The following is a 144179-nucleotide window of genomic DNA, read 5'->3' as shown; positions in this document are numbered from 1 at the left end:
ATGCTTTTCTATTCTCATGGGAGCCATATTCATGACTAAGTGAGCGAATTGCTTTCAGCCAGATGTTAAAACTTATTCAAAACAAATGCTACCTTTATGCCTGCACCCTTAAATACCAGCAACACAAGCATAGACTTGCTAATGTCAAGAATGCTCTCTTGTACAACAAGATGGCCTTTTTTCTTGTTCTTTGTATTTACAGTGTGCCTCTTCTGCTTGTTTCTCAAGAAAGGGCTCTTGTACCACAAGAAAGCTTTGTTGGCCTTTATTTTCAGGTACATTTTACCTGAATATCCTCACGATCCACAATGTCGCTTATTATTCCGAAACAGTTCTTAAGGCTTGCTGGGTAACAAGCATCAACATCGTCAGCCTATTTAGGCCCACTGCAGGATGAAAGCCTCTCCCAGAGATCTCAAATCACTCCAGCTTTGCCTCAGCTGATTACACCTTAGGCCTGCAAATTTCCTAATTTTATTACGCCACCTAGTTCTCTGCCCTACTCGACTGCACTTCCCTTCTCTTGAGTCCCATTCTTTGACTCTAACAGACTATTGGTTACCTGCCTTATGTATTACGTCTCCTTCCCAGCTCCCTTTTTTTCCTCTTAATAGCAACTAGACTCAGCTACCCTCAGTTGCTCTCGAATACGCACATTAGCTTTTCTGTCGCATTAACATTATGCCTATAGTTTCTGCTCCATTACCATATAGTTTCTATATGGTAATGGAACTATAGAACATATACAGTTCTATAATTTCTGTACTAGTAGAATGCAGTGATTGACAATTGACAAGAACTTTATTGAAGCGGCCTGAAAAACATGACTTGGGGGAGCCGAAGGCTCCCCAATCAAGCTGGTGGTTCCGCCCACGACGGGACTGGGAGGTGGTGACTCTCTGTGGCGTCCCAGGCCCTCTGGCCGGATTGTAGTTGGTGCGTGAATTCCGAGCTCTTCGGCAAGGTGTCCCACTTGAACTTGTATTGAAGCTCGGAGCCCACGTTATACTGGCATAGCCAGAGCATGAGGCCGAAGGAACTGCATGCGTGACCACATTTGAAGGATGACTGTGGGAAGTTGGGATCTATCCAACTAAGTGCTCTGGGGGTGAGGTACGATCTCATCGGTATGAGCCTGAAAGTAACAGCTTGAGCCCTATTCAGTTTTGGTGATTGTGCACTTCTCTTTTGAAGGGCAGTGGTAAACTCCTGGTCCTGATTTGGTAATGCCTGCCGTATGTGCTGCAATGTCTTTTTGTTTTTGTGTAGGTAACGTATTTATTGTGTGTTTACATTACTTTTGTTCCTAACCCTACAATATTAATCTTGGAATTTCAACTTTCGCATTGTGAATTCCCTTGTCCTTATCGATTTCTTTGTAACCACCCAATTCTTGGCAGCCAATCTCCCGCTGTGGGTATGGGTCACAACACTCAGGTGAACAGCAAGAACAATAATCCCCAGCCAGGATTTTTACAATGACTGACCGAGGCTGACAGACGAACGGTGGAGACATATCATGCACCCCATTTCAAACACCATACTGCTGACACAGATCAATTTCTGGCCGTTGTCCTGCTAAATGGAAGAATCACAAAATATGACTGTTTCACTGATAACAACTCATTACACTGACCACAAAGCTAACCTTACAGTGTTGAAGCACTTTGAAACCGAAAAATAAGTTTGTTTCTTCAAAGTTATCTGAATAATTATTTCGTTATATTACAAAATTTGGATGATTTTATGTACGTATAATCAGACACCAACCATAGCACTGTTATTTCATTTTCACTGTGGGAAAATCCTGCTGTTGCGTTAAGTTCAAAGCTGAAGGAATCATTGAAGTCTGATGTCTTTTTTATTATTGTGTAAGTTCCCTTCTCACGATAAGAGTCCCTAGCATATAATTAGCCTAGATAGACATACTGTTGCACAGATTCTAGAGGGTGACCGTCAGTCATGACAGACAGACAGACAGACAGACAATGAACTTTTAATGAGGTCCTGAGGGACTAGCCGGTGGAGACCCGTTGGGGCCCCCGGCTCGCCGCTGGCTGCTCCCATGTCGGAATCGGGAGGCCAAGCCTCTCCGCTCTTTCACGGTCCCTCTGGACGGCCATGGACTGGAGCTTGAGTTGCGTACTAGATATGGCCTCGTCCCAGTCCCGTTCGCTGGTGAGGGACGTATCCCGTAACGCAGGACACTGCCAGAGCATATGAGGTAGAGTGCTAACCTCCCCATGAATTCTCATTTTCTTGTGAGGCTATTGAGAATGTAATGTTTGTCTTTTGCATAAATTGTCCTTCAGCCCTTGTCTTACACTTTCTCGGCTAAAGTCCCCAATCATTTTTTATAATGCATAACTAGCGTTGCTTAACGGGTCAATGTCATTTACAAACTGCAGGTTGCTAAAATATTTGCCGCTGGTCCTAACTCTCTTCCTTCCCCGTGTGATTGGCATAATCCTTGGCCTAATCCTTTAGCAATTCAAAGCTAGTATTGAGTCTGGCTAAATCTGCCGAGGTCTCCACCAGGACATGGCCATTACAGTGTCTCCAACAACCCCATTAATATTTGTTACAGAAGCCACTTCTCTCGACGTCAGTTTTTCCAAGCTCTCCCTTGTCAACTCAGCTAGTTTCATTCTAAAATATCATCCGTGTTGAAAGCACCCCAGAGGCACATTTAGTTTGCATGCTCAATGGCATTAGCCAGGACATGCATGTATTGGTAGCTGCTAGAGGCTGCTGCACACTGTGTTCCAAAAGCATTGTATCCTGTAACATTGCTTTCATGAATCCCAATTGGGAGGGTATCCCATCCAGCCTCAATGGAGGATCCTGTGGCTCATCTCATATTTGTGCAATGTTCAAGAGGGCATGTGTGCTTGACTGAGATACATGCTATCTGCTGCTCTACTCCATTCTATCAATCTGTACTTCAACACTATACACTGAACTCTGCATGCATTTGCTACAGTTATACAACGGAATAGCTCAAGGAGAAGTTTGCCATTCATGGTACCAATAGCATTGTGCGAGTGCTGCTCTGTATCTGGTGGAAATGAGCTTCAAAGCCTTTCGCGCCTCTTCAAACCGAAGCTTCTCGTCTTCAAGTTCATGCATTAGTGCTTGAAAAGCACCACATCGCTTTACCAGCCTCTGAGATCTTTTAGATACTCAACGTATGCTTGTAACATTGTCAACCCTTGACTCAGTTTTTTTGCAGGTGACAGGACTTACACTAAACATTTAGCTGCAAGGTCGCTGGTGGTTTTTGTGCCTTGCATATAGAAGGCTCTCACTTGTTTTTTGCAGTAAAGACGGGCAAGAAGAACAAAACAGTGAATGAAACCCTACAGTTAAGGTACAGCTTACCAACAGTTAACAATGCACTGACTTCTCAATACATAATCAACATGGTGATTCAATAATATCTTTTAAGTTTTCTTTTGTGGTCGATGTTTATTTTGAATAAGTTGCACCAAGCAAAGTGCTACAGTCTATGTTCTGCAGGTTTGCTGTAAATACTGGAAGCACAGTTAAAATTCACCTAGCTCATCACCCAAGCATCTAGCCAATCCAGTCGAAGGATTCAATATTGAAGTAGATGCAACAAAATATGTCACCTTCTGCAAAACTCAGTGATCTTGGCCAATCAGCATGCATCCATGCTTCACGCAAAATGGCGTCCTTTAAAAACTGACGGATATGGCAATGTTTACTTGGAAGTCATTTGATTTCTACAACCTTAACATGGAAAGTGTTCAAAATTATTGTGTCATTCATTTTTACGTTCGAAGTATACAACCCGTACATTACTGGCCAAGTTGAAGGCAGCAAACCTGAGCACTCAAATATGTATGTAGCCACAGTATTTTTATTGCAGATATACGAGAGCAAATAAGTGCATTTAATAAGTAACTTTTGACACTTGGTGTGCTTGAGATGTTGACTTTCCACAAACTCATCTATTTACCTTAAACAAGTACTCGCATGAAAATTTGGTGTCCTGCTTTTCTCGTTTTCCTCAGGAGTTGTCAACTCAATCGTTACGGTACTAAGCCCCTATTTCATTGAGAGCATGCAAAATGAATGTACTTACATGACCTTTCCTATGACCGCTAGAAAATGAGCATCAAGCGCCACGCTACTTCAGATGTGAAAAAGGAGATTTCCGAAGTCACCGAAAACGGAGGTTGCGGGGCGTCGTGGTTGAAGTTTGTACAATGACTATGTCAATGAAAGTTGTCAAACTAGCCCTTGCAATTGTTCGCTTCTCTTGGAAACACAAGCCGACGCTTTCTCCGCTCTTCACCCGGTGAGTGTTGAATGGACTCGGCTTTAGGCACCACAGCCATAGTGTGTGTGTACTCTCAGCTGTGTTTAGTCCTACGAGACGGCCACAACGACTTTTGGTTATCTTTTGAGTAACCTTTCTCACGTCCGAATCTGGACTGCTCTTGGCACATGTGTTAAAATGGTCGTCATGAAAGATAGCATAACTATTTGTGGCGCACTCAGGAAAGTGAGGCTCCATAAAGTAATTAAGGGGTCGAGGGCTACACAAGAAAGTAATGGAACAGAACAAACATTTTCTGTCAGTACTTCTTAAAGGGGGTTTACATAAGGGGTGGGTGTACAGAAAGGTTGTGTCAACAGGTAGTCGATCACGTTCTCAGAAAAAAAATTGGGGGCAGGTGATGGCAGCAATACAGTGAGGAAGCCTGTTTCAGTTTTTGGCTGCGCAAGGAAAGAAGCATGACAAAAAATCATCAATTCTTACGCATGTGCGATAAGGTTGCATTCGGTGACCGGTACGGTGAGATATGTATGCCGTTGAGGTAGTGTAAAGAATGCCATTAAGTGATGAAAACAAAAGCCTATGGAACAGGCAAAGTGTGGCTGTGCATTTGCAGAAAGATAATGTTCTCAACGCAGACTTCTTTTGTGGGTGGTAATGTTAAGTAAATGAATCTGGTGGCATGATATTGTGCCATCTCACGGTCATCTACTAAGCATGCTCAGTGTGGGGACCATATAGGTGGCGGATAATTCTGTTTCGAGGAGATAAGTCATTTGTAGGCTTGCAATTTTATCCCTTAGGCATTTTGGATGAGCCTAGCTGGTCATCATGATACCAGTAAGCTTTGCATCAGACGAGTCCAGCTCGCCCACCGCTATATTCCCGTTTTCAAATTAATTGGGAAGAACGGAGTGCGCTGACTTAGATTTCTTTACTGCTTGGATGGTTGTACAGTGTCAGCAATTAAAAATGGCATTTATTGCATTTTTGTATTTAGTACATAGGTGACAGCATTCTTTCGGCATTTGAAGGCCGGCATTTTTTCGGTCCTTCTGTTAAACCACATAGATCACAGCACTTTGTCAGTGCTTAGAGACCATGTTTTTGACATCAGGCTCGCAGAATAGTTGATTTTGAAGCAGTAGAATATAAAGCATTTTCCTCGTTTCCTACTGTACTTTTTGTTACAATGTCAAATAGATATACAATGTCTAGCGAAGAAGTAAAATCAGGGTTGCACGTGTAGAGTATGAAGTAAATTGGTTGAAAATGCTTGTGAAGTACTTTAGAAAAACAGAAGCTTGAAAATACGCTATAAAAAAAAGAAGCGAGACAAGGTCACTTTTCGTCCAAATAATAAAGTGTTGACATATTTTGGCTCGTAAGGAAGGTGATGCTACAGGTGTTGCTTTGTAACCAACAGCAACCATGTGTAAAGAATTCAATGCGCTACAGTACTAGTGAAATGCATGAGCTTCACAGTGCAAGCTGTTTTAAAGCGAAACAAGCATTGAAATATGTACAGCCTCTGGTATGGCTGTCTATATTCCATCTCATTAATTTCATGTAGTGCAGCGAAGGCTTGGTGTCGTGTCAGCCATTCAGTAATGGGAATCAGCAATGTGTTGTGAGATGTTATGGGGGATCGCCCTTTATGCACCACTAATGCTACCACGAAAAGTCCACTCAGTGGGCCTCAAAACGAAGGCAGCCCTAGGCAAACCATGTAGCCGCCCATCTGGCTGGTTGATCTGACCCATAGCTATTGCAATTATGCACAGATTTAGTGAGACGAAGTGGTGAGACTTATGCTGTAAAGAAAGAAAGCCTAAAGAAAAAGCTAAAGTACAGTACTAGATTCATGTTGCTTTCCTTTAGCTGTTCATTTTGCTTCATTGATTAACCTTCTATGAACGACTGTTGTCAACACTCGTCTATAAAGGGTTAATAAAAAATTCTTAAGCCATTCCACTCTGTGAAGGTGTATGTCCAGCAAAGCTGTTGAAAACCACCGCTACAAGTGCTGCCAGTGGTATGCAATGATTCATGGCTGTAGAGTAATGGTAGTAGTGCTATGTGAGAGTAATTGTAGGAATGGGAGTAATCGTAATTTTGACATCACACCACTGAAATCAGTTGCTAGGCTGGTTATATTATATACGACAGGCTACGGACATCACGCACCACTTCGAAAGCCGGCATCGAACCTTTACCGGAAACGTTTGTGGGGAGCATTGCGCGCTGGGCATTTCTATCACGAGGGTCTTATCAATTATGTGGTTCGGATGCTTTTTTTGAGCTTGTTCTCTATTGAAACGTATGCTGTTCGGTATGTTGGATGCGTGATCCCAAGGAATGTGTAATACTGTTCTTTGCACTTTGCAGAGTGCTTGTAGCCTCTGCCTTACAGGGGTTTGAGACATTGTACCTTTTTTTTTGTTTTCGAGGGTATGAGCGGTCGATGATGACAGTTTTCAACACGCTGTTCTGTATCTTGTATGTGTGCTGGAATGTGTTTCTACTGCGGCTGAAAGCACGCTTCCGCAGGACGCGCCGAATCGTTTTGCCTGACGCATGTATGGAACCACGTGTCGCTGACGTCACGCTGGTTCCACTTAAACGACTGTGGAAATACAGACGGGGCTTTTTCCGCCTGCCTGCGGGTTGGACTACAGTCGTCTCCGCTCTTTCGTCGATCACGCACTGATAGCGGCGGGCGCCGTTACGACATGGTGTCAGAAGTAGTGCGATCCACCCACTTTTAAAAGCGATTGGAAAAAGGGCATCGAGACGACGTCAGAAAAGGAGGCTGCAATGGCCACTGCATCGCCACCGGGCCTTCAGCAGCCACCACCGCTGGACTTCGACACTACCTCGGAGTGGCCGGCGTGGATACTGCACTTCGACGACTATCACTATGCGTCCGGCCTGAATGAGCGCCCGTAAGAGGCACAACTACGCACTCTGCTTTATAGCATGGGTCGACAAGCAAGGGACATCTTCACCACCTTCAATCTTTCTGCAGAAGATTCGAAGAAATTTGAGCTGGTCAAAAATGTTCGACGATTACTTCATCAAGGATAGCAACGTTGTCTACGAGAGCGCTTGCTTTCAAACGCAGCACCAGATGCCTAGCGAGTCAACTGACCAGTTCATGACTGCTGTACACGTCTTGGCGGACAAATGCGACTTCGGAGAATTCAAGCAGCGCCTCATCAGGGACCGGTTCGTCGTGGGCCTGCGAGATGAAAAACTTTCCGAGCCGCTCCAAATGCATGTTAACCTGTCTCTCGCAACAGCTTTGGCGAGGACATTATGCGAACAACGAAAAACTGCGCAAAAAAGAACAAGACAGAGAAAGAACCACACGACACAGGCGCAGGCGGCTGAAAGCACGCTCCCGCAGGACGCGCCGAATCGTTTTGCCTGACGCATGCATGGAACCACGTGTCGCTGACGCCTCTGTCGTGTGGTTCTTTCTCTGTCTTGTTCTTTTTTGCGCAGTTTTTCGTTGTTCGCATAATGTCATACCAACTAGCCCCTCACCGTACGCTTCTAGACCCTTTGGCGAGGACCCGCCTAAATGAGACCACCGTTCAGCAGCAGCAAGAAAAACTTCGAAACTGCTACGAAGTCCACGAATACACACCGAGCAAACCATGTGATGACGTCAATGTCGACGCAGTGGGCTACCGCAAGGCAGCAAGGAAACCCGGCCGACATCAGCTCGTTCCGAGGGACCGTGCATCTTCTGCGGAGGCAACTCGCACCCAAGGACAGCCTACCCAGCGAGAGGCCAGAGGTGCTTCAACTGCGGCTTAAAGGGACACTTCGGCAAGGTGTGCCTCAAAGGGACTTCTCCAAGCTACCAGCGAAAGGTACATGTGTCGTCGGTACAAAAGGACAGCGAGAGGTATTTTTTAGGCGCGGTCGAGGTGCCTCGCGCCAAAGCGCGTTACGTTCAGGTATTACTTCACTCCGTGCCTGTTTTTGCAAAGGTTGACTCAGGCGCAGAAGTGTCCGTAATTTCAGCATCGTTTCCGGGACTTCCCACGAGCTTGGAAAAGGCCGACGAGGTCTTGACTGGCGCTAGCGGTGACCGCTTAAATGCTCTGGGCAAGCTTCAGGCGGATATATTTTGGAGGGGACAAACTTCTGGCCAAACGTGTTATGTGGTGAGTCCTTTGCGCCATGTACTGCTGGGTTTGCCGGCTCTCGAAGCGTTGGGAGTCATTAAGTTCGTTGACTCTGTGGCTCACAAGGAACCCAACTGCTAAGTTTTGTGCCCTCAGGTTTTCAACAACTTAGGCACTATGCCCGGGAAGTATACACTAAGGCTTAAACCAGATACTGTTCCATTTGGATTAAGCGCACCACACAGGATTCCTATACCGCTTCAGGAGCCTGTAAAACGTGAACTCGAGAAGATGGCACAAATGGGCGTCATTCGTAAAGTCGAAGAGCCACCAGAGTGGTGTGCCGGCATTGTGCCTGTACAAAAGCACTCGGGAGATGTAAGGATCTGTGTAGAGCTTACGCAATTGAACAAGTTTGTCTTAAGAGAAAGATGCACATTGCCTACTGTCGACCAAGCATTGGGCTCTCTTGCCGGTGCAAAATGGTTTTCCAAATTGGACGCGAATTCCGGCTTCGATCAGGTACGACTCGGCAAGGCCTCAGAAGAGCTGACCACGTTCATTACAGCGTTTGGGCGCTACTGTTTCACTAGGTTGCCATTCGGGATTACATCAGCTCCAGAGTATTTTCAAAGAAGAATGTCTGAAATCCTGGCAGGCCTTCCTGGTGTCGTTAACTTGATGAACGATATTCTCATTTTTGGTGACAGCAAAACGCAACATGATTCTAGACTATCGAACGCCTTAGCTAAGCTGGCCCAGTCTAACGTTACCCTAAACAAAGCAAAGTGTGTGTTCAGTGTTAGAAGCATAAACTTTCTGGGCCATTTACTCAGCGAGGAAGGCGTACAGCCGGTTCCGGCCAAACCCAGAGCCATTAAAGAGCTGAAAGCACCTTCTGCTATATCGCAAATACGCAGTGTTCTGGGCATGGCTAACCACCTAGGCCGTTTTTTTGCCGAACTTGGCGGAAACCACTGCCCCGCTACGGGAGCTTTTGCAGAAAGACACCGACTGGGCTTGGGGCCTTGCTCAGAACACGGATTTCGAAAACTTGAAATCTCTTATCTGCTAAGCAAAGTGCATGGCTATGTACGATCCACGCCTTCCCACGATTATATCGGTGGACGCCTCGTCTTATGGTCTCGGTGCCGTCCTTTTCCAGAAACAAAGCAGTGGTGAGCGCCGGCCGATAGCGTTTTCTTCAAGGTCACTGGCGAAAACTGAGCAGCGCTATGCGCAAGTGGAAAAGGAGGAACTAGCGTTAACATGGGCTGCCGAAAGATTCGACGAATACCTAAGGGGCATTGAGGTGATGCTTGAAACAGACCACAAACCTCTCGTTTTTTTTGCTTGGTAAAATGCCTATTGATGTGTTTCTGCCAAGGGTTCAGCGTTTGAGAATGCGGCTGATGTGGTTTCACTTTGATATTGTGCACGTTCCGGGTAGAAGCTTGATAACCGCGGACGCTCATTCAAGAGCACCGACGAAAGCAGATAAATTAGCCGGTGAACTGACCGTCTCGGAGGTGTCGTCTTTCGTCAAAACGCGTGTGCAAGGGCTTCAAATGGGTGACAATTTTGTTAACAGAATACGCGATGTGCAAAAGACTGACGTCATTTGTCAAACCTTGCTTAAGTTGTGTCGCCAAGGCTGGCCGAAAAAACCAAAGCTTCCTTGCTACTTAGTTCCGTACTGGCACGAAAGAGCCCTAATTGCCGAATGCAATGGCATGCTGCTAAAAGGGACCAGATTGGTGGTACCTCAGTGCCTAACCTCCGTATTCTTAAACACGCCTTCACTCAACGCTTCTCCTCGACTCAGCCAAGTCGAGGCGACGGGGCTTCCTTCACTCCAGGCGCCGGTGCGTTTCATGAACACTACTCCACCTTTCCTCAGCCAAGGAACGCCTTGAACATGCGCCCTTGACTCGAGTAAGTCCACCGACCGAGAAAAGCGTCTGATATCGAGACTATTCCTAAATGTGCTTATCGAAACTACAATTATTTAAAACAAATGTGTGTTTCCGTTAATTCGCTTTCCTAATCAAACGACTACATGACGCAATGACCAACTTTAGCTCGGTAACGTTGCCACTGTGAGCATTCGACTGATAGATCAAGCGGGAGCTGTGTTTGAGGTCTGGCAACAATCGCACCCCAATAATTGAGAGCATGGCGTATGGCTGAAAACCAAGAAAATTTGCGCTGGCATTTGTCCGCTGCTCTGTTTCCTAGTGTTTCATTGGTGGTTCACGTTGCGTTTTGCAATCGCGGTTATTATGGGTGATTTTGTCAGTGTGTGCATGGTGACGGAGCCGGATTGACTTCGAAGGAGGCCACAGATGGAACGGCCGATGGGCAGCTTACCTTCAAGATTCAAGACCGATTGGTGCTGAAAGTTTGCTCAAAGCAACAAGAGGACAGAAAATACGGGTGAGCTAACCATATTTGCATAGAAGCACATTATGTTGAGGTGTTCGTGAGGCTGCTGCGGTGCTGTTGATAAAACGTTCTCAATGTGCTCAAGTATGACTGTTGTTCATATTACGGGCATTCGCACCTGAAGCATATTTGAGGCAGTATAAGCTTGCGCAAAACATTTTTTTTACTAATCGGAGCTTGTGGGATATTCGGCACGACAGTCTGTTATTGGTTCCGCTTTTTAAACAAAAATGCAGAATGTACCTGTCGGCGCCTATATCCGACGATCATTCCAGTATCGTGTATGAAATCTTTCAATATTCAGGAGAAGCCGTTATAGTATTCATGTGGCAGAATGCATATGGTTGTGTGCGTAGTACCAGCAGGTTGAAGAAAAGCATCTTGAGTCCTGTACATTGTTTTATAAACCGTGGTGGTAGTCGGTTTGTTCAAATTGTAGCACACATAGTCAATGAGCCAGCATTGGTGCCGGCATTTCCACTGCTTCCTGACTTCACATACACGCTACGCATTGTTTTAATCGTCTGAAAATTGACTTGTCAATAGTTCATCACCAGCATTAGTATTTTTTTCTTCTTACCTTTTTCAATGCGCTGTGTGGTAGCATCTCAAGCATGTTCCATAAACTGTTCTTTACGTTCACGCCATGGCCACATTCCTTTAGTTGCGCTGTATTTTCATTTCCGCTGCTTAGGTACACTGATATTACTTGGCGCGCGAACGCCCAGTGTACATAACAATTTTGGCATTCTGGTGCAGGATGTGGGCTTTGGAAGGACCAGCTGATGAAAAAAATCTGTCTGTGCTTCACAGCAAGGCTTGTGGCAGACCTAAAAGCATCGATAGATATGGTGCCTGCCCTGTTAGAATTGCACCAGCCCGTTTCCCTGAAAGAACCTAGGTGCTCAAGAAGTACTTGAATAACATAGTCGGTAATTAGTCTGTGCTTATTTCCATCAACTTTGTAGTAATATTGATTTTACGTCTCCCTACTTTGACAAAATGGCGAAATGAATGAATGCGTTATTTCGAACCGCAAACATGAAACAGCCATACTATAATGAAATGAAATACATATTTTATTCCTGTTCAACTGTCATATAAGCTTGCTTTGGAGACCATATATTCATGATAATGACGTGGGAAGTCATCAGTTGCCCATGATGCGTTGTGGGCTTTTTACTGGGCACAATTTGTGATGCAGCAGTTTCGTAGCCTTTGAAGCCAGCACTTTCGTGTGCTGAAGTTACTTTAGCATGAGCTAGTGTACATTAAGAAATACTTAATAATTTTATGGTCACTTGCGGCTTGTCTGAAGTAACGGTGGTGATGCGCACTGTACTGTATTTTTCAGGATCGTCATTGTGACAGCCTGCATAATCATTTGGCCTAATTTGGCATCCTACAAGACACGCTGCCAACCTGAGTTTTGTTCCTCGGTCAATTGGTGAAATTCTGCAAGCCCCAGGGAAGCGAGCTGTCATCATATCCAATGGAAGAAATTCATTGTTGCGACCCTCATAATTCATCTTAAGCTGAAGCTAGAACCAGAGCAGAAACAGCATATTTTCTGCAAGGATTTACCATTACACGCGGTGGGGTGTACCCGACGGGCTACTGTCTAGAGTACAGGTGGAGTTTTATTCTAGAATGTTTGTACGCAATACTACTGCTTCTGTTTGCAAGATCAGGGTTCACTCTGTATTTGCATACTATTAAAGTGCAAAGAGACGAGCATAATGTTAAGTTGTTTTAGAAAGAATAATGGCACTTGGATTGACCAGAAATTATTAAGGGGTACATACTATTTTAATAAATATGGCTGAAGAAAACAACCTGGATAAAAAATGCAATCGCTTCAGCTACAACGGTGTCTATGAAGGCAAATGCATGCAGTCACACTGCTTTTAGTGTTGATGTTTGAGCTGATAGGATGTCAGATGCGGTAGGATAGACATCTAAACCAGAATATTGCGGCAACTATTGTAGTGCAGCTGGACACATTAACTGGAGCTCTTCACTTACACACCAATGCAAGCGCATCACACACAGCACACTTGGAAAGGCAGTTGATCTGCCTGCTTGTGTTGGCAGCCTGGTTGCTGCATAAGACAAGGGGTTGGTGATAAATGTACAATGATGTTAAGGCGCATGAAAAGAAGCTTAGGTACTGTTCTCGTTTTCTTTAGTTTACTTTTCGTACTAATTAAATTTGTTTAGGACTTCTATGTTCTAGAGCGCCATTTTTTTACTGTAATAAGCTCATACTCTATTTATTTATATTTGCAAAGAAATATTTTTAACCAGGTTTGGCGCTTGCGCAGCCAGACCGACATACAGTGATCTAACACTTTCATAATGAACAGTCTACAGAGCTGGAATGTTCGCAACAAAGATAGGCGAGATATATCTGCTACTGCTTGCTAGCATTGTCTATACTAGGAGCTGCCACTGCACTGCTACACTATTTCTGATCACAATAAAAAATAATCTGGTGTGCAAATGTATACTGTTTTATTGTTATTGTGTTTTTTACTCGAATAAAATATTCCATTCACTTGTGTATACATGCAGGTACAATTCTGAATGCCGTTTCATAACTGGCCACTTCCTCGTTGGGCTCGCATGTCTACAGGCATGATAAGCTAATTAAACTGAATATTTTGAAGCAAGGCTCACGTAATTATTGGATATGACTAAATTCCACCAAATGCACACGGTCCAAGCAAAATTACAGTACATCATTTTGTTTTCCCTTAAGCAACTAGCATCATGGAACCAAAGAAAATTAAAAAAAGTTAAAGTGAACGCACCTGCTCGTTTATAGAGATGATCGCCTTGCTGCGGTGTGCTTCGCCTTCCTTGGATTAGAGTAGTCAGTGACGATCTACCCTAGTTCTAAACGCGCGAACGCGGGCGACTGCCGGCGCTTGCGCAAGCAATACACGCACACAGGCAATACACGCACTAATCGCAGGAATCTTCGTCGTTGGTTTCTTTTCATAGGTTAGAAGTCCGCCGCAGTTATGTATCGCGCCGTGCTTGAACCGATGCGGCCTTGTACGATCAGCTGCGAGAAACACGTAAATGCTCTGGCGCCAATAGCAGTTTTGGAGCACTCGCGCGAAGAATACCTGTATGCTGGTCGACAAATGGCTCATGATAGGACTAATACGACAGTCACTGCACTAGCTCGCAGTCTTCTTGACAGGAGGGCCCATCTGCCTCGCCGCTGCAGTGGAATAATTCCATTGCCGAAGCACTCCAGAGGATTGCAGAGGTCTCAAAAACGTAGCCTTTGAAAATGTGGAACATCGTTAACTAAAGAAAAGCTACGGAGTCAACTGGCGTCCATCCGAAAAAGTTGACGAGGCAAGCGACAGATAAGGCAGCCATGCTTACGCACTAATTTCACTCGAGGAGTGATTCAAGGTAGCTGCGAGGCTACCTTGACATTCTCGCGTAAAACGCTCGAGCTTTCCTTCACTCAAAGCGCGTTTAGAGTGGAAGGCAATTTGTGAAACGAAATACCTCACTCAAGGAGCGTTTCGAGTGGAGGGTCGAGTCGAGGTGCGTTTGTGAATACGGGGGTAAGAAAGGAAGTACTAAAAACACTGCACGATGGACATCGGGGCATCTCGAGAACTAGAGCTTTGGCAAAGGAATTGGTCTGGTGGCCAGGCCTCGGCGAACAACTTGCGCGGCAAGTGAAAGAATGTGTTACTTGTGCGCGCTTTGTCACCCAGAACTCGGAGCCGTTGATCTCAACCCAAACGCCAAGTTTCACGTGGGAACGAGTTGGGGTCGACTTGTGCTTTATTAATAACTGTCATTATCTTGTCGTGGTCGACTACCTGTCACGGTATTCGGAAGTAGCCCCCCTTCCCTCAACAAAAACTAGTGCGGTGATAGAAGACGAAAAAGCATTTTTGCACGCCATGGTATCGCGGAGACCGTAGTGACAGACAATGGACCACAATTTTCTTGTACAGAGTTTGATAAGCTTGCACAAGATTATGGCTTTGGTCACGTCACTACTAGCCCTAGGTACCTTCAGGCTAATGGGGAAATTGAACGTATGGTGCAAACAATTAAGCGCCTGATACTTAAATCTAAGGACCCGTACCTGGCTCTGCTATCCTACAGGGCAACGCCCGGCATTCTTGGCCCTAGTCCGGCTGAAATTCTCATGGGCCGGCGTCTTAGGACAAGAGTTCCGATGGCGCCGCAGCTGCGTGGTCCAGTGCAGCCACTGCTGCTTAATCTTGCCGTCAAAGACAGTGCCAACAAGAAGCTTCAAGCGCGGTACTACAACAGGCGCCGCAGAACCCGGGAATTGAATAAACTAAAAGCTGGTGATTCCGTTTGGGTAACGGACATGAAGGCCAGAGACACGGTGCTAGCCACAGCCGTTACACCGCGGTCCTACATAATACGCACCCAGGATGGGATTACGCTGCGGCGTAACCGACGAATGCTCAACCACTTGCCGGAACAGAGGAAGGCAGAAGGCAGCTATGAGTTTCCAAATGAAAGTGATTCATCCCAATTGAATTCTACGAACAGGTAGTCAACCGCTACCTTAACAGCTTCGTTACCGTTAGCTTTAGGGGCTATGACTTGAACTTTAGTACCTTCTGCTTCAGTGACCGTGACCAAGTCAGGTAGAGTGGTTAAGCGACGAGTTGGATACGGGATTAATGAATAAGGTTTTGTTCGTGATGGATTACCACTGAGGGTTCTTGCTTTTTGTTCATGTGCGGTTGCGCTAAATGCCACGCGAGAAAACCGCTCTTGCATTTTGCAAAAGGGGGATGTGCTGGAATGCGTTTCTCTGGGGCTGAAAGCACGCTCCCGCCGAACGCACCGAGTCATTGTGCCTGACGCATGTATGGAACCACGTGTAGCTGACGTCACGCTAGTTCTACTTAAACGGCTGTGTAAATAAAGACGGGGCTTTTCCGCCTGCCTGCGGGTTGGACTACAGTCGTCTCTGCTCTTTCGTCGATCACGCACTGATAGCGGCGGGCGCCGTTATGACAGCATGCACGATTCCGAAAAATGGTAAGCAGTGTTCGCTCCACTTTGCTGAGGGCTTGTAGCTTCTGCCTTACTGGGCTATGAGCCATTACATTTCTTGCTTGCTTACGGTTGTATGAGCCATTGATGATGATAGATTTTGTTGACCGAGAAAAAAAAAATACAGGGAACCCTAGCCATATACAGCGTCGCCATAATAAATTTCTTCCTTGCCGAGTTTCGGTTTTCACTAGAGAGTTTCTGACCAAATGTGTTCGGCCGACACTGAATGACAGGCAGCCAGCATCAGGAACAGAGGATTAGGAAGAAGTTTGCCACATGGCTCGCTTTCCTTTTAAAGCACAGTCAGAGGAGACAACCGACGCGAGATCTCGGACTACATGCATCCTCACACACATAACATGAAGCAAATGCAATGTAGACCTATGGTTCACATGTGATGGAAAGCTATATGTACGAGTTCCAAATGAAGCCATAGATGACCTGGGGAGAAGCCCACTTCCAGTTTTCTTCCTGGTGTTGTTCCCCTATTGCTGAAAGTTTCCACAAAAATGATTTTCTTTCCTGCGGTTGCAATGTATTTTGCACGTTTAGTTGGAAAATAAACATTTTTTGGGGTAGGTATATGGTGTGGCCTTCAAGGGTTATATTTTACATTGAACTTTATTTCACACTTTCACACTATCTCGGAAGCGATTATCAGTAGCGCTCTTTCTTGACGTGAAAGGCGCTTACGACAACGTTTGCCATCAAACCATTCTAGACGCACTTCTGACAATTGAACTAGGAGGGCGAGTCTATCGATGGGTCAGTAACTACTTGACACAAAGGTCCTTGTTCGTACGAACGGAAGATGGTCCGACTACCGACCACTACACATGCCGAGGCGTTCCCCAAGGCGGTGTTCTAAGCCCTATTCTTTTCAACCTCGCGCTTCTTGGGCTGGCCGAATCCCTACCGGAAACAGTGAGTGTTTCAATCTACGCCGACGACATCTGCATCTGGACATCAGCGGTCACTCGCCTGCAGGTTCGCGCACGGCTACAGAAAGCAGCAACACAGGCATCAGACTACCTTCACACACAAGGCCTTACCATCTCAACAGAAAAATGTGCATTAGTCGCTTTTACGCGAAAAACGATGACTCCTTATCCAGTATGCATCAATGGTCAGCCTATCTCCTACAAGAGAAATCAACGGTTTTTGAGTGTCATTGTAGACCGGGACCTCACTTGGAGCCCTCATGTTGCCCACTTAAAGAAGAAGCTCACATCTATTGTTCACGTCTTCAAGTTCATCGCCGGCAAAACATGGGGATCGTCAGTGGGCTCCATGCTACAGTTATATCGAGCACTGTTCATCGGATTCCTACGCTATAGCTCCCCCGTGCTTGCTAAAACATGCAAGTCAAATCTTCGAGAACTTCAGAGCGTGCAGGCACAGGCACTACGTGTTTGCCTAGGCCTTCCGCGCAGCGCCTCGACAGCTGGAACCATTATAATCGCTCAAGACCATCCGATCACAACTTACATTAGCACCGAAACGCTTAGAGCCCATGTTCGTCATGCTTCACGGATGCAGTCAAGCTTTCTTGCGTGCCTGCCAGAACGACGACCACAGGCGTCCTTCTCCAACAAGGTCAACATCCATCGTGTCTCCTTACCATCGGGTTTCACACCCTCTGCACGTTCAACCTCAGCTTTGTGGTGTTTAAAACAACCTCAAGTGCGTCTTACGATTCCAGGGATAAGAAAGAAGACCGACCTGCCTACCTTGGCCTTGAAGCAAGCAGCTCTGGATTGTTTGCACACTTTCTACTTTGATCGAGTACATATATATACGGATGGCTCTTCCACTCAGACCAGCTCCACCAGCGCAGTGGTTATACCATCCCGTTCACTAAGCATCCAATACAAGATTTCGCACTTGACAACATCGACTAGTGCGGAGCTTGTTGCCCTCCGAGGTGCCGTTGATTATATTAATAACCAACCGGCTAATCGGTGGGCTATATTCTGCGATTCGAAGGCGGCCTTACAATGTCTTCTGGCATCTCTTCGTCGCGGGTCATGCGAACAACTCGTGTCGGAGATACGAGAAATGCACCATCACATGATCGCGAAAGGACACGACGTCGTGTTTCAGTGGCTGCCTGGTCATTGCGGTATCTCCGGCAACGACCTCGCTGACGAAGCTGCTCGAAAAGCTCACGAGGGAGCAACCCTTGTTTCAATACCTTTATCGCGGACCGACGCTGCCCAACACTTAGGCAAGCTAGCGCACTCTTTGACATTGGAGAAGTGGCGCACACCTGAATTCACTCACCATCGCTTGCATTCCCTCGATCCCTATATGCAACTGCGGCTGTTACCAGGTCTTCTGCGAAATGAGGAAACAGTGCTGTGCCGCTTACGTTTGGGCGTCGCATTCACAAATGCTTATGCATTTCTGATTGGAATGGCTGATAGCGCCGAGTGCAATGCCTGCGGTGTCGAGGAAACCATCGAACACCTACTGTGCTACTGCCAATCTTATGAAAATGAAAGGCAAGACCTCTGCACAGCTCTCCATCAGCTAGATGGAAAGCCGTTCACCTTGAACAAGATCTTGGGATCATGGCCTCGCATATCACAGCTACAAAAGGCCACAAAAGCGCTGCTGCGATATTTGAAAGCGACCGGATTGAGTCAGCGTCTGTGATCCAGACTGAGTGACCGACTGATATCTCCAGTGGACTTTCTCTTTTGCCTTTTTTTTTTTAATCTTTCCGTCCCCCTTTCCCTTTCCCCAGTGTAGGGTAGCCAACCGGGCTCAGTCCTGGTTAACCTCCCTACCTTTCATTTATCATTTTCTCTCTCTCTCTCTCTCTATTTCACACTTAAATACCTAGTCAACATTTCTGACGTCTGTTTTGCTTTCTTTGTTTCTTGAGCCCCCTCTCGGGGCCTTTCAATTCCTCATTTTAGTAGCATGCGCCCAACTACACACATCCCAACAGAAATGTGCTTTGCAATAAAAAGCTTACTCTCCATCTTTAGCATTGTCCTTCAAAACTGAAATTTGCATTCAACACGTGCTTCTTCATTCTGAGGCCCAGTGGTTCGTTCCTCTAGACAGAAATGATGGGGCTGGACATACACGCCAGACATAGCTTCCACACCTAAATTAAGTTCTGCAGGCAAACATCCCAGCAGCAATCGTATTGTGTGTCCTTACTGCCCCCATTGAAAATGGGGCCACGATGACCCAGATTCGATCCCGCACCCTCGGACTTAGCAGTGCAATGCCAAAGCCACCAAGACGAGTTGTCCTTATTAGCAACCTATCTTCCTTAAGGAGGATATGTTGTGTGGCTGGTTAATATATGGTGATAATGAAAAAAGGAAAACTGTGGCACTGGTGGGCTTTAATAACGGGGATCCCCCTTCCACGTCTGAAATTCATTAAAATATTCCACAGGAATTTGTGTCTAAGCATGATGTGTGCCCAACTTATTCCAAGAACTGGGTCCAGTGATGTCAGCTGCGTACAAGCATGGGTCCAATCACTTCTAACTGGACCAGCTCAAACCATCTAGCACCGGCAAGCTCTACGTCCTAGTGGTTTTAGTGTAATCAAAATATTTGGTTGACCAGCCCTCGCACTGCAAGGTCGGCACAACACTTTATGACCAGTTAGGACGTATGCAAAAAAATGGCAATAGAAAGATTTATAGTCTTTTACTCAATGCATAGGCAAGGCTGCATCATCAGTCGACGGACAAGAGGGAATCAATCGAATTGAGGCCCCGGTAAATGTCGCGCATGCAGAACACGTCCTCGCTGGCGGAGCAGTCTTCTCGGTCGTCGTCATCGGCATGGTAGTCCTCTTCAGCTAACATCCTGGCACGGTCAATAGTGGTAGTCACGGTCCTGTCGCCGATTGTCATCGCGGAGAAGCCACTCACGTTCAACTCACGCTGACTACATGAGACGTCACAACTTTCGTCAAGCCTTGTGGCGGGGGCGGAGATGTGCTGGCTTGCTTTGGGCGTGGCGGGCTCGCTTGATGAGCCGTATAGCGCCATGGGCATCAAAAACCTGTCCTCGACCGCAGCCAACTGATTTATGTCCCCGCTGCCGCAGCACCGGGAGAATGCTCCTGGCGCTATTTCAGTGCCTTCGGGCAGCGTTGAAACGCTACTGCAATTAGGCGACACCGGCCTCCTGCGTACAGGGTACGGTGTCGTACGCTGTCGGGCACTCATTTGCCTTCTGCTGCTGCGGAAGCGCTCCCGTAGAGTGTTCAGTGCGTTCATTGTCTGCCTCGCGGCCACGAGATGCTGACTCCGCATTGTCGCTGTCCTGTCTTCAGGCAATGCCGCCAACGGTTTCGACATGAGGCTGCTGGTGCCATAAAGCGCCCAGGCTTGTTCCATTACGCCATCCAACGCTGAGCAGACTTCACACCAAAGATCTGGCAATGACTTCTGCTGGAGCGGTACCGTAGTCGACGGCTTCTCGGGGAGCAGTCCCCCAGGTGTGTGCCATTGAGAGACGTTCTGGTGGTCGAAAGAACTAATGTTTTTGACTGCTTTAGCTTTTTACTCGTTGCCAAGAGTTACAGTAGGAACAGTGAACGCATAAGCAACTCAATGCAAGGGCTATGCTTGAGTGATTCTTCAATAAGACAGCATGGTAGCCAGCAAGAATCGCACGTGATATGAACGGATGTGTAGCAACTGCTTTGAAACGTGGTGGTGGCACGTGCCACCTAGAAGATCCCCAAATCGCCCTTCCATATTTGAGAAAAAAAACATATAAGGAAAGGAAAATAATAGAGGCTTATTACATTAGAAAGGAAGGAGATAAATGTATAAGCGCTCCCTCTTTTGCCTTGTCGGGAAAAGAAATAGCTAGCCAACGAACTAGCCCTCATGAAAATGCCTCATGAAGGTCTTATCCAAATCACGCCTCGCTGGTGGAGCCCTCTGGATAAACAGATGTGGATCATAAACACTTTCGCTGCTGTCGGCATGCGGCAATAAATAAATAAATTGTTTAATAATTAATAGTAAACAGATTGCTGGACTTACATACACGTTCCATGATACCTTCGTCTGAGGGCACTCGTGCCGTTTTCGGTGCAATCGCGTAATGCCGCACGTTCGTCAAGGCGCCACTCATATGGTAGCTTCTAGCCGCTATACCAGTAGGTATAGAAGCCACCATACCACGGTTGAAGTATTGAAGGACCCTGACGGGAGAGAGCGAAACGGGCGCCGGCCATTTTGCTAGAGGCAAATGAGCACGTGTGAATGAATAATGAGGCTAAACCCTTTAGAGGGACTGACAACCGATTTATAAGGACCTAGTTTTTTTTTGTCGCAACGCAAGGCTCACCCTCGATAGTGTATACATCTTCAGCGGTTACCTCCAAAAGCGGCCGGATGTTTATTAAACAGAATTTGTCGATCTGGACAACCATCGAAGTGTTGCGTTATGTTGCAAGCATTTTCAAAATCGTAGAACCTTTATTTCCTAGAGCAACAACTTCTAAAGAGTTTTTGGTTTGACAGATAGGTTACATTTGAATATAATTATTTGCCTAAATCATCCAAAAATTTGCAGGATGGCCTTGAGGCTTTTTGTGTAAAAGGTACCTCAGGAGTCCCCTTACCACCACTACATCAAAGAATGCCATAACACTATGCATGCATACAAACGGGCCTTTAAAGTTTTAACGGGCCTATCAGTGGCTCTCCCGTCAGGTATTTAAATTGCCAAATCCATTTTTTTACTCCAGAAAAGCTGGTTTTGAAAACAATGCTTTTCTATTCTCATGGGAGCCATATGCATGACTAAGTGAGTGAATTGCTTTAAGCCAGATGGTAAAACTTATTGAAAACTAATGCTACCTATATGTCTGCACCCTTTAATACCAGCAACGCAAGTATAGACTTGCTAATGCCTAGGATTCTCGCTTGTACAAGAAGATGGCCTTTAATTTCTTGTTCCTTGTATTCAGTGTGCCTTTCTCAGCTTGTTTCTCAAGAAAAGGCTCTTGTACAACAAGAAAGCTTTGTTGTCCTTTATTTTCAGGTCCATTTTACCTGAATGTCCTCACGATCCACAATGTCGCTTACTATTCCCAAACAGTTCTTAAGGTTTGTTGTGTAACAAGCATCACCATCGTCAGCCTACTTATGCCCACTGCAGGATGAAAGCCTCTCCCACAGATCTCAATTCACTCCAGCTGTGCACCAGCTGATTACATCTTAGGCCTGCGAATTTCCCTATTTTATTACACCACCTAATTCTCTGCCCGATTCGACTGCACTTCCCTTCTCTTGGCACCAATTCTTTGACTCTAACAGACTGTTGGTCACTTGCCTTATGCATTACATGTCCTGCCAAGCTCCCTTTCTTTCCTCTTAATACCAAATAGACTCGGATACCCTCAGTTGCTCTCGAATATGCACATTAGCTTTTTTGTCTCGTTAACACTTTGCCTATAGTTTCTGTTCCATTACCATATAGTTTCTATAGGGTAATGGAACTATAGAACATGTACAGGTCTATAGTTTCTGTACCAGTAAAATGCAGTGATTGACAATTGATAAAAACTTTATTGAAGTGGCCTAAGAAACATGACTTGGGGGAGCCGAAGGCTCCCCAATCAAGCTGGTGGTTCCGCACATGACGGGAATGGGAGGTCGTGACTCTCTGTGACGTCCCAGGCCCTCTGGACGGACTGTAGTTAGTGCGTGAATTCCGAGCTCTTCAGCAAGATGTCCCACTTGGACTTGTTTTGAAGATCGGAGCCCACGTTATACAGGCATAGCCAGAGCATGTGGTCGAAGGAGCAGCATGCGTGACCGCATTTGAAGCACACCTGTGGGATGTTGGGGTCTATCCAACTAAGTGCTCTGGGGGTGAGGTATGATCTCATCTGTAAGAGCCTGAAAGTAACAGCGTGAGCCCTATTCAGTTTTGGTGATTGTGTACTTTTCTTTTGAAGGGCAGTGGTAAGCTGCCTGTCCAATTTTAGTAATGCCTGTCATATCTGCTGCAACCTCATTTTTCTTTTTCTGCAGGTAAGGTATCAATTGTTTTTGCCTTACTTTTTTCTTACCCTAGAATATTAATTTTGGAATTTCAACTTTCGAATTGTTAATTCCCTTGTCCTTATCCATTTTATTATAACCACCCAATTCATCGCAGCCAATCTCCCACTGTGGGTATGGGTCACAACACTCAGGTGAACAGCAAGAACAATATTCCCCAGCCAGGATTTTCAAAGCGAATTACCGAGGCTGGCAGACGAACATGCTTTGATGCCGGAACTTCAGACAGGATGCATACATATCGTGCACCCCATTTCAAACACCATACTGCTGACACAGGTCATATTCTGGCCGTTGTCCTGCTAAATGGAAGAATCACAAAATATGACTGTTTCACTGAACTTATAACAACTCATTACACTGATCACGAAGCTCCCCTTGCAGTGTTGAAAAACTTTGAAAATGAAAAATAAATTTGTTTCTTCAAAGTTACCTAAATCATTATTTCGTTATATTAAAAAAATTGGATGCTTTTATGTACGTATCATAATTTATACACCAACCATAGCACTGTTATTTCATTTTCACTGTATGAAAATGCTGCTGTCGCAGTAAGTTCAGAGCTTAAGGAATCATTGAAGTCTCATGTCGTTTTTATTATTGTGTAAGTTCCCTTCTCACGATGAGAGTCCCTAGCAAATAATTTGCCTAGATAGACAGACTGTTGCACATATTCTAGAGGCTGACTCTCAGTCATGAATTCTTATTTTCTTGTGAGGCTATTGAGCATATAATGTTTGTCTTTTGCATAAGTTAACCTTCAGCCCTATTCTAGCACTTTTTCGGCTAAAGTCCCCAATCATTTGTTAAAATTCATAACCAGCCTTGCTTAACGGATCAATGTCATTTATAAACAGCAGGTTGCTCAAATATTTGCCGCTGGTCTTAACTGCTCATCCTTCCCCGTGTGATAGCCTAAATACTTCCTTTAAGCATGCACTGAATAGCATAGAAGTAGAAAGCATGCAATATGATGAGGTTTCATTGGCCTAATCCTTTAGCAGTTCAAAGCTAGTATTGAGTCTGGCTAAATCTGTCGAGGTCTCCACGAGGACATGGCCATTAGAGTGTCTCAAACAAACCCATTAAAATTTGTTACAGAAGACACTTCTCTTGACGTCAGTTTTTCCAAGCTCTCCCTTGTCAATTCAGCCAATTTGATTCCAAAATATCATCCGAGTAGAAAGCACCCCAGAGGCACATTTAGTTGGCATGCTCAATGGCATTAGCAAGGACATGCATGTACTGGTGGCTGCTGGAGGCTGCTGCACACTTTGTCGCAAAAGCATTGAATCCTGTAACATTGCTTTCATCAAGCCCAATTGGGAGGACATCACATCCAGCCTCAGTGGAGCACCATGTGATTCATCTCATATTTGTGCAATGTTTAAGAGGGCATGTGTGTATGACACAGACACATGCTATCTGCTGCTCTAGACCGTTCTATCAATCTGTACTTCAACCAATACACTGAACTTTGCATGTATTTGCTACAATATATAAAGGAATAGCTCAAGGAGAAGTTTGCCACTCATGGTACCAATAGCATTGTGCGAAAGCTACTCTGTATCTGGTGGAAATAAGCTTCAAAATCTTTCGCGCCTCTTCAGACCGAAGCTTCTTGTCTTCAAGTTCATGCATTAGTGCTTGAAAAGCACCAAATTGCTTTACCTGCACTGAGCTCTTTTAGATGTTCAACGTATGCTGCTAACTTTGTCCTCCCTTGACTCAGTTTTTTTGCAGGGGACAGGACTCACACTCAACGTTTATCTGCAAGATCTCTGGTGGTTCCTGCGCCTTGCATGTAGAAGGCTCTCACTTGTTCTTTGCAGTAAAGACGGGCAAGAGGAACAACACAGTGAATGAAACACTTCAGGTAATGTACAGCTTACCAACAGTTAACAATGTGTTGACTTCACAATACATAATCAACGTGGTGATTCAATAATACCTTTTAAATTTCCTTTTGTGCTCTGTGTTTATTTTGAATGAGTTGCACCAAGCAAAGTACTATAGTCGATGTTCTGCAGTTCTGCTGTAAATACTGGAAGCACAATTGAAATTCACCAAGTTCATCATCACCTAATTATCTAGCCAATCTAGCCGAAGCATTTAAAATTGAAGTGGATGTAACAAAATATGTAACCTTCTGCAAAACCCAGTGATCTTGGCCAATCAGCGAGCATGCATGCTTCCCGCAGAATTGTATCCTTCAAAAACTGATGGATATCGCAATGTTTACTTCGAAGTCATTCGATTTCTACAACCTTAACATGCAAAGTTGTTTAAAAAACTGTGTCATTCATTTTTACATTCGAAGTGTACAACCTGTATATTACTGACCAAGTTGAAGGCAGCAAACCTGAGCATTCAAACATGCATGGAGTTACAGTATGTAGTTACAGTTACAGTTACAACTTTCCACAAACTCATCTATTTACCTTAAACAAGTACTCACATGAAAATTTTCTTGGGAGCATGCAAAATGAATGTACTTACAGGACCTTTGCTATGACCCCTGCAAAATCAGCATCAAGCACCACGCTACTTCATATGTGAAAAAGGAGACTTGCGATGTCACCGAAAACAGAGGTGGCGGGGCGTGGTGGTTGAAGGTTGTACAATGACTGTGTCAATGAAAGCTACCAAACTGGCCCTTGCAATTGTCGCTTGTCTTTGAAACACAAGCCGACGCTTTCTCCGATCTTGACCCGATGTATGTTGAATGGACTCGGCTTTAGGCAACACAGCCATAGTGTGTGTGTACTCTCAGCTGTGTTTAGTCCCACGAGACTGCCACAACGGCTTTCTGTTATCTTTTGAGTAACCTTTCGCACGGCCGAAGCGGCACTGCTCTTGAGACATGATTTAAAATGGTCGTCATGAAAGATAGCATAAATATGTGTGGCGCACTCAGGAAAGTGAGGCTACATGATGTAATTAAGGGGTCGAGGGCCATCCAAGAAAGTAGTAGAACCGGACATACATTTTCTCTCAGAACTTATTGAAACGGGGTATACATAAGGGGTGGGTGTAGAGAAAGATTGTGTCAACAGGTAGTCGATCACGTTCTCGGAAAAAAATTATGGGCAGGTGACGGCAGCAATATAGTGAAGAAGCCTGTTTCTGTCTTTGGCTGCACAAGGAAAGAAGCAGGACAAAGTCAACATTTCTTACGCATGTGCGATAAGGTTGCATTTGGTGACCGGTACGGTGAGGTATAGCGGTGAGGTAGTGTAAATAATTTTAATAAGTGATGAAAACAAAAGCCTATGGAACTGGCAAACTGTGGCTATGCATTTGCAGAAAGATAATGTTCTCAACCCAAACTAGGTTGGGTTAGCTTGGGCAATGTTAAGTAAATGAATCTAGTGGCATGATATTCTACTGCCTCACTGTCATCTACTAAGCATGCTCAGTGTGGGGACCATATAGGTGGCGGATAATACTGTTCTCAGGAGATAAGTCATTTGTAGGCTTGGACTTTAATTCTTTAGGCATTTTGGATGAGCCTAGCTTGTCAACTTGATACTAGTAAGCTTTGCATCAGACGAGCTGAGCTCGCCCACCGCTATATTTCCGTTTTCAAAGTAATTTGGAAGAACAGAGTGCGTTGACTTAGATTTCTTTACTGCTTGGATGGCTGCACAGTGTCAGCAATCAAAACTGGCATTTATGGTATTTTTTGTGTTTAATACATTGATGACAGCACGTTTTCAGCATTTGAAGGCCGACATTTATTCTGTCCTTCTGTAAATCACATAGATCACAGCACTTTGTCAGTGCTTAGAGACCATGTTTTTGAAATCAGGCTCGCAGAATAGTTGATTTTGAAGCAGTAGAATATAAAGCATTTTCCTCGTTTCCTACTGTACTTTTTGTTACAATGTCAAATAGATATACAATGTCTAGCGAAGAAGTAAAATCAGGGTTGCACGTGTAGAGTATGAAGTAAATTGGTTGAAGATGCTCTTCAAGTGCTTTGGAAAAACGGAAGCTTGAAAATACGCTATAAGAAAAAGAAGCGAAACACTTTTCGTCCAAATAATGAAGTGTTGACATATTTTGGCTGGTGACGAAGATGATGCTACAGGTGATACTTTGTAACCGACAGAAACCATCTATAAAGGATTCAATGCGCTACAGTAGTAGTGAAATGCATGAGCTTCACAGTGCAAGTTGTTTCAAAGCAAAACAAGCCTTAAAATATTGAAGTACAGCCTCTGTTATGGCAGTCTATATTCCATCTCGTTAATTTCATGTAGTGCAGCGAAGGCTAGGCGTCGTGTGAGCCGTTCAGTAATGGGAAGCGGCAATGTGTTGTGAGATGTGATCGGGTATCGCCTTTTGTGCACCTTTAATGCTACCACGAGAAGTCCACTCAGTGGGCCTCAGAAGGAAGACAGTCATAGCCAAACCACGTAGCAGCCCATCTGGTTGGTTGATCTGACCCATAGCTATTGCAATTATGCACAGATTTAGTGAGACAAAGTAGTGAGCCTTATGCTGTAAAGAAAGAAAGCCTAAAGCAAAAGTTAAAGTGCTGTACTAGATTGATCTTGCTTTCCTTTAGCTGTTCATTTTCCTTCATTTCATTTACGTTCTATGAACGAGTATTGTCAACACTGGTCTATAAAGGGTTAAGGAAAAATTCGTGAGCCATTCCACTATGTGAAGGTGTATGTCCAGCAAAGCGTTTGAAAACCACCACAACAAGTGCTGTAAGTGGTATGCAATGATTCATGGCTGTAGAGAAATGGTAGTAGTGCTATGTCAGAGTAATGGTAGGAATGGGAGTAATCGTAATTTGGACATCACACCACTGCTCATAGCAGTGCTGCAACTACACTGAAATAAGTTGCTAGGCTGGTTATATTATATACGAAATGTTACGGACATCAAGCACCACGTCGAAAGCCGGCATCAAACCTTTACCGGAAACGTTTGTGGGGAGCATTACGTGCTACGCATTGCTATCATGAGGGTCTTATCATCAATTATGTGGTTCTGACGCTTTTTTTGGGCTTGTTCTCTCTTGAAACATATGCTGTTCTGTATGTTGGATGCGTGATCCCAAAGAATGTGTATGCACTGTTCGTTTTACTTTGCAGAGTGCTTGTAGCCTCTGCCTTACAGGGGTTTGAGACATTGTATTTTTTTTGTTTCCGAGGGTATGAGCCATTGATGATGACAATTTTCAACACGTTGTTCTCTATGTTGCATGCACGATTGCAAAGAATTGAAGAGGTGTTCGCTTCACTAAGCTGAGGGCTTGTAGCTTCTGCCTTACTGGGCTATGAGCCATTACATTTCTTGCTTGCTTACAGTTGTAGGGGACATTGATGATGATAGATGTTGTTGAGCGAGAAAAAAGAATACAGGGAACCCTAGCCATATACAGCGTCGCCATAATAAATTTATTGTTTCCCGAGTTTCGGTTTTCACTAGAGAGTTTATTACAGTCAGCCAGCATGACAGGCAGCCAGCATCATTTCTTGGTTGCGAGCAGGAACAGAGGATGAGGAAGAAGTTTGCCACTGGCTTGCTTTCTTTTGAAAGCACAGTCATAGGAGACAACCGACGTGACATCTCGGACTACATGCATCCTCACACACATCACATGATGCAAATGCAGTGTACACGTATGGTTCACATGTGGCAGAAAGCTACATGTACAAGTTCCAAATGAAGCCATAGATGATCTGGGGAAAAGCCCACTTCCAGTTTCCTGCCTGGTGTTGCTCCCCTATTGCTAAAAGATTCCACAAAAATATTTTTCTTTCCTTCGGTTGCAATATATTTTGCACATTTAGGTGGAAATTAAACATTCTTGGTGGTAATTGTATGGTGTGGCCTTCAAGGGTTATATTTTACCAGGAACTTTATTTCACACCTAAATACCTAGTCAGCGTTTCTAACGTCTATTTTGCTTTCTTTCTTTCTTGAGACCCCTCTCGGGGCCTTTCAATTCCTCATTGGAGTTGTATGTGCCCAACTACACACATCCCAGCAGAAATGTGCTTTGCAATAAAAAGCATTCTCTCCATCTTTAGCATTGTCCTTCAAAACTGAAATTTGCATTCAACACGTGCTTCTTCATTCTGAGGCACAGTGGTTTGTTCCTCGAGACAGAAATGATGGGGCTGGACATACACGTCAGACATAGCTTCCACACCTAAATTAAGTTCTACAGGCAAACATCCCAGCAGCAATCGTATTGTGTGTCCTTACTGCCCCCATTGAAAATCGGGCCACGATGACCCAGATTCGATCCCGCACCCTCGGACTTAGCAGTGCAATGCCAAAGCCACCAAGACGAGTTGTCCTTATTAGCAACCTATCTTCCTTAAGGAGGATATGCTGTATGGCTGGTTAATATATGGTGATAATGAAAAAAGGAAAACTGTGGCACTGGTGGGCTTTAATAACGGGGATGCCCCTTCCACGTCTGAAATTCATTATAATATTCCACAGGAATTTGTGTCTAAGCATGATGTGTGCCCAACTTATTCCAAGAACTGGGTCCAGTGATGTCAGCTGCGTACAAGCATGGGTCCAATCACTTCTAACTGGATCAGCTCAAACCATCTAGCACCGGCAAGCTCTACGTCCTAGTGGTTTTAGTGTAATCAAAATATTTGGATGACCAGACCTCGCACTACAAGGTCGGCACAACACTTTATGACCAGGTAGGACGTATGCAAAAAAATGGCAAGAGAAAGATTTATAGTCTTCTACTCAATGCATAGGCAAGGCTGCATCATCAATCGATGGACAAGAGGGAATCAAATCGAACTGAGGTCCCGGTAAATGTCGCGCATGCAGAACACGTCCTCGCTTGTTGAGCAGTCTTCTCGGTCGTCGTCATCGGCATTGTAGTCCTCTTCAGCTAACATTCTGGCATGGTCAGTAGTGGTAGTCGCGGTCCTGTCGCCGACGGTCATCGCGAAGAAGCCACTCACATTCAACTCACGTTGACTACGTCATCATCATCATCATCATCAGCCTGATTACGCCCACTGCAGGGCAAAGGCCTCTCCCATAGTCCTCCAACTACCCCGGTCATGTACTAATTGTGGCCATGTTGACCCTCCAAACTTCCTTATCTCATCTGCCCACCTAACTTTCTGTCGCCCCCTGCTACGCTTCCCTTCCCTCGGAATCCAGTCCGTAACCCTTAATGACCATCGGTTATCTTCCCTCCTCATTACATGTCCTGCCCATGCCCATTTCTTTTTCTTGATTTCAACTAAGATGTCATTAACGCGCGTTTGTTCCCTCACCCAATCTGCTCTTTTCTTATCCCTTAACGTTACACCTATCATTCTTCTTTCCATAGCTCGTTGCGTCGTCCTCAATTTAAGTAGAACCCTTTTCGTAAGCCTCCAGGTTTCTGCCCCGTACGTGAGTACTGGTAAGACACAGCTGTTATACACTTTTCTCTTGAGGGATAATGGCAACCTGCTGTTCATGATCTGCGAATGCCTGCCAAACGCACCCCAGCCCATTCTTATTCTTCTGATTATTTCACTCTCATGATCTGGATCAGCAGTCACTACCTGTCCTAAGTAGATGTATTCTCTTACCACTTCCAGTGCCTCGCTACCTATCGTAAACTGCTGTTCCCTTCCGAGACTGTTAAACATTACTTTAGTTTTCTGCAGATTCATTTTTAGTCCCACCCTTCTGCTCTGCCTCTCCAGATCAGTGAGCATGCATTGCAGTTGGTCCCCTGAGTTACTAAGCAAGGCAATATCATCAGCGAAGCGCAAGTTACTAAGGTATTCTCCATTTACTCTTATCCCCAATTCTTCCCAATCCAGGTCTCTGAATACCTCCTCTAAACACGCTGTGAATAGCATTGGAGAGATCGTATCTCCCTGCCTGACGCCTTTCTTTATTGGGATTTTGTTGCTTTCTTTATGGAGGAGTACAGTGGCTGTGGAGCCGCTATAGATATCTTTCAGTATTTTTACATACGGCTCGTCTACACCCTGATTCCGCAATGCCTCCATGACTGCTGAGGTTTCGACTGAATCAAACGCTTTCTCGTAATCAATGAAAGCTATATATAATGGTTGGTTATATTCCGCACATTTCTCTATCACCTGATTGATAGTGTGAATATGATCTATTGTTGAGTAGCCTTTACGGAATCCTGCCTGGTCCTTTGGTTGACGGAACTCTAAGGTGTTCCGGATTCTATTTGCAATTACCTTAGTAAATACTTTGTAGGCAACGGACAGTAAGCTGATCGGTCTATAATTTTTCAAGTCTTTGGCGTCGCCTTTCTTATGAATTAGGATTATGTTAGCGTTCTTCCAAGATTCCGGTACGCTCGAGGTCTTGAGGCATTGTGTATACAGGGTGGCCAGTTTTTCTAGAACAATCTGCCCACCATCCTTCAGCAAATCTGCTGTTACCTGATCCTCCCCAGCTGCCTTCCCCCTTTGTATAGCTCCCAAGGTTTTCTTTACTTCTTCCGGCGTTACTTCTGGGATATCAAATTCCTCTAGATTATTATCTCTTCCATTATCATCGTGGGTGCCACTCGTACTATATAAATCTCTATAGAACTCCTCAGCCACTTGAACTATCTCATCCATATTAGTAATGATATTGCCGGCTTTGTCTCTTAGCGCATACATCTGATTCTTGCCAATTCCTAGTTTCTTCTTCACTGCTTTTAGGCTTCCTCCGTTCCTGAGAGCTTGTTCAATTCTATCCATGTTATACTTCCTTATGTCAGCTGTCTTACGCTTGTTGATTAACTTCGAAAGTTCTGCCAGTTCTATTCTAGCTGTAGGGTTAGAGGCTTTCATACATTGGCGTTTCTTGATCAGATCTTTCGTCTCCTGCGATAGCTTACTGGTATCCTGTCTAACGGAGTTACCACCGACTTGTATTGCACACTCCTTAATGATGCCCACAAGATTGTCGTTCATTGCTTCAACACTAAGGTCCTCTTCGTGACTTAAAGCCGAATACCTGTTCTGTAGCTTGATCTGGAATTCCTCTATTTTCCCTCTTAGCGCTAACTCATTGATCGGCTTCTTATGTACCAGTTTCCGCCGTTCCCTCCTCAGGTCTAGGCTAATTCGAGTTCTTACCATCCTGTGGTCACTGCAGCGCACTTTACCGAGCACGTCCACATCTTGTATGATGCCAGGGTTAGCGCAGAGTATGAAATCTATTTCATTTCTAGTCTCGCCGTTCGGGCTCCTCCACGTCCATTTTCGGCTATCCCGCTTGCGGAAGAACGTATTCATTATCCGCATATTATTCTGTTTTACTACGTGAGACTTCACAACTCTCGCCAAGCCTTGTGGCGGGGGCAGAGGTGTGCTGGCTTGCTTTGGGCGCGGCGGGCTCGCTTGGTGAGCCGTGCTGCGCGATGGGCATCAAAAAGCTGTCCACAAGCGCAGCCAACGGATTTATGTCCCCGCTGCCGCAACGCTGGGAAAATGCTCCTGGCGCTATTTCAATGCCTTCGAGCAGCTTTGAAATGCTGCTGCAATTAGGCAACACCGGCATCCTGCGTACAGGGTACGGTGTCGTGCGCTGTCGGGCACTAATTTGCCTTCTGCTGCTGCGGAAGCGCTCCCGTAGAGTGTTCAGTGCATTCATTGTCTGCCTTGCGGCCACGAGATGCTGCTCCGCATTGTCGCTCTCCTGTGTTCAGGGAATGCCGCCCACGGTTTCGACATGAGGCTGCTGGTGCCATAAAGCGCCCAGGCTTGTTCCATTACACCATCCAACGCTGAGCAGACTTCACACCAAAGATCTGGCAATGACTTCAGCAGGGGCGGTACCGTAGTCGACGGCTTCTGGCAGAGTAGTCCCCCGGGTGTGCGTCTTTGAGAGATGTTCTGGTGGTCGAAAGCACTCATGTTTTTTTACTTTTTTTCAAGCTTTTTACCCATTGCCAAGAGTTACAGTAGGGACAGTGAACGCATTAGGAACTCAATGCAAGGGCTATGCTTGAGTGATTGTGTTAAAAGACAGCATGGTAGCCAACAAGAATCGGCACGTGATATGAACGGATGTGTAGCAACTGCTTTGAAACGTGGTGGTGGCACCTGCCACCTAGTAGATCCCCAAATCACTCTCCTATATTTGAAAAAAAAAACATATAGGGAAAGGAAAAGGTAAGAGGGAAAGGAAAATAATAGAGCCTTATTACATTAGAAAGGAAGGCGATAAATGTGTAAGCGCTCCCTCTCTTGCCTTGTCGGGAAAAGAAATAGCTAGCCAACGATGTAGCCCTCATGAAAATGTTTCATCAAGATCTTACTAACCTAAATCGCGCCTCGCTGGTGCAGCCCTCTGGACAAACAGATGTGCATCGTAATGACTGCTGCTGTCGGCGTGCGGCAGTAAATAAATTAATTAATGAGGTAATAATTATTAATAATAAAAAATATTGCTGGACTTAGATGCACGTTCCATGATACCTTCGTCTGAGGGCACTCGTGCCTTTTTCGGTGGAATTGCGCGATGCTGCACGTTCGTCAAGGCGCCACTCATATGGTGGCTTCTAGCCACCATACCAGTAGCTATAGAAGCCACCATACGACGGTTGAAGTATTGATGGACCCTGACGGGAGAGAGTGAAGCCGGCGCCGGCCATATTGCTAGAGGCGGTAAGCACAGAAGAAATGTATTGCAAACGTACTTCGCTACTCGTGTAAATGCGACTTGTGTAAGTTACATGCTCATAATTACCGATATACACCGCAGTATAACTTTCTACGGCACGTTTCTAAGGCAACACCGCATTCACTAGAAGCGCTTTTGTACCGCTTTCAAGCATCGAACTCGTGGCTGAGTGGTAGCGTCTCCGTCTCACACTCCGGAGACCCTGGTTCGATTCCCACCCAGCCCATCTTGGAAGTTGCTTTTTATTTATCAAGTGCCTGCCGTAATTTATCGCTCACGGCCAACGCCGCGGACGCCGACACCGACGCCGACGACACCGGCTTTTCTGCGACACGAGCTCCTTAACGCTGTCGCGTTAAAATGTAAACCCTTTGCGACTCATCTTGACCCACAACGATAATCGTCGTCTGTCTAGCCCGCGTTTCCTTTCTTTAACGCTGCGAGCCCGGTACTTCCCATTCACGAACAGCATGCGCGTTATCAGTGTGACGCAGAATTCTCGGCAGGAAAGTAGCGAATGCCGAGTTTTCAGGAAAGGAAACGCAAGCAAGGCAGATGACAATTATCGTTGTGGGACAAATATACACCCCAAAGGCTGAAACCGTTTGAAGAGGGAAAAGTGTAGGCGGCGGGGGAATGGGCAACTCCAAAATGTGTTACTTGTGCTGGCAACGCTATACTACAGTGTACTAGAAGACTTTGTGCCCGCTAGAGGCGCTTCAGCAGCTTCCTGCTGAAGAAAGAAAGAATTCACTCTTATAGACCGTTACCATTACATCGATCGGTAATGTACAGGCTAGCAATGTAGCCAATCAAATTAAAGCTGCGAGCATAGGCAGATAATAATGGCTTTTTGGGAGAACTTCAGAATAGCTTCAGAATAGGTAGGCATTTGAATGATAACGTATTTGTTCTTACTCAGTGTATTGAAATATTAAGAGTAGAAAGCAGACCGTTATATGTGGCCTTTTTAGACATTACAGGAGCGTATGACAATGTAGACCGCAACATTTTGAGGGATATTCGGGAAGGGAAAGGCTTAGATGACGATTGTCTACAGCTTTTGAGATAGATTTACCTAGAAAATACAGTTTGCGTTGAATGGGAAGGGATGAGGAGCGAGGAGAAAGTTATCAACAAGGGACTGAGCTTTATCCACACTGCTGTTTATGTTGTACATGGTGAGGATAGAGAGGATGCTAGAAGGAAGTAATATTGGGTTTAATATCTCTTACAAACATGCGGGTACAGTAGTAGAGCAGCAGCTTCCAGGTTTATTTTATGCTTACGACATTGTGTTGCTAGCTAACAAGCACAGTGATTTGCAACGTCTGGCTAATATCTGTGGCTAGGAAGGCAAGAATTTAGGTTTGTTAGAAAATAGGGCGTTATGGTATTCAATGAAAACAGTGAACAGACAGTGGCAACACAGGGCCAGGAAATACCTCGCGTAAAAGAATATAAATACCTTTGCATATGGATATATGGATAAACGAAGGCAATAGATATATGGAAACACAGGAAAAAAAAACAATAACAGTATAGGGGAAGAGAAATGCAGCCATAATGAAGCAGAGAGCGCTATGGGAACAATAGGTACGTACGAGGTCCTCCGAGGTATGTGGAGAGGTGTAATGGTTCCAGGACTTACTTTTGGAAATGCAGTTGTTTGCTTGAAATGAGGGGTACAGTGAGGACTCGATTGCAACCAAAGGTAAGTGGGACGCGTCGCATTGGGCGCTCATGGGAAGACTACAAATGAACTGTGTAGGGTGATATGGGCTGGACCAGTTTTGAAGTGAAGGAAGCCCACAGTAAAATTGATTATGAAGAACGACTGAGGAATATGGAAGAAAGTAAATGGGCTGGGAGAGCATTGGATGTATCTATACATAAAAGACATTGATTCACAGTGGAGGAAAAGAACTAGGAAGCTAACCAGCAAGTATGCGGCCTGTAGTGTTGTCAACACAGCAACAAAGAACGTCAAGGGGAAAGTCAGAGAGGCTTAAATAATCTCATGGGTGGCGGCAATGGAAAAAAAAAACAGCCATGAGTAACTTAAGAGGAACAAGCGAAATCAGGAAAGAAACAATTTATGATAACTCAAAAGGAAGCTCACTACTTTTCGAAGCGAGATCAGGGTGCCTTAGAACACGCACCTACAAAGCTAGATATAAGAATAAAGAAGCATGTGCTCGCTGCAGCAAAGCTAGGGAAACAATGAAGCATATTTTATTAGAATGTGAAGACATCGGCCCAGCGGCAAATTTAGGCACCACTGGCCTTTTCGAAGCCCTTGGGTTCAGCGAGTGCAGGGGAAAAGTAAACATGTCCGCAATAGAGATTATAGTAAGAGGCGGTTAGAAGATTGGTGGAAGAAAAGGAGGGAAACGACAAAAAACGGAGTCGTACAAAAGCAAAGTTCAGAATAGGCGGTCAGAAAATGTGGTTGTGGGAGTTCATCGTGGTTTTCTTTTTTAACTTAGGCCGGAGATTAGGCAGTATAATAGCAAGAGCTTCGTGGCGCAACCCACCGCCCCGTTGCAAAAGGGACGCTCATAACATCCATCCATCCATCCTGAACTCGCCAGTCGCCCGCTCCGTCTTGCATGCGCCGTTTCTTTGTGCTATGCTGCAGTGACGGTCGGATGTCTGCGATTTCGCTGCTTGCTGCCTGCTTATTTTTCGTGTAGTGCCTGTCTCTTAGGCGAAAAATGCCTAACCTTCGCCGCAACTATTGTTTTGCGCCGGGTGCCGTACAGGGTACAGCCGCGTGAAAGGCACACCGAAGGCGTCCTTGTTGAATGTTCCACGAGAGGAAAAACGAAGAAAGCAGTGGGAAAAAGACCTTGCACCGTGCAGATAAAGTATTGGGTCGGACATGTGCGGTGTGCGAGCTCCCTGGCTTCAAAGTGGTTCGGGAAAACAGAATATTTGGGAGATGAGGCAGTGTTGCTCTATTTCTTCAATCTCACCTCCACTTTCCTGTACTCCCTGCCCCGCCTGATGCTGAGTCTTTGTGGTGTAAAATCCAACTTGAATATATGTCTTTGATTATAGGGGTCAGCCTGGTTCTAAAATTGAGTATTTACACAATCTAAGTTAATTCTTGCATATTTGTAATTGTTCTTCATTCAACGTTATATACATGGGCGATTTTAATGCTCCTGGTGTTGATTGGACTTCTGTGAAAGTGAGCGTACACGAAGTAGCTAACTGTCTTTGGTGAAGCAGATGTCTAACAATTATCTCAAGGAAACCTCTCTCAACCGCCGCCCTTCCTCGGTCAGGGAAACTTGCTTCGATTTCCGCCTTATGTTAGTCAGGGGACGTTCAATTGTTATCTAACCATGGGCACATCTCCTTAATAGCACATTCATGTAAATTACTCTAACACATTATCTTTAAGCATATTAGGAATTTCTTGAAACTAACAAAATTTTATGCACTTTCCAGTATGGTTTTAGACGTGGTCTCAGCACTGTAACACAACTGACAAATTTGTTCACTAGATCAGCAGCTCTTTAGACATAGGTGACCAGATGGATGCTATATTTATAGACTTGGAAAAAGCCTTCGACGTTGTCTCACACCTTAAACTTATGCACAAGCTGTGTATGGGTATCGGGCTTTGTTTCCCAGTGCTCACAATGAGTACGTTTCAACTCTACTAGCTCACCCTTGCTGTCCGTTTCATTAGGGTTTCCCCAAGGCTCAGTACTGCGTGTGCTATTTTATTGTGCTGTTATATTGTGCTGTGTATAGTGCTTTTTTGGGCTGTTAACCGCAAACGGCATGACGAAGGTAATGCGTCAGCTCTTTGCATATGATTAGGCTGTAGCATTGACATAGGCAAATTAAGCTTCCCGTGGAAGCGTACTCATTGTAAGAACGAATTGGGCAGACATTCAACATTATCGCGGGAGCGACGTGAGATCTTCCCCGAGCCATCTGCAGTGGTCCGGAGAACCGCACTTTGTTATTCCTGCCAAAGTGTAGGGGTACCCTACAAATAATTGCCCGGTCGGCATTGACATAGGCAAATTAAGCTTCCCGCGGAAGCGTACTCATTGTAAGAACGAATTGGGCAGACATTCAACATTATCGCGGGAGCGACGTGAGATCTTCCCCGAGCCATCTGCAGTGGTCCGGAGAATCGCACTTTGTTATTCCTGCCAAAGGTTAGGGGTACCCTACAAATAATTGCCCGGTCGGCAGCGCAGACACCGGCAGTCTACCTCGAACTGATATGGTAAAAGTAACGCCGCCTGCTAGGAAGCCGCCGTGTCCCGGAGCGAACCTTCAGGAGTAGCCTCTTGCCGCGCCATCTCTCGGCGGCAACATGCAACACATCAGTCCACGCCCTCTTCTGAGCCTACTACAAACCTTATAGTGCACTGAAGCTGTACAAATAAACAAAAATTTCTACAACAACCAGGTTCACGGCGGCTCTTCCGCTTATTGCTGCTATAGTGCTTAGAATCTATTAGAGAGCTTTAGATTAGGGGCCCCAAAGAAATAGACCCCTTTCCTAATTTAGTCTGGCAACACTGACACAGGAGGCTCCCCGCGCTGCTACTCTATTTTTCTATGAGCTGTCCTCCATTAGTTAGTCTGTGCGAGCGGTGCGGTGTGTTCGCTGGTCTCTAGGTTGACGCACAGCAGCAGCATGTCTTGGTCGAATAGCCTCGCTGTCATACCGAAAAGCCTTTATATAGGCAAAATAGAGGCGTATCGCACGTCGAGAAGCGTCGGAAACCGCAATGCACTATGCAGCCATAAGTTCGTCGCAGAAAGCTACGTCCAATGCTCGACGATTGAAACACGTTCATTCACAATGCAGTATCCTCGCTATCATTTTCTTTTCGCTTGCTTGCTAGCATTTTTGCTGTTAAACGATACAACGACCGTTCATAAGGCACACAGGCTGATTCACATGCGTTTGCGAAGTGATATGTTGCCGTGCGGAAGGATAACGTGCCGCCTGATATGACAGCTGTAATGACTATTTTTATGGTGGCGCCAGCAGGAGTTAACTTGTCCTTGTTACTTCGATGCAGTGATTCCACGCTCGTGCACGTACGTGCAAAGTGCTTCAGGAGCCAAAAAAAGACTGCAACACCATATGCTGTGTCCGCCCTGCTGACGCACGATGTTTTTGTGAAAGAGTGTACATGCGAGTGCGCTGCTAGAGAGAACGGCACATGTCACCATGTCATGGGACTGTTGAAAGTCCTTGTGCTGCTTCTTGATAACGTGTACGCAGAGGCTCCGCCGGAAATGCCCTGTACGTAACTGCCGCAAATCTGGAGGAGGCCCCGCGGGCACAAAGTACCGGCTTCTAGCTTCGACGAAATTGACTGGAGAGCCGCACGGCCAGACAGTCTTTCTTACCTGCTCCAATCGCGTCTTTATGAAGCCAGGAAAAGACTGAGGAGCGTAGAAGATGTTGAGAAAGCTGCGAGGCAGTTCGCAAGAGAGATGGCTGCATATACTGCGAGTCCACTTCTGGAACACTGGCAGTCTGCAACACTAAAGAAAGCAGACAGTTTGTTTGGCGAGACATATGCAAAGGCAGCCTTTTGTGGAGTCAGAAACCACTTGTACCACATGACTTTACCACCTATTTATGCCCAGAAATTCAGGTTGGGGTGACTACAGAATTGACACCCATGATAGCCAGTATTTTTTTCAGAACCCTTAAACACTGTTGTGTCGTGCGTGGGCCTGCCACCAATGCAGCAGGCTGCGATCGAGGCAAGCACATACATACATGTAGCATGCTGGCATTTAGCATGGAATAAAGCACAGGAAACAAGAGAACCTTGTGCACAACTTTCGCTTCTTTATGTCTTCGACCTATGTAGCATACTCTTGCTACGTGATGCATAACTTGTGTTAACTAACCCACTTCATGACGTTCATAACGCTTTTGCTCTGTTTGGCAACCAAACGTAATACTTACAAAGGTATGTTGACTGTGGTTATGTCTGCTTTCTGTGCGTTAACCCTAACATGTGCTGCACCCTTACAGGCAGGCTATTGTGTGCTCTGTGTTGAAGCTCATTGGCTTGAACAGACCTCTTGCCAGTAGAGCCTATGCATAGTATACATGTAGCATGGAATGAAGTCAGAAAACGCAATAACATTGTGCACGACTTCCAAGTAGTGCCCGTGTGTTTTTCAACGTGTGCTCTTGCTACTCGCTATATACATTACTTGTGCTAACTATCCTTCAGCATTTTCATAACACTATTTCTTCTGCTTAGCAACCGAACAGTTCTATTAGTTTACAAAACTATGCTGACTCGGTTATGTCCGATTTCTGTGTGCTAACTCTAACATGTGCTGCACCCTTATATGCAGGCTCTCATGCTGTCTGTTGATGAAGCTCGCCAGCTTGAACAGACCTCGCCAGCAGAGCCAAAGTGCGACATGGAAAGCTGCTCGCAAAAACCGCTTGACTGCTTCCAATTTTGGTGTTGCTGTTACACGTGAGAATTTGACAAAGGCCTGCAGAACCTCACCACAGACCGAGATCTGTCTAGAGTAAAGGCCATCCGGTAAGTACGGGTCCAAAAACATTTTCTTGACCAAGATAGTTCTCAACAAAGTGAAAACTATAGCAAGAAGAGAAAGTGTACAGGTGAGGCACTTCCTTGTTTACATTTGCTATGGATAATCTTGCTTCCAGTGAATCACGGTGGCTACAAGTGATTGGCACTAATGAATGTACAGGTACAATGTTATCAACAGATTACACATGTGCACCCGTTGTCACACATTGATCAAGAAACCTTAGAAATGGGAGTAGCTTTGCACACTATATTGTCAATTAAGCTTTTAGTCGTAGGTACAGGTTGGCCCTTAATAAATATCATTTTGTTAACCTGTGCTCCTCAACATTGTTACAATATTAGCATATGTATACACACCGTATGTACTGCCTAACGTGGATTGTATCACAGAATGCAAGTAAAAGGCAAAACTTACATTATGACATTTCTGTTTCAGGTACGGAGTTTCAAGCGAAGCCATGGCTGTTCAAAAATATAAAACAACCCTCCGAACCTTCCGGCACAACGTTCAGACCTTCTACTGCGACGTTATTGTGGATCCCACGTGCCCATGGCTCGGTGCACCGCCTGATCGTGTGGTGTGGGACCCAGAGGAACAGAATCCTCTTGGTATTGTCGAAATCAAGCGCCCATATTCAATGAAAGACTTGAAAATACCAAGCACTCAAGGCTCGTGCCTTGTGAAAGACAGCTACGGCACGTGCAGACTAAACCGCACCCACTATTACTATAACCAGGTTCTCGGGCAGATGGCCCTTTCAGGGCTTACTTGGGCTGACTTTGTCACGTATGCTCCACAGTTTCTAGTTGTTGAAAGAATTAGATTCAGTGAAAGTGAATGGCAGAAATGCAAGAATTGGTTGGACAGCTTTTATTTTTCCACACTTCTGCTGTACTTGGCAAACACATGCAGTACAAACAATGAATCTTGAATTCAAGAGATTACAAAATTAATGAGAATTTATGAATTTATTAATAAAGTTGTGATACTATTGACAATGCCTTGTATCCTTTTCTTGAAACAAGTATCAAAGCCATGTGCTCATTGCTTTGGCCATGCTAGCTTGGCAGTCAGTGCGAAGGCTATGTAGTACTGAAATGACACCTTGCACATCACTGCAGCAAGATTGTTGCTGCTGCAGATCCTAGGTTGCAATTAAAGGACTTTGAAGATTGCTTAAGAATGCACACAATGCCCAAATTTCATTAATGATCGGTGCAATTGACAGTGGGATGGGGCTGTCGAAAATATGAAATGCCTTAATACGTTGAATGCGCCGCTCGACATGTATTCTGAGACTTGCAATTTCCTCTGTTTGTCTAACTTCTTCATTAAGGTGCTGTCTCCGAAGGAAAGGGGGAATGTTCAACGCAACCCCTTTTGCACAGAGCAGGTCCTGTATCTTAAAGCCCTTGTCGGCCATTACTGAGTCGCCAGACTCAAACTCGAGTTTTAAAAACCCGCTTTTTTTGAACGAGCTCTTTGTCTGACACCGACCCTGTAAATAATTTTGACAACAACGTGATCGTTCCATCAGGTGAAATGACAACCAAACCCTTCATTGTATTAGTAGACTTGTAGGTTGAGTAGGTCGCCGACTGAAGGACCAGAGAGCTTGGAACTTCGCATCTCACTTCTGTCGCGTCGGTAATCACTCTTGTTGATGGGTATCGCTCATTAAAAATGGCTGGCATAGCCTTGTCAACCTTGTCTCTGCTCAGCCAAAGGTCCATCTGGCCAACCTGCAAATAAATAAAGCTGATCCATGTGGTACATATTCCGGATACTGTCGCAATGGACACCCTGAACCTGTAGGCAGGGTCCCTTTCGAAAAGCCCAAGGCGCAACCTGACGAGAACAAGAAAAAGCTGGTCCTTAGCTGTCAGCATGTGCGGCCTCCCTGCATTACTTGATGTACTTGAATAGCTCCTAGACCATATTTTTATATTTTCCACACACTCACCGGAGTTTATCAAACGGAAGAAGCACATGAATGATTCAAAGTTTGAAAGCCCAGTGTAGAAACTAATATCCTCAGCGCTGTCCTTGAAGCATTCATAGAAAATTGCCTTTTATGCCGATCAAGCTCTTTGTTTTCCATATTGAGTATTTCATACTCTCTTTGAGCTTTATAAAGCACATCTTTTGCTGACTTCACGTCTTTCGTTCTAATTTCCAAGTCGCTCTCCAGTTGTTGTATACGCACTTGAAGTAGAGAGAGCTGCGTCTCGAGCTCAGGCACTCGCTCTGCATTTGCTTTCGCAGACTTCACCTCTTCGGTCCTATTTTCCAGGTCGCTTTCCAATTGGTGTATGCGCATTTGGAGCACAGAAAGCTGCTTCTAGAGCTCCAACACTCTAACTGCACGTCCACAATCACACACTTCGTGGTATCGGACGTGGGTCGCACTGGCCGGCTTTGAAACACTTGCTTCACACTCTGTGGCGTCCATAGTGTCAACAGCTGTTGAAGAATCCCGCGACGTGGCGACATCACTACTAGGAGAAAGCGGTGGTTGTGACGCCAACCTGGAGCTGCTAGCCTGGCCGACGGCGGAAAGCAGTTTTATTTTCGCGACACACTGTTGTCATTTTTTTGGCTTTGTTCTTGCTGGTGGCGTGGGTTTTCCAAAGGCAAACACGCTCGGCACGGCGTCAACCCGGAGGTAACGCCGATCGCCGACTACATTCGGCAAGTAGCTGTCGGCGGTGAAGTGATTCGAGCACACCTTTGTGTGCTTCGTCACGAGAAAAAGCTTTCCTTCATCGCGCTTAATGGCTACAATCTATTTCTTCTTCAGATGCGGATCCTTCGGAAAACAGAAGAACGACACCTGTAAGACGATAAGAGCGACATAAGGCGCGCGCATACGACGCAACAAATAATAAACGAAATGTATACACACGCATACTTGCCTTCGAGCTGTTGTCGTCCAGAACTCCTCGCTGGTTGCAAAGCGGCACGCAGCAATGCACAGGCATGTTACCGAATGCCGAGGAGAACCGGATTCAAAAAAAAAAAAACATTAAATTATGGGGTTTTACTTTATTTTGACCTGTCTCAAGGATTTCAGCGACGACACCGCAGGAATCGCTGGGCTGTGCGTGCCAACGTCCGGCCTGCCTAGCGAGTCGCACCAGACTTTTCTTTCTTAAAGACAAAGCCTTTCAAGCGAGACGGAGGTTTAAAAAAGGGAGGGGTGGGTGCGCAGCGGGCAGCCGAAAGATGCGAGAACTCGTTCGATGCATTGCTACACTGGTACAGGTACGATACGCAACTGTTTTCGACCTTCATAGACATAGGCGTATCCCCCTTGCCCCCTCTCCCCCCTCTTCCGGTGTCAAAAGTGGGGGGAGGTGGCAAAGTATGAAATTCGACGGCCCACTTTTGAAAGCGGACACTTTTGGCTGCACGCTCGAAAGTCCAACAAAGGTACACCAGAAACTACCTAATTTTTCTTTCTTAACAGAGTGACCACACACTTTAAAAAAAAGTTGGCACCCTTTGGGCCCAGCTTGTCCCGAAACGGGAATCGTCATCTGTCTTGCTCGCATTTCCTTTCTTTAACGCTGCGAGCCCGGTATTTCCAAGTCACGAACGGTATGCGCCATAGAGGAAGGAATATCATAAAAGGGAGCATGCCGCAACACGATTGAAGACAACCTTGTGGCACAACACGGAATCGCGCGTCGGAGATCACAGATTTTTTTTATTAATATGATATAAGGGGATGGTTGGCGCACAATTTAAAGCGCCGGCTACTCCTTATCTCTTGGGTGGTTCCGTCATACATCATACAGGGTTCAAAATTACATATCAAATAATCTTTTCACACAAACACCAGGACTTATCACGCAACGTTTCCACGGGAAGACTATGACGTAAGGAACACATGGTACGTAAAATATACAAGGTAAATGTCTCCACACTTATGTAGATGAAAGTCTCAAAAGTACAAACGATACTGTCGCCTAATAACATATTGTCTAGTCAGCGGGTGGTACATACATCGTGTAAATGCATTATGACATACAGTCACAACAGAACAGTCAACATAACATTATTCACAAAAAGATGCATATATACAGGTTGAAATGAAGTGAACAATGAAAGCGCTAAGAACGTCCAACAATGCCACTGTCTTCAAGAAAAGTCTTTAGAGCTTTTAAAGCGCTCTTCTGCAAGGCCGTTGTTGGCCAAGGGCCCAAAAGTTTCCTTAAACTGAAAGGTCTGCGGTCTAATTTAATTAGCGCTGAATTAAGTCGACATGTTGGTGTGTCGTGATGTGGGCTATCTAGGAGGAGGGGATATATATCTTCGTCTACAAATCCACAATCACATTCGGGGGTTTCCGCTCGACCAATTCTGTGTAAGAAATGGTTTGTGTGTGCTTAGCCTTAATCGATCAATAAGGGTTTCCATAGTTCTATCTAATGACAATGAAAATTTGAATTCAATAAATGGATCAATATGGTATAAGTCCGAGCTCTTAGAATTCTGGTCAAACCAAGTGTTTCTAGACATTTTGAAAGACGTCCTTATAATGCAGCGTAATCCATTCTTTGGTATTGGGAGCGGAGCCGTATCATCTTTGAGGTGCGCTTGTCGTGCTGCTTCATCGGCTGCTGTGTTGCCAGGAATGTTGCAATGCCGTGGTATCCACTGGAATTCCATTGCATGTTTCGCTTCGTTTGCCTTTGTGAGGTTTTTAAGTGTTTCATATATTATACTGTCACTGAATATTTTCCCCTTTGTGCTGCAGAGTGATGTTAGAGCCGCCTGTGAATCGCTGAAAATTACCCATTTTTGCGCATCTCTTACTGACAATATAAATTTTATCGCACATAGTATTGCGAACAGTTCAGCCATTGTGGACGAAGTCGCACGAGATAGCTTAAATGATTCTTGTTTGTTGAGGTGCGGTATAATGAATGATAAAGTTGAAGAGGTTTCTGTACTGGAGCCGTCTGTATAAACGTGTGTGTATCCTGAACACCGCATATATATCTGGTATAGTGCTAGTTGTTGAGCAACTTGAATGAACATGTCTCTTTTTCTGAATATCCCATACACTGACAATTCGATTTTTGGAATTGTAAGCAGCCATGGAGGATATTCGATGTCTGAGTTCCAAAATTCATTTCTTGGCAATATGTGAAGATATTCTTGAATTTAGATAAGAACATAACTTCTATCTCGTTTCATTATGTCTAGAGCCAATGGGTGGTTTTTATGCTGGGTTTGAAGATGGAAATAATGCTGGCATGTTTCTGTAGTTCGCATAACTGGAAATGGTGATTGGCGAGCCTCAGCTATTACAAGAGAACTAGAAGTCGCTCGTGGAACTCCTAGACATAGGCGTAGTCCTCTAGCTAAAAGTCTTTGAAGTCGCTCTTCTGGCGTGTGGTAAAGTCCGTGTAAGATGGGCGCGGAATACGCAATTTTTTGTCGTAATAAGGCATTGTAAACAGTCAGCACGGACGATACTGATCCGCCCCATGATGTGCCTGCAACTCTGCGAAGTACAGTTACTATAGCATTAACCTCGTTTTCGAGTTTTTTTATGGGGGGTGCCCAGGATAGCTGCCTATCAAGTATTATGCCAAGAAATCGATGCTGTGTGATAATCATTAGAGGGTGTCCTTCAAGATTAAGAGTGAACTTTTTTAACTGCCTCCGAGTGAAGGGCAATACAGCTGTCTTTGCGTGTGATAGTACCATTCCTTGCTCTCTCTCTCTCTCAAAAATTGGTTGATGATATTTATGCCGTCTTACAATGCCATCTGAAGTAGTTGAGCACTAGACCCAGATGTCCAAATACACACATCATCTGCATACAGTGAAAACTTTAACTGTGATGGCAGCCTCTTTGTTAAATCAGCCATGACACAATTAAAAGGGGCTGAGTACGCTTCCGTGTGGTACTCCCTGTTTGACAACATGTTCAGCACTCTTTCCTTCACCCGTCTGAACAAATATTTTGCGACCTGATAGAAATTCAGAAATCCATCGCACGGGCCTGCCGACAGACCAAGTTCCAACATGCTTAACAGAACATGAACGTGACTAACAGTGTCAAATGCCCTCTTGATGTCTAGGAATACTGCTATAGTCATGTTTCCACGTGCACGCTCGTGCTCCACACAGGTTACTATAGCTAATATTGCATACATTGGGCATGTATGTTTTGTTAAACCTACTAAGTAGTTGGACAACACATTCGTTTCATTACACCACCATTGAAGTCGCGCGTCAATAATTTTCTCCATTACTTTGTATAAACAACTTGTCAAACTAACAGGGCGGAAGGATTCAAGGCACAAGGGCGTCTTACCAGGTTTTAAAGATGGTATGATTCGAGCGACTTTCCAAGAGTCGGGTACAGTTTCCTCTATCCATAAGTTATTATAGATGTCTAAGAGAGCATTTGTACTTGTCGGTCCGAGGTTTCTTAGCATATTGTACGCAATGCCGTCCGGCCCAGCAGCACACTTTTGGCGACATGATGCAATTGCACATTGAAGCTCGCTTAATGTGAAAGTATGATATAATTGAGGATGTTGGGCGCAGTAGCAAGCAGTAATTTTTCGCTTAGGCAACACTACTGAAATATTAAATTCTGCATATTGCCATGAGAAAGCAGGTCTGGAAATAAGCTCAGAAAATTCCTCTGCAACTATTATTTCACACGTGTCCCGGGCTACAGCAAGAGCACGAAATGGGAAGCTCTGTGTTACAGGTCCGCTTAAAGAACCAATTACTAGAAAAATTCGTGGGACAGCCGTGTGAGGAGACAGCGTGCCGCAGAAATCGCGCTAGCGCCGTTTGCCTAAGTTTTCCATTCGTTTGTGCATTACATTGTGTATTTTCTGAGCGTTTCTGTATGCTTCTAAACTTCCGCTCCGTCGGTAAGCTCTTTCGGATCGGCGTCGGATGGCTCTTAGGTGTTCATATTCTCCGTCATCTGCAGCATAATCTTTTGGAATTGTTACCTTCTTTGTGCATATGTTCATATTATCCTGCAAAAATTCTGTAAATCTTTCCACTGTTGCATGTTCATTAACTTGATCCGTTAGGCGGTACCGAAAAGCTTGCCAGTTGGTTAGTCTGCTGTAACGCCTGATATCATAGTGCATACTAGGGTGGTTAACAAGGATGGGAAAATAATCACTTTCGCGCGTTTCCATATTTGTTGGCCATCTCACACCATTCACTAGATCATGTGAACACAGGGTAACATCTATGCAGCTTGAGTAATTATGTCCACGAAGGAGTGTTGGCGACCCATCGTTTAAAACAGTTAAGTCGCATTTATCTATGGCGTACTCAATAACGTTACCCCGTGCATCACAATGATCACTGCTTCAGATGATGTTGTGTGCATTGAAGTCGCCACATATAAATACATTAGAATGAGCTATTTTGAAGCTATCCACTAGCGCTTCTACTGAAATCCGGTTTGAAGGTTGTAGATATAGATTGATCACTGTTATAGAAGCTTCCCAAAGGGTACTTTACATGCGATGAATTCCGGGAAGTCTGAATCACTGGACTGAATTTGATAAGATGGTAAGTCCTTTCTGACGCACAGGAGCACTCTGCTAACAGCACCTTCACGAGAAGTCTTGTATATCACATAATTTGAGAGACGAAAGTCGTCATTGATTCCCGCCTCTTGAATGCAAAGTATTGGGAAGTTGTATTGCACAAGCAGTTTACGAAAGTCAGCACACTTTCTTCGAAGACTTGGCATTCCACTGAAATATGGAGACATTTTTGTAGCGGTTATTCATGTACTGCCTGCCGCAGTTTCGGCCCAGATTGTTGACGCAATAGTGCTTCTAGAGGCAACAAGGCTTTCACTTCTGGTAGGTTGTTTGCTCCCGGAAGAGCAGATAGGATTGCCTTAAGACTAGAAGCGTACGGTGAGGGGCTAGTTGGTATGACATTATGGGAACAACGAAAAACTGCGCAAAAAGGACAAGACAGAGAAAGAACCACATGACACAGGCGCAGACTAACAACTGGTTTAATGCTCCAACGCCACTTTCCTACCAACAACAGAACGCATGCGCACAAACCGCAAAGACCAATGCCGCTATTATGTAGCCAAGCCCAGAAACGACAACTCCTTGCGGTACCAATGTATGGAAGCCTCACTAACACATTTATCCGGCCCTAATCTCGCGATTTCTAAAGCTGCGAAAACCATTGCGATTTCTAAGAGCTGCGAAAACCATTGGCAAAATCAGTTGTGTCACCGATGCTGTGGTATGTTCCCTATTAGCTGGTGTTATTTCTGCAGTAGATGTGTAAGGTCGCTGAGAGAAATGTGTGCGAGTACTGGAGCTTTCTTGTGTATTCCTTTCTGCCTGTTGTCGTCTGGGTTTCCGTAGCACTGATGCATAAGACTGGGCGCTTGACTGTGATCCTCTTGGTTGCACTGCTGGTTGTTCTCTAGAGGAGGGATAGCTTGTTCGTGATCTTGGCTGTGGTGGTTCTGGTGCCCGCTGAGGTGGGTGATCAGGCACTGGATGAACAATCTCAAGGTTTGGTGTGCTTTCATTGGGTCGCGGTTGTCTTCCATGGATTAGTTCATGTCGACGCATTTGTGCCGCTGCTTTTTCCTGAGGGCAGCCTGAGAAGGAGGCGGCATGGTTCCCCCCCACAGTTTGCACATTTAGCTTGAACAAGTGACTTGCACTCCTTGTGGTCATAATCTTCTGAGCAGATTTTGCATCGACGTGTGCTGCGGCAGGTTTTCGCCATGTGCCCAAATCTCTGGCAATTATAGCAGCGAAGTGCTGGTCCTAGGTATTCCTCGACAGGGTGACTGCTGAAACTCAAGTAAATTCTTCCTGGAATAGGGCGATCGTCTCTGAAAGTCAGAATTACAGTGTGAAGTGGATGTGACCTAACTGCTCCATCTCCTTGGCGGGAATACCTTATCTGTCTGCGTGTGGATATAACTCCTGCGTCTTTCAAGAAGTCTAGGAGCTGTTCGTCTGTATACTGCAGAGGCACATGTTTTACTTTCCCAACGTTTCGCGTGGGATGAAGGCATGTCTGGGATGAAGGGCTTGACTTCCAGGCCGCCTACACTTGAGAGCATCAAAAGGCGTTTCGCCAATGCTAAGGAAGCAACGCTGACGCTGAAACTTCCATCTCTGGTCGTCCTGAAAGACTACTTTTTCTTTGGCAGCGGAAACTATTTCAGCAGACACTCGGTTTGGATTTACTTGCCAAAAAGTAGCACCTTCACTTGTTGGGCGAAAGACAACCGGAATGCCTTCGGCTCGCTTTTTCTTATACGTGACCAAAGTAAATGGTGCATCTTCACCCATCTCTTCTTCATCACTTAGCTCATAATTCGATGTTGCATCATCGTACTTGCTGTCTTCTGGGCGAGGTTTCTTGCTCTCAGCTTCACCGTCAGCCATTATTCCTGAATTCGCTGAAGTTGATTCCGAGTTGTGGAGAACCAAACTTGCCGGCTTTATGAAGCTTTGTGACGCTTGCAAGGCCCCAGGCTTTTCATTACGGCCCGTAGCATCATTTATATGGCTTGTTACGTTTGGACGAGCATAAGGCTCGTGACGATGTTCTCGGCTTCCTACCACCGTAGCAGCCAGGTCCTCAAAAAAGAAATGTCGTACCTGTAAGGCGCCTGGCTCGTTGAATCTTCACCCGACGTCTTGTTAACCAATCGTCGACAATGGTTAGTTTTAGTGTACCCGCTCTGCAGGTAGAGCCACGGCAGGGGAGCCGAACAAACGCACACCAACTAATAACTACTGGCACAGCTAGTGGGAACCAAACGTCTCAGCAAATCTCGATTGTTGCTCCGCGATCTCGACGCAAGGGTTACCACATGAACCCAACAAAAATAGCCAAATGGTCTCAAAACGCAGCCCAAAAATAGCCTGACTCAAATTTTTCGTGAATGAAATGTAACCAAGAACATATCCAAGACGTTTAATGATGTTCTGCAGGTGTCTTATAGATGGCGTAGATGATGTATTTCCGGTTCCAAAGTTACTTCCGCCGCATGCCACCAGCACAACACTGGCCTCAGTTTGACGTAACAGTTCTGCGGAAAACTCGCAAGGTCGAGAGAAGTAATTAATGAAGGGAAAATGAGACATCCACCCAAACGTAGCTAAGTGCTACAAAGGAAACCCATACGCATACCTCGAAAGAAAAGCTTTGCAGTTGAAGAAAAATTCGTCCTGGTCCGGGACTCGAACACGGGACCACCGCCTTTCCAGGGCAGCCGCTCTACTATTCGAACTAACCAGTCGACGAACAGATGGCAGGCGAAGTCGAATTTATCAACAACTCAGAAGCAAAGGCAAAAGTTTGATGTAACAGCTCTGCGGAAAACCCGCAAGGTGGAGAGAAGTAATTAATGAAGGGAAAATGAGACATTCACCCAAACGTAGCTAACGAGCTAACTTTAGTACACGCCTCGCTTTACCCGAGGCATATTTTAATAGGACTCGGCCGAAATATTGCCAGCTCTTATATTGAGCATCAGCTTCGCCTTGTCACGATCGAATGCCCAGGAATTGGCCCAATCTCAAGGCATTTTGGAATAGGGATGCGTTTCCTAAGCTTGATTCATAAAATAAGCATGTTATTTCTCTCTCCCTCTCTCTCTTTCTCTCTCAGCTTTGTATGTTTTACTCGAAAGCAGCTCGACGCTGAGCTAGTAAATGTTACCGCTTGGAGACACACTGGACTCTGAAGAAGGCTTGAAACCTTCTCTCATTTTCCTTGTGCGAAGAAGCGGTAGTTGTGACTGCAATTTGCCTTTTACTAGGAACAAACGGAACGACCAGCTGGCACATAACGGAAGAGGTGAATTAAAGTTTATAGTTTTAATTGCCAGCTGGATAACGGCCCTGGCAGTAATTCAGGTGGTATTAGTATCGAAGAAAGTTGAACGGCACAATATTAAAACAGGGATTTGCTGGCAGAATTCGTACAATGTGAAAACGTGTACATAAATTTCTGTGAATTGCAGGTATGAATGTGTGTGTGTTGCCAAATTTCCAAGGGCGGCTATGTACATTTACTTTCAGTGCGACTTGAAAAAAAAATGTAATTTCGCAAGAGAACGCAGAAAATCGACTTTATGGGTCGCGCACGGCTGTCATGAAGTTGAGTACGAAGTAAACCTTTTTGTCTAAGAAATTAAAGCACTATGCATCAGAATAGGATGTCAGTAGAACACTATACGAGGGACGTTCCGAAAGTAAGTCTCGTCTCATTTATTTTCGCACGGAAACTTTATTGCCAAAGAATACACCATGCCATCATGAACTATACACCTTGCACTATTTTTTCACATAGTCGCCACCGACATTAAAACATTTGTCATAGCGAGAAATCAGTTTAAAGAAATCACTCTGGTAAAACCCGGTGCCCTGCGATGCAAGGAATTGTCGCACAGCCTGCTCCACCTCAGCATTGTTTTGGAAGTGATGTCTCGAGGGTGCGGCTTTCAATGCAGGGAACAGTTCTGCAGGGAACAGGTGCCCAGTCATACCGGATAAGAGCACGCACTTCCATTGGTGAACACATTGCTAGTACCCGTCTGTCTGCCATCGTGATGTGTACTCGAATAACCTCAGGCACACCGGTCAGCTGCTACTCCACTGGCTGCTCCACAGGAAGCAAAAGCCGGCTACAACGTTCTTGACTCGGCTTGACCTAGCTTGACACAGCTAGTGCTAAGTGGAGCTCTAAATTAGACATCTTGTGTACAGCGTTTATTAAACGCCTTGAAGACGTCAGCTGTAAGACTCACCGGAGACGTATTGGTATGTACACATCACTAAACTTAATCTCGAAGTTCTACAAGCAAAATATGCGGGAGATATTATTTGCGATATACTTGCATCGATTTCATCGACACCATCAGTATGATTTATGCCATATATCAGCACGCTGCAAGATGCCATAAGTAATTACATATACAAGGTTAAAATACGAGATGATTTTGCATCGAGAACTGAGCAGACAACGACAAGACGTGTACAAAGTTTTCACAAGCGTGTGCTGATATCCGTCGATATAAATCTGTCGCGCCAACTCAAATGCTTTCAGCCGTGCCATAGTTTGGTACACTGAATGGCACTAAAATTTAAGTCGCACGATTTCGTTTAAAAATACGCAATTATTCTGCCATAGTAATTTTATTAAATACGTTTAATAAAATTTACAGACTAATCTGTAACAATCTGTAACACCACTGCCTGTCTGTGCTAGATAACCACGTAATTTATCCATCTGATACGACCACATTTCTTGGTGTTGCTCTTGACTCTCATCTAAAATTTAACAAACATACCATATCCATTGTTAAAAAATGGTTTTGGTTTACGTGTATTAATCAAATCTCGACATTACTTTCAGCAACACATCTTACGGTCACTGCATTACGCATTCATACATAGTCACCTGATATATTGTCTCACATCATGGGGAAACACATATGAAACACACATGTCATGCCTTCATCACTTACAAAACCAAGCAGTACACCTGATTACATTTAGTTCTCATCTGGCATCTGCTCCCCCACTTTACCAACATCTACAAGTCCTTCCCCTCACTTACTCATTACAGCTAAAACCTGGTCTTATAATTTACCGCATCCGAAATCAAGGTGCCGTCATTACAGATATTTCGGGCCCCCAACTACTGAACCATAACATTACAAGATTCTCGGAACAAAATAATATGTTATTACCTAAAGTACGCACAAATTACGGCAAGCAGACAGCGCTCTTTTCGGGAATAATGTTTTGGAATTCATTGCCCGTTAACATCAAGTGCATCCATCCAGAACAATAATTTCATAAAGCATTGAAAATTCACTTGTGGTCAACAGCCTGTTAGTAATAAATAACTTTTACTGACAACGAACTGTACTTTATTTTTTACGCTTTACATTATGCATAACCGTCTAGTACTTAATTCATTTTATGTACTTCTCTGTATAATTATGTTCTAATGAAGTTATGTATTCTAGTTATTTAATTTATCTTTGCTAGTACTGTTTCAGTGATCTGTAACACCACTGCCTGTCTGTATTTGATTATTTTTTTTTGTATTTAGCACAGGAGGTCCCCTCGGCAGTTTAAACTCTGGGACCTCCTTCTGTACTAATATTTACCATATACCTTCCTGTATTCAATAAACAATAAACTTCCAACTTCCAAAAAAAAAAAATCTCGCGTGGCATGATAACCACCGATGGAAATGCAACGGTGGGTGCGCTACTGTGGCTTGGCCGTTTCCAACGCTGGCTCGCGCGCTTTCTGTCGGGTCGCCTTCGCGCGCGCGTCTTCGTCCGTGCGTGCTCCTCCGAGAGTGAAACTGTGTTGCATGTTGCATGCTGTGCGTCGAATCATCAGCGTTGGAGCGCAGCTTCAGTTGGGTAAGTGATTAAAATATACCTCTTTTGAAGCTTTAGCTTAGGCCCAATTCCAATGCCGCCTATTCAAATACATGTAAAATGCAGAAACGCTTTTCTGAGACAACCACTGCGTCGATTTTAATGAAATTTGTTGCATTTGAGAGAGAAAGTTAAATTCTAGTGACCGTTTGAAGCGGACTGTTGATTTATGGCTTGAATGCTTTTACAATGGTTTTTATATATTTGTGTGGTAAAAAATTATGGAAGCCAGAAGCTTACAAATTTGCCCCGCTACATCCAAAACAGATGTAGCCGTTCTGTAGATTGCATCCGTCAGAACATCCAAAGCGGACAAATGTTATAGATTGATATATTTCTTACGTGGATTGTTCCAATGTTTAAGAGGTTTTGCAAAAAGTGCTACTCGCATGTTAGTGGTGTAATTGGGAACCATGTATAATACATCAATTTCGTCCGTGTTACATGTGCTATTAGATGCAATTAATAGAACTGCGATATCGCTTTTCATTGACAAGTTACAGAACTGTAATTTCATCGTTTGAAATTGTCTTCTGAAAATTTGCGATTTCTGGCAAATGTTATAAAAACATCAGGGGCCCAAACAAAAAAAGCCGCTTCCAACAGTCGCCTGATTTTAATTGTACTCTTTAAATGAAAGAAACCTAAACAAATTTGGCGCAAGAAGACGATTTCTCCTTTCCCATGTATTTAGACAGGAGCGGCCAAACTTCCTCTCAATTGAGGACCCGCCTACGCCCAGTTCGCCTGACCTTCCGTACATGTGCGGCTGTGTAAAACAACGCGCACATATGTGTACACGTTTTGGTTTACACTGGGTGCGCGACGCAATGTAAACCGAAATTTACGCACATGTGTGCTTTATGTGCAGTCTTTCGCACGTCCGCACATGTGGAACGGCTGAGCGTACTGATTATTTGTGCCTCTCGTAGTTTCGGGTTTTCTCGCGCGCGTTCGATTTTGTGCAGACACAATTAACGTAATAAGCTCTTCGTGTTCATATTACTTTCTTGGTTTATACAGAATCATTCAATGCGGTCAGCATCAGCTGTTCGTTTAGAAATGAATTCATCTGGAACCGCTTTTCACTGAGTTACTGCGTTGTTTTACTGCGAGTTACTGCGAGTTACTGCGAGTTACTGCGTGGTCGACGACTGCTGGACAATTAAGCTGGTGCTGTGATTATGCAGACACAAACTATACCGTTCACTGTCATTATTTTGCCATATATGTCATGTATCAGCCACGTCATGTTAGTCGAGGGTCTAGGAACAGCAAGTGAATATATATCCACGACTCTGACTAATTGCATCGACACTTATATGCCATTTGTAAAGCAAGAAAGAAAGCAAACCGGCATGCAAACAAAACGAAATTGCTGTGAGAATTGTATAAAATACTCTTGTATATCGTATTTTTTTCTTCCAGGACACCTTCCTTTGGAACTAGCCTGGAGCGTGACAGCAACTCGGCCAAGTGATCGTACGTGTTCGACATTTGGAATATGAGTTGCCGGAGAAAAAAGATTTTCATGAACTTTCACGCTGGCAGAAACGTCGGCGTGTCAGAGAACTAGCTGATAAGGAGCAGCTTGAGGTTGTGAGCCTTCTGTCTTGTGGGGAGACAGGTCAGCAGACGTGCACTCCGGAGACATCGGGCTTTGTGTCTAGTGACCTACAGCCAGGATACCCAAAGTGGTCAACTACAGAAGTAAGTCATATTAGCTCTCTGAATGTACTGCATCCAGCTCATGTATTGCCAGCTATTCACAATGAATCGCAACAGTGGTTCTGACTGTTCATCGCCCAGCTTGGCGCATGTCTCTTCACCATCCGAAACATTTGGTGATGGAGTTGGTTATAGGGATTTAGTCTGTGTAGATAACCAGCGCAATGATGACAGTCGTGAAAATATCAGCACAGTGCACGTCCCTTCACCATCCATAACATATGGTGAATTTGGTTGTAGTGATCTAATTCGTGTAGATAACTAGCAGAATGACAATGGTGAAAACATAAAACATTTTTTGGCTCGTTGGGCACGTCAAAACAATGTGACAAATGCAGCTTTGACCCAACTTTTGAATTAGTTGAAGACACCTAATTGCTGCAGTGGTTTTGTAGATTTGCCTTCTGATGCAAGAACACTCCTGTCTACACCCAGAACGCTTGACATTGACCGTACCTCTTGGAAAATATGTTCGCATAGGGATAAGAACTTGTTTGAACAATCTGCTGTTGTCTGCCCAATATTATTTCAGCTATTCCATCATGTGTTAAGCTTATGCTTTTTGTCGATGGTCTGCTTTTAAGAAAGAGCTCCACAAGCCAGTTATGGCTTATTTTAGGCAAAGCAGAAAATATACCAAACAGTGGCGTGTTTATTATAGGCTGCTACCACGGCGATGCTAAGCCAGAATGTGCAGATGTATTTCTTTCACCTTTTGTCAATGAATTGTACCATCTTTTGCACGATGGGCTACATTTAAAGGGTAAGATATTTAGTGTAGAGGTCAAGGCATTTATTTGCGATACCCCCGCACGTGCGTTCGTGCTCGGTGTAAAAACCTACTCTGGATACTTCAGCTGCACTATGTGTACAGAAAGGGAGAGTTAATTGTTGTGTACAATGGAATAGATGCTCCACTTCACACAGATGATGATTTCTTACGTCGCACGCACCAAAACCACCTTGTGATTAGCACTGTGCTTGAGCAGCTTCCAATAGGACTTGTTTCTAAATTTCCATACGATTACCTGCACCTGGTATGCATTGGAGTAATTAAAAAGATGCTTCTTCTTCTCTGGACAAAGGGTGATGTGCCCTATCGACTACCTTCTTCAGGCTCTAACTTAATTTCAAAGTCTCTTCTTGAATCGAAAAGCCATTGGTGTACAGAGTTTGTTCGCCCACCACGAGATTTGAAATATATTGATGGGTGGAAGGCAACTGAATTACGTGCTTTCCTTCTTTATGCGGGTCCTATCGTTTTGAAGGCTGTCTTGCCTCGGAAGAATTAGGAGCACTTCCTCATTTTGCACACTGCATCACCTTCGCCTTGCATCACCTGCTCTGTGCTTGTATTTGAATTGGTATGCTAAACAGTCGCTGTGCTATTTTGTCAATCATTTCGGCAGGCTCTATGGTCGTCACAAAATGAGCTATAATGTTCATGGTTTAATCTATCTCCAAAATGATGTGTCAATGTATGGCTGCTTGGATAACTTCAGTGTCTCTGCAGGGGAAAGCTTCCTGCACAGATTGAAAAAACTCGTCCGAAGTGGAAAGAGACCACTGGAAGAAGTGTGCAGAAGAATTCGTGAGCTGATGGCCCAAGAAGAATTTTGCTGCCTAAAGGGAGTTCAACACACAACAACTGTTGTGTTAAAGCAGCCTCATGCAGACGGTCCTTTTCTAGTGTTTTGCAAGGGTCCTGGCTATAGTGTTGCAGTTTTTCCAAACTTCATGGTCAATAGCACCATGGCTGACAACTGCTGTATGCTGTCCGATTCTAGTGTGCTGCTAGTCGCAAACTGTGTTTGACAATGGTGGAAATAAAGTTTTGATAGGTGGAATGTTTGAAGCATTGAATAACCTTTTTGATAGACCTATGAAGTGACCAGAACTGGGTGTCGTGATAGCTTGTGGGTTTTCGTAGCTCCCAGCATGGCCATTAAGTGAAATACAACCCAAATGCATAATGTTTCCACATGGCCAAAGTTCCAAATGCACACATTGTGTTGTGTTTGATTCATTCAGACACTGCCCATTAGTATCAGTCTCAAATGCTTTTGAACTGCCTGCGTCACAGTGACCTACTTTACTCATAAATGATTTGTAAAGCTCCAATGAAGCGAGAGCGACTGAAAGCCTTGTTGAACTTTTTCTTTGCGGTAAACTTTTTTTAGTTGCCTGTTAAGACTCTCTCTTAGGACCTTGCACTTAGTTTAATGAAGCAAGTCTGTGCCCAGGAGCTTCTGGTAGCTGCTTCTGCTTGCTGTATTGCGCTTGACAGTGCTTTCATGTTGAATTGTCAAAGAAAAGCCTACCTACTATTTCTGATTACATATCGTGCTTCTTTATCGCTTGTTTCACTTTCACTGGTACTATGTTGATGAACATCATGCATGGTGCTTGTAGGGTTTCAATGACTGTTATGATAGGACAGTACATATTGCAAAATACTGCTTTGATTAGCATTTTCAACGCATGGGACAAAATTTCTTTTTGTATTCGTCACTACTGCTGTATGGGTGCATATTTATTGTCTTATTAGTTAATAAAGTATGTGCGACAGGCAAACGTTTTGGAATACAGGAATACAATTCTTATTTTATTTACAACCATACTGTTTTGTACGAAACCCTGCTCATCTTTTAAATTGTGTAGTATTCCTATAAGGGCTAAATATGAAAATGACACATGCTAGTAATTTACTTTTTTTCAGCTGATGCTGTCCTGTGGAGCTTCGCTGCGGACCTGTGCACTTTGATACGCACTGTTATAAGTGAGAACTCCCCGCGAAATGCTATTCCTGTGCTTCTGGCACCGTCACCTCCCTTCCTGTGACTGGCTTGCACGCAAGCATTAACGAAGAGCCCGCGTCTACTCTGCGTACCATGTTTTCTGACGCTACCAGCATTCTACACAGTAACAACATATGCCTACGTAGCCGCGATGTTTCGATGTCTCCACTTAGGACCACGCCTCTGACCACAGCATCTGCACAAACACACACATGGCTTTAGTCTCGGCGCAGGTCTGTACTCAACCATGCGAATCTGGTTGGCGTCCTCGTCAAGAACGTTCCGATACCCGTCTACCTGTGACTTACCAGCGGATGACATACCCATCTTCTTGGCACCGTTTACCGTCTCCCCCATACACAGCCGATATACCTCTCACCTTACCGTTTATCTCGGCTCCGCTCACCTTCGCCACGCCGTCGCTCAGTGTTCCGTCTTCGGCCAGCCTCCCAGGCCCCTGATCTCCGCTCGGAAAACTCCACGCTGCAGTTTCAGGAGGGAAAACGTATTGCATCCACCAGAATGCTTGTAATTCCTCCAGATAGGGCGACCGTCGGATCTATTATTAGCGTTGGCGGAAGGCGTTGGCGTCGAAGCTATTGTTGACACTGGTGCAGCCATTTATATAATTCGGTTTGATTTATGCTTCCATCTACAAAAAGTGACCATGACATATTGCGGCACTCGGTTGCATTGAACAAACGATTCCACAATTCACCCTATCGCGCAATGTACTGCATGTAACCAACGCGCAAAATGGTATCCGTCAGCACACAATATGTGCGGTGCTACGTGAGTGCACTAACAAACAGATTTTGGATTGGGATTTCTTGGTGTCCGCCTCCCCGTTTGTCAGTTGTCGCCAGCACCTTCTATACCTTACCCAAGCCAGTCACCAATGCCGACAGATGATGCGCATAGCCATTTTGTAACAGCTACAGGTCATGTGGTTTGCCCTCGAGAATAAATCATCGCCGCTCGATCCGCTGAGATTGTACAAATGCGAAGTGTTCATTCACCGTTATGGCCGCATCACATCCAGAAAAATTGTGATTGCTCCCAGCCTTCTCCGTTTAACTGATGAGTGTGCAATACTTACTGAATTGAATACTACTCCCGATACACAGTTGTAATCCCGTGGATCGACTAGCAGACGCGCTGTTGATACTCCACCCGTTGCCCTCGTTCCTCTTACTGTTGCTCCGAAGGAGTCAACTTAGTCTCCTCTCGACTCTTCTTCCTCACTTCTGACAAGTTGCATCTGCTCAGACGTGCTCAGACGTGACATCTACTCAATTTGTTAAAAAAATAAAACAAAAACAAGAAACATGGCGCCTTGTTTGATGTCCATTCACTCGTCTTCAGTAGGACGTTGTCGCCACTGGTCGGATTCAGACCGATGGCTCACGCACCGTTCACCGCCGGCCATAAGGTGTCTCTTGCCGAGCGCAACATTATTGAACAAAATGGACACATTACATTGAACTGATGACATTACATTATACTAAGGGATGACAAGACTAGGCTGCATGAAACTGGAAAAAGTTTGGTTATTTTATTACTAGGCGTGAATGCATTAAGAAACCAATAAAATTAACCAAAGGGAAAATTTAGGCGATATACAGGGATAAGGAGTGTGCCTCGAAAGAGAATGACGACGTCGTCGAAACGACGGTGCTAGTAACGGCCACAGTTTGACAGCTATGTCGGCGTCGCGAACCACGCCGTGACCCGCAGCTACGTAGGCCCACAGTCGGCGGCCACTGCACCCAAGTTATCGACGCGGCCGCAGCGGAACAGGCTCGCGAACTCGGGCATCGACGCCACGGGCACGTCGCACTGCGCTACTCGCGTCCTTCCCGCAGACTGGCGCGCGCAGAACAGCGAGCAGTAGCGCACGAACAGAAGCTGAGCCTCGCCCACGTCGGGCCATCGGCCCGTTGAGCGCCTGGCCGGTTGGAAGGACTTGCGGGCGGAGTCCATGACGGTGCGCAACGCCATCTGCCGGCTGTATATTTCGGTCGCCACGAACTCGGCCGGGGTCGTGTCGTTGGTGATGTTGCGGTAAGCTGTCACGAGACAGGAGACTTCATCCTCGAACGAGGACACGTCACCTGCGCGGGCGTGGCATGCAGCCGCCACCGTCAGATTTGACCGAGACAACGAACAACAAACGCGGGCTTTATAAGACAGATGTTAAATACTTCAGACAAATTCAAGGCACACCAGCGAAAAATGTGGGGCACCCTGCTCAGGAGGAACAAACGTGCTTATATAACCCTTTAATATTGAAATTAATAAAGGCATGGCAGAAAAAAAAATGTTGCAGGAGATTTTAACTTTAGTTTGCCCTCGTCTGAGGCAGTTCCTGGCTAAACTTCCACAGAACTGCTTGTTTGACAATTAGGAAGACAAGATGACAATATATTACACGAATTAGCGACGCGACTTTTTCTGGTAACCTGCGGCTGTGTAAACTGCTGAAAGCATGACACCTTCGTTCAGACACAAGGACGCATAGCACTTGGCGCACACAAAAAGCTGTCTGTCCCTTGCATCTTGGTCGATTTCATTGTTGGCGAGGGCTTTCGGCGGCTGACCAGTGTCGGGTGCTGTCAGTGCTAACGCTGGCTAACTCTGGGAGGTGGCGTAGCCAGGCAGGGGCGGGAGGACACATCAGGTACGTGCCCTTAGCCTCCCTCGCAGCCCCTACCTCTGAAATTTATGTTGCCATGAATGCCTGGTACAAAATGTGAAAAAAGCCGCATGCTCCGCCCACCTACCCAGGTCAAGTGCGTGACCCTCACTCCCCCCTCAAAAAAATTCCTGGCGACGCCACTGGCTACGCACGCTGGCTTCGCACCAATTTTCTCCTTCGACAGCTGTTGTCGCTCATATCCTCCAGCTGAAGGCATGTGCGAAGCCCCTTCCTACACTCTTAAAACGGTTGCTCCCTTTGGAGTGCATATTTGTCCCTCAACGATAATCGTCATCTGCCTTGCTTGCGTTTCCTTTCTTGAAAACTCGGCGCTCGCTACTTTTCTGTCGAGAATGCTGCGTCACACTGATAACGCGCATGCCGTTCATGACTGGGAAGTACCGGGCTCGCAGCGTTAAAGAAAGGAGACGCGGGCAAGACGCGGGCGCCTACCCACCTTGGCGGAGGATAGGTGAATGCACCTATCCTCCGCCAAGGAACGCCTTGATAATGCGCCCTTGACTTGAGTGAAGTGCACCGACCGAGAGAAGCGTCTGATATCGAGACTATTCCTAAATGTGCTTATCTAAACTACAATTATTTAAGACAATATGTGTTTCCATTAATTCACCTTCCTAATCAAACGACTACATGGTGCAATGTACAACTTTAGCTCGGCAACGCTGCCACTGTGTGCATTCGACTGATAGATCAAGCGGGAGCTGCGTTTGAGGTCTGACAACATTCGCACCCCAACAGCTGAGAGTATGGTATGGCGCATGGCTGAAAATCAAGAATGTTTGCGCTGGTATTTGTCCGCTGCTCTTTGTTTCCTAGTTCTTCATTGGTGGCTCACATTGCAGCTGTTAATCGTGGTTATTATGGGTGATTTTGTCCGCGAGTGTATGGTGACCGAGCAGAATTGACTTCGAAGGAGGCCATAGATGGAACGGCCGATGGGCAGCTTTGTTTACCTTCAAAATTCAAGACCGATTGGTGCTGAAAGTTCGCTGAAAGCGACAAGAGGACAAAAAATACGGGTGAGTGAACCATTTTTGCATAGAAGCACATTATGTTGATGCGGTTTTCGCGAGGTTGCAGCGGCGCTGTCGATAAAACGTTTCCCATTTGCTCAAGCATGACTGTTGCTCATGTCACGGGCATTAGCACCTGAAGCATATTTGAGGCATCATCATCATCATCATCAGCCTGGTTACGCCCACTGCAGGGCAAAGGCCTCTCCCATACTTCTCCAACTGCCCCGGTCATGTACTAATTGTGGCCATGTTGACCCTCCAAACTTCCTAATCTCATCTGCCCACCTAACTTTCTGGCGCCCCCTACTACGCTTCCCTTCCCTCGGAATCCAGTCCGTAACCCTTAATGACCATCGGTTATCTTCCCTCCTCATTACATGTCCTGGCCATGACCATTTCTTTTTCTTGATTTCAACTAAGATGTCATTAACGCGCGTTTGTTCCCTCACCCATTCTGCTCTTTTCTTATCCCTTAATGTTACACCTATCATTCTTCTTTCCATAGATCGTTGCGTCGTCCTCAATTTAAGTAGAACCCTTTTCGTAAGCCTCCAGGTTTCTGCCCCGTACGTTAGTACTGGTAAAGCACAGCTGTTATAAACTTTTCTCTTGAGGGATAATGGCAACCTGCTGTTCATGATCTCAGAATGCCTGCCAAACGCACCCCAGCCCATTCTTATTCTTCTGATTATTTCACTCTCATGATCCGGATCAGCAGTCACTACCTGTCCTAAGTAGATGTATTCCCTTACCGCTTCCAGTGCCTCGCTACCTATCGTAAACTGCTGTTCCCTTCCGAGACTGTTAAACATTACTTTAGTTTTTTGCAGATTAATTTTTAGTCCCACCCTTCTGCTCTGCCTCTCCAGGTCAGTGAGCATGCATTGCAGTTGGTCCCCTGAGTTACTAAGCAAGGCAATATCATCAGCGAATCGCAAGTTACTAAGGTATTCTCCATTTACTCTTATCCCCAATTCTTCCCAATCCAGGTCTCTGAATACCTCCTGTAAACATGCTGTGAATAGCATCGGAGAGATCGTATCTCCCTGCCTGACGCCTTTCTTTATAGGGATATTGTTGCTTTTTTTATGGAGGTCTACAGTGGCTGTGGAGCCGCTATAGACATCTTTCAGTATTTTTACGTACGGCTCGTCTACACCCTGATTCCGCAGTGCCTCCATGACTGCTGAGGTTTCGATTGAATCAAACGCTTTCTCGTAATCAATGAAAGCTATATATAAAGGTTGGTTATATTCCACACATTTTTCTATCACCTGATTGATAGTGTGAATGTGATCTATTGTTGGGTAGCCTTTACGGAATCCTGCCTGGTCCTTTGGTTGACGGAAGTCTAAGGTGTTCCTGATTCTATTTGCAATTACCTTAGTAAATACTTTGTAGGCAATGGACAGTAAGCTGATCGGTCTATAATTTTTCAAGTCTTTGGCGTCCCCTTTCTTATGGATTAGGATTATGTTAGCGTTCTTCCAAGATTCCGGTACGCTCGAGGTCATGAGGCATTGTGTATACAGGGTGGCCAGTTTTTATAGAACAATCTGCCCATCGTCCTTCAACAAATCTGCTGTTACCTGATCCTCCCCAGCTGCCTTCCCCCTTTGCATAGCTCCCAAGGCTTTCCTTACTTCTTCCGGCGTTAGTTGTGGGATTTCGAATTCCTCTAGACTATTCTCTTCCATTATCATCGTGGGTTCCACTCGTACTGTATAAATCTCTATAGAACTCCTCAGCCACTTGAACTATCTCATCCATATTAGTAATGATATTGCCGGCTTTGTCTCTTAACGCATACATCTGATTCTTGCCAATTCCTATTTTCTTCTTCTCTGCTTTTAGGCTTCCTCCGTTCCTGAGAGCTTGTTCAATTCTATCCATATTATACTTCCTTATGTCAGCTGTCTTACGCTTGTTGATTAACTTCGAAAGTTCTGCCAGTTCTATTCTAGCTGTAGGGTTAGAAGCTTTCATACATTGGCATTTCTTGATCAGATCTTTCGTCTCCTGCGATAGCTTAATGGTATCCTGTCTAACAGAGTTACCGCCGACTTCTATTGCACACTCCTTAATGATGCCCACAAGATTGTCGTTCATTGCTTCAACACTAAGGTCCTCTTCCTGAGTCAAAGCCGAATACCTGTTCTGTAGCTTGATCTGGAATTCCTCTATTTTCCCTCTTACCGCTAACTCATTGATCGGCTTCTTATGTACCAGTTTCTTCCATTCCCTCCTCAAGTCTAGGCTAATTCGAGTTCTTACCATCCTGTGGTCACTGCAGCGCACCTTACCGAGCCCGTCCACATCTTGTATGATGCCAGGGTTAGCGCAGAGTATGAAGTCTATTTCATTTCTAGTCTCGCCGTTCGGGCTCCTCCACGTCCACTTTCGGCTATCCCGCTTGCAGAAGAAGGTATTCATTATCCGCATATTATTCTGTTCCGCAAACTCTACTAATAACTCTCCCCTGCTATTCCTAGTGCCTATGCCGTATTCCCCCACTGCCTTGTCTCCAGCCTGCTTCTTGCCTACCTTGCCATTGAAATCGCCCATCAGTATAGTGTATTTGGTTTTCACTTTTTTTGAGGCAGCATAAGTTTGCGCAAAACATTTTTTTTTACTAATCGGAGCTTGTGGGAGATTCGGCACGACAGTCTCGTATTGGTGCCGCTTTTTTAAACAAAAATGCAGAATGTACCTATCGGCGTCTATGTCCAACGATCATTCCAGTATCGCGTATGAAATCTTTCAGTATTGAGGAGAAGCCGTTATAGTATACATGTGACAGAATGGATATGGTTGTGTGCGTAGCACTGGCAGGTTGAGGAAAAGCGTTTTTGAGTCCTTTACTTTGTTTTAGAAGCCGTGGTGGTTAGTCGGTTTGTTCAAATTGCAGCAGACGTGGTCAATGAACCAGCACTGGTGCCTACATTTCCAGTGCTTCCTCCCTTCACATATACGCTACGCAATGTTTTAAAATTATGAAAATTCACTTCTCAGTAGTTCTCCCCCAGCATTAGCATTTTTTCGCCTTACATTTTTCAATGTGTTATGTGGTAGCATTTGATGCATGTTCCATAATATGTGCTTTAAGTTCACGCTGTGGTCACATTCTCTTAGTTGCGCTATGTCTTTTTATTTCCGTTGCTTAGGTATACTGATTTTACTTAGCGCGCGAACGCCCAGTGTACATAAAATTTTTGGCACTCCGGTGAAAGATGTGGGCTTTGGAAGGACCAGTTGATGAAAAAAAGCAATGTCTGTGCTGCACAGCAAGGCTTGGTAGGCACAAGGCTTGCACAGCAAGGCTTGTGCCTACCAGTTGGAATTGCACCAGCCCGCTTCCCTGAAAGAACCTAGGTGCTCAAGAAGTACTTGACTAACATAGCCGGTAATTAGTCTGTGCTTATTTTCATCAACTTTGTAATACATTGATGTTACATTTCCCTACATTGACAAAATGGCGAAATGGACACTGTGTTATTTCGAACCACAAACATGAAACAGCTATACCATAATGAAATAAAACGCATATTTTATTCCTGTTCAACTGTCATATAAACTTGTTTTGGAGACCATATATTCATCATTATGATGTGCGAAGCCATCAGTGGCCCATGATGGGTTGCGATTGCGATGTGAGTTTTTTACTGGCCACAATTTGTGATGCAGCAGTTTCGTAGTATTTGTAACCATCATTTTAGTATGGTGAAGCTAGTTTAGCATGATCTAGTGTACATTAAGAATTATTCCATAATTTTATGGTTAATCGCAGCTTGTCTGAAGTAACGGTAGTGATGCACTCTGTACCGTATTTTTCAGGATTGTCATTGTGACAGTCTGCATCTTCATTGAAGCTAATTTGGGATACTACAAGACACACTGCTACCTTGTGTTTCGTTCCTTGTTCAATTGGTGAAGTTCTGCAAGCCCCATGGGAGCTAGCTGTCATCCCTATCCACTGGAAGAAATTCATTGTTGCGACCCTCATAATTCATTTTAAGCTGAAGTTAGAACCAAAGCAGAAACGGCATATATTCTGCAAGGGTTTACCATTAGACGCCGTCGGGTGCCTACACCCGACAGGCTACTGTCTAGAATGCAGGTGGAGTTTTAGTCTAGAATATATTTGTAAGCAATACCACTGCTTCTGTTTGCAACATCAGAGTTCACGCTGTATTTGCATACTATTAAAGTGCAAAGAGACGAGAATAATGTTAAGTTGTTTTAGAAAAAATAATGGCACTTGGATTGACTAGAAATTATTAAGGGGTAGATACTATTTTAATAAATATGGCTGAAGAAAACAACCTGTATAAAAAATGCAATCGCTTCAGCTACAACGTGTCTATGAAGGCAAATGCATGCAGTCCCACTGCTTTTAGTGTTGATGTTTGAGCTGATAGGATGTCAGATGCGGTAGGATAGACATCTAAACCAGAATATTGCGGCAACTATTGTAGTGCAGCTGGACACATTAACTGGAGCTCTTCACTTGCACACCAATGCAAGCGCATCACACACAGCACACTTCGAAAGGCAGTTGATCTGCCTGCTTGTGTTGGCAGCCTGGTTCCTGCATAAGACAAGGGGTTGGTGATAAATATACAATGATGTTAAGGCGCATGAAAAGAATCTTAGGTACTGTATTTGTTTTCTTTAGTTTACTTTTCGCATTGATTAAATTCGTTTAAGACATTTATGTTATAGAGCGCGATTTGTTTTTACTATAATAAGCTCATACTCTTTTTATTTATATTTGCAAAGAAACTTTTTTCAGCTGGTTTGGCGATTGCGCAGTCAGACCGACATACAGCGATCTAACACTTACATAATGAACCCTCTAGATAGCTGGAATGTTCGCAACAAAGATATGCGAGATATATCTGCTACGACTTGCTAGCAATGTCTACACTAGGAGCTGTCACTACACTGCTACAACTTTTTTAACACAATAAAAAATAATGTGATGTGCAAAAAGTGTACTCTGTTGTATTGTTATTGTGTTTCTTACTCAAATAAAACATTCCATTCACTTGTGCATACATGCAGGTATAATTTTGAATGCCGTATAATTCTGAATGACTGGCCACTTCCTCATTGGGCTCGGATGTTCATAGGCATGATAAGCTAATTAAACTGAATATTTTGAAGCAAGGCTCATGTGATTGTTGGTTACGACTTTAAATTCCACCAACGGCATACGGTCTATGCAAAATTACAGTACAATGATTTGTTTTCCCTAGCGCAACTAGCTGCATGGAATTAAAGAAAATTGAAAAAAAAATTAAAGTGAACGCACCTGCTTGTTTATAGAGATGATCGCTTTGCTGTGGTGTGCTTCGCCGTCCTTGGATTAGAGTAGTCAGTGACGATCTACCCTAGTTCAAAACGCGCGAACGCGGGCGACTGCCGGCGCTTGCACAAGCAATACATTCACACATGCAATACACGCACTAATCGCAGGATTCTTCGTCGTTGTTTTCTTTTCATAGGTTAGAAGTCCGACGCAGTTATGTATCGCACCGTGCTTGAACTGATGCGGCCTTGTACGATCAGCCGCGAGAAACACGTAAATGCTCTGGCGCCAATAGTAGTTTTGGAGCACTCGCGCGAAGAATACCTGTATGCTGGTCAACAACTGGCTCATGATAGGACTAATACGACAGTCACTGCACTAGCTCGACAGGACGGCCGATCTGCCTCGGCGCCGCAGTGGAATAATTCCGTTGCCGAAGCGCTCCAGAGGATTGCACCGGTCTCAAAAACGAAGCCTTTGAAAATGCGGAACATCGTTAACTAAAGAAAAGCTACGGAGTCAACTGGCGTCCATCCGAAAAAGCTGACGAGGTGAGCGACAGATAACAAGGCCTCCACGTTTACGCCCTAACTTCACTCAAGGAGCGATTCAAGGTAGCTGTGAGGCTACCTTGACATTCTCAAGTAAAACGCTCGAGCTTTCCTTCACTCAAGGCGCGTTTCGAGTGGAGGGCGATTTGTGAAACGAAAAACCGCACTCAAGGAGCATTTCGAGTGGAGGGTTGAGTCGAGGCGCGTTTGTGAATAAGGGGGTTAGTCATTCAGTGCCGCAAATGCCGAATGTCGCGAATTCGTGACATACCGTAGCCAAAGCGGTAATACTGAAATGAACTGTATTCTCAAGCTCAGAATACACCCGTCGTAATTTCTGTGATGTAACCAATGCATAAAAGAATTGAAGTATGAAGTGACATTCCTTATGTTCACGAAACATGTAGAAATTATTTGACATTGCACGGGCGAGCAACTAAAATTTAGGAAGAACTAAGTAACAGCCGAGCCAAAGAATGATGATGCATTTGTAATCAGGCCCGGGAATGGGAGAATGGCTGGAAACCATTTGTTTGCATCATACTTTGTGTATGGTATTGCTTGGGATGAGTCTGGTATATTCTACTCCAGGTCTGTAAAAGCAAATTGTCCTTGTTCCTAATCTCCCCAATTCACCACTTTCGCATGTTTCGCCTCAACGCGTAATTTTCCGGTAAGGTCTAAACACCGATATGGAACATGCTTGTAATTTACTTCTATTTTCAGCTGATAGCGTCCGGTGGAGTTTTGTACGGGAACTACAGCAGCTTACATGGTGCCACAACACTGGAGGAAGGCACAAGAAGCACGGAACGAGCATCTATATAAAGCAAAATAAACATCTAATTTCATAAGGCGCCTTGCGTTTACTTTATGAAATTCCAAGTTACACAGAGGACAGGTTCGATGGAGGCTTGCAAAGATCGCTTGCAATAATATTTTCTTGCGAGAAGAAGAACGCTTCCGGACAGCGCGCGATTGAGCAGTAGAAGCAACAACAACAAAAAGCTACGCTGATCAGCACAGCTGTCGTAACGCGTACCAGCTAGCGTTCAAAACGCGCGCGCCCAGAACCTAAACCGGAAGTGGGGTTCAGCCTCTTGGTGCGCTACAGTCAATTGGACCACTCGGAGTGTCCGCTCTTATTGAATGTCTTTCTCTATGATCAGATACAGGAAACTGGCTTGACCCTGAGAATATTTCGCATCAAAAGAACATCGCGGGTGCGCAGCGGTGTAGACACATCACACCTAACAGCTAGCAGAGTATGCTAACTCTGTGGCTTGTAGACTTGCACGACTTGTTCGCTGATACACAGGAACAGTACACAACCGAGAAGCACACCACCCAGCCATTGGTTTTCAACAGTCTAAAAATGACGTCACTTCCGGCGAGTGGTAATGGCGGCTGTATTTCTTTTTTCAATTTCGGTATGAAAAACATTGACTTTTGCGTGCGTTTTGTGAAGCGCCCGTTCGGAGTTCAAAATTTTCATTAAAAGATAATGCTTGTCTAAATTATCTGAAACGGGCTTTTTACGCCGTCCAGAATTTCGTAGAAGTTGGCCTTTAAGTAATAAAGAAGGCGTGCCAATAAACTTGTTACCCGGCATCAAAATATGAAATGCCTCAACAATTCCTCTCGCTGTTCTGTCTTGTGACCCCTTTAGACATGTGATGCCCGCAAATAGCGATAAGCACGCGCAATTTTTTTGCAATGTTCGGCTAATTGCCCTCCCGAAATGTTCTTAATCGATAGCTTGTGCTATCTTGCCCTATGACTGAAGCACCTTCCAATCTGTCCTACGTAAACTTTTTCATAACCGAGGGGGCCCTATAACGACATAAGAAACGCATTTGATGAAACGAGTGACATATGTTCTTATCATGCTGCTTATGGTTCCTTTTCGACGTGAGGGAGCGTACTTTTTGAAAGCTTACCGGGAGCGAGAACATGACATTGAAGTTTTACTTAGAAACCCCTTTGCCCAAGTTGTGCGATGTCATGTGAATATATGATGGGTTGGATGTTTAGAATTGTTGGAAGGCTAGCGTTCGCTGTCGTTGACATGCCCTAGCGCCATTTTTTCCTGAATGCTTCAGCTTCTGAAGAAGGGCCTCGCAGACGCTGTAAACGACGAAGAAGGGTACTTGGAGCTTTTAGGTGCTCAATCTGTATATTGAAAGCACCTTGCATCTCATGGTGGCAAGGCTTATGTAGCGACGCTTTCGAGTAGATCATGGGAATACCTCTTTTAACGTCATTTAAGTGTGCGCTCCGCTTCAACACTGTGCACTAATCTCCAACAAAGGCACTCCCTCCATAGAACAGGAGTTGGCCTTCCTGGGGCAGTATTCGGACGCTACCTCTCTCACGACTTCTGCAATTAACCCATGGCCCACAGTCCCCAGTGGATGCAGAGCACCTGATCAAGATGGCAGTCAGACTTGAAACACGGCAGAGGATGCTAAGAATCTCTGAGTCCGGACAGGCCGCCACTGGAAACTGAACCTAGCAACGTTCAACATGTGAACTCTCTCGTGCGAGGCTAGCTTAACACGGCTGGTTAAGAAATTATCAGGCATTGACTGAGATATTATCGGCCTTAGTGTAGTTAGAAGAACTGATGAGGTTTATACAGTGCCGACTAGGGGCCACGTTCTCTATGTTACATATAAGTGCAAATACAGGATAGGCTTCCTAATCCATAAGGACAATGCGGGCTACATTGATGAATTCTACAGCATTAATAAGAGGATAGCAGCAGTCGTAATAACGCTGAATATGAGGTATAGGAGAAAACGTAGTACAAGCCTGCGCAATAACCTCCAATAAAGATGATGAAGAAATAAAACAGTTTTATGAAGGTGCTGAATCAGCAATGAGAAAAGTGCAAGCTCAGTGTACAGTAGTCATGAGCAACTTGAATGCAAAAGTGGGAAAAAAAGCTGGCAAACAAGCAAATGGCAGCAACGGTACCAATTCTAGGGACACTATAGTAGATATGTTGGCAGATTTAGCGGAAAGGTATGAGCTCCGAATATTAAATACCTTCTTCCGTAAGCACAGTACCAGGAAACTGACCTGGAAAAACCATAATGGAGAAACAAGAAATGAAATAGATTTCATACTCTCTGCCGACCCTAGCGTGTATATAGTGCCGAATGTAGAAGTGTTAGGTTAGATAAAGTGCAGTGATCATAGGTTAGTGACGTCTACGATAACTCTCAGTTTGAAGAGAGAATGAATAAAAATAGTCAAGAAGAAACGGGCCAACTTAGAAGCAGTAAGGGTAAAAGCAGACGAATTCAGGCTGGTACTGGCAAGCAAATATGCAGCTTTAAAACAGGAAGGTGAAGATAACATGGAGGTAATGAATGAAACCGTAACTAGGCTGATTTCAGCAGCAGCAATTGAAGTGGGAGCTGTGGCACCAACAAAACCAGTAGGTGAGCTCGCCCAGGTAACAAAAAAACCTAATAAATAAACGACAAAGCATAAAGGGGTCCAACTGAAGATCAGATAGAATACGCTGACCTGCCGAAACTCGTCAACACGAAGAAAGTACGGTATATTCGAAATTTTAACGTGGAGAAGATTAAGGAAGCACTACGAAATGGCCGCAGCATTTAATCAGTGAGAAGAAAACTTGGCATAGGACAAGGCAAAATTTATGCACTGAAAGATAAGCAGGGTAAAGTCATTAGCCATTTCCATGATATAGTAAGCGCAGCTAGCAGAAGAATTCTATACTGACCTGCACAGTACCCAGAGAAGCCAGGATAGCTTCATTCGATGAAATGGTGAACTGGATTCACATTCTTTCTATAACTACCGAAGAGGTTACAAGGGCCTTGCAAGACATGACCTGAGGTAAAGCTGCAGGACAGAATGGAATAACCGTCCATTGAATCAAAGATGGAGGAGATATCATGCGTGAAAACACTGAGGCCATTTATACGCAATGCCTGGCTGGCCATTTCAACTGTGCCAGAGTTCTGGAGGAATGCCAACATACTAATCCACAAGAAGGGGGATGTTAAAGAATTGAAGAACTACAGGCGCATCAGCTTGCTTTAAATATTGCGCAAAGGACTCACGAAGGTAATTTCCAATAGAATCAGGACACCACTTGGCTTCAATCAACCAACGGAACTGGATGGCTTCAAGAAGGGATATTCTACAATGAATCACATCCATGTCATCAAACAGGTAATCGAGCTATCTGTGGAGTACAATCAATCTTTCTATATGGCTTTCATAGATTATGAAATGCATTTGATTCAGTTGAGACACCAGCTGTCATAGAAATATCGTTTAATCAAGGAATACTGGAGACATACAAGCGTATATTGTAAATTGTCTAATAATTCCACAGTTACCTTGGTTCTTTAGAAGTACAAAGCTACTTTTCAAGAAAGGGGTTAGGCAAGGAGACACAATCTTTAAGTTCAATTCACTGCTGGTTAGTAGTGATTTCAAGATCGCCAGTCAGCCTCTAGAGTGTATACAGGAATACGCTTATCTAAGTCAATTACACACAAGGGGCCCTGATCTTAAGAAGGAAATTTACAGAGTGATAAAAATAGGTTGGAGCACATGCGGCCGACCATAGCAAATCCTGACTGGGAGCTTACCACTGTCGTTGAAAAGAAAACTGCACAATCATTGCATTCTACCGGTGTCAACACATGGTCAAGTTGAGGGCCACGCAAAGAGCGATGGAACGGAAAATGTTAGGCGTAATTCAGACAGGAAAAGAACGGTGTGGATCAGAAAGTAAACGGGGATAGCCGATATTCTAGTTGACATTAAGAGAAAAAATAGTGTTGGGCAGGTCATGTAATGTGTAGGGTAGATAATAACCGGTGGACCATTAGATTTACAGATTGGGCTTCAAAGGAAGGGAAGTAGGTCAAGGACAGCCGAAATCTAGGTGGGGTGATAAAATTGGGAAATTTGCAGACGCAATGTGGAACCGGCTAGCGCAAGACAGGGATAATTGGAGATTGTAAGGGGAGGCGTTCGTCCTGCAGTGGACATAAATATAGGCTGATGATTATGGTTATGAATGTGCATTGTCAACGGACAGTAGACATTTTTTTAGTTCTTGGTTTTACAACCAACATAGGTGGCTGGGCTTGAAGATAATTTCTACATCTAGGAACTGGATAGTGTTGTCCTCCGCCGTTTCCCAGGTGAACCTGAGTACATGTGCTGCGTGGTCGAGAACGTTAAAAATACTTGTAATAATATTGTCGGGGATAGGGCCGTCTACGTTGTTCAAAATCGGACAATAGGCATCTACATACCTATATGTTTTACCATACGTTTTAATGGCATGAAACGTACCAGCGTTGTAAACAAGATTTTGGACAAAGGACGAAAATTCAGCTTTGAACCTGGCGGTCAACGGCCTCAGCTCCTTGCCACGGCTCCACGTGTAGCCACTTTTACTGAGGATGATGAACGGGACAGAGCTAAGAACAGCGCCACGGAGAAGCCTCCTCTTAATTACGGGGTCAACGCGCTGGACAAGTGTGACCTTGTTGTAATCCAGGCAAACAAAGAATGGTGTTTTGTTGTAATGAGACAAGAGACATTCGAAGAAACGACCCTTGCCGCTATTGAAAAGTACTGCTTCCTGTGGCTTTAACCTAAAGCTTTATAAGGACGGCCATCAGGATGCTGATGGATTTCAACCTGGATTCGCCTGAGAGAAAGGCTCAGAAGACTGCAACAAGTGCATTAGAAGTCTTCTTAACGGGAAACCCACACGAGCCAGACTGTCCTCTACGAACGATCGTTAGGGAGAAAGGTTCATGGCAAGGCCTCGTGAAACGTTATTTACAACAGCAACTACGTTCACTGAAGACTGAAGACCCGCTTCTTGTACGCAGTTCACATGACATTGTCAAAGAATCCAGGGACGGAGAAGCGTTTGGCACCAACGGTTGTTCAAACGACGCAGAGTACTAGGTGTACCTGCAAGGCGGCAGGAAATGTGTAGACGAGAGAGCCGAGGAGCCGGAGGGCCGGAAACAGCAAGGAGGTTAAAAAAATGCTGGAGTGGAAGATCCCGTAGTTTCTTGCCAGGAAAGGTGAAGCCAATGCTTGCCCCTCCTTCACCTGAAATAGAGCCTTGTCCGGTGATATCCGCTTACAGATTAAGTGATTTGGCTCTGGTATTGTATTGCTAGGCTAATTAGAAAAATAAAAGCTGGTTGTTCCCAACAAAAATAGTAATTTCTTCTGAATATGGATGACATTCTCCCCAATACAATACGCCAGGATATCTAGATTTCACACTAAAAAGGGTAATGCAGAGGTACGCGTAAATAAGCATCCGTCTGGTAAAATAAGCCGTAATTAACCAAGGAGGTTGATTAACGCGGGAAGCGTGGGAAAAGCGCTTCTTCATCATTTTTATCGTTTATTTAGAGATTTAACGTGCCCCCCTTGTGTGGCTTCACCTTCGGGACATAATTTCTACTGCAGCAGTTTTGCCTTAACCTTCTTGAGTCACAACTTGATATTTCGTCTGCTCGAAGTTCTGAGAGGAGGATGGTGGTCGTGGAGACGGAGTAAGCGGTCATATCGCACGGGATGCATGGCGCACTTTGCAACAATACTAGATGTCTATGCATATGCGCATTTTAAAGGTTTTTTTCAGTGGCGCTGCCTGCGTGGGAAAAGAAAAATAATCTATTTTTTGATGGATCGCCACCATCTTCTCGCAAGCTTTCCGCGCAACTACAAAACTAGCCACTGTACCGACTTCACCACAAGGGTATGCCGGGCCTGGACGCGGCAGCACGACAAGACCACACTATAGCAGCGAACCGCGCAACGCCACCCACCCAAGTCGGTTCGGTGCCGAAGGCGCGTCAGCGAAAATTCCGCAGCCCGTCACAATGTGCATACTTGCACGCTGAGACATCGCGATAATCTAACGCAGAAATAGATTATGTGCTAATATCCGAGGCGTACAGGCGGCAACGCGGTGTTGAAGTGCGCCGGTGGCGGAATGCTACAGCTGCTTCGCCTGCTCTAGCGGTTTAGTGGCTTTGGCGTTACAGTCTGGTTAACCTCTCTGCCCTTCCTTCTGCCCTTCTCTCGTTCTTCTCTCTTCTTGGCGTTACACTGCTAAGCACTAGGTCGCGGAATGCAATCCAGGCAGGGGCTGTCGCATTCAGCTGGGGGCCAAATGAAAAAAGAAATGCTGGTGGTGCACGTCAAAGAGCCCCACATATGGTCAATATTAACCCTGACTTCCCCGCTACGGCGTGCTTCATAATCAGATCGTTATTGTCGCATGTAAAGCGCACGCACGCACGCGCGCACGCACGCACGCACGCACACGCACGCACGCACGCACGCACGCACACGCACGCACGCACGCACGCGCACACACACACACACACACACACACACACACACACACACACACACACACACACACACACACACACGCACACGCACACACCTTAAATTTCAAAGCTGGTTCACTTCAATGAAGCACTTAGACCGACAGTTTGCTTCCTAGCAGAAATGCCATTGCACCCAATGAAACAAGTTGCGACTTACGAAACTTCCATCCCTGCGTTACGGACGAGGTTCCTCCACTGCGTTTCTTATCTCGGGTCATAATTACTTTTCTTATCTCTCATTGCTCGATTCCAGAAGTGTGCGCATTGTGACACACGCCTCACTGGGAATCGGCATACATAGGTTGGCTCCTAGCTATTGTGGCATCCTGGTGTACTTCACTAAAAAGTCAAACTACAACCCTCTTGTAAACTACTGTCGACATCAGTAGTGTTACCACTAAATCAGCTAACGAATGGACAAGTTGGAACGGAAGTGAGCTTTTAGAGCTCTGCATCCTTGTTAATGGACCATCGCAAAGATCTAGATGCATGAATGCGTTAAGAAATGCTCGGTTTTAGCTCAAGAGAGCAAGATAAGGTCGAGCTCGAAACAGCGCGAATGCGCCAACGATTGGTTCTCATAGATAACCAACGCATCGGCCCACCGCGACGGCGTACCAGGTGGCTGCAGAGCCGGGACATGCCTACGGGCGGCGCTCCACAGTTCGTAGGCCAGCAAGGCACCCAGTGTGGCCAGGTTGATGTGCGGTTCAGCGCCGCTGTAGAAGAGCGGCTGCACCAGGGCCCCGGGCGTCACCCAGAGGAGGTTCCGGTCGTACTCGTAGCGCACCAAGGCTCGCTCGGGCGCGACGCATTCTGGGTCGGAGCGAATGTCATCGACGCAGGAAGTATCGCCGCTCTCCCATCGAGCGAGCAGCCTTAGCGAAGCCACTCTCGAGAAATACGTCCTGAGAATACGCGCACACAGGGAGCGGCCCATTGAAGAGATCGTGAGCAAGCCGGCTTAATAAGTGGCACAGTAAAAACGTCATGGTAAAGAAGGACGCAGAAAAAAAATGCGTCGCTCTTAGGCTACAATGGGCACAGGGAGGTTGCAATCGGGCTTGGCCGTGCATCCTGAACCTTCTTTGGAGGTGCTCTAGTCGCCTAAATATAAAGAGTTAGTTGCTAAGGGAAAAATAGTGAGCATATGGCACAAATGTTATGTAGCTCTCCATAAATTTTTGGGGATAAGAATAAAGGTAATAAAGCTAGTTTCATCAAATTTTGAAGCAACATGTTAGTAGTTGATATTAAGGCTACGCTAGCAACGTGAACCAGCGTAAGACCTATGTTTAGTGCTCAGACTATGTGCACTTAAATTGATCAATTTCTTGATACAATAGCTAGTTGCCACTGCAAAGAAGACGCTTGTTATGAACTTTGCTGAAGATTAGAATGCACAATCGTGGTCGCTACGCTTGGTAACGAACCCAGCGCAAAACATATTAACTCCCATTGAACTACCATGCAGGTTCATTTACTGATGCTCTACTGAGTGCACGTGATGCTTTAATAGAAGTGCTATGCCTTATATTTCTTAGGCATGCACCAGCGAAATGTGTGACATGAAGGCAGCTCAAGAAGTAAATGACTTGTGAAACTTTAATCGTCACTACTCACACGTTCAATAGCTGAACCGGCACCTACGACCGTTGGCCGTGGAGGAGGGTTGTTCATGCCGCATAAATATTCGAAGAAAGTGAGCGAGTTGTTGTTTCTTGGCGTGTGCTTGTTGATAAAACCAAACGTCCAATAAATTACACCGAGTGCATTCAGGCCCCCTATTACGTCGATGGCTTCGACTTTCACGTCCTCAGTGCGGCATGGAGGGCATTTGTCTCATGGGCTTTCGCGTCTTTTAATGGCAGGCACTGCGTAGCGAGTCCCCAGTCATGCTTATTACGCATTACACCGTTACAAAGTGTGCCCTGCGTCATTGTATGTCAAGTACCAAGTGTCAAGGGGGTCTTCTAGATGCTAGTTCCTACAAGTGCTGTGGCTCTTTGGTCTGCAACGTATAACTGAACAGGAAGCATTAAACAGCCCTTTCGAAACTATCACTTTCAGCAGTTAAGGTGTGGATGTTTTGGTTAACTTTGTCGAAAGATATATTCAATCTCCACGAATTGCATGTAGTAAACCTTCAAAAATATTTACGCGCCTGCGGGAGAGCTGAGTTTTAAAATAAGTTGGTAGGTGATTCGACCTCTAGTTGAAGTGGATCAAATAGATCTTGAGCGAGTTGGGGGGCTAGAGAAGGACAGAGTCGCTGCGCACGATACTCTCTATTGCGTCACCTCTCGCGTGAGTGGTGTAAGAGGAGTGTCGGACTATTTAAATTTTGTGACTGCATTACCTGTTGGGAATAGAAGAGGAAGACACGCGCTATCATCGCACGTATGAACCACGAGGAAAAGGAGATCCAATACAGCAGTGACACCGAGCAGTCGTAACCTTACCACATACGCATAAATTTAAATACACGAACTGTTTTGCATTTGAGCCCTATTCGCATGCTTCTGCCGCAGCCGAGAGACAGACCCGCCATGTCGTGCTCAGCAGCGGAATTATACGCAGTAACTGAACGACTGGGGCGGCGGATCCGCAAGCGACCTAAGGCTTGCGCCAATGAAGTAGCTGTTGTCTCCCACAGAACGGGATATGGGATAATGCGTTACATCGCAGACAGTGACGTCACCTGTTGGCCTTCGCGTGCAGTAGAGGAGAACGCAGGGACATGTCGTAGTCGTAGTCGCGCTCATCGGGCAGGCGCCAGCGCAGAACATTCAGGTGTTCCAGCACCTTCACTTTGCCCAGCTTCGTGCGCCACGTGACCACCGTGCGATAGTCGTTCTTCACGCCATCCAGAACAATCTGCGCCATACGCCTCAGCTCTGCGAGGTCCCGCCTGTCCTGGACTAGCACTCGGGTCGAGAACTTGATCCACGTCTTTGGCATTATCTCCCACGCCATCTGTGCTCCAGATACGCGAGCCAAATTTGGCGCCGCTACAAAAAATTGTTCTATCACAGGACATGCAACATTCTTGAACATATTTTACGGAACCACCTTTTCTTCAGCACTCTAAAACATGAAAATAAATAGACAATGCTGCAATAACATTTTCTCTGGAAGTGCTTTGCTAAAGAGCAGTGATATTTTCGACGTCTTAGGGCTTGAAGCGTTCATGCGCAAGTGTCGATTACGAATCACATTACAAGGTATGTGCACAAGTAAAACCACACGACACGTCACTATCACGTTTTCGAAATTCGCCCTAAAAATTTACGACTCACTTAGTTGTGATAGCTCCAACGTGATATGTATGTTCCACTGCACCGTCTGTGTTTGCAGAAAGCAATTTATCGCCCAAACGGAAACTTCGTTCAGAATACGCATCAATAACCACAGATCGCTCGCTAATACGCTTGCTAACCTTTCTCCATCTAAACACGTCGGCTTACTGGGTCATTCCTTTGAAAAACTGAATGCGACTATACGTGTCATCACGACCTCGGAGTCCGCGAGTCCTACCTAATGAACAAGCCTAACAACATGTCAACTGATATTAACGAATGTGCAGGCACACCGACGAGCATGCCCGCAAAGCCACCTTAGCTTTGCGTTCGCCTTGACTCGCTGTATATGACATTGCAGGTCTCTTTATATAACCGCACCCCTTTCTTTTCCTTAGCTCTATCACTTAACCAGTGAGTACCGGTATGATTATGTTGATGGCCTCTACCTATTGATGTGATCTGCGCATCCTCATTACTACTCCGTGAAGCATAAATTATTGTTTTTTCCGCTTTGATTGTCAACAAAAGGTTCAATCATAGATCCTGGCACCAACGGTCCACAGCGTATAACGCGTGATCGAGCAGTACTATTGGGCGGCGTTTATTTTATATTTCTATACTTTTATATATTTCTATTGTTGGCCGCCAAGTTACAAAATTATTAAATTATGGGATTTTACGTGACAAAACCCCGATTTGGTTATGAGGCACGCCGTAGTGGGAGACTCCGGAATAATTTGGAGCAGATGGGGTTCTTTATCGTGCACGTAAACGGATAAAAAATGCGGACATGCGATAGCACACGGTGCTTTCGCATTTCGCCTCCACCGAAATGCAGCCGCCGTAACTGGGATTTCATCCCGTGACCTCGTGCTCAGCAGCCGAACACCATAGCCACTAAGCAACCACGGCGGGTACCTAGTTAACGTTTGACGGCCTTGTGAACCAGCGTTCATGCAATACCGGTGTTTCGTGTGGCGAGGGCAGTTTACAGTTGCGCCGGGCCATAGCTCATTTGATTCGTAAGCACACGCGTGACACCGCTGTGTATTGTGGTGGTAAGGGCAGCATTTCAGGCATAGCGCGTGTCTAAAATATTTGTTGCTTTTTTTTAAGCATGATCATTCACAGTTCATTCGTGGGAGTTGACAAAAACAATGCTAAGTGTCTGCAAGTTTTGTATATATGTGAATCCTCTGACCACTATTTGTCAACTTTGACTGTGACATCGCTATGTTACCCTGTCCTACTTATACTATTGGTGATGACATCTATTCCGGAAGTATTTTCTGAGTGTAAGAGGGAGGGGGGTGTTGACACACACGCAGCGCAGGGGAGGAAATGGCAGCATTTCTGTATTGAGTTTTTGGTGTTTTCAGAGCGCAGTTATTAGGCGCCCGTTCCTGCGGCGAGCGTCGGTGTCCTACCTCGTAACCAAGCGAACGAGCACAGCGAAAGGAGAGAGCGAACGAGGAGCGGAGGCTGCAGATGAAAAAAGCGCCGAGAGCGAAGAGATCGCGAGGGAGGTGGAGGAGGAGGGTATTGCGAAAACGTCCGAATAACAGCGTAGTGCCGCGCTCGAGGGGCTTTGCGGTGGCGATGTCTACGAGATGGCGCCAGGCTAGCGCACATTGTCTGTATAGAAAGAAAGCGCTGCATGAGCAGAGGTTGTCTGCGGTGGCTGCTATGAATCGCTCTCACGCGTCACCCAGGCGCTTCCTCTCACGATCTCTCGATTAGCGAGCCAGGGGCGCCACACCTTGGGTTAACAGTCCTCCTTGTCGTCACGTGAAGTTCAATGGAATACTCCAATGTTTTACTCTCTGCTTGAGAGTGCGCTTATAACCCGCGTTCCTATCTGTTGCGTGCGTGAAAACAAACAACACTCGAAGGGGGACGGAGAAGAGCTGTGCACGCAGCAACGCAGTATGTATTGCTCGAAGCAGAATGATTTTTTGATACGCACAAGCTTATTCAAGGCAGTGCCGCTCCATGAAACAGGTCTAGACTGTCCGACTAAGGACTCACGTCCGGTAATTCAAGGCAGAGGTAACGAGCGGAGAGAAAGGAGATGGATGTATATATAGATGCACGCACTTAGTGCACACAGTCTGCTACAGACTTCAAAGGTATGATGAGAGATGCACATCGTCTCAAAGACCAAAAGTGGCTTTACGCTCAGCAGTCCTGCTGACAAAACCTTTGATAACGCCTTCTTAGCTGAGCATGGCGGTCCTTTCCTTGTTAACGTGCAAAGTGAGGTGTGTGAGAAGAAGTCGTTGCGCAAGCAAGTTTTCATTCGGCGTAAAGCGCTGAATGAGCGCCCTGCCGGAGCTACAAATGCAGGTACAGAAAGAAGGAGTTGCATGTATTTCACAACTTGGCATAGTAGTTCATGGACTTGTTCATATTTTGCCTGCCGCCTTCGAAATGTTTTCAACTGATGAAGACTCGACATTGGATAAAATAGAAGACGGAAAGGAACTGTGTCCAGAGACGCCTTAGATGAAAAGCTGCAGCGTGCGCGCCTTTTGCCCCGTTTAGATCGCCAGTCGAAAATTGTCTTCCTCTGGGGGTAAGTGCCTTTTAATTTCACTAGCTGCTTCATGCTAGCTTAATAGAAGCGCTGCCGCATTTTGCTCGTAATACGGTCGATCGCCGGAAAGTATCCTTCGTGCAAGGCTGCTTTCTGATCAAGCGCAACTGGCCGGAGAAACTTTCTGGACATCTCAAACCTCCTCGTCAGCTTGGTAGGTCTAGCACTGCGAGGCTCGTTCAGATCTAGCTGAGTTGCAAGAGCAGTTGTGCGGGCCCGCAACTGATGAACCGCTGTTTCAGACCGCAGGTGGAACATTGCCTCGCACAGAGTCTTTTGCAGCTTGTTTCACACCTGCAGCAGTGGCGTAGCCAGAAATTTCGTTCGGGGCGGGGGGGGGGGGGGGGGAAGGGGGCGCTCACGTTGCAGCTTGGTCTCCTCCTTGTAGTGTTTGTGGAGCGATCACATACACGAATAATAACTGCATTGCCATTGCTAAATATGCTGCAAACGAATTCTTGAACGCTACGCACTGTCAAGACAAGTAAAATATGTATTTTTTCATAAAAGAATATATTCGTATGCCTCAAAAGTTGTGCCAGAAATAACTGATAACAATGCTTCCATGCTTTTTTGTGTATTTAATAGGTAAAGAAAATATCACACGAACTTCAGAACTATATCAGCTCGAAACCAGCAAAGCAGTGCATGCTGGTGATATGAAAAACGTAAAAGCCATGAAATGAAGAAGTTGAGGATAAATATTTGAATGAAACTTTGTCATTCAAGAACTTTGTTTACATTTTTATACATATACAACGGCCAGCGAAAAACATCAATGGCGCTGTCCTTCGTTCCACCGTATTGCGCAGGAGCAGCTGTCACCGGTCGTGTATTGTAAATAACGGCACCGAAATTGTAGTCGCAACGGAGTGCATACATTAAAAGCAGGAGTCCTGCAAAATATACGTTAGAAAAGCGAAGTTATAATGTAATATACAAGTGCGAAGATAAAGCTTGATAAAGGGCAAAAAATGTCCCCAGAATTAACGTTTACTGCATATATACACAAAACCTCACAACAAGGTATCTAAATATACGTGTAAGTCTTCAATAACTATACGTCTCTAAGCAAAAGTCGCTGTATATAATGCGTCAAAGCAAATGAACATGATGTGCAATGGCAGATTCATAGATCACAAAATCTGAAGGCCCGCTCCCCCTCCCTCCACTCCCCCGATGGATCGCTCACGACGGAAGGCGGCGCTCTTCCTCTTCTCTTTTCTACCATGAGCACCCAAGACTGAGCCACCATCACCGGCTCACACATCCCCCCCCCCCCTTACGCTCTCACTCGCACATACAGCATGCGGCACGCGGTGACGATGTTCTCGGCCTTGGACTTTATACAAAACATGACAGCGACGGCGACGGCAGGAATGCGCCTGGAGTGTCCCTATAATTGCTATCGCAATAATACAGTAAGAGTATCCGGCAAGTGAAGAGTCCCGTGGCCCATTACTTTCCGCAAAAAGAGGAGGAGGGGCAGCGAAATGAAAAAAAAAAATGGCAAGGAAAGCATGTTGGCCAGAAGTGAATGCCTACTTTGGTAACCTAATGTGGCTACCGATGGAATATCGGAAAAAGCGTGAGACACTTAGTCCACAGAGAACCATACGCACTCAGGTATCCTACACCGGCGAGACTAAAGACTTTCCTGAGACGTTGCGATAACATTGAAGGTGATGCCCTAAAGCGAACGCGTTGTAATCCGTCGCGTTTCCACAGTGATGGCGGCGAGCAACCATTGTTTCCTTTACCTCCACAAAGCGCTCAACACACTGGCAGGCCAAAACCCACTCAGCCAGAGAAAAACGAACGCGCACCGAAGTGCGCCGCGCGGTGGTGGGGGCGACAAGAGGAAAACGCATGCGCTCTGGATGGCTCTGGCAGACTGTGGGTAGCGAGAGGAAGAAAACTGAAGAGGTTAATGCTATCTTCGGCTGGTCGTTTCTGAGCGCTCTGGAGCGCTCTCGCGAGCGGCGTTGTCTTCGGCTGGTTGAAAGAGGGTGCGCGCCCTGCGTTCGGCTGGTTCTTCTCGATTGCTCTCCTCCATCTTGAAGCGCTCTGAGGCGCTCGGAGCCCTGCCGTCGGAGCAGTCATCGAGACTGAAACGTCATCGCAGCGCCGCGTCGCTGCTGTTGGCGACGGCCCACCGTAACCTTGGCAACCTAGGCCACTGCATGCTGGCGTCTCGACGAACGCTCGTCCCGCCGGCACGTCGGCCTGTCTTTTGGGCAGCGCCGGGAGCTTTGGATAGGCGAAACATCGGACGTTGGCAGTAGTCACGTGGTTTCGCATCAGCAATTTCCTCCTCCGAGAGCGAGTCGCACGTTCGGCTTGCGCGCTTGTCCTCTACATTTGAGCTCGGGAAACGCCCGATCTACCCGACTCTGCTTCGGGGCATACATGCGACCAGTCGAAGGTACCATAAATGTGTCCTCGCGAGTAAAAGTCAAAGTAGAAAAAATAAACAGGAACGTAGTTACGTTTGCTGGTTTTGGTGTCCTGACATTGATGCTCTGGCGCAGGTGAAAAAAAAAAATGTTATTTTTTTCTGTGATATGACGGCACAAATGAACTTCCACAACGCTTCGTCTCATCGGACCTCGCCACAGAACACCTATACAAACTTAGAGAAGGGAAACTGTACCTTCCACAGTGCTACGGAAATAAGCGTAGCGGTGGCGTCGTGAACTAAAGTATGTGACCACAGGTGGCGCTTTACAACAGGAAACGGAAACGGGGTTTTGCACACGCTTCACCAGGTTTGCACACGCTTTACCAGGTATTCTGTGGCTTTACTGGGTTTCTGGCTGCTGCGCCTCGATCGTGCTCCCGCCAGTTTAGTCGCTGTGTAGCAAACGTAGCGCCTACATATTTATGTAGCGCTACGTTTGCCACACAGCAACCAAACTGGCGGGAGCACGATCGAGGCGCAGCAGAATACATGTAGCGCTGAGTCCTATCGAGTTAAGGCACACTCTGAACTGACTTTTAAGGGCATCCCGAGTAGTGCCGCCGCGCTCCAGCTGTTGCATTTCGTGTAGGGCTACTGACAGAATGCGGTTTCCAGATGGCACGATGGCCTCGATTGGAATAAACGCACACGACACGAAAGATTGAGTAAGCCTGAAAATATTTTATTTGCATTTTACAAGTACAACAAAAAGCACACGTCTACGCATCCACACAAACGCGGTTACATAGTCAAGAACATAGTCAAGAGATGGCTCAATAATAAGGGTAGCACAAACGCACAAGAAAGAAGACCTAAACTACAAAACGTACGGTCGGCTGCTAAGTATAATAATTTCCCTGTCACCGCGTGTCACTTTTATACAGCATCTTTACAGCACTACCAGGCCGGGTAGTTTGGCGGAAAGAACGCAACAGCTTATACGGCCGTCAGCTGCCTCTTCCTTACGGGTGTCATAATTATCCTAATCTCCGCATCAACGTCGTGCAAGTTCGCATACAGGTATTTGTATCTGAACCATATGTGCCAGCTTAATACACGTGTAGTGAAATTATGATAACCACTGCGTCTTATCAAACGTATTGGTTTTGCAAATGCGCATTACAGCTGACGGAACGACATACTGTAAGTGAAGCACAAGAGAACAAGGACAAAAGGAGGATACAGCACTTGAAGAAATGAAGAATTAGTAGGCATACAGCAAACAAGCGATGACGGAGAAAACACAATGATGCATCGGGTGTTCTGCGACATCGGTTTGCGTACTTACGGTGTTGTGGAGATCAACGGCATAAACACGTACCTTCAAGCGCACTCCCTCAACCTCCGCCGCATTCATTATGATAGTCAACGCCTAAACAAAATGAGGCACTATTCTTTGCCAAGAGTAGACCTTCTTACAGCAAGTCTATGTAATGACTCGCAGACGAAACCAGCATGCTTTCGAAAATGTTTTACCGCCGTAGTATTCGAACACCAACGGCCAGGAAACACATCGATACCAATAGGCTGTCGGCTGTCGGTGGTTAATCGAGCACAAAAACCTTGACGCTATGACTAAAAAGCAGCTTCAACAATCAAATTAAAAGAAAATCAACTGCCTATTTGCCTGAGGTAAAAAAGCATCCTTAGACACCTCGATTGTTCATGTCAATGGTTTGTGTAAATTAAAAAATTCAGCATGTTCAGCGCCCCTAGCAGAGAAAGCACAAGTTAAACTATTCGACCAAATTACAGTAGCTCCACTTGCGCGCTTACGCTGAAACGCGCCTCGATTGATTTTTCGCCCTCTGTGGCCATTTGTTGAACTTGAGAGTGTGCGGGGCCTGACCTCGCTGCGTGCTTTGTCAACTTGTCTGATAGTGTGTTGATTTGGCTTGTCTCGTTGTATGGTCCAACGTGCGACTTGATAAAAGTGAATGCACCTTTGGCGTTAACTGTTTCTAAGAACATTAAGACCACAAAGCTCCGCAATTGAAAATCTAAAGCACGACTTTGGAAATGGGAATGCACCTTTAGCCTCAAGAGTTTATGAAAACTGTATACCTCAAAAGTTTGTGGGTATACAATTCTCATAAAGTTTTAGAACTGAAATCCATGCGCTCCGTAGGTTTCGCGGCCTCCGCGAGATGCCGCGACGAGCCCGCTCGCCATCAAAACGCCCTTGAAACTTTGTGCTCGATGGGACCTTATGCGACTCCAGGTGCATGGGCGTTGCTACGAAATCCAGCCCGAGTTCGCAATGTTCGCTCCAAAAGGTTTTTTCGAGCGTGAAAAAGAAATTCTAGATAAAATCCAGAATGATTTCCGACGCCGGTGCACTGTTTTGGTGGGCGGTGCATGACAGCATGAAAAAATTTCAGGGGGGGGGGGGGGCTGAAGTCCCATAAGCTCCTGCTCCCTCTGGCTACGCCCCTGACCTGCAGCACTAACGTTGAGCGCTAGAGGACCTTTGCTAGTTCCTAACACGGACTAAACAGAGCTATGGAGATATTTACTCCCAACAACGTTTCACATTTTCCCAGGAGTGCTTGGTAACCCTTCAAAACGGCTTTGCTGGTATCGGCCTTAGAAGGGCAGGTTTGGACTAGTTTGGGCAAGGTTCTTCCTTGAAGGATTTCATTAATTGTTTCTGGGACCCTGGCGTAATTGACATCGAAAGTTTTCATCTGCTTTACTCTGACATTCCACCCTGTAGGGCGCAGCGGCAGAAAACTATCATCTCTGCCCATCCGATGGATCCCCTACTGAGGGAGGGACAACATACGAATAAACACTTTTGCGCTTTTTTAATTCAAGAATAACTTGGGAAATATCTTTTACGGTTATAAAAGCATGGCCAATGCAATACAACATCTACACAATGATCGCTACGCTTTACGTACAGAGATTTAAGCTCAGAATTACTAATATATTTTCTGGACTCCTGCAAAATGGCAGGACACGCTAGCTGCCCGTCAAAGCAATGGCCACGGATGTTTTGGAAATAAAGGCCAAGGCGCAATATCATATCTATGATGGCCATATACAGCGTGTCACGCGTGTGTGTGTGTGTGTGTGTGAAGTGATTTCAGAAAAGGAAACGGAAGAGATGAGTGCAGCGCCGTAACTGTCTCTCACAGGAGGACACCTCAACAGCACTGCACGGGGAAGGGGGGAATGGGAAGAAAAAGATGAAGGAGAGAAAGACAGGACGAACGTGGCAAGGGGAAAAAAAGTGAGTGCGGGGCTCAGAGCCGCGCTCTCCAGTGCGTCGCATTGCAGTAGTCTAGCAGTGCCGAAAGAGCGTGCTTCACGATGGACGAGTGGGCTGCAGGGAATAGCAGCGCGGTCGCCGTATCGCAAGTCAGTCCCAGTCGCCGATAGACTGTACACAAGTCCGTGCGCTCCACATCGAAGGCGTGTTATCTACCGTATGTAGAGGCCAATATAGTTTTTGTGGACGTTGGGAGCCCTGTCAGCCCAATGCATGCAGATGGCAAACTGCTCTTCACAATCTGGCTGGAAACCGCATGTCTAACAATTTTTCGCTGTATGGTGTGGGCCATGATCTCATTTAACTCGTTCTGCATGTCACTGCTTATCCATTTGTCCGTTTTTGTCATCAAGCTCCCCAATGCTGGAACATCCTTTTACCTTTCATCAAGCAAATCGAGTAGATCTTCATAGTATTTAGTGCGCGCAATCAAAGCTTGGCCCGTGCGACACAGGTAGTGGGCGGAGCTTACAATGAGGTGTAGTGCCGTCCTGGCTTGCTTCTCCTGCGTGCTACACTGTTGTGCTAGGAGCTGTGTTACGCGAATACCCCTCCGCCTCGATGGGTTGTGGTGCAAAGAATCTAAGTGGAATGGTTTTTCCCGTGCCGCCTTAACCTCTATGTAGCTTTTTATCAGTTAATAAAACCAGTGTTCACAAAATCTGGTTTTGCTGCTGCCGGCCTGCAACCCTTTACCTTGGAAAATAGAACGCACTCGTGAAGAGGCACTGCATCGCTTTTGCCGTAGTAGGATATTCACGGGAATTTTCAAGCCAATCCCGCTGGCAGGACATGTTACTCTTGTTTCTTTTAAAAGGTGTAGCATTAGGACTGAAGCGAGCGAAGACCGGATGGAACTGACTCTTGCTCACTCGGTTTGCTCCACGGTGAACTTCCACCACCAAGCAAGTGCGCGCTGCCTGCCTTGCTCATGTCCACTAGTTTTCCGGTGTGGTCAAATGGCCCCGACGTCCCAGATGTTTCTACGAAGAGAAGAATATAAGTTATTTACTGTGGCTTGTGGGGGGTCATCTCGGCAGATCCGTAAGTGTTCCATGCACATAGTGAGAGACTACCCTCCGTGTAAAGTTGTGGGGCACGAATTACAGCCTCAGTGCTGGAGACAATAACTTGCAGAACAGTGTGTGGCCGATGGCGATGACTGGGAAAACTGGATGCAAGCAGTGTGTAGCCGTTGTCTGTTGGCAATACCTGGCGGTCGCAAGTTCCGACAGGGTTCCTGCGAGAGTCACGAGATTTCAGTCGCTGCCATTTAATGCGCAGTTTTATACGAGAAGCCTTAGCGTTAGAGCATGTTTCTTGCATATTATGGCTGCAGTGCAGGGACAGAAACTCGGGACAGGCACCGACTGCTAACAACTCCAAATGAGGAAGTGAATAAATAAATAGAATTTACACGTGCGCTCAAGAATTGTAAAGAAGCGTCTACAAGCGTGTATTGTAATGCCTTATGGAGTTTTGGTTCTTTCACATACGCGTTTTGGTGATGGCAGAAAGAAACTGTCTATCTTCTCTTCCGAAGGCGGCTTTGTGGCGGGCATACGACTCGCGTGTACCACTATCCCTCCGAGACTGAGGTGGTGCAGCCTGAATTGAAAGAAACTAGGTGCTACAAGGCCTCACAGGACTTTACATGGTTGTCGCTGCCAGTAAATTATGTAAACATGATTGATTAACGAACGCTCGTAGTCTTCATGAGCGTCTGCGCAATATTAACACTCACAATTTTATCCTTTCACGCGTTGCTATTTTTGCCGTAGCAAAGATAGCGCAACGCGGAGTGTGCGAAGGCGGCACCGAACGCACTGAATGCAAGTGGTCGGGCGATAGAAGATTGGGCACGACTCTTTTTCGCCGGCGTAGCTTAACCTTTTCCCTTATTAGCGGCGAAAATTAGGAGTGGCGCCCTCTCGCGTGTGACGTCACGGCCAGGACGCCGCTCGCTCCGTCTCGCTCGGCGGCCGCGCGCGCTCGTTGCCTTCGTGTATGCTTGGGGTAAGGGTGGCTCGAGCCGCACTTATTGAAGGGTATGTCGGCTTCTTTCTTCTGCCATGCCTGAACCACAGTTCCTTCTCCTAAAGCACGTGAGTCAATAATATTTGGGGCTTAAATATCGCAAGCTATGTAGCGTTGAACGGGGCTACTGGTTTTACAATGCATATATGCGCCGTGTCTGTCCATAAATTTTGCGTAAAAAGAATCTCTGCAAATTCAATACGCGAAGTTGTGTACGATGCTTGGCTAAACACTTAACGTTCCGTTAGAATTTAGCTATGAGAGATATTGCATTTTACATGAAAGGAACATCTTGGTAATTGGCGTCAGCATGTTATCCGTGCTAGAAAGACATTGCCCAGCGAAGCTGTCACCATGATTCTTATTACTCTGGTGAGTTGTTCTAGCCAAATATGGCCATTTAGTAATGCGTGAAAGAAAGAGTTAGGCACCCATATTTTATGAAAAGTTTGCTGCCAGTTTCACCCCTCTCTGAAACAGGCCTCCAAAAAACGAATCGCTCATGGCTGCAAACACGACGGCGCGTCATGTAGAGTATTTACATAGTTCCCTCGCAAATACCATAGTAGCAATCACCCGAGAGAAAAGTTTCGTTGTTAAGATCGAGAGCCAACCAATTGCAAGCGATGAAATGTTTCATAGTGGCCCTCAGTAGCCTTTATCGACAATATGGCACACCCATCACGCAACGGTAGCACGCAGCGGTAGCAACCGACTGTCGGTATGGCGAGGCACGCTTTGTTCGTGAAACCCATCAGTCCACTACAACTTCGAATTGAAACCATAAAGCATTTCTTTACAGCTCTAATTGGAATGGCTAAAATATTCTCGAGCTACTACAGCGCAGCTTAGATTGCCTAGAAAAGGAAAATTCAAGCACTTTCTGTCTCACCATGTCTCGATCCAGCGTTGTTTAATTATGCAAACGGAGAACTATTCGCTTCGTCGGTACATAAAAGAGAACCTCGCCCAACTGCAGGCAAAATAAAGTTTGCTCTAATCCAATCGCAAACATTCATAAAGAAAACACCGCAAGACTTACATATATATTCACTTAATTTTTGACCCTCCACAGGGGAATCATATCTTCAATATGTCCCATACTACTAATGATTGACGCTTCGACTTCTTTCTGACTGCAGCCATATGGCCCAAAAGGCAAATTTCTCTAAAAAAATTTGGGCCGAGCAGCCTGTGTCAGTTCGCCAAACAAATTCGTCATGTATATTCCTCAAGCAACAATCACCAGTAAATTTCTCAAGTGAGTTGAACGTGTAGCACAGAAAAGGCAATATATATTGGTACGTTCCATTTTGTATTCTGTAAGTAGACGTAAGCCTTCATTGGCTTTACTTCAAATTACCGCCGCTTAAAATAAACACGTGAAGAAGCGCCTAATTTTAAGAAGCAGTCAAAGAAGCAAGTTGTGCTTGTAGAACCTAACTGCAGTATTAGTTAAGTCCTCGCGTTAATGCCGAGCGTTTCTGTGAAGAAGCGCAAAAGTTCGATATTACACCATGAACTGCTCGTCGTGAGCAAAGCAGTTTTAGCGGGTTATAACTGTTGTAGAAGTCATATATAGCCAGCGTCTGTGACATACTTGTTGCACCGCGGCAGATATGGTATCATAACTGGCTTCTTATTTTCTATATTTTTGCGGTTGCCGATTGAAAAACCCGCAATGGGCTGGTCTGCGCTCCTTCGGCTGGCACGGTAGCGTTGCCTTCTAGAGCTGCATTGTCGTCTAAGAAATAAGCTCGTTGAATAAATTTTCCCAAATGAAGACGCCGTTAAAATATATTTGAGACGACCAACATCAGTATACAAGCAGAGAGAACGAGGGCGAGCAAACGAAAACACCGCAGAAAGCGCCCGGACACCGCCCGAACTGTAGCAGACGACAGGCGCGAGTCCTTGCCCTGACGTCACGCGAGCGGCGCTCGCAGCGCCCCTGTAGTTAGTTCTCGGGGCTAATAGGCGTGCGAAGAATGCACCGGTCAAGCTGCTGACATATTCGCGACGCGATTGGCATGTATCGGGACGGTGTTTCAAGGAGTACATACACTGTGCATACACGTATAATGTGCATTCGCAAGCAGGAAAGAGTGCGAATAAAATAAAAGAAGCAAGATAATCGTCGCGATGTCACCGTTCTTTCCAGTAATTGGGGTTTGCTCAATGCGGTGGAGGTTGGATCAGGTAGACAGTCGTGCCGGCGCCCAAGTTTGGTGTTGCATACTGCGTCGAGCAAACGTATACGTTCATTCTATACGTCTACTCTAGTTATTTGCGTGCGTTGTCGGTGGCACATGCAAGGTACGAGCCTTGAGACACTTTGCATACCAGTATTTGCATACCATCTCCGCCACCGTTTACGGAGTCCCTGGATGTTGTTGCCATTAGCGAAAGAACATCACGCACATGTTAAAAAGGAATCTCTTAGGCATGTATATGTTTGTCATTTGACAAATGTTGTTGCACCGACCCAAATATTATAAATAAATTAGACAAAAAGTAAAGTAAGTCGGGCTTTTTCTCAGAACTTTATATGTATAAGTGAGAGTCTGCCAGGATTCTAGGTTAAGGACACGCGTACGAAAAGACTATATGCTTTATTTCCTACGTTTCGGCCGGGTACCAATGGCTGGACAGCGGCCGAAACGTAGGAAAGAAAGCATCGTTGTTCGTACGTGTGTCTTCAACCTACAATCCTCGCAGACTCTCACTTGCATATATAAGTGAGCGCAGAATATATAAGCGCATCTAGCGATGGTGGCAAGTCGTGCAGTCATCGCCTGCGTAAGCCCCACCTTGGCGCAAATGCGGACGACCTCGAAGCTGTCGTCCTTTTCCATCACGGAGTGCCTCTGATACTCCCACTCGAACACGGGTTCGAGCAGCGTCGACAGCACGAACAATTTTCCCAGGGAGACTCCAGCGCTGGCGAGGGTCTGGCCGAACGCTGTCATCGTGACGTTTGGGAGCAGGTGCGGATGCCGGAAGAGTGCCACAGAGTCCGGTCTCAGTCTGCGCGCAGCATTCCGGTGGGGCAAGTGCTTCTGGAAGATGTGCAGCCATGATCGCAGCTGAGAGGCGTTAAGGAAGTGAAAGGCCTTCTGCATCTGTGATGGACAAAGAGAGGCCGTATTTCTGTAAGCACAATGGCTGCAGGAGGATAGCGTAGCGAAAGAGAAGCACAAGAAAATTGACAAACAAGAGTGCTAGAGCGAATTTTATACTTGGTGAGGATGTCGTTCAGTTTTCGTGGTGAGCCTTGTACCACTGGCGCATGGAATTTTATTTTGTAGATACACGCATAGTTGTAAAATGTGCCCGTTGTTTTGAATTCGTGAACGTACGAGCAAGCTTAATATTGGTACAAGCCTCGACAGGTTGACGAGCACTGTAGCGATTCCTTGCGCAGACACGCTACCATTCAGACAGCTGTCAGCCAAGAAATGCACAAAGCAGCACATAGGTCGTCTCTCCCCAACTCCTGGCCATGGATGCCAAAATCGCCAAGTGCAGAGTCCCCCGGCAGAGTAAGAAGCTTCGTGACATGGAAACGCCTGCGGAAAAGCAAAGGCGGTGACATGGATACAAACGGCGAGAAACGACTGTAGAAGACGTTATTCGCTGGCGCACATGTATATTGAACTTTTGTGTTTATCTATTTATTTAACTTCATTTTCTTACTTGCAACGCCAACCGGCACTCCAGTAGTTTTAGGGGCACTTGCCGCGGCATCTTGACCAGTCAGTGATTAGAGAAGTAGCAGAAGTGATGTGGTTGAGGAAGGAGCTGTTAAGGCCTTCATAGTCACTGGTGCACAGATATCGGTGATCATGCCCCGATTTTCGCCGTCATTGAAAAAGCCTTATGGCGCTTGCTGTGTAACCTATCGTCACAGTTGCCAATAAGAGCACTGTTGACACATTCAGAATGTGTAATGTCCGCATTTCCAAAGCCGGTCCCAGCGCGTCTGTTCTCTTCCCGGCGCTACACGAAGTTATTTTCACGTGAACTTGATGTTTGCTCTGTCAATTGTTCGATGGGCTTCTTGCACATGGAGCTCCACCATCGATGCGCCCACTTCGTTCACGTGCTTCCTGAAACAAAAGCATCCCTGGTGCCTTTTTCTCATCTCGCTGCAGGTGACTACGCCGCATTTTCCAGTTTTGAGTGTCCTTTAAGAGCCAGGAGACGCTTTGCAAGTTTAGAAGTTCAACACGACATATAAAAGTGGGAAAAATGCCGGTTTCGATCATTGGAACCTGACGGCATCTGTAGAAAACTTGTTCGACGAGTCCTTTGAAACGATAAGTGTTACGCCGCAATGGCCACTGAATCGCACCGTGTGCGTCCTCCTTGCATGTCAGGCTGTCTCAGCACCATCGTGGCAGTAAAAGGTCGTCCCACGTGTCTCGCTTATCTAAACTTGAGATCATGCCAGCAAGATCTCCTTCAAGGTACCTCGCTGCCTAATTACCCTCCTGCAGCGAGAATACAATATGTCTGCATTCTGCGTTAACCGGCGTCTGATATCGTCGTTGTCTCGTCTGCAGTAATTTCTCGCCTTTTCATGGCAATGCATTGCGCACTCCCGGACTCGCACGCTTAATACCCATATTTGTAGGCCACCTTACTTGTGTCAGTGCCAAAGCGCCATGTTTTACAAGCAGATGTTGAGAAAATGCTTGCAAAGATATGGTACAATCTTCTTTAGGTTGCCGGCATCACATGTCATCGAGGAGGAAAGTGCTCGAATTTTTTTTTGTCGGTTATCATAGTCTCATTATGGATTTAACAAACGGCGTGCACCCCGTGCCAAGCGTCGAAGATGTGTTCGACTGTTTCAAATGCGCCTGTTTTCTTCCATCGACTACCGTTCTTGCAAGTGGAAACTAGTCTCTTGATGAAACGATCCCCGCGAAGGCCGCCCTAGCCTAGCCACATAGGCTATTGGTCCAACTAATATTGTACGCATTCTTTGTATTGTTTAAATAAAGCTCACTTTTTGATTGATTGATTGACTGATTTATTTATTTATTTATTTATTCTTACGTATTACGGCGTCGACCAGTTTAGTGCCCTTACATTTGGGCTCACCAATGCACGCGCGGCGAGCGTTTTGCCCAACCGTTAAATCTTCGCAATATTAGACGCTGGTCTTAGTGGGATTCTCTGCGGAACACGGTAATATCGCAAAAGAAGGCAACACGCACACAAAAAAGCGTGCTACACAAATCTGTCCAATGCTGTATTATCTTTTCGTTTCTTTGTCCGCAGCCTCAATGCTCCATACCGCCTAGCATTGTTCGAATCGTCGTCCTACTGCATCACGTTCGCCTTGCGGTCGAGAAGGATCACTAGCAATGCTGGGCTGCCGAGAAAAAAATTCAAGGGGTTGACGTTCGCTGCAGCAGCCCCCTTTCGATGGAGGCGAAATCACTGCTCCTTTGCTGAGGCGAATTAGCGTGCCTTGAAGAGAGACGAGTGCAGTGAAAATTATTCTGAACCTCCACGTTGTTGCCTCGTCATAGCTCTAGGGCGCCCTATTAAGAATCAACGCGTTATCCAGAATATAAATATTCCACAGGACAAAGTGCTGATTGCCACCCATAGAATGTCCGTTGTACCGCTGCAATATAAAGAAAGAAAAGAATGCCCTAACACACTTTCCCCCCAGTGCAAACGTCTGTGAAGAACCGGCATCAATAGCCTCCTTTATGTTTACCAGGGATAGAGCAAATGTCTTTTAGTCAGGGCAACTAAAACCATGCTTGACACACGAAGGCCCTTCACGGTAAAGACTTGTAGAACGATATTTCTGGCTGCTGGGGCCAAAAAGGAGGGAGCTCCACGGTGTAGCTTGTGACCCACAGTCGACGGCGGGGAACCGAAGGAATCTTCCGGGTCATATTGTTGCCTTGTCCACGTGACCATCTTTTACGGCAAAACAGTGCAATCGGAGACCACGTGCAGAGTGAACAAGTATTGCCGGGCACGCGCCTACGTCGCCTTCCCTGGCGACGTAGGTGCTAGACCACACTTCTAACAAAATTGTTTAGTGAGACAGTGGCTCCCACATTTCTCACAATGGGTAGCAAAATTACCGTCTCTTTTCTACTTCTCTGGTCGTTGTTACAACGTCCAATTTAGCGAGTGTAGTGGGTTGGTGTATATATTCATGGGTTCTCTCTTCTATCACAGAAAGGTTTCTCGCGTCAAAAAAAAAAAAAAAAAACGTATGCAACTGTATATTCCCCTCAGTGTTCGCGATGCTCTCTCAATGTCTGTGGGTGTTTTGAATACAATTTCTGAAAGCAAAATTGCTCGTCTCGCTGTTTTTTGTTGTTTTTCTCGTTTTTGTCGAACTGTTTTTTGTCGTTGAAAACTCAGTCGCGAAATGCATTTGAAATCGACCAATACAGGTGGTTATTTGAAGGCTCGAAGAGTATATACGTGGAAGAAATTTCTCATTCAAGCCATGGCTACATTGCTCAGTGCAAGGTTGAAAAGTGGCCTGGTGAGGATCCAAGTGCGTGGGTTTGTTGAAACAATTTTCATCATAAGGTGATGGACGATCGAAGCATCAAAAGTCTTGATACCAAAATTCGCATACAGTGACGAAACCAACCCGTTCGCAATATTCCTCTCTCTTTACAAGTTACAAGATGTTTGATAGATTTTGCTGTTGAACATTCATTGTCAAAATCATGTCGAATATGGTGTAGGAGGTGGTGCTTGTTGACTACACGGAACTCCGCGATTCTAAACGTAGGAAAGGATAAAAACGTTGGCGGGGCATCCATCCGTTTGAGAATCATTGATGGACGATGATCTTCTAACATGATTACTAATATACACAGCGACCCAGTGGTCCATGCCCACTTCAACATACTCAAAGGCATAAGTTGCCCTCCACAAATAGTCTGTTTGGTCACATAGGCCGCGGCCCATACTCAGTGGCACATATCCAGTGGCACAAGTTGGCGTTAAAGAGGTCACAAACGGACATCATATAAAAAAGCACATGAAGATTCCAAAGAATGTTTATCGCAATATTAGGAGTCACGCCCACCAACTAAACTTGTGTTATGTATGCAATAGTGCGTCTTTATTTTCATGCAGGACTTTTGCTTTATGCTCGCACCTCTTAGCTAAAAAGATGCAGTTAAACAAAACGGCACAACTTCGTGTACAATCCAATAGCCTCAGGCCATTAAAATCTCATAAACTACGCCGAACTTGCAAAGGCCAGGTTGCCTGGTGTCTTGAGACTGCAGTCAGCGATCCATGCAGTGTGCAATTTTAGCGCGTGCTGCGGTTATGGCATGAAGTTGTACCAATAGGTTAAGGCCGAATGGTCCAAGGATCACTTTCGGTGATATTAGTACCGCTTTGATTAACTTGATGTACCAGCGGAAACGCACAAAAGTAATGACGCGCCTCTTCGGAGCGTTATTTTCACGCCGCTGTGAAAGCAAACTCGCCACCAACACTGAAGTGCAGCGCTAGATGGAAGTCATGCAAAAGTATACCCCAAATTGATCGAACGAGAAAAGTGCAGATTTAAGAATGTGAATATGAATCTTTAATGCTTATACTGGCCTTCATGAGGAAGGCTTCTCTGCGAGGCACGAACTTCGTGCTGAGCTCGGCGTGCAGGTGCGCCAGATCGTGGGCCAGCTCGTCCACGTTCTGCGTGACCTCGTCAATGGCGCTGACCACTCTCTGCGTGAGCTGCTCTTGGCTGTCGTGTTCCGAGCAGTCACGAAGCACCGGGCCCGCAAATAGCGGCCTCGCTGGCTCCACGCTCAGAAGGCCCGAGTCTGGGTTCTGGTGTAACCACAGCAAGCTGGGCACGCCGGACTTCAGGGACAGCTCCACGACTTTATCTAAAAGACGTTCAGGGCTGTTGGCGTCGAGCAACCAAGTGCGTGCGCTGACGCCAACGTCCCACAGGAAGCCGTACATAGTATCGTGCAGGTCGAGTTCCATGCTGTATGCCACGTGACAGCCGGTGAACAGGGTGGACAACTCTCGGAACATCGGCGGCGTGGCGGTGCCCGTAGTGGTTGCCGACGGCAGGAGAATCAGCTTGAGAAGCGATTGCAAAAAGAAACGTGAAATGTTAATTACAAAAGGGTCTAAACAATCATATGGGGGAAGTCATAAGTAATACACCAATGCCACAAATAACAATGTTTTCCGACCTTTACTTGTGTATCACCAATGTGGGCCGAAAATTCTTGCTTGGCGCTCCAGGCCGCGTAACACGACTTTTGAGCAGCCGGCAGTCAATGTAAACACTGGAGGTGTTCTCAACCTCGCGGCTAAGGTCGGAATAATGTCCACAGTGGACTAGGTTTGCAAGAAAATTTACGATTACACCAAATACGCCATAGGGCCAACCCTTGAATGAGGCGGCGATATGGTATGAAGGGAACCGCAAAACAACTGAGTTGCTTGCTGCATTGGGTGACGCAGGCGCTGTGGCAGTCTGAGACTGGCGAGTATGGACAAACGACGCTTTTCATTTTCGTCTTTTAAACTGATGCTCCCAGCTTGCCCTGCACTTCAATGCTACAATGACACCTGCCACATTTCCTTGCGCGGTTCATTGTTGCTGTTGTCCCCTGCATTGCGGAAATGAATGAATGAAAAACTGTCCTTGCCAGTGTTTCGGGCCAATTTTGACGTGCTAAAACGCAGAAAAACTCAATAAAGAAATGTTGCAGCGCCCTTTTCATAGCATTTGTGCAAACGTAATTAGTCAAGACGATGTTTACTTGCGTGCATCGCCTGACAGATGAGGATGCGTGTCAAGGATTCGGAAGCTGATGAGTAGCAAGAACGCTTTGTCATTTCCTTTCAGCAGCCACCTCGCCATAGAGCAATCGTCTTTTTATTCGACATAATGAGGGGATAAAATTATGTTATAGCATGGAGGCTCGTTTCATGCAGAGGCTGCAACGGCGACTGAAGAATTGCAATTGCTCATGAGCCATTGCTCGTATTCGTAAGGTTGACCTGTTCCTGGCTTCACAAGCCTGAATGCATTTTCGCACACCATCTTTGTGGCAGTCCTCTAAGTAAATGAAGGGTATTTATAGCAGATGCAAGATTGGAGCGCCGTGGACATAAAACAATCTTTTTTTTCATCGAGGACAAGTAATAGCTGGTCTAAGGGGCGCCCCTTCCCGAAGTCTTCAACAACTTATCTGAACGTTCGTCAAGTTGTCTATTTTTGTTCACGTAGGGACACCCTTTCCGGAGCCCCTTTGTCTTAGTTCTTGGCAGAAACAATGCACGTACGCTCTCTTTTATATCCTATACAGTAGTGTTATAGCAGATATCACCATGGTTGCTTTATATCAGCGCAATCTGCGCTGCACATTGTTGCACCTCTAAAATCGTTGTCTGCATATTCGCTGATAACCCGCCGTGGTTGCTCAGTGGCTATGGTGTTAGGCTGCTGAGCACGAGGTCGCGGGATCGAATCCTGGCCACGGCGGCCGCATTTCGATGGGGGCGAAATGCGAAAAGACCCGTGTACTTAGATTTAGGTGCACGTTAAAGAACCCCAGGTGGTCAAAATTTCCGGAGTCCTCCACTACGGCGTGCCTCATAATCAGAAAGTGGTATTGGCACGTAAAAACCCATAATCTAAAAAAAACTATTCGCTGACGTACCACTACAGTTTCGATAAAGATGAATAATTGATTGATTGACCAAAATTTACCCTTTATTTGGCGAACAAACGCATAATAGAAACCAAGAAACCACTCGCGAACCTTTGTTTTGTCTTCCCTCATTTCGAGCATTTACCACATGTTTCGAACCGGGTTACTTAAAGGCACGCTAAAGAGAAAAATTTTGTGAGCTGTATAGTAAATTACCCTTGCACAATACCCCAAAAGCCAATCTGACCGTTAGCTTGGTCAATGAGATACGACGCGATAATGAAAGACAGTCGTCGACTCTAGAGGTTTCCGCACCGGCTTCCCTTTACACCATGAATCTTGATGTCACCTGCTCGGGGCATATACTTCTTACTATCGGCGAAAATTGACTACATCGCGTTCTAGGTGAGCCAGAACCTCAACTGAGCCATTTTAAGAGACTTGTACTGATATACATTAACTGAAATGCACAAAAATATATCGAAATCTGCGACATCACACTCATATACTGGTGCCGCAGTTCCCACGCGAAGATAAAAAAAAAAAAATTCATTCATTCCTAGTAGTAAATCTGTTACTGCGAAATGAACGGAAACGAAGGCATCAAAGAATCTTTATCACATGAAACTGATTTAGTGTTTATTCTTACTGTTCCTTTCAAGGTCAATCTTCTTCCAGAGATGTACGACGGCACCTTTCTCGATGCAGATTCTTATGTATACAAGAATAATTAACGTACGAGGGGCGTTCAATAAAGATTTCCCTTTACTCACTTCTGTTCATTGCAGGATGCTGAAACTGCGCATGTTTAATGACATAAGTCACTATAGGTCACGTGCCAATGTGCCACTCTGAACTAATAGCGGTCTTTCTTTTACAGGTGCTGAAGTGGTGTGAGGTGGGATAATGGATGCAGTCGAATACAGAGCAGTCATCAAGTTCTTTTACTTGAAAGGCAGCACTCCAAGGGAGACGTTCGATCAGATAAAAGAGGTTTATGGGGAGGATTCCCCATTATATGATGTCGTGAAGAACTGGCATCGTCCATTCGAATGTGGTCGGATTTCGGTGGAAACGGCTCCGATTGCAGGGCGACCCCACTCCGCTATCGATGAACACACCATTAAGCAAATGGAGGCCGCCATTTAGAAAATCGCCGCGTAACCATTCGAGACCTAGCCCAAAATGTCAAGATTAGTGTGGGGTCCGTGGAAAAAACATCATTCAGGACCATCTTCATATGCGTAAGGTGTCCGCTCGCTGGGTTCCCCGGCTGCTCACACCTTTCCAAAAGCAGGAACGAGTCCAATGCTCCCAGGCTCTTTTGACCAAGAGCCATGGAAACCAGGATGACTTTTTCAACAGACTGATTACACAGAATGAAAGCTGGGTCCATCACTATGATCCGGAGGCTAAAGTCAAGTCGATTATAAAGCACTTGGACTCACCACCTCGAGAGAGGACACGTGCCCAGCCCTCGGCGGGCAAGGTCATGCTCACAGTCTTTTAGGAGCAGCACGGAGTAGTCTTGATGGATTTCCTAGCAAGTGTGCCACGATTACTGGGGCATGCTATGCTTCACTGCTGCGGGAATTGCGGGAGGCCATCAAAAGCAAGACACGTGGCATGCTCACCAAGGGAGTGCGCCTTCTACAAGACAATGACCCAGTTCACAACTCACATGCTGCCCAGATGGAAGCAAGCTGCTGCGGCTTTGAAATTCTACCGCATCGCCCTTATTCACCCGACCCCGCACCATCGGACTTCCACCTCTTTTCAACAATGAAGTCATATTTTAAGGGCAAGCATTTTGCAGATGATGAGACTATGATTTCTGAAGTCACATGGCTTTTGGAACAACCTGTCGACCAAGCGAGGTGTTTGCAGTCGCATAAAAAGACGGGAGAAGCGTGTGTCCCTGGGTGGCACCTATATAGAGAAGAACTAATAAATCTGCAAAGTTTCATTGCTCTCCGTCCAAAGGAAGTGGGTGCGGGGAAATCTTTATTGAACGCCCCTCGTACATAGGGACGGTTCCTTCCTCTTCAATAGGCAGAGCTGTTGCTCTCAGTATAAAACGTTGTTGGAAACCTGTAAAATACGTATTCTTGACTGCTTCTTGTCCAGAACCGGACACTAGAAATCACTTTAGGGGAGACGAAGAGTCAATATTCACTGCGCCAGCATTTCTCGCAAGTTCCTTCTTTACAGCGAAGCTGTCTATGGCTAGGCTTCCGTGAATTTTTGTTCGGTGTCAATAAAAAACTGCCATCATCAGCAATGGATCATACCTCCCTAAACAAGCATACAATGGCTCATCCCTGTCATTATGCACAGGCTATATATGTTGTCGTGACGAAAGGTGTACGCACGCACATTTACTTACATACAGTTGCGCGGACTATATATATATATATATATATATATATATATATATATATATATATATATAGTTATCCGCGCAAATGTGTATAAATAATTGTGTGTGCACACCTTTCGTTCGGACGACCACCAATCAAGAAAATAAATGTGTGTTCGCCCCTTTGTTCAAAATTCTATGCCGTGTGCTACGCAGCTTCGCTGGTCACCCACCTTCACAGAGTGGAATGGCTCACGATTTTTGCCTTATAGTTGCGTTGTAGTCTAATCCCAGCAGAAAGAGCATTTCCGTGCATACAACTTTAGGACACTAGCAAAGAAATAATTTATTTTCGCAATGCTATGAAGTCTTCATATGAAAAATTCGTCTCGGTTCCAAGAGACACTTCGAAAACCAAACTTTGCAGTAGAAGAAAAATTAATCCTGGTCCAAAGATTTTAGCAGAGCGCGCTACGTTTCCAGGGCTGTCGCTCTGCTAGCTGAGCCAAACCAGTATGCTGTAGGCACCGGGCGATCGTCGTAAGGCACCGCAAGCGCGCTGGCCAACAGCGCCGCGAACAGCAGCACCATTAAGGGCGCTGGCATGCCACGCCGACGACGGGGAGAAGGGGCACGCGGTGCTTCCACTCGCCCACGTTGACTGACGATCCGAAAAAACGCATTTCCATGCTTCTGCTTATGAGGAAGGTTGCCGCTTGTACGATGCATGTCCTATTCGCCGCACCAGGTAGTATAAAAAGCAGGAAATGACTGAAAATGGCGGTTAACATGCACCCAGAATTACAAAGCTCACCGCAGCAAGCTAAAATGTAGATGTCCAGCAGTTAATCTGCAGATGCTATTTCGGTGTGCACATTAACATTGTAACATCGTTAATGCGTCTTCATTGGCGAAGCAGCACAAGAAGCCCGAAAATCCAAGTACTCTTCTTTTTCTTGCGCTGCTTGCCAATCGCGCTTGTGTGAGTAGATTCCCGTTCTCTATCTGTCTCTTTTATTATTTTGCGATGCTGTGTTGCTCTTACCGTCTCAACTAATGGCCCCAATCTACAGTTTTGGTCTATTTCACACAATTTAACATGACGAGAACCATCGCCGGCGGCTGGTACACGTGTAATGGCGGTATTGATGGCAAGTGGGAACATGCCACTGCGTTGGCATTCTCCGTCCACGCACAGCACCCAGAGCCGTGTACCAGAGACAGCCAGAACTGGGAAGCGCGAGGAAAGAAAATATAGCCTAAGGAGGGAAGACTGCGCCATTGGTAGGGCGGCAAAATAACTACAAATACGCACGTTCGCCTTCGGTGCCAAGTTTGCGCAGCCGTCACACATGCGGAGGAGATGACCCATAAGCGCTGACTAAGGGCGGGGGGGGAGGGGCTGCTGGAAGGCTTGATCCTCCCCCCCTCGTCGGAGATTAACGATTGGATCCGGAGGCATCATGTCTTCTTTTGTACCGTTTTGGACAAATCGACTGAAGAACTATAGTTGACTAAAAGTTGACAGAACAGCACAGTTTTAAATTGCCGCGGCTACATAGAATTGTCTCGCACTAACAAAGGAGAAGGATGACAACACAAAGTGTTCTAGATCCAGTGAACGTTGCGGTGAACGTTGATGCTGAACGGCTCAACGTTCGCCATAGTATGCTCATACATATAGCAAGGCAGCGCAATACACTATCGAAAACGTTTCAGGATGTTGTAGAGATACTTTCGGGCGATAACTGTGAGCAGCTGGGAGATCTTTTGCCAGAGGTGGCTAAATTTGTTAAAATTCCTTTTACTATCCCTGTCACGTTGCGCACATTTCAGAGATCGTTCTCATGTCACCGTCGCGTAAAAACCTACGCGAAGTCAACAATGGAACAAGCGCGGTTAAATCACATTGCATTTCTTTATAGGCACGAAGAGCTCGCCCGCAATATAAATCTCAGTGACATCGCGGACGAGTTTATTCACAGATAAACTGAGCGTAAAAACACATTCACGATTGGGCGGTAGCCTTTGCATACAAAGACAGTGAACTTCATCACAGTATATAGCGCTATAGCTTTATTCAAGCTGTATAAGCGGCCCCGGACTTCTGGCCTTTGAGTATTATTCTTGTCTTTTTGTTTTGTATCATGTTTGTTAGTTGGTTTAGATCTTTGAAAGGCGAGAAGTTTATGATGTGTATTTGGATATTATATTGTTAGGTTATTGGGGAAATGTTTGTACTGCACAGTGTTCTTTGCACCCGAGGAGTTTAAGATATTTTAAATTTTTTTTTATTGTTAGCTTATTGTGGAAATGTTCGTACTGGTCCAGTGGTTCTTACAAGCAAACGATTTTTAATGAATCTGTAATACTTGAATTATGAGCTTGTTGACGAAATGTTTGTGTTGCGTGGTATTTTGTCTAACTTTGACTAAGCACGTTATGAATGTCTGCCAAGAGTTTACGTGTTGTTCAGTTTCTTTTTTCATTGATTTATTGAGTATCTGAAGAACCATGCGGTCACTCTCTTTTGAATAGTCGCTTGACTTGAGAAATAAATAAAACTGATGTGTACATATATTATCTCTCCACCTGTGCATATCTCTTGCCAAGGAGCATGCGCCGGGGGGGGGGGGGGTTGATGGGGGGTGCAAATGAAAAAAGAGAGGGTACGAATTGGGCTTCCCCCTCCCCTTTCGGCAGATCGAAAACTGGGTGTGTATGCAAAGACTCACTAGTTACATGGGACACGAAGCTCCTGCGAATGAACGGTTCCTTTATTTATGCTAGAGCAACCAATCGAAAGCGAAGCAGCGTCGGAAATGCACAAAGCTCAGCGACTGGAACGTGAGACTTGGAGCGTGTGACTGTCGGTACTTCTTTTCAAGCCGGAGGGTGCAGCTGATGAGATTTTGCATCACATAGAACCGAGAGTCCTTGAGATGAGTTTTTGCATCACATGTAACCGAGAGTCTTTGTGATGAATGCTTGCATCACAGAGAACCGAGAGTATTTGTGATGCCTCGTGATCGAATTCGACTCCTCAGCCATCAGCCAGCGCTCACCGGTGGAGCAGGAAGCGCAGGCCACCATGCGGTCGGACTACCGCGTTTCAGCTGCTCAGCACTGTACGTAGCGTTGCCTACGGATCGCGCAGGCTGTGATGAAGCCCATGGAACAGAATGGCCTGATCAGCGTCAGTCATGTTTGCATGAGTAACTGGTCGTGAACACAGAAACGTAACACGATTGTCCAGGTTTGGTTTCACGAGGTATATCGGCAATGTAAAACAGAAAAAAAAGACGGCACATAATCAACCAAGACAGCTGGCGGCTGCGCCTGCTGCGCCCAATCTGGCCGTCACGCTCCATTACATTTGACGCGCTGCCGCTTGATGGTGCAATATGGGTCCTGACTGATCCCGCGCACGGTGGCTATAGTGAAGGGGTGGCCAGCGAAGAGCCATCAAAAACCAACATATTTAATCAAGAGCCACAGTGAAAAAGAGGGCGTGGCAAGTTTTTTTTTATTTCGTCCAACAAAGCTGGTGGTCACAATGAATGCCACTCGTGCAGCGTTGCTCATTGCGCCTCTTAATTGAGCGTCCTTATTCGTGAAGCAAGTTTGGCTGCCTGTGCGCGTGTTTATTCTAGAAGATAAACGAATCTGTTGTTTAGAGGCTGAAATGTGGGCGAGGGGGACACAGAAGCTAGAGTCGCGTGTCGCACGTGGACCCGCGAGGAGCCGCAGTTTGGCGACCGCTGCTGTAGCGGATAGCATCCCGCATTCGGTCAACTGCGAAGGTTCTTTTTCGACGGCATGAAAATAGGTTTCATTCTACCAGTCTGCTAAACTTAGGCAGATGAAAATCGATACTTGTGCCACTGTGCGTAATTCTGCTGAACCTATCTGAAATTCGCTAGCACTGACTACTGTCGAAAAGAAATGGCATGACAGAGCGAGCCATCACTGTGGACCTTCTTACCAGCCACACACTGCGCAAAATAGATAATTGAGAGTGATGCATGATAAAGTAAAGGAGGTGACTGTGCCACAGCGGTAGGGCCAACCGCAGGTTATCCTTTGTTTAACTGAATGGACTGGAACTGTTGTTCCTTCTCAAAGTGCAAACCATGGGTGCTATAACGTAGATCTATTCCTAACTTTTCTATTCTAATTCTGCAATCAGCCTTCCACAATTGGTCAAAAAGCTTTCGGGCCACCCCCTCTTCCCCCTTTTTCAGGCAACGTCACGAAAACCGCGATAGCTTCCCATCTGATTTGGCGTGTACACACTGATTATGCATGATTTGACCGAACAAAACAAAAATAGTTATTCTGATTCGACGGCTTTTCGCTGTTAGCCCTCTGCTATTGGTCAAAAGCTGTCGGGCTGGGCCCACTTCGCCTGCTTGTCACGCGGCGTCACAAAACCGCGAAAACTCCCCGCGTCAAAGTGACGTGTAAACGTTAAATATGTATTATTATGCGAAAAAAACAGATTTTTCTTTTTCTTAATAGCCGTCGACTGCCCCGTTCCGAAACGAATAGAAGATGGCTGCCCAACGATTGTTCAGGCACTGGCTACTTGCACCTGCCGGAGAGCATGGATTTATTTGCGCATAACTCTTTTTGCGTGGCCTTATAACGTTATCGAACCCTTTAGGAACGCATACGAAATCGCCCTGCCAACTGATATTTGCTGAGGATTTGTTTTAGCGGCATTCCTAACCTTCCGTTGTACGCTGCCGCGATTTTCAACCAGCCACCGCAAGCTAAGTAACCGCAAGCGGACCAGTCGCAGACGCCGGCACCCCTCCCCTCATCCGCTTATCTATTTTCACTGCACTAACTCGGCTCCATCGAAACCCTCTCCACTTGAGCGTGCTCCTCGCCTCATATCAGCCAATTACATAATAACTGTTCAATGTAGCCAATGTTATTGGTCTTGAAAGCAAATAAAAGTGCCCTATAGACGATGGCAGCGTTTGACGAGACTATTCAGACAGCGCTGCGGGTCACCGCCCGATGCTTGCGCTGCTGGTCACGCAAATTTGACGTCAGGAGATTGGAATAAAAACAGATTGGAATAGCTTTAACTCATAGGGTCCCATATGTTCGCAGCCGGTAAGTTTATTGATTTCATTGCTTTAAGGCACTACTCTGAGGCAGCCTTGCCCGATTCGTTCTATATGGCTCGGCGAGAACTAGAATTCCAAAGTCATGTAACGTGCCTAATTCGCTGCATTCTCAATTTCAAACACGCTTAAGATTCGATGCTTGCAAGACTCTAAATATGTAAGAAGTGCGGGCATTGAAGCGCATTTTACTTTATTGTATCTCAGCATAGTAAAGATAAATCGATGTGTTATAGTGACTTTAACTTCAGCGTGTCCTATAGTGTATGACGCAAAAGGCACACAGAATTACATATGCAATAAATAAGATACTGCGAAAAAAGTCGCAGTTTCGGAAGCAACGAGCGAAGTGACCTTCGTGCTGTGTATCGCTTCAGCGCAAATTGAGCGGCGAGAACGCCGCACTCACAAAGGTATGAACCGCCATCGTACGTGGACACAACCCCCGATGCAAATCGCTTTCAAGATAAGGCGCGCGCGGCCACGCAATGCGCAGTTGCTGCCAGAGTACAACGCCCCTCCCCCCCTCCCCACTGCATCCCCTACCCGCAGTGCAATGCGCCTTTCCCCCTGCTTGCGCAACTCTCTCGCATGTGCGAAATTGAGTCGCCTTCGTCGGCGTCCATGGTTCTTTATTTTATTTTTATTTACAAATACTGCTGTCTCAAAATTGAGACATAGCAGGAGTGGGTAAGTACGTCAAGATAACATACAATCAACATGTCACATGTAAACGAACTTCGTCTACAAAACGCTCAAGTTGCAATTCTCGGAGATTAGTATGTAGCGTGTTCCACAATTCAATGGTAAATGGCAAGAAAGAAAATTTGAAGCTATCTAAGTGAGCTCGAAAGGGAACAATATTCAAGGGATTGGCTCTTCGCGTTACACGTGCCGAGGAGCCAACAAATGTCACAGGTACGTCGACAATGACAGAAGCATTTACAATTTTGTGCAACATTATAATCCTTTGACACGTGCGCCTATGTGCCAACGGCTCAAACGATAGCAGGCCAGAATGCAGAGAAGGTGAGAAATTGCGGTCATATCGATTATAAATAAATCTAATAGCTGTCTTCTGCACAGCCTCAAGCTTTGATACATCAGATACGCAGTGGGGTGACCAGACAACAGATGCATATTCTAGAGCGGGCCTCACGAGGGATCTGTAAGCTGCTAGTTTGCATTCCTTGGTTGCTGGTTTTAGTGTTCTTTTTAAATATCCAAGTCGTTTTAGAGCCCTGGAACAAATGAAGTCGACGCGTATGTGCCATTTTAAGTTGGAGGAAAAAATTACACCAAGATATTTGAACTCGGTGACAGAAGTCAAAATCTCCTCATCATTACTGTAGGCAAATTTCAGGGGTTCCTTTTTGTTCGAAAAGGTCATTGATACTGTTTTATCGGAGTTGATTTCCATTTGCCAGGTCTTGCTCCAGTTGCAGAAGGCATTGAACGTGTTATTCAGCACCTCCTGGGCATTGACACTGACGATGTTAGAGTACAAGACACAGTCGTCTGCATACAAACGGAGCTTAACAGCAGTGTTAGTAACAACACTCTCGACTTCATTGAGGTAAATAATTAATAAAAGTGGTCCCAATACGGAGCTCTGTGGGACGCCGGAAGAAATACCGACTGAAGATGAGTGCGCCTGATTATATGAGACAAACTGGGACAGCAGATGCAAGTAGTCTCTTATCCAGCCAAGCAAGTGATTGCCGTGTATGCCTCTGAATAAAGAGTCAAGGTTCATAAGTAACCTAGCATGACATACCTTGTCAAACGCTTTGGAGTAGTCAACAAATATGGCGTCAATCTGGCCACGATTGTTAAGTGTAGTAGCAACGTCGTGAGTGAATTCAATTAGTTGCGTGACCGTGGAAAAACCCGATCTAAAACCATGCTGATGATGTGAAAGAATGTTCTTATCGTTGAGGTACTGTATAATATGCTGATGAATTATGTGTTCTAGTAGTTTACAACAAGTAGATAATAACGAGATTGGTCTGTAACTGGAACTTGTTTGCCTAATGCCAGATTTGCGCAGGGACGCTAATCTGGCATCATCTGGATTTGCGCCTGGCTTCTATTGCTTTATGGGCGCCTCCCTCCTCTACACTCGGGGCCTTTCGCGCGGTGGAACACAGCGCGTTTCCTCCCCGCTTTCCTCTCTTGCGCGCGCGAGAATCAGCCGCCATCGTCCTCTCCCTTCGCGCGCTTTCACTCGCCCCTGCATCATGCGGCGCTCGGCTACATTGCTATCGCCCTTGGACTTTATGGGAACACCACGACGACGACGACGACAACGGCGAAAATGAGCCTGTAGTGTCCATATAATTGCTATGGCAACAATTACTATTTTATGCTGCAGGATGAAGTCCTTAGGGCCCGGAATCTGTTCGTGTACAGCGCCTACACATGGTGTAGACGTCCATAGTTACCGTGGCGGCTTTGTGCAGCGTGTCGTTCAGTCGTGCCAGGTTGGCGGCATGCACCTCGGCTAGTGTGTTGCCCCCTTGCGGAGTCCACTTGGTCCCTCCGCAGACAAAGCTGTACAGGTGGTGGCACGGCTGCGCCTTTTCATCCAGGTTGGCCGTCAGCCGGTAGACCTCCTGCTCACAGCCAGCGGTATCGCACGGGGTATCCTCCGGGAAGAGCACCTGCAGTGTACGTGGGAATGCACGCAGAGATTACGTGCTTGCGCTCCCGACTCTCTCCACCATGCTTTCTTCCCTTTTTCTTTCTTTTGAATACTGCGCCTTCAGCCACTGGTTTCGACATTGACAGGAGCAACCATGCTTGCTTCACACAACAATTCACCCACGCATTCAACAATTTATCGGTGAATTATGTGCACTTTCGTTTTGAAACCCGGTGGAGAGAATTACGAGCAAAGCCGTTCTTTTGGCCTTTCTGCGATCCATTATTCCGACGCTTAAGATCCGTTGTCCGTGGTAACAAGGCACCGAATGTATATAAGAAATGATCAGACACACCAGAATGATCACATGTCAGCTTGTCTTAAGAAAAAAGATAAGTGAATTTCATTTATGCCTTGTTATATCTGTTCTATACCTTTGCGCTAAACGGACCAGCCTGGCTTCTCTTGCTTTTGTGTGGCCTTCAGTCAGTATTGTACTCGTCGCTTTTAAACACAAAGGCTTCTTGTATGTTTACCCGCGCGGTGGCTTAGCGGCTATGGCGTCGCGCTGCTAAGCACGAAGTCACGGGATCAAATACCCGTCGCGGGAGACGAACTTTAATGGGGGCGAAGGGCAAGAGCGCCCATGTCCCTTGCACCGGGGATACGTGAAAGATCCCCTGTGTGGTGGTCAAAATTAATCTGGATTCCCCCACTACAGCGTGCTTCATAATCAAGTTATGGTTTTGGCACGTAGTACCGCAGGATTCAGTTGTATCTTTTTTTGCATACTCGGCGACTTGTGGCAGAAGAAAATCTCTTCAGTAAATAATAAGTGTACTTCTTCGGTGGCATTAACATTGGCTAATGCAATTTATCGTGCTAAATCCTTGCCTATATCAATTTGTTTCCACGCATCAGCCATAGTCACAAAAAGCACTCTTTTGAGTATTTCTAAATGTTTTATTTCGGTAGGATGTCTGCCTACCTTCATCACGCCTTCTAGTTTCTTTATCTCGTTTCGCTTGGTCGCTGCATATAATGTGCGTAATAACAAAATCGTGGGGGCTCTCATCATGTCGAAATTGCAGTGTGGCTTAGCGAACATATCTTCCATGATCCATTGCCTAGAACTGAAGGTCTCCTCGCTAATTCCCCCAATATTCGGATAGTATTTTCACTGCCTGCTGCAAGGATGATAAGATCGTCAAATAGCATCGCTTTTATGTGATGCGTCTTCACTTCGTCTTGTGGATGACACGGGCAATAAAATTTATTACCTCTTTTTTCACCGCTTTCTTTTTTAAACTTCTGTTAGATGTATAATAAGCAGTTCTCGAAACAATGATATTAATGCGAAAGTCTCCCATTTATGTTTAGACTGTCCACATCTATGTTTTTGTCGAACAACATCTACGGTATTTCTCTGGTGAGTTTTTTTTTAATAGCAGCACAGTTGAACTACTCGCAGCTTGAAAAAAAATTATGGGGTTTTACGTGCCAAAACCACTTTCTGATTATGAGGCACGCCGTAGTGGAGGACTCCGGCAACTTCGACCAGGTAGGGTTCTTTAACGTGCACCTAAATCTAAGTACGCGGGTGTTTTCGCATTTCGCCCCCATCGAAATGCAGCCCCCATGGACGGGATTCGATCCCGTGACCTCGTGCTCAGCAGCACTCGCAGCTTCCTGTTCTAAATTATGCCGGAATAGAGAGTTGTTCGTACTATCGTATGTAGCCCCCGATATAGAAGAATTATATCAAAAGCGATAAGCGATTTCAGTGATTTCGTTATAGAGGAGTGTTACCAGTATCTACTAAACTGTACGAACCAGGCGGTTTAACCATGATTATCTGTGCTCATAGCGTAGTCGGCGACCTCGCCTAAAGCAATTACGCAACTCTTCGAATGAACCAGCATCTTCTACACACTGCCGCAACTTCACTGTGCACATTGCTATCACACGCAGCAACCATAGGACAGACAGATGATTACCTTAATCACATATTGAATGACAGGAAATGTCGTTCCCAGGTTGGAACGCCTTCTAACGTTCCCTGCTCAGTCGAAACTATAGTTGTACTCCAAATTTTATAGGTAGTAAAACTTTGTTCAGAACCAGCACTGAAGTGCTCTTGTGGTCTGAGCATGCCACATCAGCAGTTGTTGTGCCACGTGCGTAAATCACCCTTTGTTTGCTTTATATATAAGTAATTCCCATGTTTGATATCTATCGAAAGTACGCTTGTGTTCATGCTTGACGGTATGGCGCTGCCTTTCTCGGAATCCGTACGCACATTTTTTTCCATTTTTCCGGTTTCGCGTGACCTTTGTGTTGACAGTCGGCATTTGCATTGTCTTTTGCTTTTATATTTCCCCGTATTTCCCTCGCCAGCTTTTTGAACACATCGACTACAATATGACGATTTCAACATAAAGCAGATTGGTAAAAAACAGAGAAAAGAGATTCCTATGCACATTGAGAGAGGGTTAGCTCAAGTACTAATGAGGCTCAACAGACACAGAAAATCTGCTGCCTTGAGGTTGTTTTCTTTTATCTGTAACTCACCCCCTTACACGCGCAGAAAATGATCTTTGAGCAAGCTAATACACTCATATAAAGGGTGATATTTTCTAATTGTAGCCTTTCCTCCAATGGGTGTCTGGCCGAAAATTTCACTACGTTATTTTAAAGCGATGTATTTTATTCTATCGCTACCATAGTGATTAAGATGCCGAAGTGTTTTCCGAGACATTTACGAAAAATAAAGAAAATAAAGCAGGCCGACAGCGGGTTCGAGCTGCGGACTTGCAGATTGTCAGTAGAAAGGGTTACCTTCTCGGCTAATCCACCGACTCTGCAACAGAGAATAATGCAGCTCATAAAGAATGCCGTGGCGCCTGTAGCTGGTATGCTATTCTGACGTCACGCTGTTCATTTTAGCTGTTAATCGGCACCAAAGTGAAACAGTTAAGCGAAGCTAGCAGTAACATCCGAAAGGAAGGAATGAGAGAGGGCGACAGAAGCTGAGTCTTCCTACTTCAACTGTGGCGCGACAACTCAGGAATAAATGCATTCTTATCCGTAGCAGACTGTTCCGCACGTGGTCGACACTACATTAATCAGTGCAAGACTCACGGCGCATAATATGATGCTACGCGAGCAAGAACATGCGCCTCCAGAACTATGATTGACTGACGCGCGATGACTCAAGACGCTTCACCGTTAAGACATTACTGGGCTGAAACAATCTGAATGCCGCCCGTGGTAAATAAGGAAAGGCAGGATAGGAAATAACAGAAAACAAGAAGCTGTCTCTCCAATTCATCACCGGGGACGCCATATACATAAAGTAGCGGGATGACATCCGCATAACCTACTGTGACGATACCACGTCCTCGAACACTGACTTGACGCAAATCACTGGGAAATAAATACCTTTAACATTTTACTTGCTCAAGCACAAACAAAAAGGAATGAGAGCATCAAGTTGTAAAGACCCTTAACGGCTACATACATGCCTACACTGCATTGCAGTACGCTTCAAAAGCACGGTACGTTGGGCACGTTGTTATGCCATACTGGAACTATCGACAGCGCGAAACGTAACGAACTACACAGGAAAGATACACGGACAAGGGCTGCTCGGCGCTTGCTTGTGTGTCTCCCATGTTTAGTTCATGCTCTTTCGCGCTGTCGATAATTTCAGTATATTCTAGGATGCCACTTGTAGGCACACAACCACCCCTAATAGCTCTCGTCGGCCTTCATTATGAAACTTTATATCTTGCTCTTCTTTGAACGAACTTTCGACACCAAATAACTCAGAATTTCATCAGTGGACACAAACTTCTTTATGTGTTCGCTACGTTGCCCGTTTACCTTCCCCAGCTATAATGAGTGCCGCTTCCTCAAAGTCTGTTCAGATGCGTCTCCATACTATGGCGTATCACTACACCTTCTTTTTTTGACTGTTCACTTATCTAAAGCAACATTAGAGACATCGTCCAAACTTTCACGTTTATGATGGCTGCAGTGAGAGCTAAACGTTCCCATTTATGTCATGTCTAACCTGTGGTTTCCTTTGAGCATCTTCTTCTAAACTTGTTTCCGGTAGACATCTTACCTCCTCACTTATGTGATGATGTTTGTGAACCTTCGATTCACTGGTACCGCACTGTAGGTTGGTAACTGCTTTTGTTCTACTACTAGTCCCTTATTCGACTAAAAAGCTACTGCTCTACCTTCAACTTGGCACCCCGCTAACCCAGCCAATCTACTGCTCAAGTTTACTTCATCTCTTTGGATCGCGTTCCTACGTCCTGATTCTATCGAGTGTCAATATAGCCAGTGCTTCAGAATACACTGTTACATGCACAATACATGTGCAGTCTTGCGTCTACCTTTTTTTGTCCCGTTAACGTGTGCGCGTGTTCAATTTGCAAGCAAGGTAGATATATCTTGTAGCGAATCATCCATAGAGGCCCATACGTTCCAAACATGAGGGTTCATCGGCGAGGCACGGGGCTTAGCGCCATCTGTGCGAGGAGGGAGCACTTCTGGCGCAATTAAATATACTGTGACGCCACATCCGTTAAAAACAGAAGTGATGTTATTTCTTTCTCAAAGGCACTACATTTGTTTTGGTGGCATGCCATTACGGTTGTATATTCATATTTCCCGCCATTCGACTTGGGCGTACTGACCTTACAGTGCGGACAGCGATGCAGTTAAAGGCCAGCCGTACGGGTGTCGACTTCGCACCCCTGCACACAACACACTCTCTTTGGAGGCCGACGATAGCTTTGAGTGTATACAGTGCGAGTCCCATCGTCGGACAGCAAGCCCATCGCCCAGCGCTAAAGTAAACACATATCTGGCGGTCGGAACTCACCACTTTTGACTGAACAGGTTAAGAAACGATGAAGTTACCCCCGTCACCAAATACAGTTAAACGTTGACAAGCAAAACAGCGCGACGTCTGAAGGGGGCCTATTGTAACAGGTGAATTTTACGAGCGCGCCTTTCTGTACACTTGAAGAGCCGCATGGCGTTGCAGGTGATAGCGGCGTCACCGCCCCCTCTCACGATGGGCTAGGAAACAAGGTATTTATTGATAATATTAAAATAAAAGAGTTGTCTTTTCTTTACTCGTCCCGCATATATATATATTTGATTAGGAATTTTATTTTCGTTGAGTGAAGGTAACTGTCTTTCGCTTTAATAAGAAACGTTTTTTCTTTTCCCATGTTTGTTCCCTCCAAGCAAAGTGGCGCTTCAATCGCTGCTTCCATAACCGCCCTTGCTGATGTCGGTGATAATTTATTTTGAACCGCTTTACGCCCGAATCTTGGCGACCTATTTGGATCGACCTTGATATCGGCGTCAAAGCTCCATGGTGGGCGCTGAAACAAGGTATTGATAATGATAAAATGAAATAGAGCTGTCTTTCCTTTTCTCGTCATGCGCATTCAAAATTGAAAAGTAATTTTATTTTCCTTGAATCAATCTAACTGTGTCTCGTTCTAATTAAAAAACGCCTTTTTCTTTCCCAATGTTTGTTCTTTCCTGACATAGTCGCGCTTCAATCGCCGCTACCATAACCAGCCTTGCTGATGTCGGTGGCAATTTGTTCTGAACGAATTTTTGCCCGAAGCTTTACTACCTATATGGATCGACCTTACATTTACTTTCAAGCCCCATTTTAACGGATCGCGTTAAGGGCCACCTGTCGCATAAAATCCGGTATCGGCGCCTTGCGTAGGACGTCGTTTAGCGAAAAATCATCCCGAACCACAACCACTCAGGCCCTGCATGTGGCGCAGAGGTGTTAGTGAGCTAACTGAATTCCTCAAAGTAAGATGCGTCAGAAAAATCGTAAAGTACAACCTAAACACAACCTGCAAGTATGACAGCGTCGGATTGCAATGTGAATATACCAGAAAACGTAATTCTGTTACCTGGCAACTCACATTTTCCAGGGTTTCTATTATTCATAGAGCTGAGTGCCGCGCTCCATTCCTTGCAACATCATCATCCAGATGGCGCTCGCCTCCGCGCATCCGCGGCCCGCGCAAGACGCCGCGTTTCTATCAGAAAGCTCGCCCGCTCGCTTTCGTGCATAGCGCTCGCCGCCAGCGTTTCCCGGCAAACGCTGCGGTTACATAAGCTGCAGTAACCGGGAAGCGTGAGAAGCAGTCAGGGTTCTTTGAATTCTGTCGCGTTCCGCTCTTAAAGGCGAAGCTTAAGCGTCCTCCAACTTCTTAAATTTTGTGTCCAGAGTGTGATTTCCGTGCCATGGTCTCAACAGCTTTTCTATCCATAGACATAAAATTTGGTGAGGCAAATTTCTCTGTTGTATTTTGTTTTTGTTTCGTGAGAGTGCACGGGCGAAGTACGCCTGAGGACCGGTGCGGGCGACACCGGCAGCCTTGCCTGGTAGGCGATTGTCAGAGCTGTTGCCGTGGCGGCGGACATCAGGGCGGCGCTTGCCAGCCAACGCCACGCGAACCTTGAGGCCACCCAGGACGACGTGCTTGAACCGAGAGCAGAGGAAGGCGACGACGGGCAGTCCGTCGCCAGAAGCGCAGCGTCTGTATCTTTAGCGACGCCCAGGCTGCCGAATCCTGTTTCCATCGACATCGCAATCCCTTGGCCTGATGACAGAACATACAAAAAATGGGGCGGGCTGTATCAGGTATATGCAGCCGCAGTGGGGTATACGTGAAACGTCGTGTGCGTGCAGCAGACGCTGTATGTGCACTAGGGCACAGAAATGACGTAACCAAATACATAAGTTACGCTTGTTCATGCAGTGAAAAGCTTCGAAAGCAAACAGCGCTAAGCATGACACTAAACATGAAGACACAAGACGGAATCACGTACCAAATGGCTCACAAACATGCGTTCTTAGAAAGATTACACGCGCATCCTGTGTTACAGCTAGTGAATGTCTTATGGGCCGATTTTGCAATTGTGCTCGCTCCTTATTCGTAGTGGGTCCATTTGTTTTGCAGAGAGTGTTTGGGCACTAGGGTAAAGAAATGACCCCCCTGCCGGGGGCGCCCGAGAACGCCCTTGCGCCGCTCCAGCTCACCGTGTTCATAGATGCTATGGGCTTCAGCGCTTGCTTTCCCTATGGAGACGGACTGGTTCCGCCATTGTCAAAGGAGTTGGGTGTCCCTTTGTCTTGCTGCTCGAGTCTATTCACAACATTCCTGGACCCTGCGCGTCGAATGCGGGGGTGCGGTAACCGAGCAAGCGTGAAATTTTCTCGAAAATCGCACACTTGCCCTTATAACTCCTGATGAGCACAGCTTGAGTTTGATGGACTACACCTGCTATGGGTGAATGAGCTCTTTCAAACGCAGCCACTGCAACTCACATTGCCAACCGTACTGCCAAGCGTTCGCCTTTGTAAACGCCGAGAGAGAGGCTAAATTTAGCTCCGATTGCATCATGCGTGGCACGACAATGGCGTCATCTGTGCTCGCGAGGAACTCGGGATTAATTTTGACCACCAGGGGATCTGTAACGTGCCCCCAATGCGCGGGACACGCTCGTTCTTGCATTTCGATCCCATCGACATGCGGCCGCCATGACCGCGATTTGACCCCACGATCTTGTGCTTACCATCGCTCTACACCCCAGCCGCTAAGCCACCCCGATGGGATGCACAACGAGACCAAAGCAAAGCACGTGGGTAGCACGGTTCCATAGGTATAAGCAATATCACTGTAACATGCTTTGGTTACATGCGAATTTATGATGTGAACTCCTCTGACTACTTTCAAAGCGTTTCATGGAATAAAGGAGAAAAATTCGAGGTTACTCATATGTACAAGTGTCATTCAAAAAGCAAGGGCAGTTTGGGCCTAAAAAAATATATTCGTTAGTAGAAGTTTTTATTGGCCGGTTTAGTTTAGTAAAAGCCTACTTCACTTTTCTATATAATGACCGTTAACTTCTGAGCACTCTTTGTACCGCAGCGCCAGTTTATTGAGTCCCTCTGCACAGAAGTTCACCGCCTGGGAATCAAACCAGTTGACAACGGCAGTCTTGAGTTTCTCATTGTCTTCAACCTAGTGTCTCGCAATCAACTGTTTCAAGTGCAAAAAGAGGAAATAGTCACTTTATGCAAAGCCGAGACTGTAGGGTGGGTAAGCGAGAGGTTTCTAACGAAAATCTTCTCCTTGGTTCGGGCAGTGGTGTGAACCCGCGCGTTGTAATGGAGGAGGACAATTCCAGACGACAGTTTCCCGCGCAGTCAATTTTTGATCGCGCGTCTCAGTTTGGTAAGTCTAAAATTCTGAGTGTAAATATTTAAATATAAGCAAATACTATTTCAATAATCATCGTATAAACATGCCCATGTTTACCAGGCACGTACGCAGGATATTTTTTCGGGGGCGGGGCGCCCAACGCAAGGTAACTTTTCTATGAAAATGAAGGGAGGGGGGGTACTTGTACAAATGTGAATACTGGCCACCATTCGCCATGAAGACGCGTAAACCCGCAAAAGAGAATTGAAATAACGTGTATCTCACAGGTACGCCTGAGATAGACTTCTCCTTTACTTGGCAAACAAAGAACCCCATCAAATGGAAAAGATGCGTAAGAACAACCTTGCCAAGAACAAGTTAAGCGAAAGTGCAAAGTAAAGCTTTCTAGTGAACATTTTTTGAATTAGGTCTGGCAGAATTATAGAGAAACATATGTTTGCGGAACAATCACAATTCTTTTGGAACCTTCCTTTACTGCTCTACCAAGTGCCAAAACCGACTCGTGTTGTTATTTGGGAAGTTGCGTAACGATGCGCGGTCACCAGTCCCGTACAACCGCGTAGAGCGCAGGACGCTGCGGTTCTAGACGTACTGCGTCCACCGCGGAAGGTTACAAAAACACCCACATTAGCACAGAAGAGAGGTGGCTACGTCAGGCGGCTCGATTCAAAACTGTAGAAGCGTCGTTCAAAACCCACGGAATATTTCTCCACTTCCGGCGGCGCTCTCTCCACTTCCTTTCTAAATAAAAAGATGTTGATCCATAAATATTTTCACAATTTTCGCTTTTCCTCCCTGTCCGGCTGTTGCCGTTGCTCTCTCCCTTAGTGGATTGCTTAATTTCTCAACTCCTTGCGACTCTTCCCTCCAGTTGCCAATATTGCATGAAAAGTGCTGTACAATTAGAGAAAATCCAGGCGAGGTAACGGGTGACATTCATATTGATTATGTGTTTAACGGTTATTGCAGGGTCTGATGATGGACGCTGTTTCGCATTATTATATTTTCAACCTTATCTAACCCATATCGCGGGTATATGCTTCCGAGGATCTGCAAGCGTCGCGGCGAGCCGTCACTCGAGGAAATAATGAAGCAAAAGGAAAAATTAAACGCAACTGGCATTTTCTCCGGCCACAACTCGTTCCACGAGCATACAGACCACCTGACTATGAACCAAATCCCTTTCCTGCCCCCTGAATTAGTCTAAACAAAGAAGGTTGAACTAACGAAGCAACAGCGATGCGCGAATTGTTCAATAGATGGTGACATAAAAATTGTGTTGGGCATTATAAATAAAATAAAATATGATAATTGAAAGAATAAACTACGCCCTGCGATGCTGCAATAGGTGGTGACAATTGAACTCCTCTTGAGTTCACCGCGCGGGTACCAAATCGATGAGAAAACTGATGTCCACACCCCAGGAGATTCTGATAACTAACGCCATCCAAAAGGAGCGAAAAAATTGAAAAACTTTCCACTATGTGAACATGGAATGGTGAAAAAAAAAAGGCACACGCTGCTTTGACAGAAATAAGTATGCACTGGGAAGGGTGAGATTTATGCATTTCAACTGGGAGATCGATTGTTTATCGATTTTTGCCCACCTACTTAGCATGTAACTGCAAGTATAGAACCGCAGTACTTGTTTCGGCGACAAGTTTCCGGTCGTTGACCGATCTTACGAGCTCCGCTTTGGTGACTATAGGCAGACTTGTCTGGCATTTCGCACGAAAGTCATTAAAACTGCTACTACAACTTTTTGGTCGTGTTCGCGTTGCTGTCATCGTGCCGCAACAGTCCGCTATTTCAGCGTTAGTGCCTGCCCACGATTAGGCAGTTGTAACGGGTGTCCCAGTTAACTTGGACCAAGATTAAATAAGAAACGAAAGAGCTATAGAGAAATCCTACCGACTGCATAGTAGCCGTAGCCGTGTGTACTTACGGCCAGCATTTTTTTTCGATCACGATGTACTAATTAACTAATTCCTTTTAACTAGTTCTATTTTTACCTGTTGCTTGAATCATAAACGTACAAATTAAAAAGTTGTAGGGAACCTCAAATAACCTCCAATCAAGTGTTGGTTTCGTGCTCAGCTTTGCCTCGTTCGTATTTCCGAGAAGAGAAAAAAACGGCCGATGTATCCAAAATACGAAATAGAAAGGCTCTCGCGCGCCGCTGCTGAAGCGCTCCCAAGGGAATAGACACGGATACACGGTTTTACTAGCGGCGGCAGCTCAATGCAGGGCTTCACGCTATATGTGATGATCGCGGCATCATGAGAACACGCCGTGAAGCATTGATAGGCGTAGCGGAGCCGTAGGAGTGTGGAGGGGGGATTTCGAAGCCGGGAAACTGTGACGGCGCACTTGGGACTGTAATTTTGCGCACTCGTCTTGTATATAGGCGGGCCCGGAACGTATGTTCCTTTCGTTCCTTTTAGCGATATAAACAAACCTTCCGCAGGCTATGTTTATCTAATGCGTTTTGGTGGAGCTGTACGGCCAGCATGTGCTGTTGTCGATTAAATAAATAATTTTTGCTTGACGTGTCACTGTGTAGGTAATCAGGAAGATTTCAACGGCACCACGCCGCAGTGAGCTGCTATTCAAGAAAACAGTCATGCCCTTCACGAATGATCAGAAGGCTAAAATGATCCTGGTTCTGGGGGCGGCGCACGGCGACAAGAGAAAGACAGCGAAGCTATTCTGGAAGTGGCGTAGCAGCAGGATAATTAAACTCGCCTGTGCAACAGCGAACTCGTGGCATACTTGCACGCGCATACGCCCTCCCAGTTTCTTCCACGACGCATTTCCGTCAATAAATTGGAGTTCCCTTCACTACTCGCTCTTTCTTTCTTTATCGCCAGTCCTCGTCAACATTATTTCGAAAAACATATGCAGATGTCGCCAAACAAACAAACAAACAAACAGACAGACATTTGTTTTCATAGTCAGCATTACCTGAGCGACAATGTCAACAGAAATTCCTTTTGGGCTGTCAAGTTCTCTTCTCCAGGTATTCTGTCAGACGCAACATTTCGTGCTTTATTTATTTTGCACTTCCACAAATGGTGACACGAGTTCACGGAATTGTCCTTCACAACACGGGCTTAAAAAAGAAATTAAAAAAAGACATTTGGTTCCGTCCGGGATCGAACCGGAGACCTTTCGCGTGTAAAGCGAACGTCATAACCACTACACTACGGAACCGCACGACGTCTCCCTCCAGCAGTGCAGAACAAAGCGCGCGCGCGCGCAAGCAATTGTGTCAGCAGCATGGGAGGCGCGCAGAAGAAAAAAAAAAATGTCTAGAATATCTCCTTTCGCGGCGGCTTCGACATGCGCGGTTCTGTAGTGTAGTGGTTATCACGTTCGCTTTACACGCGAAAGGTCTCCGGTTCGATCCCGGACGGAACCAAACATCTTTTTTTCATTCCTTTTTTTTTCTGCGTGACATATTACAGTGGAGACTCGAGTTTAGTGAATGGGTAGCCTCGGCCAACAAGTAACGGAGCGACCTAATTCACTTTTCGGCCAGCCAGGTTATTACCTTGCGATCGAGGATATCGCAAGAAACCGACACATGAGTGTGACAGTAGTTCAAGAATCAGAAACGGATGTTTTTGGCATTCTTCGCTGCTAACGCTCACGGTTGTGTGCGCGATGCCAGTGCGGAGGCCGGAACCTCAAGGTCATCAGCCTGGTGGATGTTTAAAGAACGGTCATATGCACCTGTAACATGTGCGCCTTCATAAAAAAAAAACTTGAAGACCTAGATTTTAAAAACAGATTTGATTTTGCCAATTGAATTTTCACCAAACGTTAAGAAGAACCGGACTTTCTCACTCGCGGCCTTTGGACGGATGAGTCTAATTTCTCTAGAAACGCACAAATTATTACTGGAGTGATAGGAATTCCCACGGGCTGGAACACACACGACACCAATACCAGTGGTCGTTTAACTTGTGCTGTGGCATTCTTGATGGCAACATTATCGGAGCCATTTTTTTTTACAGCACACTAACGACGCAGCGCTACGTAACGATATCCTACATAACGGCGTCTGTTGCAACTTTCCACTTGCGCACCTTCGGAACATCTGGTTTCAACGCGATGGTGCTCCTGCGGATAGTAGTAGTCAGTCTCGAGCGTGGATCGATAAGCTTTTTTCTGGACCGTGGATTGGCCGGCCCCGACCTGTACTCTTGCCTGCAATGTCACCGGTCATTACACCGCTGGGATTATTCTTGTGGGGCTACGGGAAAGATCGCGTGTATAGCCGTGAAACTAACGCACCAGACGCCCTAAATGAAAAAATAAGCAGAGTCTTCCGGGAGATTCCAGCGTCGTTGGTCAAAGCTGCAACAGCACAAGAGTTGGAAAGAAGCAAGTACTGTATTGCCTCAGATGGTGACCTGTTTGAGCACGTGCTATAAGTGGCAGTGGAAAATAGCTGCTCAATATGGTGGAATACGTGACTGTTTAACGTACCTTCATGATGTTACCCTATCCTTACATAAAGAAAGCTTGCGACAATGATAGAAATAGGTGAAAAGAAAACTGCATTGTTTTGCCTATGTTCCGGAATTCAAGAGGCAGAAAGGGTAAATAGCTCAATCAGTTTCACCTTTGCATGATTCTTTGTGGGCGGCTGAGACGCCTTGCGTGCTTTTGGTTTATTTTTTATTGAAATAAGCACCTGAGTAGCACTTTTTTGTTCTTCCGAGAGCTGCCTATTATCCTTTTTCATGCTCCTTGCGCACTGTTTTTTTAACATTGGTTGAATGTCTTTTGTAGCTCTGTTTCACGATACCTGACGGTTAAAGCTGTCCCGAGTGCCTCATGATCGAGCAGAACATTCTTGCGCGCGCAGGTGCTGACACTTAGTAGCGTGGTGCGATACCTCTCGAGGAAAAACTCCCGACAGAGCTTTCTGTTGCTTAATACGTGCCGCATAAAAGTGTTTTTCCGAGCGTGAAATAATCCCGGAAATGCACGCAAAATTGCCGCGCGACTTGTCGCTCGAAGCACTTTGAGTGTATTCGCTAACTTTTTTCATGCTCGAAAAAAAAAAAAAACACTTTTATGTAGCATGCATTGAGCACAGAAAGCTGTATCAGGAGTTTTTCATGTCACTGCGATTTTCTCAATGACACATTTCTACGAATTATAATAATTGAGAAGTTGATTAATTAATCAAGACTAATTATCTAATTAGGCGCAATGAAAGAATAATTTTAGTATCTCCAAGCGACGCCAAACAACGTTACCTTGGCTCTGTCCAGCTACGTGGCATTCGTATAAAGGCTGGCCAAAGTTAGCTGGGACACCCTATATAGTTATGGCCATCGTTGCAATGTGCAAGTGCGGCCGCCGCTCGCTGCTTTCGGACCCGTTGTTTTTTTGGGAAGAGCTTGCACTGGAGTGCGGCTAGCGCAGTGGGCGAAGGGTCTAAAACGTTCCTCGACGTCCTCGCGTCTTGGCCCGACTTTTCATGGCTTCAGCTTTGTAATGTAATGCTGCCTCCTAATTCATTCGTTTGTCCATGCACATCGACGTGTGCCGCGCTTCGTTAATGACACTTCAGTAAGCAGCCATGAAGGGCATTTGCAGATGATTGTCTGCAGCAGTGATTTTTGACTTCACACAGCACATATCAACATGGCGGTGAGCCCGCGATCTCAATCGGAGATTTTCAATTTCATCGGGGCCTACAGCGAACCTCATGCCGACTTCAGCAAAGCCATTCGCAACATACAACACCGACTATTGGAAACCCACCTACATGACGTTCTAATAGAATCCAGCAACCGCAAACCAAAGATTACGATCACCCTGCGTTGGTTGCCTGGTAATGCTGGCATTGAGGGAAATGAGTTGGTTCATCAACGTGCCCGCGAAATTCACCTCCGGGCGCCCTCGGTTCCCCGTCCAAATCCAACGACAGTGGAAGGCGCCGCCGCGGACATAAAGCAAATAGCTGACCACTACAAGAACATCAGGGAAAACCGCACCATTCTACCAACACGGAACAAGCACATGTCCTTCGCAAAGTTCAAACGTACTCTCTTCTCACCCCACTAATGCTCTAAAACTTCGGTTGGCGTAGCACAGGTCATTGCCCCAACTGCCCAGAGATAAGGGCAGATACAGAACACAGTCTGTACTCAGGTAACACTGCCATTACTTTCCCTTACTTCCCTTATCCTTCCCCTCCTTCCTGGAGTGATTGGCTTCACTCGGACTCGGCGGATCAAAGATGGGCCTTTGCGGAGCAAGCGCTCTTCTTTCTGGGTCTTAGTGTTGGCCCTAAAGTTTTTTTCCTCCTCCTCCTCGTAGTACACATCCTGAACGGGCTCCTGCGCCTTTCGTATACGAAACTGAAATAATATATCGGTAGAGCTTATCGCAGCACCAATAGGGTTATTTTACCATGCTCATCAAAGGAAAGTTCCTAATATTTTGAAAGAAACTATATGCTTTAATATACTTTTCTTCTCTCTATATCTAACTTTATCATGAAGGACAACTGCGGCCAACTGAATGTCATGGAAGTTGCTCAGAAAAGGGAATCTAGTATTACACAGGCTCAATGTGCAATGTTTTCTCGGGTGCTTCTTATATACAGCACGCATATCAATTTTGAAAGAACCACAAATATATTTATGAATGACACCATGAGAAGTTGCGCACTTAAGGTAGGTAATATTGCAATATTGCAATAATGGCGACCGCCAATCTCAACTACGATCCTAGAAGACGTCAGCTTACGAAGCATTGTGCAGGCGTCTCAATCATAGTGATGGGCCTCTGTTAAGTTACAGATACGAAAAGAAGGAAGCACTGTTCACCGGAAACTGTAATGTGACTCACGCTTGGACCAGTAGTTTTTGTACTCCATCGGGAGCGTCTGATGTACGAAGTCCAGTCCACCGCTCTGCGCAAGCAATTCTTCTTCTTTCTTCACAACAAGCGTTATTCTATGATTATTCCACGATTCCACGATTTATTCATTTTTATAATATATATTTTTATAATAAATATATCAGGAAGACAAATTGAACTATTTAAAGAAATGAGGGGAATTTGAGATACACTGTACTACACACATTGTGCTCACTCCTAAATAATTTAAAACTTCTTTTTTCTTTATGCATGTCTCAATGGTGTGTTACGTATCCATCCTTTCCAGCTTATTCTCTACTCAATGCAGGATGAAGGCCTCACCGATCGACCTCAAATTATCACTGCCTTTGCACCAGCTGGTACCATCCTACGCGTGCAAATTTCTTGATTTCATTCACTGCCTAGATCCCTGCTGTCTTCGATTGCGCTTCCCTTCGTTCGGCAGCCATTCTGTAACGCTGACAGACCATCAGTTGTATGCCGTACACATTGCATGGCTTGCCGATTTCCATTCTTTCCTAATCTCAACTAGAGTGCCAGCTACTGCTGTCATCCTGTGTGTTGACGTTACGTTTATAACTTTGTCGACGTAATTTTACTCAATTTTTGGCCTATCCCCCACTACGGGTTGTGCGATCTTAAAAGAGGTAATAATAATAATAATAATAATATTAATAATAATAATAATAATAATAATAACAATAATAATAATAATCAAAGCCGCTTCTGCTTTTGTTGCTGCTAACATTACATCCGATCGTTCATGCTCGCTAAAAGGGGGGGGGGGGGGGGGGGAGGTTGACATAGCCCTGATCGGTTTGACTGGATAAAGCAAAATGGTAGCATAAATTGCACGGTAATTGGTGGCACTGATGAAGCTAAGTTGGGCTGAATATTTCTGTACGGCTATCTTCTGGAGAAGTAATGGTAGAGGACATGCGCGCAAGTATATGCATTGTCACAGAAAACTTTATTTCTGGTTGCCACTGACTGGAAGTTCGAACGTTATTGTTATTCCATTTAAGTCCTTGTTTACTTATTTAATTGCTCTAAAATTTGAATATTGTTTATTTAATTTAAAACATAAATATTCTCCAAGTCTCACGGCTCAATCACGCTCTTTATTTCTTCTTCGTCGTTTCACCTATTTAGCTTTCAAAGTATGCGAAGAAAATTGACAGAACCCATCTCGCGACGACTTTCGACGGGAATGCGCTAATGCACTGAGTCGATATAGCGACGCAGCGTATTGCCACCGCCGAACAGAATTATGTATGAGGCGTGTGCTGCCGCGGGACTTGACCTTCGTGCTTCCCTAAAAACATTCGGCGCCATGAAACGGAGCCGCCACGAAGCCTGTGTGCATGACTTCGAAATGCCTTCGAAATGAATGACGCGCCGGTGCATGCGAACACTGAGAGAGGGAAACAAGCGGTGAAAGACAGAGCATAACCAAATTTAGTGTCGGGCAGAAGCGGATGGGGGTGAGGGAACAAAAGATAAGAAACCAAGAGAAGAGAAACATTTCTGACAATTACGATACTCCCTACGGCAAGCTAGGTCAGGCACGTCTTGCGGGGTTCCTTTTATCCTCTCGTTGTGCATTCATTAAAACGCTGCGCATAGCAACACCGAGTATAGAATGATAATCTAGCAGATCTTGTGCCCACCTTCTCTGCCACCATTGATTGTAACAGAAATAAACAAGGCACTTGCTCACGAGCGCTTAAAACAACCGTATTCACACACGGCCAGAACAAATGCCGGCATGGCGGCACAAGATTAGACTGTAGCACTCAACAATTTTCGTTCTGGTGGAGTCATGATAAACACTACTTTTTAGAGTGCCCAGAATTCGTGAAAAATTGCAATCCTCTCCTTGACGGACTGAACAGCTGAGTGGCTATGTGTGCTGTCGCAGAGGACTTAGCCTTCCCCTATGGACACGTGATTTCTGGGAGTGAGGTGTTTCGCCTCCTCCTGAAGTTTCTTGCGCACATCGATCTATTGAGCGCGTGGTGACTTTCAGCGACACCTGTTGCTTGATTTAGTAGGTATGTTGTACGTTTGTTGCTTGAGTAGGTATGCTCAGCAGGTATAGGGCGAACGTGGTAGAGTGGTAGCATTCTACCATAGCTCCATTAGCCGCGTTGTTCTATGTTGGCGGTGTTAGACCTACTCACGCAGCCACTGCCGGGTTAAGACATTTTGGGGCCAGGCGCTAAACTTTTTAGGGTATGGTATGGTATGATAAAACTTTAATGAAGTCCTGCAGATCGTGAGTCTTCACGAAGCTAGCCGCTCCGACGTGGTAACCGGAAGGCCGAGCCTCTTGGCCGCATCGTGGGCCTGCTGGACAGCCCAGAGTTGGTCAGCCAGAAGAGGGCTGCAGAGAACCGCCTCCCATCTGGCCGAGCTGCTATAGGTGATAGAGCGTGACCGGGTACACCGCCAGAGCATGTGGTCTAACGTGGCTATTTCTCCACAATCGTGGCAGGTAGGATTGGTATAAGTATCCGGATAGATTTTATGTAAGAGCGACGGATTGGGGGGATAGGTATTCGTTTGTAGTAGACAGAGCGTTAATGCTTAAGCTCTATTGAGCCGCGGATGAGGAACAAAGTAGGTTCTACGGCTGAGATAGTAGTGTTTAGTAATCCCGTTGTAGGTGGAGGGCATGTCCCTGTTCTCTGGGGAGTCGAGGGTAGCACGGTGGGCAAGTTCATGCGCAGCCCCGTGAGCCGACCCGTTGAGGTTGGGAGGAACACCCTTTATCTGACCCTGATGTGCGGGAAGCCAATAAATGAAGTGGTGCGTGATTGCTTTGCCCCCAAGAAGTCTGAGGCGCTGTTTGGAAACGGCGCCTTTTTCAAATGCTATGACTGCAGATCTTGAATCACTATAGATGACATTCCTTGAGCTATCCCGCAGGGCTAGTGTAATAGCCATTTGATCACCTATTTCAGAGTCCCTCGTCCGCACCGAGGCAGCATTGGTGATTCCTTGCCGACCATAGACAGTGACGATGGTGAACGCCCGACGTCCCTTACAAGAAGCGGCATCCACTAAGGTGACCTGTCGCTGATCACTGTGTATTTACCTAAGGAGGTTGGCCTCCCTTGCCCTCCTTCTACCGCGATTATGATCGGGGTGCATGTTCCTAGTTATGGGCGCGACCTTAATGTTCTCACGAATCGACGGAGGAACGTTACAGAACTTCTCCGCTACTCTATCGGGGTGATATCCGAGTTCTTGCAAGATGGATCTCCCGGCCTTCGTTCTAGTGAGGCGAGTTAGCAGTGCGCGCTCCTGGGCCTCTCCAATCTCTTCGAGAGTATTATGAATGCCAAGCTGCATTAAGCGCTCTGCACAGGTGTATACGGGTAACCCGAGAACCCGCTTAGTAATCTTTCTAAGCTGTGCATTCAATTTATTCCGCTCTGCCTGTTTCCATCGATGCCACATATGTAAAGTGGCACAGAACGAAGGCATTCATTAGTCGAATGAGGTTATCCTCCTTGAGTCCATGATGAAGATTTGATACCCTCCGAACTAAACGAACAGCACTTTCAGTTTTAGCAATTAGCTTGCGTATAGGCTTGCCATTTGTACCCCCTGACTCAACGATCATGGCCAAGACCTTGATTAAATCGACTGTGGGTATACTGCAACCGTTTCTTGTATATAGGTTAATGTCTCTCTCTTCTAACGATGTCCACCCCTTGGGCCTTGGACCGCGTTTCTTGGGACTATACAGCAAGAGTTCCGACTTCAAGGGGAAGCATCTGAAACCGGTGGGTTCGAGATAGGTTTGATAGTGTCTATGGCCTCCTGTAAGGCCACCTCAACCTGACCGTCATTGCAGCCTGTGCAGCATATAGTTATATCGTCAGCATACATAGTGTGTTTGATGCCTTCAATCTCGAGAAGTTTTCTGCTTAGATCGACCATGGCTATATTGAATAAACAGGGGGAAATGACTCACCCCTGTGGGGTGCCCCTCTTGCCAAGTTCCAGCAGTTGTGATTCGAGGTTGGTCACTCAGAAGGTAGCCTGTCTATCCGAGAGGAACCATCTAACATAGTTGTAAAATCTCTCACCCAGATTGAGCCGAGATATCGAGGCTAGGATATGCGAATGTACAACGCTGTCGAAGGCCTTCTCAAGATCAAGTCCCAAAATGGCCCGAGTGTTGCTAGAGTCGTTGTCTATGATTTGATGCTTAATGAGTTTCATGGTATCCTGTGTGGATAGGCCCGGTCTGAATCCTATCATACTATGGGGGTAAATGTCGTTATTCTCCAGGAACCGGGAGAGTCGATTCAGGACCGCGTGCTCCGCTACCTTACCAACACAGGATGTAAGCGAGATGGGCCTCAAGTTGTCAACGCTAGGTATTTTGCCAGGTTTGGGGATGAGTACTGCGAGAGCAGTCTTCCAAGGTAATGAGACGGTTCCATTCCTCCAAATTTCATTGATGTCCTCTGTGAAGTATGCGATTGATTTGTCATCCACATTTCACAACGCCTTGTTAGAGATGCCAAATGGCCCTGGTGCGGATCTACCACTGAGTCCATGTAGAACCCTACAAATCTCCTCAACGCCAAACTCCGCATCCAGGTAGGAATTGGCCTGGCCCTGGTAATAGAGATGTACAGGAGACCGCCTTGAGCCGACTGCGAGATATTTGTTAGCAAGCATGCGGATTAATTCATCCTCAGAGGTCATTCGTGTGGCCTGATGTATGTATCTACTAATGACATGCCTCTGATTAGACTTAGTATTGGCCTCGTTAAGCAGATGCTTAAGCAAGCTCCAAGTTTCACCATTGCGCATTTGGCCGTCTATCGAATTGCAAACCTCGTCCCACTGCCGTTTAGAGAGGGTTACACAATGCTCCTCAATGTGTTTGTTATTATCAGATATCTTTTTGGCCCCGGTGATAATGATGTTGATGACGGCAGCTACGATGACTGGGTGATATGAGAAATATGTAAGCTATTACAGGCTTCGCCTGCTCTCTTGAAGTTTGTTCCCCTATAAAGATTTCATACTTATGAACATACATACGAGGGCATCTCGGATTTTGACACATTTCGCTTTTTGACAAAACGTTTGCAACACTTCTTTAAAAAAACGTGTTCCTTTTCTTTCGCTAGCTTGTTATCTAATTCTTATTGTCCAATGGGCACGTCTCTATTATTTAACCTGGATGTTTGTCACGAATTTAAGAGCTGCTTCATTGCCATCACTCAGGAAAATGAGAACTGCGTGTTGTAATGCAACAAGAATTTTTGTTATATATGGACACTTTAAATTGCTTTGCATATGTGACAAGTGAACACAACCTAGGTGAATACACGAAAGCACATGTACGACTCTATATTCAACCCTAAAATGGGATTCGAAGTTTATGGCGTGCTTAATTCTGATAACCAGCTTATACCTGGTACAGGAATCAACGCAAACGATCAATGAGATTTTGCATTTGTCACCAATCAAAGAAGACAATAAACAGTAGATTCGTGACACTTATTATTATTCGCATAGAAAAATATAGTTATGACAGAATCGCCAAGCGCAAACAAACGTAAAATCTAAAAATAGATTTTTCTGCTTTTTCTGTTATCGAACTGTTATTTGGCTCAAACAAAATACTTTCCAGGAAGTCCTGTTCGACGGACAGTTAGAGACTGTGGCCTTTTCTCACCAAGAGTAGAGCGGAGGTAATTTCCAATTAGCGAAAGCTTCGAAATTGAGCGCTTGGTCTCTCCGTTTGAGGCTGGAATACTCCGATAAATAATAACGGCAACATTTGATTTACCATTTTAGAGAGGCCACGTGGAGCACTATTAAGCTAATGATAGAAGCAATGCAGATAATGATAGGACTGTGCAGCCTAAGCAGAAAATGTTGTGTCAAAATTAGCTGTGCGCCCCATTCGTCAACCTACTTGACTGGCTCGGCGCGGCACTCATGCACCTGCACTCTCAAGAAGGTGCACAAGAACAACAACTGTAATTTCTCGTAAAGGTTGGTTCTGCAGCCTTTCGTACATGCAATGCTGTATTTAAGTTATCAATAATACCATTATGCGCACTTATCGGAAACCTTTTGTTGACAAATATATTGTGGCCTTCCTCCACTCCCCCAAACTCTATCCAAGCACCTCGCGTGCGTTAATACTAATAACACTTATAGACACTGTGCTGTTGCCCTTTCTAAAAAAATTGTATTAGGGGGAGAGCCTACATAACCGTCTGAATAATTTAACGGTTAGCGGCCGATGAAATGTCTAAACCGGGCTTATAATCTCGACAGTGGGCTTGTCAAATGCTGTAAAATCTTGTATCAGAAAGCTGAAATGAAGTAAGTTTTGAGCTTCGACAGATTTTTGAAAAGAGACTACACCTCGATGCTGGTGTCATCAAACCCTCCTTCGTGTTGAGCCAGAGAAGGAATTCTCAATGCATAAAAAATTAAGAGCAATTTCTCTGCACGAATCCGCACGCCGAGACAATCCTGTATTCGACAAATTTTTCAGGAGCAGAAAGCTTTGCATGCCGATCTTGGCTGTTCAAACGGCAGTTCCAGCGCTTCGGCGAGGCGGAAAAGATTACATCGAACTTCTCATATAACGTAAAAGATTTGACAACTTGGACAGGATAATCTACCCTCGACACACCAACCGTGTTTAACTAGTGACCACAGCATGATAGATAATTAGCCATTTGGTTCTTTACGTGTGCCTACATGCCCATGTGTTTCTTTGCCCTGGTAAGGGCTTTGTTGTAGCACTGGTCGCAGCAGCTGTCGAACAAAGTGCCGTTCATCTTACGAAGAGAGTATGAGATTGTTTCCTTATATTCACCATTGTGCAATTCAACTGGTAAAACACAGTTAATCTTTCGAGGACATCATGTCAGAAATCCGCCGTCATGTCAGAAAGTTTGTCCAATGTCCACTTGAAATAATATTCGTAGTATCTCATCCGCTCTGAACCACTCATAACATAGAAAGGCTTGGCGGCTGTCATTACAAAAAACGATGAAGTTTAATCATCGTCTTTTATATCCTCTTGAGGCGCTGTCTGCACAGTTCTGTGTGCATATATGTTGTATCAAAAGCAAAATAACGATTTCAAAGACGTATACATTTTAAGCACTTCTGATAAGACCAGTGTTGAAAATTTGCATAATTGTGTAAACTGTTATGAAACTAGTTGTGAAGCAGCTGGATGTTTGCTTATGGTGCCAGTATGGCTTCGGGGGGGGGGGGGGGGGAGAGGGGTTACTTCATTCTTTCAAAACGTGTCACATCAGGAACTATTTAAAAAAACAATTGTCCTTCTCCCGGTTGTTCCACGAAGTTACCAAGGAAATCTATGAAGACTTCTCAGAAAGGTATTTTCGCAGTTGCATAAAAAAAATGCATTGTCTAGGGACCAAACCCCGGACCAACGCCCTTCTGGAGCAGTCACTGTACCGCCCGAGCTTACCGGGATGCTAACTGATTGCAGGATGGCAAAGCGAGGCCGAATTATTCCACAACTTAAAGATGGGACACGGAATATGGCAAATTAATTCTGCGGAAGCCTACGAGGTCGACGAAGAGTCAATAAATAAAAAGAGAATATTATTCCCGCGATTGTTGTACAAAGCTAGAAAGGCATAATGCCAGCTAAATGTGTAGCTTCTTCTTGGTAAGATAGGCTGTTTTCAAATAGGCAAGGTATGAAATAGTTGACATTCTGTTATTTGACATTCCTGTCAAGAGTTTTCGCACGGAGTTCTTACTCTGTGTAACTGAAAAAACCTAGTCATCAATAGAAAAATTTGATGATACGGTACGTATTTCTTTATTCTGTTGATGCATCAACACTCGGGATATTGCATATTAAATTCACAGTATTAATTGGTGCCTGAAAGGGATGTGGAAAGGGCAACAAAGTTTGCATGCTGGCGCTGGTTTGGCAAAGGCAGACAGCTTCTGAGCACGAGGGGCAGATCGCCACCAACTATTAATTGCTTCTATTTCGGCTGCTGGAACATGCATTTCAACAATTATTGCGGTAGAACGCTTTCTGCACGTCGTGTTACAATTTCTTGTGTATTACCGAAATTTCCGACGGGGCCCTGTTGAGGGGTCGTTTAAAATTGTTGTGGGGCCCGTCAAGAAAACAATTTTCATGGGGCTCCCTGGAAATTGAAGGCACGAGGCGGCAGTCCTTGGAGCCTATAGGCTACTTTGGCTTTGCCCGCAGCGTTTAACTTGTTGCATAATTATTCCTGCGATTTAACGAAAAGCAGATAGGGCGTTCGGAAATGAACAATATTTACGGTAATGTTTGATGGATGCGCTAGAACTTGGTATGTTGGGACATGAGACGCCTGAGATATTCCGCATGAAAAATCATCCGAGCAACGCTTGTAGAACAATGCTTTACGCATGTAGGATATTCGCAGAGCATGTGCATTGTCCGTATTGCTACGCGTATAAAACTAATTACAACATGTATTTACAAATAAAGAACGTTAGTGCAGACGGGACAGAGCCCTGCTAGACTGCGTCGACTTTCGTCGTCGTTGAAGCCGTTGTCATTTTCTTCTTCACCTCAACGTAACATGACCACGGGCGGAAAAAGCACCTTCCCGGTACACCAATGTTCTCCCATACTATGAGCACCACGTGGCGACCACACGGCGACGGGTGCTGTCATACTACATGCACCACGTGGCTACCACGAGGCGACGAGAGCTCCCACTTCTCCGCGGCGAATAAAAAATTCGACACGGGAGGCGACTTCAAGAAGCGCCCAGCCATCTCCGCGGCATCCAGCCATCTCCGCGACTAATCAAGAATTCGACGCGGGCGTGGTCATCATCCTGCCCCGCCTGGTTCCTGCCGAAGAGAACTCGCCCTAAGCGGTTCCTGCCAACGAGGGGTCGCCGAAGGGACTTAAGGGAGAACCGGCCCATTGTGAGATGAGAGTCGCTTGCAGCCGCCCAGTCGGCCTGATGCGCTCCTACTGCTACCTGTACGCTAACATCCACTATCTGTAAATATTCTATAATGTTTTTCGTTTCATCTTTGTCTACGGAACGTGTCCGTCTTTCGTCCTCCACTCCGAAGTAACACCACCAAGCGGAACAACCAGGAAGAGTGTGGCAGGGTTTTAGCCATGCTACGTGAACAACGTCAGGTGAGATTATGCCAGAAGGCATGGAAGAGCTTATAGGTGAGATCGGTCACTTGACGTAAAACACGGTAAGGGCCCTTGTAGCAAGGAAATAGTTTTTCCGAGAGCCCCACTCGGCGGGAAGGAAATCGAAGTAGCACAAGGGAAGGTAGTTAAAAGTTTTGGTCATGGCGGCGCCGATTGTAAGCGCACTTTTCATTTTCTTGGGATGCCAACAGACGAGTACAGGTAAGCTGCCGCACGTGGTCAGCATGGGCTATGACGTCGCGGCCATACTCGTGGCTCGAGGCACTAGCAGAGAGAAGTGAAGCGTACAAGGGCAATGCATGGTAGTGACCGAACAGCATCTAGAACGGCCAAATAACCAACAGTTTAATGGCGCGAAGAATCGTAAGCGATCGTGACGTAGGGGAGCGATATGTCCCCGTCACGGTGGTGCTGCGAAACGTGCTTAGACAGCATGTCGGTGATGGTCCAGTTAAAAACAATTAAATTATGGGGTTTTACGTGCCAACACCACTTCATCATTATGAGGCACGCCGTAGTGGAAGACTCCGGAAATTTCGACCACCAGGGGTTCTTTAACGTGCACCTAAATCTAAGTACAGGGGTGTTTTCGCATTTCGCCCCCATCCAAATGCGGCCGCCGTGGCCGGGCTCAGCAGCCTAACACCATAGCCACTGAGCAACCACGGCGGGTGGTAGAGCAAGAGCACGGGATGTGGCCGATGGCTTAGAAAATGAAGGTACGACCACTGCCAGAGAATAGTCGTCGTGGGGCACGGGGCACTAAAATGATGTCGTGGAGGAGGAAACCAGTGACGTCAGATGCGCAGCTGGTCCAAAGTCCTCGGGTAATGGCATGGCGCATCGCGTAAACAGTAACCACAGCGATCCACCTATTGCCGGATCTCGGGGAAAAGACGGAGAAGATCTGAACCTACTCGAAAGAATGGCTCGGTTGAAATGTCGAGGGGTTGTGAAACCTGGCAGAAAGCATCGCCGTTTTTTCTTTTTTTTTTGATGTTGACAGTGATCGCACGCAGCGATGTACTGCCAAAGAGGGTGAACAAGGCCGGGTAAGTACAAGCGACGGCAGACACGGTCGTGTGTGCGACTGACATCAGTATGAGTTGCAAATGGTGCGAAATGAAGCCCATGTAGGACGGCTGAGCGAAGGTGTCGAGGGATGGCACAGAGAAGGGAAGGACCGTTGACGTGAAAATGAGGGCGGAACAAAACGCCGTCCAGGAGGACGAACCACCGTATGGCTGGGTCAATAGCACAGATTCAACTCGCTCAATAAGGGCCCGCAAGGTGGCGTCACGGTGTTGGTCATTGGCTTTGTCCAAACGCAGGCGGAAGTATCCGTGTCATCGACGTCGCGCGTGTTTACGGAGAAACGAGAACAGCAGTCAGCGTCGGTGTACTGGCGCCCAGATTTGTAGACCACCGAATAGGAATGCTCCTGCAGCCGCAAAGCACGTCCTTCATACGTCACGCTGGGCCTTTTTAAGGAGGGGAGCCAGCAGAGAGCGTGATGGCCGGTGACAATACCAACGAACCGGCCTTATAGGTAGGCCGGGAATTTCGCAACCGCCCAAACAAGAGCCAGGCACTCTGATTCGGTAAGGGAGTAGATTCGCACCGAAGGTGACAAAAGGTGGTTGGCGTACGCAATAACACGGCCATAACCACGTTGGTCTTGCGCCAAGACAGCGTCGATTCCGTGGCCACTTGTATTGGTGCGCATTTGTGTAGGGGCTGAAGCATCGAAGTGACTGACGATTGGTGTAGTGGTGAGCAAGGTCGTGACAAGAGAGGAGGCGGCGGCTTAGATAAGCCCAATGAAAAAGGCACACGTTTCTTGAGGATATATGTGAGAGGTCATGATATGATGGCAGAATCTTTAGAAAAGTGCCGGAAGTAAGAGCAAAGGCCTACAAAGCTGCGAACCTCTTTTGCTGAATGCGGCGCAAGAAACTCTTTGAAGGCACGAATTCTTCTCGGGCCAGGTCGGATTCCAGAAGCGTCAACATGTCCAAGCACAGTATCTGACGGTGGCCAAAATGACATTTTTTTTTCGAGTTGAGCTGCAGGCCACCCTTGCGAAAACTACCAGGAACGGCCAAAGGAGCTCAAGGTGTGTGCCGAACGTAGGCGAGATCACTACAGCGTCGTCCAGGTAGTAAAGGGAAATCGGCCATTTAAACCCTTCAAACAGTTAGTCCATTAAGCGCTCAAAGGTCGCCGGTGCACTACATAAGCTAAACAGCATAATCTTAAGTTGATAATGTCCGTCCGGCGTTATAAAGGCTGCCTTTTCACGATCGAGCTCACTCACAGCAATTTGCCAATGTCCGGACCAAAGGTCGATGGATGAAAAGTACTGGGCCCCAGAGAGACAATCAAGGGCGTCTTCTATACGAAGCTATCGGTAGACATCCTTCTTTGTGATGCGATTGAAGTGGTGATAGAAAACACAGTATGTCCATGTGCCGTCATCATTTTTTGCTGACATGAGAGGTGACGCCCAGGGACTTCACGGTGACTCAATGATGTATTTTGCTAGCAGCCTGTTCACTCCTGCTTTGATGACTTGGTGCTCCGACGCAGAAACTCAAGTAGTGTCATCGATGAGTTGGCTGAGCATCTCCAGTTTGAATACAATGTTTGAAGAGGAATGTTCGGCCACCTATAAGAAAAACATATCCGACGCAGAACAGGGGGTCAGAGCTGCATGCCTGTTCGTTCTTGCCGCAGGCCAGTCCCTCTGGCATGGCGGCACCCTGGGCCGTGGCCTTCGACGTTGCCTCCGAGATTGCAGCTTGTGTGTGCTCCGACGTTGGCTGCTGCCGTGGTGAAAGCGGTGCAGCAGTGGGCACTGGGTACCCCATTTGAAGATAGGAACAAGCATCACTTGCACTGTGGCATATCCGAGGCAAGTGAAGCAAATTGAAATGCTTCAAAAGACGCTGTGCAACGCTCCGCACGCCTTTGCAAACGCTAGGCCTCACTGTCCCAAGTTGTCTTCTCGCTTCTCCCACTAGGTATTAGCTGGATGCTGTCTTGCCAAGCAGACGACTTGGGCGACTCGGTATGTGCCTGAAAATAGAACTTGCTTTTATCTGGAATAGTAGACTGCCTCTGTTCCAATACTCTCGCCATGCAACATATTCTTCACCCTAATAATATTACTAAGCGTTATAGCGTATAAAACATATCCCCAATTTCGCACCGATCTTCACAAAGATTGCTAATCGCATTACGTCGCCAATTTCGTCCCAATTATAGATGCGCTGGCATATATTGTTTTTAGACAAGAGAAATCGCATGCTGTATTTCTTTTTTTATTATTACATTTTCAATATAACACTCAGCTGATGTTCCGTTTAGATTTGTATCGTCAAACTTCTGATTTAACCAATTCAAGTTATTACTTTCTTTCCAAATTATTCTCCTCCATGTTTTTTTCCCCTTTGAACCCTCGTACCGCCCCATTCATGGCCATGCCGCCAGAGTGCATTGCGCCACTTTACTGAGAAACAACTAGCCAACCATAGAAGAAGAAGCAGAAGAAAAGAGCGAAGGAGCAACCGTGTATGGAGCGTTCCGATATGCTGCCACTTGTTCCAACGATCTCGTTGTTCGAAGAGGGTAAGAGGTTAACAGCGATATGCAGCGCACGTTTTATTCCTTGTTTTGTGGAAGCTAACGACTTAGCAGATAAAACCCCCAATCTGTCTTAAAGCTAAAAGCCAGTTGTGGGCCTGGTCGTGGATCCGCTCATAAGCCCCCTTTTCCTGGGAAATACGTACAAAATATCCGGTGTTGTTTTATCCCCGTTGTCCTAAAGACAAGTGCGCCCGAAACACTAGTGGCATGAACCGAGTTTCCATTGAAGCGGTAGGCATCGAGCGAGCGCATTGCGTAAGCAACGATAAAAGCAGCTCGGGCCTTTTTCCTAAGGTGATTGTGGTGACATTGGTAAGTGCATCCGTAATAATAAATGCAATGACACACGCACATGTACACACAAACACACGTACAATAACGACATGGTTCACGCTCAGGAATTGAACTTCACTATGCGAACTCCTTGGACTACGTGGCTTATTGCGTGCACTAAGCCGCATAAGTTTATGGAGCGCGGGATCGGAGCAAACATTGAATTTCCGGGATGTATGTGACAGCAACCATGAAAATATGCGCAGCCCTACGTTATCAGCATGTGCTATCTCGCCGAGTATGAGCTACAACGCGAAAGCCGAGTGTCAAAGCGGTCGCGCGCTGTAGCTCATACTGGGCCCGATAGTACTATTGAAGGCCGGAAATACGAATGCAGGGATGCCATTTCAAGGCTCCGGGGACATTAATCTTTTTTTAAGACTTCGCAGCCCGCAAACTTTAGTTGTTGACTGTGTGTCTGTTGGCACCCGCGAAGTGTGAGCCAATTGTCTCGGTTAAAAGCCATATTAGCGAGGTTACATAACACTTGGATATTTTGAACTTACTGCTCAGTTGTGTCTGACTAAAACCCCGCAGAATTGGCATTCATCAAGCACGTTGAAAATCATGTCGCTTAAACTTCGACTCCTCTATAATCTAAGAACTTCCAATTGCTTATCTTATCGCAAGCTGTATACTAAGGTCATTAAGAGCGAGCATGGGTAAAAACGTACACAAACGAGCCATCTGAGAATGCCTTAAGGAAGGAATGTCTGTATGATATTTTCTTGGCTGCTACTATTGCCTCCAAAAATATGACAGTCTCAGTTTAAATAATGAACATTTGACATATGTGTCTGATGCATTTCAGGGGATTACGTCGGAACTTTCGAAGAAGCACTGCAGGGTATGTTTTCGATGCCTCGCGGCGATCAACACTGTGAGACTGTGGACACTACGAGACTTCTGAAACACCTAACATTTTGCTTTTCAGAGGCCGTGAAAGACAGCTCGTAAGTGAACTATTCCCGATGACATGAACGAGAGAAATGTACATAAGCTTAAAGGAAGGAACTTTGCAAATGTTTTTATTGCGATAGCAATTATGTTGACACTCCAAGCGCATTTTTGCCGTCGCCGTTGTCGTGATGTTCCCTATAATGTCTACGGGCGATAACAACGTCGCCGTGTGTCGTATGCTGTATGTTCGAGTGAAAACATGAGATGTTAGCTGACAATCGCGGCTCAATCTGGCGCGTGCAAACGAAGACAGCGGAGAGCGAACGCCCCGTTTTTCGTCGCGCGAAATTCCGTGGGGAGATGGAAAGGAGGTAGGGGTGGGGGTGCGTTGTGGTACGGCAGCAGCTGCGCATTACACAACCGGCACTCGCAGCTCAATCTCGCGCGAGGAGGTAGCGCAGGAGGGAGGGGTGGCGGCGAAAGTAATCTCCTGCAGACGGTTCAAACCGCATGAAGTTCATTTCGCTCGCTGCTCATGCCGCGTTGATTACACCAGCGTGAGTGTCCGCGCTCATCGAGTGTGATGTGTTCGTTTCCTCTTGCGCGCCGATACCATATCTTTGTTAATTCAGTTAGTAAGCGACTGTTTCCAAGTCCATATGGCCGATAAGACTACTATCCTTGCTCCGTACAGGTGTGCATTAATTTTCCATCGCAATTGATGCTTCGGCTTGCGGGCGGAACTGGGACTTCCTTTATTAACAAACCAAACAAATAACAGTGCCATGTGCTATAGCGAACGATATGAACGATTGGAACCATCAAATACTATCTTTCTGCGAAGTTTGAGCAAGACAGCTAGTGGTAACCGAAAAATATTTCAAAGTTATTTAACGGAAAAGTTCATCTGATTGCATGCACATGGAAAATAAAAATAAGAATGATACCTATAGCTACCGGCCTCAATTCGGCGCTACTGATTAGATGTGTGGACTTGCATTTCCAATGTCATGCATTGCCATGGGTTGATGTGCGTTTCTTCAAGCCTGCACACACTGCGATATGCGATACTACGTGAATGAGAAGTGCTTTCCGTGGATCGAGATAGAGCGAACAAAACTTCTTCAGTTGAGGAGTCTTAACATTTGTCTTTGCGTTCGCGCAGACCAGTATGCTTATTTGCTTGTGAAATTTTATTCACCGTTTCTGTGAGAACGAAAAAAATCAGAACGTGCAATCAAGAGTCCGCAGAAAGGTGGCAGTACATAAGCGAACTCTGTTCGAGGAATGCATTAATATGGCACTTGTCACGTGGTCAGTAAAAGGATCATTAAACTGCGAAACGCTGCTGACTTACGTCCTGGCTGAACACGAGTGTGAGATACCTTCGCGGCCAAAACGCCGTGCAATGAGGCTATTAACAAGCTGCCCTAACTTGGTTGCTCAACACGCGCATACAGAAGATAGTGGCCCCATTCCTAAAAAAAGAAACAAAAAAATACCGTTGCGTTGCCGCCCGCGATTGCTGTTAGGTGTGACATGTGGTGCTGAACCAGCGATTGGAACTCGGAACGCGGCTTTTCTGGCATCGGAAGCCAGCGCACAGCTACGCGCTTCCTTCACTACGATAGACAATCGGAGCCTATCAGAACGATGCATTGTGCTTCTTCCTTGCTACATTGCGCGCACATTCAGTGTTTCTTCTCAGTGCACCGCTCTAAAGCTCCTACATCGGCTCAGATAATGTGAACCTAACAGCGGATTAGAAAAGTGACCTTTATTCCGCGTGGTTCGATGCGCAGTTGCTTCGTGAATATATGAGCAACACGCGCTATCTCCGCAGAGGTCTTGTAGTAGACGTGTTTCTCTTGCGCGGCTGTTTCTGGGATCGCTCTCTTTATTTTAGTTGCTTTCAGTTTTCAGATGTACTGCGCCTTTATTTTGTAAACTTGGCGGCTGCCATGCTGCTTATATGCTCCTCTTCTTCATAATTATTATAATTTTATTAATTGCATTTTGTTACAAATTTGCAACAAATTATACTGTAAGATCCCGGGCACGTCATTCATTGTTGGAGATAAGCAAACAAGTAGCATCTCTGACTTGAACGTAGCGGCCACTGTTTCTTTTATTTTTTTCTTCGACCAATTTTAGGACATTATTCCCAGCCGTCGCTCTCAGCCATTGCTTTAGAAATTTAGCCCACCGTGCAATATTGACTTGATATTTTGGTTTAGCATCGCCTGAAAGCCACAGGGGACGAGTAGGTATGAAGAGTAAAACAGCCTATTATAAATCTAGCCTGCCCAACCTTGTACGTTATGTTTTTATTATTCAGTCAATGACTTTCGGCGTCGGTTCCGTCCACAGGCAGTTTAATGCCTACGGTACCCTCTTCATCATCGCGGGAGCCGCGGTGCTGCTGGTCCTCGTATCTGTCCTCGCCTGCACGCTCCTCCGATCGGAAGGACAAAGCAAGTACTCTTAATTGTCTATAAACAACACGAATCAGTGATGGGAATTACGAATCAGTAATGTGAAAGCCGCAATCTTTGCTACAGACTGGACACTCCTAAGCTCGACGGCAAAGTTTTTTCGTATTCTTCGCGGCATATGCTCAGTACTACTGACCGCGCATCAGGAAAAATTACGACGACTCACATGCACTCACTACGATCAGAAATGTTTGAAATGCGCGAACCATTTATTTTTCAGTCAGAATTGTTAACCGCATTATATTTCGCAGGTGACAAAAAGTACCTACTTATGGAAGTTTATTTGTGAAAATGGTTGCCATTGCTCGGTGATCATCAAAGCAAGAAAAAGAGAATTACGCGAATCCCAAGTACTGTGGGAATCGACGTTATGCGAATCATTTTTCAGGTAGCCAGTTATACGGCAATCTTTGCGTTTCTTTAGTGGTGCTACTAGACGGACCATCGTGGTTGTGTCGAAGAGTAGCCTTTTGACGTGAGCGAGCATGTGCGGACAGCAGCAAGACGACGATGACCACTATCGCGTGACGCCGACGTCATGAATTCCACTCCGGCCGCTCGACACGAGCTTACGACTCCTAGATGTTTAGGTTCTACATAGGTAATGGACGACCTCAAGAGAGGGGAACACACGTTGTGACCTGATTGGCTACTGCATTTCATATAACCGAACGTATATACGAATAACTTACTGGGGAATGTGGGTCCATCCAGGAGACAGTGCAGTAGGACACAACGTCTCAGAGCGTCGAGCTCTCACGAGGAAAGAACACGAGAAATTGGGACGTGGCGACGCGCAGCACGTCTCTAAGAGCTTGTCGACTTTGACACGAGAGGGGTATACGGGCTATCGATCGTGGCCTAGTGATGAAAGCATCGGGTAGCTTTGCTAGAAGGCAGTTGTTCGATTTCGCTATCGGCGATGCATTTCTTTTGGAATATGGCGAGTCATGAAAAAAGATGGAGGGCGCTTAAGCTTCGCCTTTAAGAGTGGAAGACGATAGAGTTCAAAGATCTCTGACTACTGCGCACGCTTCCCGGCAACTGGAGCGTATGTAACCGTAATGTTAAGCGGGAAATGCTGGCCGCGATCGCTATGCACGAAGGCGGGTTTTCGGGTAGAAACGCGGCAGCTTGCGTGGGCCGCGATGCGGCGGAGGCGAGTGCCATCTGCATGTATTGCAAGGAACCGGGTGCACCTATGCGTGGCCCCCGAGTTACCCACGCGCCGGCGCGCGCAAATGGCGGACGCCGTGGCCGGTCTATGAATGGTGAAACGTTGGAAAGGGGGTTTCTTTGAGCGTTAGCATAACAGAATTATGTTTTCTCGTATAGTCAAATTATAATCCGAGGCTATCATGTCTGCAGGTTGTGTATAAGTCGTACTTTACGATTTTTCTATGTACTTAGGCCTGAGAAATTCAATTAGTTCAATAGCTTCCTTGTGCTACATGGAGAGCCTGGGTATGGCTGGTTCAAAAATCATTTTGCCGAAACTACGTCCGACACTGGACGGGACATGGGCCCCTTACCGCCTTCGCGTTAATACCTACCTACCCGAACCTACCGCAAAGTGCTTGGAATGAGGGAAATGATGCTTTGAGTTTAACAAAACTTGCACACAGAATCTCGTGTGAGAGTTACCCTAAATGATGCGTAAGCATTTGCTACTAATCACCTGCTGTTTAGTCGTCGTATGCAGGGGTGTTTGGTAAGATTGCGAGAAACACCGCGAAAGCATCGTGAAATGGACAAGCGCGGTTGCAATACCGGAATGTTAACTGAGACCAGCATGAGACAACGAATAAGGGGCGAGTAGTAGCAATGTTCACTGATGTTACATGGTGGTGCGTTTGGACAAGGGCGCTGTGTCGTGGAAGATGAACACTGCCCGGTGCGTGCTGAAGTACGTGACGTAATTGAGCAGGATCAATTTTGGTAGATATACCTCGTACATAGGCGTAGTCGACGACCCTGCGTTCTCTCGATGCGTACCATTATCAACCGTGATCAACCGTACACTGGCCGCGGTTGAGTATGACGCGGCTGAGCGGGCCCTCTCTTAAAGGTGGTCTGTCATGGGGACAGATTGCGCGGAGTGCTGATAGCTTCGTGTTCGCTGTGTTCTCGCCGCTTAGTTCGCTTTGAAGCGAGGGGCAGCATGAATATCAATTCGCTCGCTGCTGCGGGCCCTATATTGAAAGTGATCATCTGACGTGACGGACAGACAGATTTCCTCACTGGGTAGGCATAAAAATGATTACGCACTTAAAATGATCCAGAAACCATTCACGATGATTGTCAATGTAGACGAATAGCCGGAACGAATGAACGCACGAGCAAGCGACAGTCCCGACAGTCAAACGGAACCGCTTATGTTTTTTTTTTGTGTAACCGCGATCGAATGAACAGTCATTGTAGTTGTAGAGAGCCCACTGATATGCCTCTCGCTCTTGAAGTGAGGGCATTCCTAGAGAGTTTTCCAATACTAGTCTGGGTGTATTTCGCTTGCAGGCAGCAACGTCTTGCGCGCAATGATCCCCGTGATCGCTGTCCTGTTTATGGGCCTGCTGGGGTTCGTCGTCTACACGTTTTCCAACTATAATGGTGAGTCCTTGCCGCCGAAAAGGTGCATAAATTCGGATGACCGCATAGATTCTTCGCTCTGCTCGGAGCACTTCAGCGCCCATGCTGCCTGGGTTCGGGTATTAGTGGCGAGCTGAAATCCAAATTAACTTGAGGGGTTTGCAGCCACAAGGCTACAAACGGACTATCAGAAACGCTTTAGAGGGGGCGGGGGAGGGGCTTTTCTACTTCCTAGTTCTCACGCAAAGCACCCATCACAGCGGCATGGACTGGTAGCAATCAATCAACAAGCCATTGATATCAGTTGAAATGGCACTGCTTTCAAGATAGAAGCGCCTCGGCATGGCTACCGAAGAGCCCTTTTACGTGAGAAAGAGAAAAATAGAAAAGCCTCGTTGCCGAGCAATAACATTGGTTTGCGGCTAACTAGAGTGCTACATTCTCGGTCTAGCCTTGTTCTTGACGGCAGTTTTGTCGCGGAAAGACAGTTAGGTGCACGTTCGCACGACATTCTTGCTTTTGCTCACGACTTCACGCAGGGCAAGTGACCATCTCTCAAGTGGGATGAGGTAAAAAAAAAAGCTTTTTACCTAGACACGTGGATAAACGTAACACCGTCGCAGTTCCTTCTCTTAAATCTTTAATTGGGATTGCCGCGCAAGCCCATTGCCTTGGTAATGCACAACCAAAGCGTTTTACATCGTTGGGGATGATAAAGTATTCTTACTCAAATTTGTATGGATGTTCCTAAAAAAAACAAGTAGCAATAACAAGTTCAGTACATGATTGATGATTGACGCCGCATGAATCAGGCTTTAGGTGAAAGCTGTCTGTTTTTGTGTGCGAGTTCAGTTCTGAAAAAAAAAAAAAACACTGATGCAGACGATTGTGTACCTGGGGTCTCAAGAAGCTAAGTACGTGCAACTTTTTAGCGGCACGAGCATCGAGTCATACTCTTGTCTCTTGCATCAGGTTCACTTCCTGAGACGACGGGGGACGAAAT

The 144179-nt window shown here is 45.8% G+C and overlaps 2 protein-coding genes, 2 non-coding genes and 2 pseudogenes across 4 annotated transcripts; 1 reads left to right on the top strand and 5 right to left on the bottom strand.

Annotated features, from left to right (window-relative positions):
• Nucleotides 1-41420: 41420 nt before the first annotated feature.
• On the bottom strand, nucleotides 41421-42165 carry LOC140219065 (uncharacterized; annotated as a pseudogene).
• A 698-nt stretch (nucleotides 42166-42863) lies between these two features.
• On the bottom strand, nucleotides 42864-43282 carry LOC126522359 (THAP domain-containing protein 2-like; annotated as a pseudogene).
• Nucleotides 43283-59827: 16545 nt separating this feature from the next.
• On the bottom strand, nucleotides 59828-78270 carry LOC129382412 (uncharacterized). Its single transcript, XM_072288936.1, has 3 exons — nucleotides 77996-78270; nucleotides 75913-76202; nucleotides 59828-60381 (listed from the first exon to the last, which is right to left on the bottom strand). Exons 1-3 carry the CDS (start codon nucleotides 78268-78270, stop codon nucleotides 60005-60007), a joined length of 942 nt encoding a protein of 313 aa, XP_072145037.1. The 3' UTR covers nucleotides 59828-60004.
• An 18269-nt stretch (nucleotides 78271-96539) lies between these two features.
• LOC129382411 (uncharacterized) lies at nucleotides 96540-108833 on the bottom strand. The gene is made up of 2 exons (XM_055066293.2): nucleotides 108595-108833; nucleotides 96540-97067 (listed from the first exon to the last, which is right to left on the bottom strand). Exon 2 carries the CDS (start codon nucleotides 97017-97019, stop codon nucleotides 96540-96542), a length of 480 nt encoding a protein of 159 aa, XP_054922268.1. The 5' UTR covers nucleotides 97020-97067; nucleotides 108595-108833.
• Nucleotides 108834-120219: 11386 nt separating this feature from the next.
• On the bottom strand, nucleotides 120220-120292 carry TRNAV-UAC (transfer RNA valine (anticodon UAC)). Its single transcript has one exon. It is a non-coding gene; the product is annotated as a tRNA-Val (tRNA).
• Nucleotides 120293-120427: 135 nt separating this feature from the next.
• Nucleotides 120428-120500, top strand: TRNAV-UAC (transfer RNA valine (anticodon UAC)). Its single transcript has one exon. It is a non-coding gene; the product is annotated as a tRNA-Val (tRNA).
• The last annotated feature ends 23679 nt before the right edge of the window (nucleotides 120501-144179 follow it).

The sequence above is a fragment of the Dermacentor andersoni genome, chromosome 6 (genome assembly GCF_023375885.2).
Source record: "Dermacentor andersoni chromosome 6, qqDerAnde1_hic_scaffold, whole genome shotgun sequence".
Taxonomy (NCBI): domain Eukaryota; kingdom Metazoa; phylum Arthropoda; class Arachnida; order Ixodida; family Ixodidae; genus Dermacentor; species Dermacentor andersoni.
The sequence above is the reverse complement of the archived record's forward strand: the minus strand, read 5'-3'. Positions and strand labels throughout refer to the sequence as shown.

Coding starts and splice junctions, on each gene's coding strand:
- LOC129382411 (XM_055066293.2), bottom strand. CDS start 97,019: ATGTTCCGAGAGTTGTCCACCCTGTTCACCGGCTGTCACGTGGCATAC.
- LOC129382412 (XM_072288936.1), bottom strand. CDS start 78,270: ATGGCGTGGGAGATAATGCCAAAGACGTGGATCAAGTTCTCGACCCGA. Junction 76,203..77,995: donor CTGCACGCGAAGGCCAACAG/GTGACGTCACTG, acceptor GCGTATTCTCAG/GACGTATTTCTCGAGAGTGG. Junction 60,382..75,912: donor CCCGGCTCTGCAGCCACCTG/GTACGCCGTCGC, acceptor ACGCCCGCGCAG/GTGACGTGTCCTCGTTCGAG.